The sequence below is a fragment of the Prunus avium genome, chromosome 6 (genome assembly GCF_965620075.1).
Source record: "Prunus avium chromosome 6, drPruAviu1.hap1.1, whole genome shotgun sequence".
NCBI lineage: Eukaryota > Viridiplantae > Streptophyta > Magnoliopsida > Rosales > Rosaceae > Prunus > Prunus avium.
The window spans coordinates 7,516,943-7,633,761 of NC_142289.1; the positions used below are offsets into that span (position 1 = coordinate 7,516,943).

General features: G+C 38.2%; 7 protein-coding genes, 1 non-coding gene and 4 pseudogenes across 11 annotated transcripts; 6 read left to right on the plus strand and 6 right to left on the minus strand.

The window, feature by feature from the left end:
- The first annotated feature begins 5,312 nt into the window (after positions 1-5,312).
- LOC110746022 (uncharacterized) lies at positions 5,313-18,521 on the plus strand (annotated as a pseudogene).
- Positions 18,522-23,318: 4,797 nt separating this feature from the next.
- Positions 23,319-26,405, plus strand: LOC148293564 (uncharacterized; annotated as a pseudogene). Its single transcript, XR_015836820.1, has 2 exons — positions 23,319-25,671; positions 25,832-26,405. The product of XR_015836820.1 is annotated as an uncharacterized LOC148293564 (transcript).
- A 4,704-nt stretch (positions 26,406-31,109) lies between these two features.
- TRM19 (afadin) lies at positions 31,110-36,388 on the plus strand. The gene is made up of 5 exons (XM_088255385.1): positions 31,110-31,652; positions 32,361-32,449; positions 32,664-34,664; positions 35,054-35,240; positions 35,599-36,388. The coding sequence occupies exons 1-5, from the start codon at positions 31,556-31,558 to the stop codon at positions 36,216-36,218; spliced, it is 2,994 nt and encodes a 997-aa protein (XP_088111511.1). The 5' UTR covers positions 31,110-31,555; the 3' UTR covers positions 36,219-36,388.
- Positions 36,389-48,430: 12,042 nt separating this feature from the next.
- LOC148293565 (uncharacterized) lies at positions 48,431-49,285 on the minus strand. The gene has a single exon (XM_088254523.1). The coding sequence runs from the start codon at positions 49,229-49,231 to the stop codon at positions 48,431-48,433; it is 801 nt and encodes a 266-aa protein (XP_088110649.1). The 5' UTR covers positions 49,232-49,285.
- A 5,836-nt stretch (positions 49,286-55,121) lies between these two features.
- Positions 55,122-56,594, minus strand: LOC148293566 (uncharacterized; annotated as a pseudogene).
- Positions 56,595-56,740: 146 nt separating this feature from the next.
- Positions 56,741-58,501, minus strand: LOC110746873 (protein SODIUM POTASSIUM ROOT DEFECTIVE 2). The gene is made up of 3 exons (XM_021947100.2): positions 57,666-58,501; positions 57,457-57,532; positions 56,741-57,257 (listed from the first exon to the last, which is right to left on the minus strand). The coding sequence occupies exons 1-3, from the start codon at positions 58,338-58,340 to the stop codon at positions 57,082-57,084; spliced, it is 927 nt and encodes a 308-aa protein (XP_021802792.2). The 5' UTR covers positions 58,341-58,501; the 3' UTR covers positions 56,741-57,081.
- A 2,544-nt stretch (positions 58,502-61,045) lies between these two features.
- UXS1 (UDP-glucuronic acid decarboxylase 1) lies at positions 61,046-64,889 on the minus strand. The gene is made up of 7 exons (XM_088254392.1): positions 63,870-64,889; positions 63,559-63,705; positions 63,363-63,442; positions 62,483-62,566; positions 62,271-62,345; positions 61,866-61,958; positions 61,046-61,612 (listed from the first exon to the last, which is right to left on the minus strand). Exons 1-7 carry the CDS (start codon positions 64,477-64,479, stop codon positions 61,403-61,405), a joined length of 1,299 nt encoding a protein of 432 aa, XP_088110518.1. The 5' UTR covers positions 64,480-64,889; the 3' UTR covers positions 61,046-61,402.
- A 4,032-nt stretch (positions 64,890-68,921) lies between these two features.
- Positions 68,922-68,995, minus strand: TRNAR-UCG (transfer RNA arginine (anticodon UCG)). The gene has a single exon. It is a non-coding gene; the product is annotated as a tRNA-Arg (tRNA).
- A 12,077-nt stretch (positions 68,996-81,072) lies between these two features.
- Positions 81,073-83,403, plus strand: LOC148293567 (exocyst complex component EXO70H1 pseudogene; annotated as a pseudogene).
- A 2,594-nt stretch (positions 83,404-85,997) lies between these two features.
- Positions 85,998-88,859, minus strand: LOC110771391 (putative pectate lyase 4). Its single transcript, XM_021975689.2, has 5 exons — positions 88,443-88,859; positions 87,665-88,016; positions 87,374-87,584; positions 87,193-87,261; positions 85,998-86,460 (listed from the first exon to the last, which is right to left on the minus strand). The coding sequence occupies exons 1-5, from the start codon at positions 88,699-88,701 to the stop codon at positions 86,224-86,226; spliced, it is 1,128 nt and encodes a 375-aa protein (XP_021831381.2). The 5' UTR covers positions 88,702-88,859; the 3' UTR covers positions 85,998-86,223.
- A 1,125-nt stretch (positions 88,860-89,984) lies between these two features.
- LOC110771390 (ankyrin repeat-containing protein ITN1-like) lies at positions 89,985-94,479 on the plus strand. 2 transcript variants are annotated; one of them, XR_015836590.1, is made up of 5 exons: positions 89,985-90,061; positions 90,361-90,942; positions 91,469-91,878; positions 92,124-93,754; positions 94,107-94,479. XR_015836590.1 is itself a non-coding variant. In XM_088255025.1 (4 exons), exons 1-4 carry the CDS (start codon positions 90,028-90,030, stop codon positions 92,949-92,951), a joined length of 1,854 nt encoding a protein of 617 aa, XP_088111151.1. In that variant the 5' UTR covers positions 89,985-90,027; the 3' UTR covers positions 92,952-93,755. The 2 variants fall into 2 exon arrangements, 1 of the variants encoding a protein (XP_088111151.1); XM_088255025.1 differs by lacking the exon at positions 94,107-94,479 and having other exon boundaries at positions 92,124-93,755.
- Positions 94,480-98,571: 4,092 nt separating this feature from the next.
- LOC148293568 (ankyrin repeat-containing protein At5g02620-like) lies at positions 98,572-102,021 on the plus strand. 2 transcript variants are annotated; one of them, XM_088255026.1, is made up of 4 exons: positions 98,572-98,847; positions 99,373-99,909; positions 100,185-100,594; positions 100,810-102,021. In XM_088255026.1, exons 2-4 carry the CDS (start codon positions 99,576-99,578, stop codon positions 101,728-101,730), a joined length of 1,665 nt encoding a protein of 554 aa, XP_088111152.1. In that variant the 5' UTR covers positions 98,572-98,847; positions 99,373-99,575; the 3' UTR covers positions 101,731-102,021. The 2 variants fall into 2 exon arrangements, with proteins under 2 accessions (XP_088111152.1, XP_088111153.1); XM_088255027.1 differs by having other exon boundaries at positions 99,376-99,909.
- The last annotated feature ends 14,798 nt before the right edge of the window (positions 102,022-116,819 follow it).

Genomic DNA, 116,819 nt, shown 5'->3' on the forward strand with positions numbered 1-116,819 from the left:
TCCTGCAAAATCGTCGAGAGCAGGATTGTTTAGCTGCTGCTGCATTGGCTTTAATTAGTTCAACCAATAACTCACTAACAAGATTGTCTCTCACAAATTGCAGTTCTTTGACAACATGACGGATGGGAAACGAGATCACGAATACGAATCTCCAACAAGCAACCCGCGATACGAGAAATATGAGTGCACAAACTCACAATTGGTGCAGCAAACAAACCATGCCACGTTTTCTCATATTCATAAATTCAACAGAAAACAAGGTAATGCTATGTAGCATGGAAACCCTACACTTGACTTACCCTATTTGGAGATTAATGCCTTGATGGACACGTGAGATGCTCGTGCATCAACGACTAAGAGCCAGTTTCCCTCTAGCTGCTTTGAATAATGCCACTGTGGTAGGGCCTGCAGGTACAGAAAATTAAAGTATAATTCCAAATTAAGAAACAGACTTGTATTGAGTCTTGTAGTATTTGCATTCAATCAAATCAGAATAATCAATTTCTCCAATTCATATTATCTCTTGCAGGGCCAGCCATCTATGTTTACGGGTTATTGTTGGAGCAAAAAACTATCTTCCCCTTGTTGAATGACTTGAACAATATGAATTTGGACAAATTGAGGAGGGTCAAGTGACCCTCATAGGCATTCATTACCTCCACCACTCCTCTTGGGAAATTGGTGTATCGATGCAAAAAAAACTTACTTGTAATGGGGATAGCACTATTTTGCTATTCCTAGCCAATAACACAATGATACGTGGAAAAGTTATCTCATGTGTCATTGCGTCATTGACCGGGAATAACAAAAAGTGTTATTCATGTTGCATGAAAGTCTTTCTCGTATCGATGGGCCTATACATCCATTGTAGTATTGCACTCAATCAAATCACAACAAACAATTTCTCCAATTCATAGTTGTTGCAGGGCCAGCCATCCATGTTTAGTGGTTATTGTTGGAACAAATAAATATCTTCGCCTAGTTGAATGACTATAACAAGTCAGCAAAAGAATAAATAACAAGTCAGCAAATTAGTCATGAGCACACCTTGAATGTGACGCCAAGGACCCAGCGACTCGCGCGGACTAATTTGGTCTTCATATTCCCTATAGACACGGTGAAAGCTTGATTCTAATTTGTATATATCCTCACATTTACTATCTATCTCAATATTCAGATGGGCCCACAAAAAACAAAAAAAAAGAGAAGCAAAAAACAGAGTAATAGCAGGCTATGCGGCTTTTCTCCTCTGCCAAAAGTAGGTTTAAATTTCTTGAAACTGATTAGTATTGCCCTAGGTGATTGGTTGACAACAAGCGACTTCAATTCTAATTAGTATTGCATTAAGGCATTCTTTATTTTGGTCAAATATTTTGGTCAATTCTAATTAGTATTGCCTAATTCTGTTTTTTGGGTCTGAATACAATGTCCGGATTTCAGCAAATTCTGTTTTTTGCCTTATTTTGTTTATGGTATAAGTAATAATTTGTGTGAAATTCATGAGGTTTAGCTCCTACCAAAAAATGAAAAAAAAAAAAAAAAAAAAAAAAGAGAAGCGAAAAACAGAGTAATAGCAGGCTATGAGGCTTTTTCTCCTCTACCAAAAGTAGGTTTAAATTTCGTGAAACTGATTAGTATTGCCCTAGGTGATTGGTTGACAACACGCAACTCCAGTGAAGAGTATAGCCGCGAGGCTATACTCTTTATAAAAAAGGACCCCATGAAGCCGCGCGGCTATACTATTTATAAAAAAACACCTATTATAGCCGCATGGCTATACGATTTATAAAAATAATAAAAAGGGAACCCGCGAGGCTACTAGCTCCCGCTTCGCCACGTCTCAAAAACAGTAACGTATTATAGCCGCGCGTCTATACGCTTTTTATTATATAAAAAACCCTGAGTATAGCCACGCGGCTATACTATTTATATAAATAAAAATAGAGGACCCGCCGGCGCCCTGCGTCCATTTCGCCACGTGTCAAAGACAGTATAGCCGCTGGACTATACTATTTTTTATAATACAAAACATAGTATAGCCGGCTATACTATTTATTAAAAATGACTCTACTAGTTGCATTAGATTTCACTTCCTCCATGTATCAGCATACTGATAAAGAAGATGTAAGTTCAAAAAATGTGATTTGATTTTGACATCCTAATGCATGTAATGAATGATAGAGTATGGCATGGGAGGTCAAGCATCCATTCTGTGAGATATTTATAACTTTGGAATACTGTTGCTAGAAATGTTCACAGGAAAAAGAAATACAAATGACATGTTCAAAGATGGTAGTCTAAGCATTGACCAATTTATCTTCAATTAGCAGTTGGTTCTTGTGCTGTTGCTTAGCAAAATCCATGAAAATTGTAGAATAAATAAGTAAAAATGACATCAGGCCGCTTGCTTAATGGAAAGGAAAAAAATTAGAAAACCTCACAAAATTTAAGGCAGTATACAAATTACGTACAAATGTGCACATAAAGCGAGATGGAAGTTGAATTCAAGAATCTACAAGACCCACTAGTATTGGCGGAGATTTTCCAGCTATAGAGCCCGCTATGATATATAGTATACCATAATGCTAATTGTAATTTGTATGATGCATATGGTTAATGTAGGATTATGATTCTTTGTCAATGGAGCTGTTGAAGAAATTCCTTCCCATTCTCATTCTTGCTCTCACTGCATTCTAGTTATTTGGTTGAAAATGTTTCTGGCAGCAAATTACAGTAAGGCTTTGGGTGACAACAACCAACATGGAAAATATATGAAGACATGTTATAAGAAGGGATATGGATTAATGGGAACCATGATTTTTTTTGTTTTTTTGTTTTGGTGAAGGGATATGGATTAATTTGTTTGGATGGGAGCCAACTTAAAGCTGAACTGGCCCAGAAGTGCCCAATTTTATAAAACCTAAAGGCTTTTTATCACAAAACATCCCTGACGTTTGCGAAACTATCAGATTGTATCCTTAAAGTATTTTTGTATCACTCATGGTCCCTAACGTTAATATGGGTGCTCTTAAATAGTCCTTCTGTCAAAAAAGCTGTTAAATTCAGGGATATAATCGTCAAATCAAATCCAAACTTATAAATATATATATATATATAATTTTCATTTCTTCTCCCATCTGTGTTGCTGAATTTTCCTTCCTTTTATTTATTTATTTATTTTTCCTTCCATCTCCCTCCCTTCTCTCGCACTCTTCGTCTCCTTTTTTTCTTCTTCCATTCTCATTTCTTCCCCCATCTGCGTGGCCGAACTTTTCTTTTTTCCTTCCATCTCCCACCCTGTGTTAAGTTGATTACCAGTAAAAACAGTAAACAACCCGCAAAACGGATGGAATATATCAGGCATCTCAATGATAAAAGGAGACCGACAACCATACGCCTACCTACCAGACACATTAACACATCAACACATCAACACATGACGAAGATGTGGTATCACTGAAACAATAGAAAGCTTCTGCCTTAATTATTTTATGTTGACGAACATAATTTTTAATTTGATTTTTTTTTTAAAAGCAAAAGAAAGCTTAAAGTATACACCAAAAAGAAGAAAGCTGAAAGCTTTTAACTTTCCTCCACCAAGAAGATGGAAAGGAAGAAGCTCTAAACTTTCAGAGAACACCACTTCTGTAAGCTTATTTTCCATATGAATACGACAACACTTGATCAGAAGAAGACTTTCCAAGTTCCCATTTGAAAATTAAACAGGGCAATCTCCCTGTTATGTTTCAGCAGCTTCCCTGTTTCTCACTTGATCATCATCCTCCTCCTCTTAATCAACACCTTAATTACCTTCTGATCTTTCTCTTCTCTTTGATATCATCAAGAACCCAATTAGCAGCAAACACCTTTCCAAAACAATAACCATGAAGAAACTCCTTCTCCCTCCTCTGCCTCTTTACCTCCTTCCCCTGTTTCTGCAAATCGCCACCCTACTCTCGCCACCCTCTTTACCTCCAGGTGGAGCTTTCTTCCACAAAACGTTAGCATTCAACTCAAATTTGTGAAAATAACGAACTACTCTACTCCAGACCTAGTTTACCAAAGTGGCTGGTCCATGGGCAACAACCACACCAGAAACAAGAGCTACAACCTGACCTGGGAAGAAATGAGAATGGAGGAAGAGAGGGACGAAGGAGACGGAGAAGAAATGAAAATTATATATATATATATATATATATATATATATATATATATATATATATATATATATATATATATATATATATTTTATAATTTCGTATTGATTTGACGATTATATCCCTGTATTTAACAGTTTTTTTAACAGAGGGATTATTTAAGAGCACCCATATTAACGTTAGGGACCATTAGTGATACAAAAATACTTTAAGGATGCAATCTGATAGTTTCGCAAACGTCAGGGACGTTTTGTGATAAAAAGCCAAACCTAAATAAATAAAAAAGGGTTTTCCACAAGCTTGCAAGAATCAATAGATGCTCTCGTCTTTTCTATGAATTAGTTGGGCCTCTTCTACATATGATATGAACATCGGCCTGGAAGAATTGAATGGAAAGGGTTTCTCTCAATGTGTATAGCAATCAGAGAGGTTAGACTGGTACAGTATATACTTCAATCAAATCGCAAGAAGACCAATGTAGCATGTTGCATGTTGGAGAAAAAGGAAGAAAAGTCCCCACCTTGATTTTTCCTTTTTGGATCAAGAAGGTGAAAAACTTCATTCAATAATCAGTTAAGCACAAGACTTCCTTGCAAACCAGATGTTGTCTATGTGGGCTCATTAAAACCTTAACTTGTTGAATAACTAGAATAACTCTGGAAAATTGTCAAAGTTACAGAGTAAGCAGAAGGCCAGGTTCTTCTAGAAACAGATTAGTGTTGTGTTGGACTTTGTCATAATCGCTCAAAAAAGGGATCAATGACTAACCTCAGTTCTGACTCTAGCTGATTCCACAGCGTAGTAGGGCCTGCAGATGTAGAAAATAAGTATAATGCAAAATTAAGAAACAGAGTCCTCTTTTAGTATTCAAATCACAACAATAGATTTGTCAGCAAATTAGTTGAACCGCTATAACAACTCAGCAAATTTGGTCTTCAATTAGTGAAAGCTTTGACTCTAATTTGGTTGGTCCTCACATTTACTAGCTATATCAATTGTTCTTCCCTGGCCATTCATTCAATCAACATTCATTTCTATGTAATGAGGTTTCTTCTTTCTTTTGCATTTGGTTTCTTATTTTGACAGCAAAAGGAAAAAGAAAAGAAACAGACACTTATTGGTTTCTGATTTGCTCAGTATTTATTTACAACAAGGATGGAGGAGCATTCACGCACTACTCAGGGTAGCCAGATTTTGTTTGCATTCCTTCATGGGTTCGTTCTTTTATGCATGAGCATGAGCATTCCTCTGGAATCTGCAACTCTACCACCCAGGGCCAGCGGTGGTACTTTCGGAAATGAAACTGATCGCGCAGCGCTGCTGGACTTGAAGAAAAGAATCACTCAAGACCCTCTCCATGTCATGAACTCATGGAATGATTCCATTAATTTCTGCAGTTGGGTTGGTGTTACATGCAACAATTCCACCAAAAGAGTCCTGATTTTGATGCTCAATTCTAAAAATCTGGTAGGATCCTTACCACCTTCAATTGGAAATCTTTCTCACCTTACTGGAATCAACCTAGTGAACAACAGCTTTAGTGCTGAAATTCCTCAAGAAATGGGACGTCTTCAAAGCCTGCGCTCTCTAAACTTGTCATACAACTCCTTCGGCGGGAAAATTCCCACTAATATATCTCACTGTACACTACTAAGCATGCTGGATCTTCAACATAATGAGATTACTGGTTCCATTCCAGATCAACTCAGTTCATTGATGAGTTTAAATCACCTGTGGCTTACTATTAACAATCTTACTGGAACCATCCCAAATTGGATTGGAAACTTTTCATCTTTGAAAAGCCTTTTTCTGGGTCAAAACAATTTTCAAGGAAGCATACCTAATGAGCTCGGGCGTCTGACAGGCTTGGAGTGGCTCGGACTGTTGGAAAAATGGCTCACATTAAGTACGCAAGTGAAGGAGGAAGCGACCGGTCGCTGGGTATTTGCGACCGGTCGTTTTGAAGCAGATTCGAAGTCTGAAGAATTCGCAGGAAGCGACCGGTCTCAAGGTATCAACGACCGGTCGCAAGGTATCAGCGACCGGTCTCAAGGTATCCGCGACCGGTCGCCCGCAGTGCTGTTTCGTTTTTCCACGCGTTTTTAAGGTTCCTTTCACATGTGTTGGTTCCCTACCTAATCCCTCGAGCTTCCAAGGAGTTTTATGGGTTCTAGGAAGTCTAGCAACGTGCTAGAGAAGCTGGAACACCATTGAATGAGGTTTGTTGACTTGCTTCAAGGAGTACCTACCCTATGGCTCTATATAGGGTGGCTGAAGTTGCAGCTATCAATGCCTAGCCTTTGTTCTGCCCAAGTTGTGGTCCAAGTCTGGAAACCAAGGGGAGAACGTGGGAGGAAAAGATGGAGCCTTCTCCTAAGTCCAAAGGCTTGTGTATTAAAGGGAAGAGGAAGCAAGACAGCAAGAGTGTGGTTAATCTCAAAGTTGTCAAGTAGCTGGGAGCTATTGTGTTCAAAGGGAGGTTATCTCACCAAGAGAGGAAGTGAGAGAGGGCAATCAGTTCAAGAGAGAGCTGAGTTGAGTCTTGAGAGTTTAGACACCAAAGGGGGTAAACACCAAGGGTTGTGAGAGTGTTCACAAGTGTATCAAAGTGTTGAGCAAGGGGTGAGAGAGAAAAGAGAGCTTGGGAGGGAATAGAGTTCTAAGGGGGTTTCTTTGTAAACCAAAGTTGTAACTTATTCTTTCATTAGTGAATTTCTCAAGGGGATCACCAAGAGGATGTAGGCAATTGCTGAACCTCTATAAATTCTTGTGTCGCTTTGTGCTTGGTTGGTTTCTCAAGTGTGTGTGTGTGTGATTCATCCATTATTTTGTTTGTCACAAAGACCATCAACAACAAGATCATTAGGGGAGTGAGTGAAAGTGTTTGTCCAATTTTCACAACACGGACTTGATTCGAATAATCTGTCTGGTATGGTCCCTTCTTCAATATATAATATTTCTTCCATGTACGTTTTCAGTGTTTTTGATAACCAACTGCATGCAGAGCTACCGCCAAATATCGGCATCAATCTTCCTAATCTCCAAGAATTTTACGGTGGTGCCAACAAATTTACAGGAACTATTCCTACATCGTTGTCAAAATTCTTCTAGACTTCGGATGCTTGATTTGCGTCAAAATGGTCTCATTGGAACACTCCCTGCTGCAAATCTTGGAAGGTTGCAAAGATTAGTTCGGATAAGCTTTTCTTACAATAGGCTAGAAAGTGGGAAAACTGGCAACTTAAATTTTCTCAGCTTCTTGGCTAATTGTACCAGCCTACGGTTTCTGGCTCTTAACAATAATCATTTTGAAGGAGAATTGCCAAGATCCATAGGCAACCTTTCTACCCAACTAAAATATCTTTTTTTAGGCAGAAATTTGATACGTGGAAGCATCCCTGATGACATTGGAAATCTTTTAAGCCTGAATGATATCTTGGAATGGAAGAGAACTATCTCAGTGGTATTGTTCCTGATGAAATTGGGAAGCTTCAAAAGTTAGCGACCCTGTATCTTTATACTAACAGATTTTCTGGGCTGATACCGTCCTCCATAGGCAACTTGACTTCATTGACACAACTCTATGTTAATTATGTAGTCAATTAATGTGTTAATTATGTAGTCAATTAATGTGTTGATTATGTAGTCAATTAATGTTTGGCACCTACTATGTTTGGCACCTACAATATTTGGGGGGCTTGACTAGGTTGGTTGCCTAACTAGGTTGGTTGCCTAACTTGGTTGGTTGCCTAACTTGGGGGGCTTAGGAACTTGTATATATATGTGTTGATTGTAAGTAATGTAAGACATAAGAAAGAATTCTAAAACCAGAAAATTATCTTCTCTCATTCTCACATTCTCATATTCTAGCTTATCTCTACACAAATCTCTACACTTTGTTTGGCATGGTATCTGTTGGCGCTAAATCTTGAATAGATAGAGATGAGTGCAACTTACAAGTGGGATGGACGATCAAGAGATCGATTGGGTGTTGGATGCCGATTCTTCCTGTCCTTGGATGCTGATCCTGAATAGAAGATAAGCGAAGCTCGTGAGGTCTATGGAACCGGTGTGGAACCAGCCTAAGACTCTCCGATGCTCAAGTAAGATTGTTTTTAAGAGCTCTTGCTGTTGACCATATAGAAGTATAAAAGTCAAGCTGAAAAGTCTTACCCCTGTATTGTAGTGGGAGGGGCATACTTATAGAGGGCATTTAGTATGCTCTTAGCGCTCATTTTCGATGTGGGACTCGTGGGAGGGCCCTATGAGGTTGACACGAGTCCTTAGATATTTCAGGCGGGTGCTTCGAGGTTGATTCTGCAGAATCGGTAGGGGATACCGATTGTAGGCTGTGTTGGGCCCTGTAATGATCTTTTGCTGCTTTGAGACAATATCATCAGTAGCCTATGCCGATTGTCCGAGGCCTTGGGTGCTTGGGCGAGTTTATGAGATCCACGTGTCGTTGTACGAGTGGAGGGTCAGATATGGTACAAACAGTAGTCCCCCAAGTTGCCGATTGAGAAGCTTCTCGGTTGGGGACTTGAATGTGTATTCGGCATTCTGACCCGGACACAATGGTCCCATAATTGCCGATGGTGGTATGTAGTCCCCCAAGTGCCCAAGGGAGTGAGCTTGGATAGGAGACGGCATGATGTGCCGGTTGTTGCAAAGGGGCGAGTGAAAACTCATGAATATGCGGCTGCCGTTCGGCACGAGAGGTGAGTGAGAACTCATCAATGTGCGCCTGCCGTTCGGCACGAGAGGTGAGTGAGAACTCATCAATGTGCGCCTGCCGTTCGGCACGAGAGGTGAGTGAGAACTCATCAATGTGCGCCTGCCGTTCGGCACGAGAGGTGAGTGAGAACTCATCAATGTGCGCCTGCCGTTCGGCACGAGAGGTGAGTGAGAACTCATCAATGTGCGCCTGCCGTTAGTTAGTGGAGTTGTGCTCGAAGGTGGCTAGATCTGCCACGTTCGGGAAGTTGAAGCGTCTCCGAGGATTGGAAGCGTTGCAACTGACGTTTGGTCTCTCCCATGCATGCGTGACACGTGTCGGCATGGCTGTGAAGAGCCGCGTCGTTTCGTATCCCGATGCGTCGCTTCGCTTCCCGATGCTAAATCGGCCTTATAAATGTGAGGAGAAGACGAGAGTACAAATACTTGGAAATTTTGAGAGCAAAGAGAGCTTGTGAGAGGCGATTTCCGGCAACCGTGCTGAGGCTGAGCAGGCGATTTCCGGCAAGTTTGAACAAGGCGGAGGCGATTTCCGACGAACTTGAGCCACCGTGCAAACAAGGTATGTTGCCGTGTTTTCGTATTCCCATGGATCAAAGTGTTGAATTGCAAGAATTTATGTTTGAACAATGTATGAACAAGCATGAACACGCATGAACACGTATGAACGTAGTGTTTTTAGGAGGTAGAATAGGATTTGGATTCTAGCACAGCCCTTAGTGTACGTTCGTGTGTTGTTTGTAGATGTCAGATACCGAATCCGAGCGTAGGCGTAGTCCGAGGGCATTCGAGGATGAGTCGTCCTCGGGGAGTTCTGCCGAAGAGAGTGGGAGTTCTGAATCTGTGAGCTCTTCGAGCTGTGAGATAGTGGAGGGGGCAGGAGGGCGTGCCGAGGCTGGGGGTACTTCAACGAGGGTGCCTGGGGGTGATGAGCCTTCGACCTCGGGTCGTGAGGCCGATGGGGGTGGTGTCTCTGTTGCCGTTCCCGGGGAAGGGGTGCTGAGGGTCGTCAGGGGTAGGCAACGGATCCCGATGGCGAAGCCCACGGAACCTGTGTTCGGAGTAGATGACTTAGAGCCGAACACACTGACCGAATCCGAGTTGGCGAAGATTCGGTCGGAGTACAACATTCCGGAATCGGTAGGGATGCGAATTCCGGAGCCCTTAGAGTCGCTAAGTGACAATGACAAGGGGGTGGTCTTCTTCACAGATGTGTTTAAGCATGGCCTTCGGCTGCCGTTAAAGCATTCGGTGCAGAAGATCCTGGCGGCGATCGGTCGACCGGGAATCGGTCGTAGTTCTGCGTTGGAGGCTGATCGGTCAACGCCGTTTTGTTTATTGGGGTCGAAGCCGATCCCTTGGAGTTGAAATGCTCAGCCTTGGCGTGGATAGCCGCCTGTTTCATTAATTCGGAGTAGGTGGTCCAGTTGCTGCTGTGGACCAAATAACGAAACTGAGACGACCGAAGGCCGCTTTTGAAGGCACCGAAGGCCGCCCTGTCGTCAGTTTCCGGACATCTGGAGTACTCATGGCTGAACCTAGCCGCATATTCCCTCAACGGCTCATCGTCTTGCTGCCGAACGGTATATAGATCATCGGCGGAATATAGGCGATCGGTCTGAATCATAAAATGGTTGAGGAAGGTTTGCTTCAACTGATTGAAATTGTCGACCGTGTCTGGCTCCATCCGATAGAACCAATTCAGAGCGGCTCCGGTCAGGGTGGAGGGGAATAGCAAACATTGGCCTTCGTCCGTCAGTCCTTTGCAACCCAGAGCTGATTGGAAGGTATGAATGTGGGTAACGGGATCTTCGACCCCCGAATAAAACGATATGCGGAGTGCTTGGACCTCCTTCTCGTGTCTGAATGTCCGGATTCGATTGGTGAACGGCCCTGGCTGTACCGTTCCCCATGTTGGTGTCCGAGCCTGGTCTTGTTCCTTCTCGATGCGAGTCATCTTCTGTAGGAGGAGACGAATAGTCGGATCGGTAGATGGAAGATCGTCACCAAAGGGTTCGATCGCTCGGTTCCCTGTGCGTTGGTCAGTATTGTGACCTCGCCTTCCTTGGTCTGCCGTTCGGCTGGGGCTTCTCTCGTAATTTCCTTTTCGCCGATCGTTGTCTTGGTTTGATCGGTGGCTGTGGCGTCGTGCAGAGGGCCCTGCCGATGAGATTGTGGTTCCTGGGGATGTTGGAACATAATCTGATTCGTCCGTCTCTTCCAGGCCGATCGCGCCGTACCTCTGGCGTAAGGGGGATTTTGGTCCAAGTACCTCCAGGCGTGGATCGTCTAGCTTCGCCCGGACCTGGATGGGTGATGACTGCCGTTCCCTGCGCCGATCGTTGATCCTCTCGCGGTAATCAGAATAAACGCGATATTCGGGATGGCGTTCCTTCGGAGTGGGCACGAACAGTCTTCGGGAGACAGTTGGTCCGTTCGCGGCCTGCTGCTTCCCTCTATCCTGGAAAGTGGGCTTTCGTACGCTTTTAAACGATTTCTCCTGCCGAAGCTGTGTGGCTGGTTCCCGATCGTTCTGCAACTGGGCGGAGAGTGTTTGTTGTTGATGCAGTTGCCTCTGGGTGTCATCCAGTTTGGAGGCGAGAACATTGTTGTGCTCCTGCATTCTTGCCATATCCTGCTGTAGGGTCTCCATCCGAGCCTCCAGGGTGGTCGGTCGAGCAGGTGTCTGAAGCAAGGGAGTTGGATTCGGCTCGCCAACGAGGCCGAGGATGGGGCCATCGGTAGGGAGGGCCGAAGATGGATTCATTTTTTGGTCTCAGAGTTCTTTGTTTTGAGATATGGGTTGATCGATAAGCGATTCCCACAGACGGCGCCAATCTGTTGGCGCTAAATCTTGAATAGATAGAGATGAGTGCAACTTACAAGTGGGATGGACGATCAAGAGATCGATTGGGTGTTGGATGCCGATTCTTCCTGTCCTTGGATGCTGATCCTGAATAGAAGATAAGCGAAGCTCGTGAGGTCTATGGAACCGGTGTGGAACCAGCCTAAGACTCTCCGATGCTCAAGTAAGATTGTTTTTAAGAGCTCTTGCTGTTGACCATATAGAAGTATAAAAGTCAAGCTGAAAAGTCTTACCCCTGTATTGTAGTGGGAGGGGCATACTTATAGAGGGCATTTAGTATGCTCTTAGCGCTCATTTTCGATGTGGGACTCGTGGGAGGGCCCTATGAGGTTGACACGAGTCCTTAGATATTTCAGGCGGGTGCTTCGAGGTTGATTCTGCAGAATCGGTAGGGGATACCGATTGTAGGCTGTGTTGGGCCCTGTAATGATCTTTTGCTGCTTTGAGACAATATCATCAGTAGCCTATGCCGATTGTCCGAGGCCTTGGGTGCTTGGGCGAGTTTATGAGATCCACGTGTCGTTGTACGAGTGGAGGGTCAGATATGGTACAAACAGTATCAGAGCAATCGATTTTGGTTGCCTCTGCATAACCTTGTTTTACCTTGCTCTTACCTTGTTCTTGCCTTACCTTGCCTCTACTTAATCTTGCCCTTACTTCTTTGCTCCTATATTGTTCCAACACAAAATTTTTGTTGAGTTCCCTTTGTTGTTTTATCCTTCCGCTGCATATACTTATCCCTACGTAATTTTGTTTTTCCCTTATCCTTGCCATTGCTTTGCCTTTGCTTAAATCTTGTCCTTGCCTTGCTGTGCCTATGCATAACCTTATCTTCCATAACCTTGTCCCTACATAATTCAAACTTGTGTCCCTTTGGTTACTTTGTTCTGTTGTACCCCTATTGTGTTCTTTAAATCTTCCGCTACATTTACGTATCCATACTTTCACACAAGACCCGCAACATGGCACCCAAGGCTGCTTATGTCATGACTACCGGTGAGTCTCCATCTCCTGCCTTACTCTCCGACTCCAACCCCGACTCAGGTACACGCTCTACTACATGGATAATTGATACTGGTGCCACTGATCATATGACTTTTGACTCCACTGTTTTTTCCACCTTATCTCCTAAATCTCATTATCCTTACATCACTAGTGCCAATGGGGCTTCTTCTAATGTTGCTGGAGAAGGGACTATATCACTTTCCCCTAAATTATCTTTATCTCATACACTACTTGTCCCCTCTATTAAATGCAATTTGTTGTCTGTTGGGAAATTCCTTGACTCACATAATTGTTATGCCACATTCTATCCTTCTCATTGTAAGTTTCAGGACCTTACGACTCACGAGACGATTGGGCATGGTAAACGGAGAGGGGGGTTGTATACCTTGACGGTCTCATCACCACCACGAGCTATCCATGTTCAAAACTCACGTGCTCAACAACAGATTTGGCTATGGCATCGTCGCTTAGGACATCCATCATTTGGCTACCTTCGACGACTGTTTCCATCTTTATTCAGAGGTTTAGTTGATTCTCAGTTTCAGTGTGAAACCTGTGTGTTGGCCAAGAGCCATCGCACTGTATTTCCATCAAGTGATAGTAAAACAGAATTTCCTTTTGAGTTGATTCACTCCGATGTTTGGGGCCCTGCTAAAGTCTCTTCTACTGGCAAGAGGTGGTTTGTTACATTTATAGATGACTGCACCCGCATGACATGGGTGTACTTGCTCACCCATAAAAGTGATGTTACTACCACAATCCGTGAATTCCATGCTATGATCACCACTCAGTTCCAAGCATCCATCAAAGTGTTCCGGTCCGACAATGGTGGGGAGTATGTAAATGGTGCCTTGGCTCAATTCTTCAAGGACCAAGGCATCATCCATCAAACCTCCACACCCTTCACTCCACAACAAAATGGTGTCGCCGAACGGAAGAATCGCCAATTACTTGAAGTTGCCCGTGCCTACATGCTTGATAAATCTGTTCCTCACCACTTATGGGGTCATGCTCTTCTCTCTGCAGTCTATGTGATTAATCGGGTACCTAGTAGCGTTTTGAATTTCCAAACTCCACTAAATACCTTGGCTCATCACATCTCTCTTCCTACCATCCTCAAGTTGCCTCCTCGTGTGTTCGGTTGTGTTGTTTATGCTCATGTTCCTTCTCATCAACGGAGTAAGCTGGATCCATGTGCCCTCCGATGTGTGTTCGTTGGATATGGCTTGAATCAAAAAGGATACAAGTGTTACCATCCTCCTACTCAAAAACTCTTTGTCACTATGGATACCACTTTTCATGAAGATTTGGCTTACTTTATGGTTTCCAAGACCCCTTCTCTTCAGGGGGAGAGGGGGAGTGAAGAGAAGGACTTGTCATTTGAAGAGAAGATCGAAACAAATGCTGAAAAAAACGTCGAAGATTCTCACGAAGTGCCCCAAGCGACCGGTCGTGACCCATTGACAACCAGTCACGAAGTACCCCATGCAACCGGTCGTGAAGAATCTAGTGACCGGTCGTTTTTTCATAGAGTTGAAAATTCTGAAGAAAATCATGATTTGTTCAGTCCTGACCTCAGTGAAGACCTTGAGACTATGGAACCAGAAGGTGATCCAGATGCCCCTGATGATCAACTACAAAATACAACCCATCCTGCCCTGCCATCGCATCATTCGTCTAGTGATGAAGAAGTACTTGAGGTAATCACTGAACCACCTAATGTTGCACCATATACACTTCCACCTAGATCCACTAGGGGAAAACCTAAACCTCAATATTGCCCTGACCTTAATGCTAAATCTAAATATCCCATCAATAACCATGTGTCCACTCATAGATTGTCAAAGTCATATGCATCATTTGTCAATCAATTATCTACTGTATGTGTTCCAAGTAAGTGGCAGGATGCTGTGACAGATTCTAGATGGACTGAAGCAATGGAAATTGAAATGGAAGCTTTGAAAAAGAATTCTACATGGGAAATGGTTCCTTTACCACATGGGAAGAAACCAGTTGGATGTCGGTGGATATACACTGTTAAATACAAAGCTGATGGATCCATAGACCGATACAAAGCTCGATTAGTGGCCAAGGGATATACACAAACATATGGAATTGACTACCAGGAGACGTTTGCACCAGTTGCCAAAATCAATATTGTACGTGTTCTCATATCCTTGGCTGCAAATCTTGACTGGCCACTGCTGCAATATGATGTAAAAAATGCATTTCTTCATGGGGACTTACAAGAAGAAGTATATATGGATCCACCACCAGGGATTCCTATGACATCCGGTCCTAATACCGTATGCAAGCTAAGAAAATCTCTGTATGGGCTAAAGCAATCACCCCGAGCCTGGTTTGGGAGATTTACTGATTCCATGAAGCGATTTGGGTACACTCCGAGTAGCTCAGATCACACATTGTTCTTAAAGCGTCGTGGTGGAAAGCTTACGGCCCTGATCATCTATGTAGATGATATGGTGGTTACTGGTAATGACAATGAAGAGATGCAGAATCTACAGAAGCTCCTTGGAAGTGAATTTGAGATGAAGGAACTGGGTGAGTTACAATACTTTCTTGGCATTGAGGTTGCTAGATCTAAACATGGCATATTTCTATCCCAAAGAAAGTATGTGTTAGATTTGTTGACAGAAACAGGAATGCTGGATTGCAAGCCAGCTGACACACCTATTGAACATAATCACAAATTGGGAATGTATCCAGATCAAGCTCCTACTGATAAAGAAAGGTATCAAAGGTTAGTTGGGCGATTGATTTATCTATCCCACACACGCCCTGACATAGCTTATGCTGTGAGTATGGTAAGCCAATTCATGCATCAACCAAGTGAAGCTCACATGAATGGAGTAATACGGATAATGCGATACTTGAAGACTGCCCCTGGAAAAGGATTGATGTTCTCCAAACATACACACATGGATCTTGAAGGATACACTGATGCTGATTGGGCAGGGTGTATCACGGATAGACGTTCAACTTCTGGATATTTTACATTTGTGGGTGGTAACTTAGTTACTTGGAGGAGTAAGAAACAAAGAGTTGTAGCAAGATCCAGTGCTGAAGCCGAGTTTAGAGGAATGGCTCAAGGAGTATGTGAATTGCTTTGGTTGCGGAGATTACTAAAGAATCTTGGCATTAAACAAGTGAATGCCACAAACCTATATTGTGACAATAAAGCTGCCATCGAGATAGCACATAATCCAGTACAACACGACCGTACTAAACATGTGGAAGTCGATCGACACTTCATCAAAGAAAAATTGGAAAAAAAGATGATTAAGTTTCCGTTCGTAAACTCAGAAAATCAACTGGCTGATATTCTGACAAAGGCAGTATCAAGTAGAGTTTTCAATGAGTCTATTGACAAGTTGGGCATGCGTGACATCTTTGCACCAACTTGAGGGGGAGTGTTAATTATGTAGTCAATTAATGTGTTAATTATGTAGTCAATTAATGTGTTGATTATGTAGTCAATTAATGTTTGGCACCTACTATGTTTGGCACCTACAATATTTGGGGGGCTTGACTAGGTTGGTTGCCTAACTAGGTTGGTTGCCTAACTTGGTTGGTTGCCTAACTTGGGGGGCTTAGGAACTTGTATATATATGTGTTGATTGTAAGTAATGTAAGACATAAGAAAGAATTCTAAAACCAGAAAATTATCTTCTCTCATTCTCACATTCTCATATTCTAGCTTATCTCTACACAAATCTCTACACTTTGTTTGGCACTCTACATGTATGAAAATAGGTTTGCGGGAAGTATACCTCCAAATATTGGGAATTGCCAAAGTCTACTTGAACTTGACCTTTCTAATAACAATATATCAGGCACCATACGTAGAGAGCTTGTGGGGATTTCATCCCTTTCAATTTCTTTGTACTTGTCTAACAATTATTTGACTGGTTCATTACCATCCGAAGTGGGTGATTTGATACATCTTGTGGAGCTGGATGTATCAGGAAATAAGTTGTCAAGTGAAATCCCCACAACCCTTGGCAGTTGTATTATGTTGGTGCACTCGCATTTGGAAGGTAATGAATTTGAAGGAACAATACCTCAATCCCTTAAAAATTTAAGAAGTTTGGAAGAAATAGATATTTCACGCAACAACTTATCAGGGCAGATTCCAGAATTTCTGGGCAAGTTTCCGTTTCTTCACTATCTCAATCTTTCTTATAATGATTTTGAGGGTGAATTGCCTAAAGAAGGGATCTTTTCAAATGCAAGTGGTCTCTCAGTTATTGGAAACAATAGGCTTTGTGGTGGCCTCCCAAAATTGCGTCTACATGCCTGCTCCATCAAAAAGTCCCATTCATCTCAACGACTACTTGCCCCAAAGGTAGTCATCCCTATCTCTTGTGCACTTGCCTTCATAATTGCTATGTCATGCTTCATTGTTGCTCGTTCAAAGGTGAACAAGTCAAGAGGTGGACCTGCAGCTTCACATTCTTACAAGGGTTGGAAATCAATCTCTTACTTAGAACTTGTTCAATCAATTGGCAGTTTCTCTACGGACAATCTGATTGGTTCAGGAAGTTTTGGTTCTGTTTACAAAGGAGTACTTCCTACTGATGGGAGGGTAGTTGCTGTCAAAGTATTAAATCTTCAACAACGAGGAGCTTCCAAGAGTTTTATTGATGAATGCAAAGCTTTAAGAAGATACGGCACCGAAATCTTGTGAAGATCATAACTGCATGCTCGAGCATTGATACTCGAGGTAATGACTTCAAGAGTCTAGTTTTCGAGTTCATGGAAAATGGAAGTCTAGACTCATGGCTGCATCCTAGAGATGATGAGCAATCTCAAAGTAAGAGATTGAGCCTTATCCAAAGACTCAATATTGCAATTGACGTTGCCTCTGCATTAGAATATATCCACCACCATTGTGAAACGACCATTGTTCATTGTGATCTAAAGCCAAGCAATGTTCTTCTTGGTGAAGATATGGTAGCCCATGTTGGCGACTTTGGTTTAGCAAGGTTCCTCTTGGAAGCATCAGAGAATTCCTCCCAAAGTCAAACCATGTCAGCTGCGCTAAAGGGTTCCATAGGCTACATTCCTCCAGGTACGGAGTTTCTGTCGTTCTCTTTTTATCCCTTGCTAATAAGTTATTATGATGCAAACTTAAGTCTTTTCCCATTAAAAAAAGAAAGAAAAGATAATCACCTTTTTTTTTCTTCCTATAAAACAAGTATCAATAAACTCATAAATAATAAGATCTAAGTTGTAAAAATGATTTGACTGTGACATACTAATGCATGTAATTAATGGCAGAGTATGGCATGGGAGGCCAAGTTTCCATCATGGGAGATATTTATAGCTTTGGAATACTGTTGCTGGAAATGTTCATAGGAAAAAGACCTACAGGTGACATGTTCACAGAAGGTCTAAGCATTCACCAATTCACAGCCATGGCAATGCCTGACCATGCCATGGACATAGTTGACCCTTCATTGTTGATCGAAAGAGATGATGCAGATGGTGATGATGAAAGATACAACAATGACATACGAGCGAGACCAATTACAATCAATGAGGATGGTAGCCCTATCCAATTGCAAGCAACAAGATTGGAGGAATGTTTGGTTTCTGTGATGCAGATAGGACTGTCCTGCTCTGCAATATCACCATCTGAGCGTATGCAAATGGGTGTTGTTATCAAAAAAATGAAGGCAACTAAAGACTCATATCTCAATTTGAGAAGACGACGAAGAAGAAGAAGCGTGGGCTAAGTTTGTTATCTACTCTCAATCTATAGCCTCAACTATCTGCAAAAAATTATTCGAATAAGGATATTACATGTATCCATGTGTGTGACATTATGTAAGGGTGCTTTATTTTGTTTAAGCGTGGGCTTCTGCATTTTGGCTTAATCGACTGCAACTTAATTAAAGATTTCACATGTTTTGTTTGCCGTCTTTGCATATATATATGGTTTGCTATTTATTCAGCTTACAAGTCCAGTGATTTACATGGATTCTAGGGTTGGGCAATAAAATGGATCTTGTAGATTTTGGTAGTGGTTGGTTCACCATCTTTCTTGTTCCAGATGCACCCAAATGACCTTACCCAATTTGTTTTGATGCATGTTGTACAAGAAAGCCCTCTTTTCTTGTCTTAAAATAGGAACATAAATCAAGCTCCTATTCTATTAGTAACACTTTGATAATAAAAAAATCGAGCTGTTCTGATTAATTATATACACTTTTATTTCAATGCACTTGCATACTTTTTGTGTGGAATAACATCTGCACTGACCCTAGCCCCAAAAAAAAAAAAAAAAACATCTGCACTGTGTTCTCGATATTTGTTCTATCCTGTAAGATGTACATTATTGTAATGACCTTGGGGCTCAACAACAACACATTGTTTTATTTCTGTGAGGGGAAAATCAACTAGTTACCTATTTGCGCGTGCAATTTTTGGTATTCATGGATTTGAAAGTACAACACAAAATACAGAGCAATTAACCAGCCTATAAGTTTGACCCCCTAAAAAAAAAGCAGTCTATTATAAGGCTCATTGCAGACAGAACTAACGAATGCAGAATTTTTTTAATACCAACGATAGTCTAAATTACAACAGGGGAGGAGCCCCAAATTGTCTTAATTTTAATTTTAGATCGCTCCGTTATTGTAATGGCCCATTGTGGCTAGTTTATATTGGCCCTTTGTGACTAGTGACTTTCTTGGCTGAATTATGAATGCAATCCTAGAATTTCTCAACCAAAAAAACAAAAACTACTGGGGGAAAGGGTTGCTTAGACACACTACCAAGGTGTCATGGGGTTCAAATATGAAACCACTGGCAATTAAGGTCATTTTTCACTAGTCTGAACTTTTAATTTTCTAGAAAACGGATTAAGTTGGGTATTATCCTAATTAATTAATCAGCTAAAGACTAGATTATATGACTTATTAGTGTTGTAATCTTAGAATGGCCCATGTAGGTTGTGGCGTGCATGTACAGTCTGAATTAATTAATTTAGGAATTTGTAATTTGTCAAAAGTTAATTAACAGATAATTGAGGGCATTCAAAAGCAATGATTATTGTTGATTTCTACCTAAATAATCACAATTTAGTCTAGTCAATTTTCTAGCATTCAAAAGTAATAATAAAAAAGAGAGAAGGAAAACACAGAGAAAGCAGGCTATGAGACAATCTTTCTCACCGGCGTGATAATGGCTAATTAGGCAAGAAGAATTACAGCAGATTCATCAAATTTCATTTGAAAAGTTGGCTTTCAGAATATTTTGAATTTTTTATTCACCGACTAAAATTTTTCCAACATACCATAATGAAGCTTTATTATTATTTTCTTTCTGTGATAAGATTTCTTCGTTATTTAATGCAGACGTTCAAAAGTGTTTTAGTTTTTTATTCACCCACTAAAATTTTCCAGCACTAACAGTGAAGCTCTTTTTTTGTTCTTTTTTGGGGTTATCTGCCAAAAAACTATCACGCATGTCAAAATGATCACCCTGAACATTTTTTTTGTGCCAATATAATTTAGTCCTTTAATACTTTTTATTTCCAATTTAACCCATGTCGTCAAGTTTTTATACTTCCATAAAATTTCCAGTCAATTATAAGGGTAAGTTTGTTATTTTATAAAGTACAGTATTAATAAAAATTAAAGAAAATGTTTAAAACAAAAACAAAATCAAATAAAATTCAAAATAGATAAGAAAACCAGCATAAGAAAAATTGTTTGTTAATCCACTATAACACTGTATGAAGCGTTTTTCTTTTTCTTTTTCTTTTTCGGATTTTTATCACATGGTCCTTGAGTTTTGCTAAATTATCACCTTTGGTCATTTATGCTTTTTTCTGATATTATTGGTCCCTTATGTTACACTTCACACATCAATTTAGTCCCGCCGTCACATTCCGTCAAAATTTTCTGTTAGATTGCTGACATGGATGCCATGTGGATTAAACAATGTTTTAAATATTTTAGGTTTTATCACAAATGGTCCCTGAGGTTTGCGAAATTATCACATTTGATCCTTTATAATTTTTTTCTAACATTATTGGTCCTTATGTTACACCTCACACATCAATTTGATCCCACCGTGAGATTTCATTACATTTTTTTGTTAAATTGCTGACATTACACATATGTGGTGCACAAATAGCCAATGAGAAAATGTCAAGTGGATCTAAATGAAGAAATGTTTTTTTAAAAATAGTTTAACATTTAAAATTTTTTAAAATTTTTTTTTTAAAAAAAGAGAGAAAAATTTCAAAACATACTTTTTTTTTTTTCTAAATCCACTTGGCATGTTATTAATGGACATGCAGGCTCCACATACATGTCGCGTCAAATCCGTTAGGTTTTGTTGAAAAACCCTAAACCCTTTGAAAAATAGTAAAAATTTTAAAAAGAGAGAAAAATTTCAAAACATAATTTTTTTTTAATTCAAATCCACTTGGCATGTTATTATTGGACATGTAGGCTCCACATACATGTCATATCAAATCTGTTAGGTTATGTTGAAATTTTCATCAATTTAACAGAAATTTCAACAGAACATGACGAATTTGACGTGACATGTATATGGAGTCTACATGTCTCCAATAATAACATGCTAAGTGGATTTGAAATTTTTTTTTTTTTTAAACAAATTATGTTTTGAAATTTTTCTCTTTTTTTATTAAATTTTTTCTAAAAGATTTTAAATGTTAAACTATTTTTTAAAAATATAAAGGACCAATAATGTCAGAACAAAAACATAAAAGACTAAAGGTGATAATTTCGCAAACCTTAGGGACCATTTATTATAAAACCCAAAATATTTAAAATATTGTTTAACCCACGTCAATAAGGAAAATTTTGACGGAACCTGACGGCGGGAGCAAATTGATGTGTGAGGTGTAACATAAGGGGCCAATAATGTCAGGAAAAAAACAGAAAGGACCAAAAGTAATAATTTGGCAAACCTCATGAACCATTTTTGCATATGGGTGAGTGTAACTTGGTTTTTAAGTTGGGGTCTGTGTCATGGCAGGCTAATTTTGTTTAAGTTCCTTCTGCTGGAGTTTGTGTAGGGAAGAGTTTGAGTGGGAAAATCTTTAGTCCAATGTTGGAAAGTTAGAAAAAGTTGTTTAGTAAGAAGAAGAAGCTAGCATTATGCAAGATATGGCTAAGTTTGTTATCTGATCTCAATCGTTAGCCTCATCAATTTGCAAGAAACTATTCGAATAAGGATGTTATCCATGTGGTGTGGGTGACATTATGTAAGGATGTTTTATTCTGTTTATGTCTGGGCTTCTTAGTCTTGGCTTAGGCCTAGTTTGGGATTGCTGTCACTTTTAAAAAAAGTTGCTTCTGCTGTGCTTTGAAAATAATTAGCTGTAAAGTAAAGCAGCTCCATGTTTGGTAAACAATATTTTTAAAGTGCTGTTAGTACAAAAAGCAATATAAAAAACGTTTGGTAAATTTTAATATAAAATTGTTGTAACTGTAAATAATGACTAAAATAGACATGATGTTAAAAGTGTTATGCACTAATCATGTGGTGGTAGTTGTAGTGATGGAGTGGAGGTGATGGTGGTGATGAAGGTGGAGTTGGTGGTGGTGGGGATGGTGGTTGTGGAGGTGGTGGTGGTGGCAGTGGCAGCATGATGGTGGTGGTGGTGTTGGTTGTGGAGGTGGTGGTGGATTTGGAGGGTTTGGAGGAGGAGGTGGTGGTGGTGGTTGTGGTGGTGGTGGTGGTGGTGATGGTGGTGGTGGTGGAGGAGGTGGTGGATGAGGTGGTGGTGGCAGAGGATGAGGAGGATGAGGATGTGGTGGTGGTGGTGATGTTGGTTGTGGAGGTGGTGGTGGATTTAGAGGTTTTGAAGGAGGTGGTGGTTGTGGAGGTGGAGGTGGAGGTGAAGGAGGAGGTAGTGGTGGAGGTGGTGGAGGAGGTGGAGTAGGTTGTGGTTGTGGTGGTGGTAGTGGAGGATGAGGAGGAGGATGTGGTGGTGGTGGTGGTGGCGACGGTGGTTGTGGAGGTAGTGAATATGTGGTGGTGCAAGTGGTGGAGTTGGATGTGGAAGTGGAGGTGGTGTCATTTTTTAAAATGAATGATGGTATTTTGGGAATTAAAAAAATTCATTAAATGTTCATCTTTGCTTCTTTTGAAAGCAGCTTTGAAAAGCAACCCAGAGCCTGCTTTTAAAAGCTGCTGTCAAAAAGGCCATTGCTTTTAAAATAATCGGGATATTTTCTTTTTACCAAACACCTTAAACTCCTTAACTTTAAAGTGAAGCAGGTTTTTGGCGAAAAAAAGCAATCCCAAACGGGGCCTTATACTCAACTGCAACTTAATTTATCATGTTCTACTTAATTGATCCAATACACCATAGTACACCGTAGCCTCTGCAAGGCTAGTTTGGTGAAAATAAATCACCATGGCAAAAATGAGAGCAAGTTAATAGCTGAATTGGCCCATTGGGCCTTTGAGCCAACCAAGAGGTTCAGATACAAAACCAGAAGTTAATTGATTCAAAATTTCGGATATTGTCTGTCTTGGCCAAAAGTCAATACTCGCAGGACAACAGTGATATGGCCGGCAGATAGAAAGCGAAAAACCAGATGATAACATCACCAGATAGAGCAGAATCCAAAATAATTAAGAAACAGAGCTCATCAACCAAATCACTGTCATCAATTTCTCCCATTCATATCGATGGGGCCTGATAGACACGGTGAAGGCTTGACTCTAATTTGGTTCCTTACTTTTATATTTATTTCCTATATATGTAGCGGGGGTTTCTTCTTTCTTATGCATTCGTGTAAAACCAAACTCGGTTTCTGATTTGCTGATTTTGTTTACATTCCTTCATGGGTTCATTCTTTTATGCATGAGCACACCTTCGAATTCTGCAACTCTACCCAGTGGTATTACTTTTGGAAATGAAACTGATCGGCTGGCGCTGCTGGACTTGAAGAAAAGAATCACTCAAGATCCTCTCCATCTCATGCGCTCATGGAATGAATCCATTCATTTCTGCAGTTGAGTTCTCAAAAACTGGTAGGCTCCTTACCACCTTCTATTGGAAATCTTACTCATCTTACTAGAATCAACCTAAGCAGCAATAGTTTTCATGGCGAAATTTCTCAAGAAATGGGTCGTCTACGAAGCCTGCAATATCTCACCCTGTCTCGAAATTCTTTCGGCGGGAAGATTCCAACTAATATATCTCACTGTACACAGCTAAGGGAGCTTCGTCTAACTCTCAATGAGCTTATAGGGTCCATTCCGAACCAGTTAAGTTCATTGTTGAATTTAAATTATCTATCCGTTTATGATAACAATCTCACTGGAGCAATCCCAGGTTGGATAGGAAACTTTCTTCTTTGCATGAGCTTTATCTTGGCCTAAACAATTTTCATGGAAGCATACCAAATGAGCTCGGGCGTCTAACAGCCTTGCAGAATATCTCACTGACGGGAAATAATCTGTCTGGTAAGGTCCCTGCTTCAATCTATAACATTTCTTCAATATACGTTTTCAGTGTTGCTGTAAATCAGCTGCATGGAGAGCTACCACCAAATCTCGGCATTAATCTTCCTAATCTGGAAGAATTTTACGGTGGTGCCAACAAATTCACAGGAACTATTCCTGCATCATTGTCAAATTCTTCCAGACTCAGGAGGCTTGATTTTAGTGAAAATAGTCTCACTGGGACACTCCCTGCTGAAAATCTTGGCAGCTTGCAAAGCTTAGTTTGGATGACCTTTGGTAGCAATAGGCTGACAAGTGAGAATGGCAACTTGAATTTTCTCGGCTTCCTGTCTAATTGTACTAGCCTAGAGGTCTTGGGTCTTCACACTAATCTATTCCAGGGAGAGCTGCCAAGATCTATAACCAACCTTTCTAGCCAACTAAAATATCTTTATTTGGACAGAAATTTGATACGCGGAAGAATTCCTGATGACATCGGAAAACTCGAAAACTTGAGTCTTTTGGGGGTGGAACAGAACAATTTGAGTGGTACAACCCCTAATGGAATTGGAAAGCTTCAAAAGTTAGAGGAACTGAATTTGAATAGTAATAAATTTTCTGGACCGATACACCCTAGGTAACTTGACTTCATTGACAAAGCTCTTCAAGTTCAACAACAGGTTTGAGGGAAGTATACCTCAGAGTCTTGGAAACTGCCAAAGTCTACTCGTACTTGACCTTTCTAATAACAATCTGACAGGCACCATACCTAGAGAGCTTGTCGGCATTTCATCCCTTTCACTTTATTTAGGACTGTTTAACAATTTTTTGACTGGTCCATTACCATTTCAAGTGAGTGATTTGGTAAATCTTGTAGAGCTAGATGTCTCGGGAAATAAGTTATCAGGTGAAATCCCCACATATTATTGGTTCTGTTTACAAAGGAAAGGAGTACTTCCTAGTGATGGGAGAGTAGTTGCTGTTAAGGTATTAAACCTTCAACAACCAGGAGCTTTCAAGAGTTTCATTGATGAATGCAAAGCTTTAAAAAGTATAAGGCATCGTAATCTTCTCAAGATCTTAACTGCATGCTCAAGCATTGATAATCAGGGTAATGACTTCAAAAGTCTAGTTTTCGAGTTCATGGTAAATGGAAGTCTAGATTCATGGTTGCATCCTAAAGATGATGAGCAATATCAAAGTAAGAGATTAAGCCTTACCCAAAGACTCAATATTGCGATTGACGTTGCTTCTGCTTTAGAATATCTCCACTACCATTGTGAAAAGACCATTGTTCATTGTGATCTAAAGCCAAGCAATGTTCTTCTTGGTAAAGATATGGCGACTTTGGTTTAGCAAGGCTGCTCTTGGAAGTATCAGATAATTCCTCCCAAAGTCTAACCTTGTCAGCTGGGCTAAAGGGTTCCATAGGGTACATTCCTCCAGGTATGAGTTTATATCATTCTCTATTTCTCTCTTCCTAATAAGTTACTACGACGAAGCTATCTTAAGTCACTTCCAATAAAATAAAAAAGATAATCGCCTTTTTTTTTTCTTATGGAAAACTCATAAAGAAGATCCCAATGCATGTATTGATGAATGACAGAGTATGGCATGGGAGGCCAAGTTTCCATCCTCGGAGATATTTATAGCTTTGGAATACTGTTGCTAGAAATGTTCACAGGAAAAAGACCTACAGATGGCATTTTCTGAGATGGTATGAGCATTCACCAATTCACAGCCATGGCAATGCCTGATCATGCCATGGACATAGTTGACCATTCATTGCTCAATGAAAGAGATTATGCAGATGGTGATGATGAAAGATACAACAATGACATAGGCTACCAAGATGACAGCCCTATCCTTGAAACAAGATTGGAGGAGTGTTTGGTTTCAGTGATGCAGATAGGACTCTCATGTTCTGCAATATTACCAGCTGAGCGGATGCATATGGATGTTGTTGTCAACAAAATGAAGGATACTAGAGACTCGTATCTCAATTTGAGAAGAAGAAGAAGCTAGCAATATGAAAGATAGGGCTAAGTTTGTTATTTAATCTCAATGTGTGTGACATTATGTAAGGATGTGCTACTCTGTTTTTATGTTGGGCTTCTTTGTCTTGGCTTATTCAACTGCAAATTAAATAGAGATGTCATTGGGCCTCATGAGCCAACCAAGTAGTAAAGGCAAATGAAGTCTGAAAGATATCGTATCCATAAGCACTTTGAAGCATCTTTCATCTTACCATAGTCATATCCATACAACTACAAATCCAACAATTAGAAGCTGATTCTTGTGTTGTTGCTTGCTCTTACTAGTCCAGGGATTTAGAATGGGGCATCAAGTCCTGGAAGTGACTTTAGCCTCTGCAAATAGCAGCAATGCTACTTTAGTGAAATCACCATAGCAAGAATGAAGACATGTTAGAAGAATTGGCCCATTGGACCTCAGGAACCAACCAAGTTCTGTCCAACTTATACAAAACCTGTTTTACTTCCACTAACCTTGCAAGAATTCCTAGATACTCTTATCTTTGGTCTGAACTCTGAACCGAGTACAATAAATGGTTGGGAGATTTCAACAAATTGTCTGTGTTCTGTATGGTTCCAGGGAGGAGCCAGATCCCAGTAGAAATACAATCTGTGTGAAAGTCATATAATAACTTATACAATAATTCAAAATTAGATGCAGATATAACATGTGACACATTTCACATCAATTCTTGTACTCTCTTTTTTTGGGTCGAAATCAATTCTTGTACTTATGGGAGCCATTGAAGGCTTTGAAGCAATCATACGAGGAAACGCTCCCTGATGCCTACAATTGAATCAAATTGAGTTTCCAAATCTTATAAGTATGAAATGTGGATGTCTCGTCCATGGATGACAGAAGCCGAAATATAAGGCCCTCTTTTTTATCTTTAAATTTCTTTCCCACCATATTCTTATCTTAAGGTTCTTTTTTCTTGGGTTTTGGTGTTGATTTGAGTCACACCCGCTCTTGGTGGAGATTCTCCTCTAGCCTCTGTAATGTCATGCCTCATGGCCTATCTAGCTTCCAAGCACCATACTTTATTTACCTTGCTCTATAATAATTCAAGTGGCCCTCATGAAACTTGTAAATATACATGGTTTCTTAGTTTGGACAATTACATGATCTCTTGCAGATTTTGGTACAATTTCCCCATTTTCTTGCCCCAGGTGCACCCAAATGACCTTTACCCAATTTGTATCAATGCATGTTGTACAAGAAAACCTTGTTTGATGTCTTAGAATATGAATAATTAACCAAGTTGCCGGCAACGAGCTCTTATTTTAGTGAAATTTCTCTTTTTAATATTGAAAAATATCCAAAATTCGAATTCCACCTCGGCGGTTGGTAGAAAAAGAAAACTAAAACATCAAGCTGTTCTGATTTTATATACACTTCTATTTTATGTGGCAGAAGACAGTGTACACTTTAGAGAATCATCTTCCACACACCCTTTGAGTGGAGTAACATATATATTTGCTCTGTCCTGAAAAAAGATGCACATTATTTATGAGAAAATCAACTACCTACCGACTTGCGTGTGCAAATTTGTTTTTGGAATTCATGCATGCAGTCAAGACTTGAAAGTACCACACAATATACAGAGTAATATAAGAAGCCTATGGGAGGCTCATTGCAGACAGACCTATCATAAGCTAGCAGGTTTAATATTCTAGAAACGGATTAGTATTGGGTTTTGTCTTATTTAATTAATTAATCAGCTAGAAACTAGATTAGATGACTTTGGTGATCCTAGTTTTCTTTACACGATGTGCCAATTGGAGACAGAGACAGGATTGGGGGTTATAAAAATACACTTATACGTGTCTAGCTATTTGAAAGCAGTTTGGCATAAGATTTTGATGGTTAAGATATGGAGTTGAAAGTCCTAAGCCTGCAGGCCTGCCTAGTTAAGATATGAAGTCCAAAGTCATAATCTTAGAAAGATGGCCAATGTGGCTGTGGCATGCAGGTATAGTTTACATTAATTAATCAAGGAATTTGTAATTTGTCAAAAGTTAACAGATGATTGCGGGCATTCAAAAGCCATGATTGTGGATTTCTACCTAAATAATCACACTTTAGTCTAGTCAAGCCAGTGTTTGCTTTCAACTTTTGCTTTTAATCATTTCCAGAACACTCTAGCAATTGGCAAACTTAAGTCCTTCCAAGCATCAGAAGAAGGAAAAACTTCATCTATGTTAGTTGCAGATGGATGCATGGGCTTGTGGGGCTAAGAGCCCTCTTGCTTTTGCACATGATTCTATGAAAAAAATGATTACCCAAAGAAGCATAAAAGTGAAAGGAAACCAGAAAAAAAAAAACAAATCAAACACAGAAAAACGTCTTCATGATCATCCAAATGGACAAGTAAATTAAGTGGCTAGCTTTATTTGTCAACTATATGGTAGGGATTGGAGACAACAATGATCTCCATGTTGATGCTTTTTGCTTGGATTCCATATTACACAGAAATAAAGGTGCCAAGCAAAATCATGCAAGTTTTGGGGGGCCAAAGGTTGGGTGGTCATATCATATGTAAGAGTAAAGCACACCCAATCGCCTGTGTCTATGTGGATTTTCAGTGGTTGCCCCTAGCTCCTACACAAAAGACACATGATCAATTTTTTCGGTACTTTGATAATTAACTTTTTTTGTGTTTTTTTTTTTGGTTTCTAATGCCGACCCCCTAAGTGTATTTTAACTTCATGATCATGCATGCAAAAACCCAATAATCATGGGTTTAGAGTTTGCTTGGTTTATAATTCATAATCTTCAACATTTTCAAGTATAAACTTGAAGTTTCAAGTGCGCATGTGAGGGGTAAGGAGGCAAAAGTATCCAAAATCAAGGATGACCCTCTATTTGTTTATACTCTAATTAGTTAATAATTATGGTTTTTTTTGTTTTTTAAGGACTTTTTCTATTAAGAGGGACGATATCCTACTAAACTCACTAACTCACACACTATACGGATGCTAGTACTTGAACCGAGAACCTTTTCTAGAGAGAGCATTTCCTCCAAACCAGTACATCCCTTACTAATAATCATGGTTTTAATAAATAAATAAAAAACCATATAAACAGTTACTTAGAAGAGAATAGGCCTTGTCTTTTAGGTACACCGGACAAGAGCTTAAGGTTGATTGATTGTGGGTCATAAAATGAATCTCGTATCAAAATAGAATTGAAGCAGAATTTGTTAAATACATGTATTAATAATATGTCTAAGTTGACCCATATTTATATAATTAAACGGACACAAGTCCCATAATTGCATGACATTTGTTTGATCCCTACCACAACAAAACAAAAGGGTGGGTGCCGTAAGTACAAGACTGCCTCTCCTACACCTACCCCTACAAATGGCTACCCATATTGAAATGCTTTGAGAATTCAAGATTCCTCTCTTTGTTTTTGGTCTGTGTCATTGTGCATATAATAAAGATGATGGAGCCACTTTCATCCAAAACAATGGAAATTCAAAAATAAATATGCCAGCACACAGTGTAATTAAATCAACTGCATAATAACATGGTATTTATAATCGGTCGATATCGTGAAAAAGTAATTCATATATTATAATAGATAAAGGTGTTTGAATATCACTTTCCCGTTGAAAAACAAAAAGAACCCTATGTGTACATATATACCTATCTAAGTGTTTTTGTGCCCGCTCCGCTCTTATATCTGTCCTCATCTTTTATTACTGGCGACCTTATTATTTTTAGTGTAATGTTAGAGGTGTTAGTTAATGTGTATATACTAGTTATATTTTTAATTAATATGATTAATGGTTAATTAATACATTAATTGTCACATAACATGAATGACTCGATTGTGAATTCGCCTCTCAATTACAGGTAAGGTGCACGTGAATGCAATATCGTTAGAAAGTTTAAGCCATTATCGACACTAACAAATTGATGTTTTAGGTAAGTGTAGAGGCGCAATTAGTATAAAGGTAGACGAAGTTTTGGCCTTTTTGCTGCCCGCAAATTAAAATTTTAAGTTTGGGCTTTCGTCGCTGACAAATTGATGTTTTAGGTAAGAGTAGAGATATAGTGTCGGTGCAAAAGTTAAACCAAAATTTGGCCCCTTTCGCCCCTGACAAATAGATGTTTTAAGTAAGGGCAAAGATACGATGACAGTGTAACTGTAGGCTAAATTTTGGCCCTTTTCGTCGCTGACAAATTGATTTAGGTAAGAGTAGAGATACAGTGTCAGTACAAACGGTAGGCCAAATTTTGGTCATTTTCATCGCTGACAAGTTGATATTTTATGTAAGGGCATATACACGATGTTAGTATAAAAGCATAATAGATTTTGGCCTTTCATCACCGACAAATTGATGTTTTAGACAAGAACATATCACAAACTAACAAGCTGTCATTCAAATGACAAACATCACCCGAACAAGGACATCTATGTATAGTATCCTATTAAGAAGCTATATGTTAAGAGGAGTTACCTTTTCCGATCATATTATGTGGACTTGTTAAATTACTAATGCAAATGACTCAACTCTAATTCTATACTCCTTTAGTTACAGATAATTTACATGCAAACACGCCATCGTTGGAAATATACAAGACTCGCAAGCATTTCTTGTAATTTTAAACAATCTTCAATTACCCTCATATGACCATATAGAGGGAGGGAAACACCAGAACAGCTATGAAATTGTCCAAAAAAAAGACCAAAGCATACAAGGAGTGAAGCCAACAGCCTGCCATGGAGGACCAAGCAGTACAGTGACGTGGCATAGCCCAGTAAGGACACGTGGAAAAAGGGGCAGAGCCATAGTCTGTTTCACCTCATGTCCTTTTACCCACACCACCACTTGCCCGCGCAGAGGCTGAGCCCCCCTGTCAGTCTATCGGTATTTGAAAGTTCAAAAACCCCCAAAACAAAACAAAACCAAAACCAAAACCAACCCCACTCTCTCTCTCTCTCGCTTTCTTCTTTTCACACCCAGTAACCCGCTCTCTCTCTCCCTCTCTTCTCTGTTCTCAGAAACCGACGCCTCTTTATTACTCTCACTCTATCTCTCTATCTCCGTTTCAACAGCCTTCTCTCTCCTTCTCTTTCTGTTCAAGATCTGGTTTTTTTTCTGATTTTCTTTTCTGTGTGTGGAGATGAAAACTTAGGGCCTTTTTTTTTTAGGTGTGATTTTCTCCGAAGCTTCGTATTGCGTGCGTCTGTGGGGAGTTTCCGATCTCCGTTTCTTCCGCATTACTTTTGTGTGTGTAAATTTTTAATTTTTAGGTTTGGGAGGGTGTTTTAATGAGTGAAAATGGAGAAGTTGCGGCCAAGGAGGTCTAAGATTACGAGCATTGCTGATAGGAGCTCCGAGGAAAGATTCGCATCCACTGAACGAGCTTTTAGAGGAGGTCTGGTGCTCTGATTTTCGCTTTTTTTGTTTTTGTTTTGTGTTTTTTCAGCTCTGTAAGCTGTCTGAAATTCCGACCCTGTTTGTTTTCCGAGAAAACCGAGAGAAAGAAAGAAGGAAGGCGAAATTTCAGATTTTGGCTGAAAGTAGTTATTTTTCCCCCGGTGTTTTCGAAACGCAATTAAAGAAAATAACATTGTTTTGGACTTCATAACCACTTCGGATTTTTCTCAAATTTTCTTTTATCATGTTATCCACCAAAGGCAACAATTTTAATTTATTTATCAGCTTTAATTTCTTTTCTCTACTGGCTGTGCAATGCAGGTTATTTTGGTTTGTCTCTGTAATTTGGTAAAGTTTGTGACTTTTCTGTGGTGGTATTGCCATGATTTCCTTTGTTTCCATAATGAATTCTAGGAGATGATGAGTTATAATTCAATTGGTTCTTTTTTATTAGTCAAAGACAATTATGAAATTTCCTCTGTTTTCTGCATGCTGTTTTCCAGACATTGCCATGTTTTCTACGTTTTATTGTTCCAGTTCTTCCCTTTTTCCCATGAACTGTTTAATCGCTCTCTGATTATTTACCGAGCTGGGTACTAGTTATTTTGATTTCTAATTGCTTGTAAATTTTATGAAGTAGATCCTTCTCACTTTGTTTATGCTTTCGAAGGGACATCCTGATGTTGTTTTATGGTTTTATTTCCAGCAAACAGGCAGGGTCAGAAACAGAAAAACTTTCCAAAATTGGCCTCTGATTCTAGTTCTTGCAGTAGTGGCTCTACAGGGGACGACTCGGTAAGCTCATTTTCTAGTTGTGTATATTGAGCTGCATGATTTGGTTTTTGTTTTCCTGTCATTTGTAACACAAACAGAGTAACAACTTTTTTGTGTTGAAGTGAGCCAAAGAATAGTGCTTTTCTGTGAAATCTTCCCTCATTTTGATTTATTTTCAAAACAGCAAATACAGATATGGCATTCATGATCAAGTGTATTGTTTTTCCCCTTGCAGTTCACGTTTGAGTTGGGGCCACGATCTTCAAAGCAAGTTGTTGGTACTCCAATAAAGAAATTATTAGCTGAGGAGATGTTGAGAGAAACTGAACCCAGAAGGAGATCGCCAAGCGTTATTGCCAAATTGATGGGTCTTGATGGGCTGCCACCTCAGCAGCCTGCTCATAGACAACAGAAAAGCATTTCAGAGAATTGTCTTCAGAGGACAAGATTGGTAGAGAAGGAGGAGAGGAGCAGCATGTGTTATGACCGCCGTTCATCTAGGAAGAACTCAAAGGAGCAACAAGAATTCAAGGATGTGTTTGAAGTTTTTGAAGCTTCAAAGGTAGAAGGTCGTAGTTACTCGTCACGAGGGAATGCTAACTCGAAGCTCAGTGATGCTGAGATGGCTTTTGTTCGACAGAAATTCATGGATGCTAAACGTCTTTCAACAGATGAGAGGCTACAGGATTCAAAGGAATTTCATGATGCACTTGAGGTGCTGGATTCTAACAAGGATCTTCTTCTAAAATTTCTTCAGCAACCAGACTCATTGTTCGCAAAGCATCTGCATGATCTGCAAGGTGGCCCCCATTCCCGTTGTGGTCGCATAGCCTCTATGAAGTCATCAGAAGCTCAGAGGTATGAGAACATTGACCTTGGCTGGACATCAGTGAGAGAAACCCCTCGGAAGAATAACTGTAAATCTCCTCAGGAGCATCGCGATTCTTTTTCTAGCCACTCTGACAGTAGATATGCTGGTCATAGTTCTCTCAAGTCATCGCTAAACCTATCAGAAGCGAAAAATGAAACTTCCATTCCTCCTACAAGGATAGTTGTTCTGAAACCTAACCTTGGGAAGATGCTGAATGCTACCAAAACTATTTCATCACCTTGTTCTTCTCATGCTTCTATGTTAGATGGTAGGAAACACGCAGAATTTCCGAGCATTAGAAGTAGGGAGACAGAATCATGGGGAAGGAAAAACTTCCAAGATAAAGATGGCCATTTGAGGCATAAGTCTAGAGAATCTAGGGAAGTTGCTAAGGAAATCACAAGGCAAATGAGGAATAACTTTAGCACTGGTTCTGTACGTTTTTCATCATCTGGTTTGAAAGGATATGCTGGTGATGAGAGTTCTTGTAGCATGTCTGAGAATGAATCTGCAAATGAGTCAGAGGTGATGTCAGTGGCTTCCAGACATTCCTTTCACTTGAATAATCACTCTAGGCCGTCATCATCATGCTCTACTGAATCAACTGTGAGTAGAGAGGCCAAGAAGAGACTCTCAGAGAGATGGAAAATGACTCACAAGTCCCAAGAAGTGGGAGTGGTTAGCAGGGGCAGCACCCTTGCTGAAATGCTTGCTATCCCCGACAAGGAAATGCGAGCAGAAAAATTGAATGCCATGATTGGTGAGGCAGGATTTAGAGATAAATTTTCTACTGAAGATGCACCTGCACGATGGGGTGGACCTCTGGGTATCAGCAGTAGGGATGGCTGGAAGGATGGATGTATCAATAGTTTATCAAGATCAAAATCTCTTCCTGCTTCATCTAGTGCATTTGGAAGTTATAAAACAAGTATGCGCCGTGAAACTATACGTGATGACAGGTATCTGATACCAAAAGAAACAGTCCAGCACGAAAGAAACCAGCTAGTAAAGGGGAATCTTGATCTTAGAGAAGGTGCCCGCAAACACTCTAGATCCAGTAATAAAAGATCGTATTCTTCTCGCTCCTTAAGTAGGGAAGCTATTGACATTTCACCTGAAACTCATACTACTCAGAGTAAAGATAAAACCGACTTTGAAGAGAACAATCAATCCCAGCAGAATATTTCAGTCTTTGAGTCATCACCTAGTAATGCTGCAGATTCAAGTTCAGCTTCTGTAAAACTGGTGGATGCAGATGCATCCATACCTTCCGAAACTCCTGATACGTTCCTTCCAGAATCATCTTCTCGTATGTCGGTAGAAGGCGATTCTTCTTCTACTCCCAAAGAGAACCTAGTTCCTCAGGTTTGTGTTTAATTGTCTGCTTGGTTTTTGATTGTGTGATAGGATAATATCAATGCTGTAATGATATAGACTTAGTAGAGACTTAATGATGTTGAAATCCCCAGGACTGATTCTAAAAAAACTCTTATATGATTTCATTTTTGATGTTCCTGAAGACAAAACAAAAAAAACAAAAAAAAACCTGTTGCATATTACTCTTTGTGAGATGTTAATTATTGTTGATGATTTTATCATATACCATTTTGTACAAACAAGTAGATGTATCTATTCATCATACTTTGTGTTGTCACTTCTATTCTATGTGTTTGGAATTCATTTCCTGCTCAGTTGAAAGCAGAGCTTTGCATCAAGAATATTTTTGCCTCTTAAATATTTCAATAAATTTCCAGGAACCATCAATCAGGCCACCTTTTGAACGGGCAGTCCCCTCTGACCACCCTGTCCCTGGAATAGAATCGCCTGCAAGAACTAAGGAGGCTGATCAACCCAGTCCTGTTTCAGTTCTGGAAGTTCCTTTCACTGATGATGCATCATCTTCTCCTGAATGCTTTGAGAGTCTCAATGCTGACCTGCAAGGTAATTGGAAGACCATTTATATTGATTATTTTTTAGGTTTCTAGTGCTACTTTCCCTATGGAATATGTAGGTGCTGGAATAGAATAAACTATTGCCTTGCTGCTTTCCAATTATATCATGTGCGAGAAGTCGGTTGATTTTGTAATTTCTGAGTGTAGATGTTGGATAAGGTGGGCTGTAGTCATTGGTGGGAGTGGAAATTTTGTCTGCCATATCAATTGGATTTGTTGAACTGAATCCGTTTTGAGTTCTATTATGACTATGATTACCTTTTCTTCCTTCTGCGTTGCGCATTCGTTTAGTTAATTGATCCATTCCTTTTGTTTGCCTTAATTTTCATATTCTATTTGGTTGCTAGGGCTTCGGATGCAGCTTCAGCTACTCAAGTTGGAGTCAGAACCATATGCAGAGGGACCCATGGAAATCTCAAGTGATGAAGATGTTGGTGAAGAATTTACTGGGTTTTCAGAAGCAATAGGACTTCATAGAGATCAAGGGAGCTGGGAGTCCTCGTACTTGGCCAATATTTTAACTGAATCTGGTTTAAACAGTGCCGACTCGGGAACCTTTTTGACAACATGGCACACTCCAGAATGCCCTGTGAGTCCTTTTCTGTTTGAAGAGCTTGAGAAGAAATACTCTGATCAGACTTCTTGGCCAAAGCCTGAGAGGAGATTACTGTTCGACCGGATAAATTCAGGGCTTCTGGAGACGTTTGAGCAATTCACTGATCCACACCCATGGGTGAGGCCTGCAAACAAAAGAGTTGGTCCCAAGTGGATTCATAGAAGTGCACTCCATGGTGTTCTGTGCAAGTTGCTGGCAAGCCAAGAAGAGAACGCAAATGAGGACAATCTGGAGAAAGTGCTCGAAGGAGACTCGCTGTGGTTGGATTTGGGAGACGACATAGACATAATAGGTAGGGAAGTAGAGAACTCGTTGATAGATGAGCTAGTAGCAGAGGTAGTGGTTATGTAGTGTAGAATGCGAAAATTTTCAACTGAAGTTTTTGACTTTGTTGGTCTAGAAGCTTAAGTAGAGTATGTAAATGAAGCCATGAAATGGTAGTTTCATGAGAAAGATGAATAAAAAGATTAAGTCTTTGCTACAAAAGTTGTTAACTTGGTATGACTAATGATGGAGAATAGAATGCTTCGTGACTGCAAAATGATGTTTTTTTTTTCTTTGGCAATCTACAAGACTACAGACTACAACAGGACACTTACAACCAAGTTTTGCCGCCACAATGGAAACTTACCATAAATATGTATCGATATCGAATTCGTATTTATACGTAACCGTATTGAACTCTTATTTATGAATACCAGGCTAGTAGGGTGAAAATGACTTTCCTTTAAGATAAAATTTCCTCCTATCCTTAAACGAAGAAAACATTTGATAAGTTTCCATAGTCGGTGAACCTCACATGGAATACTTTACTGGCTACAGACGAATATACAGATGAAATACAATGGCATAGAGCTAACTTGGATTGATAGTGCAGCAAACAACAACTTGAGGAAAATAAAGTAAAAACTTTAAAGAATTTCCTAGTGAAGTATAACCTAATTCCTATATGAGCAAGTATGGCATGATTTTCACTCAGAAACAACAAAAAGGAAAAAGAGAAAACAAGAGATTCATGAAGAAGAGCATGGCACTAACCTGTCAAAAATTGTCAGTGGTGGTGGCCTTGGTGCTTGTGCTAGTGTTGGGCTTTGCCACTTTCTTCCCAGATGCAAGTAAGCTCATCACAAATAAAGCAGAGAAACATGGGCAGTTTCTTGGAGGAGGGGCTACATTTGGCCACATGCTATCAACTAGATCTCCAATTCCACCATCTGGTCCAAGTAAGGGACATAACAAAAATCCACCCCCTCTATCATTTCAACCAAGAAGATCAAAATTTGGTGTATTCCCAAAAGGTCCTCCAATTCAACCTTCTGATGCAGGTAAAGGACATGGTCTGAGTCCACCTTTTCCAAGAAAATTGGAGTTTTCTATGCTGCCAAAGGGTACTCTCATTCCACCATCTGGTCCTGGTGGTAGGCATAATGCAAGTCCTCCTCAGCAAAGTTCATCAGAAAATTAAACTTTGGTATGTTACAAAAGGTGCACTACAGTTCTACCACCTTGTTCTAGCTAGTAGCAGATAATTGTGTGAGCTCACCTGTTTCAGATTTTTAAATAAAGTTGATGCACCAATTCAACCATCTCAACCCACCAGAAGAACACTGACCAGTCCTTCAAATCCACAAGGCGACGTTTGGTACCTAGAATTATATTGGTTTAGATAACTCACAAATTTAAAGTATGTTAAAAAAATCAGAATATTAATGTAGAGTTGAAACGATTTTTCATTTCATGATGAACTCATCGCTTTACCTTTAATTTGGACAAAATTTGGAAATTGGCCTTCATTTCTTGCTTCAACTTTGAAGGACCATCCACAGTGGGGGGGTGTATTTTCGGGGGTGTAAAGCCACTTTTCTCCATTTTCCCTCATCTTTTTGCAGCTGGGTCCCACATGCAAGAGATGTAAAAAAAGATGTACAATTGCATCTAAATATACATCTCCAAGGTGGTGATGTAATTATACATTTATATACACCTCCCCATTGCGAGTGATTCCGATCACAATGGGTGTATATTTAACATACACCCCCTTATACACCCCCCCATTGTGGATTAGTACTAGGATAAATAATCTGTCACGAGCAAAATGTAGCATGTTTTATCCAGCTTAGTATAATATTTAAATTTGCAACATATAATCGATATAGGGTAATTAATTTGCTATAAATGTCACAAACGCGTTCCTTATAATGGCTGAAGTGTTTGTTTATATGTTAATATAATGGTTAAATTTGTGGCCTTGTTCATGTACTTGAGTTATCATTCAATGGCTCAAATGGCCGTCGGTTTATTTTCCACACTACACTACATACCAAGATTTTTACAATCCCATAGCATCATCAACCTACCATAATATTAAGCTCTATTTTCTAAGTTAAGAATATTTCATTCTTGTTTTTCTCCTATTTTTCATATTTCATATATTCATTTACTCGTTCCAGATTTTCGATGCCAAGTTTTTACATATCTAATTAAGTTAAAGTAACATCACTTTAATCCAAGATGTATCATCACCACTCTTCTCAACACTTGACACATGTTTATTGGCATAATTATAGTTAACCCTTTGCTTTGCATTTATGGAACCATGGTTATGTCCATAGACACGTGTCAAGTGTTGTGAATGGTGGTGACGGTACACTTTGAGTTAAAGTGATGAGCAAAAATGCTCCCTCCAACCACCGACACATATTTAGGTTGTTCTAAATTTATTATATTTCATTGTCATTTTCCTCTTAGCTTCACATAATTAACCTCCACAATTGGTGAACCCTATAGGCCTTTGATTGAAAGAAAGTAAAGAATTTACCATAACTATAATTCATAATCAGTAGCTGATTGATTACAATTAACAATTTATGGAAATCAATGACTGAAAAAGAAACGGCAAGTCTTCAGGAGCGATTACAGTAATCAATCAATCAATCAATCAATCAAGTGATTGAGTGGGAAGAGGAAATCGTGGCTGATTGCTAGGGATGAATGCAAATTATAAGGCAGAGTGGAGCACATGATTTTCATTCCCAAATCAAAGTAAAAAAGAAGAAGAAGAAGAAGAGAAGCATGGAGAAAATGGCAGGTGCCCCCCAAAAAATGTGTTGGATAACCTTGGTGCTTTTTCTAGTTTTGGGCTTTGCCTCTTGCTCTCCAGATTCCAGTGAACCTAGGCTACCAAAAACCACTCCAACTTCACCTTCTAGTTCTGGAAAATCACATAGTGTGAGTCCAGTTGTTCTAGAATATTCATCAAGAAAATTAAACTTTGGCATGTTACCAAAGGCTCCATATCCACCATCTCGCCCTAGAACAGGAGGCAATGCAAGTCCATTAAACTTTGGCATGTTACCAAAGACTCCATATCCACCATCTAACCCAAGCACAGGAGGCAATGCAAGGCCAACGCTTTCAGCTTCACCAAAAAAATTTGGTGTATGATCAAAGGTTCCATCTCCACCATCTAGCCCTGGCAAAGAAGGCGCAGGTCCAGCTTTTTTAGGGAAAACAGAATTTTGGTTATCTTCTTCTAGATTCATCAAGAAATTAAAGAAAATATTAAATTCTGGCATGGTACAGAATTTAATCTCATGTTGAGTTGGGATATCACACGTTGATTTGTTTAATCTCATGTTGTTCAATTTCGTCGAGCACCATACTACTAGGTGCAGTGAACAATGTTTCGTGTGCTTTATGTACTATGCCAATGTTATTTTTTGACAAATATATTTTTGCTCACCACCAATGTTATGGCAATGTTAATTTTCCACAAAGATGACTCTTTTATGAGTTAACATGGTTCTTCTTTTTGGCTAAAGTTTGGAAGGGAAGGGGATTTTCTCACACGCACACACACTATCAAGATGTCATCGAGGGTCGAACCTAAACACTGATTTGCAAGTTAAGGCTCTTTTCCACTAAGTTCGACCCCATTGGCAAGTTAACATCGTTCCAAATCATTCTCTTTTTCCAATGAGCAATTATTTGGAACCACTGCATAATTATTGGTGACGAGACTTGGCAAGTTAACATCATTCCACTATACATAAATTTGAGACCACTAATCTATAAGTCAAGAACACATTTTTTTTCTCTCTCTCCTCCACATTATTTTTTTCTCAAGGGAAAGGTTCAAGTAGTTCACTCGACTCAAGTATTGCGAGTGTAAGCTTACGAGGGTCAAGGTTGTTGTATCCTGGACAGTCCATGCAATCTAGCTACACTGACACATTGTCTCCGATAAATAAAATCTACTCTTGAGGACTGATTACAAGCCTCAACCTAAACCTCTTATTCCAATCATGCTTCAATGAAGACCGATTTCTATATCACGAAAGATAAGTATTTTGCTGTAATTTTGTTGATTTTATTTACTTTATTATGTCAACGTAAATTTTAATTTTTCTAATATTTATTTTATGTGATGTTTTGCAGGAAAAGTGGACCAAAATTTTCCAACAGAGGCCAACTTCGAGTTTTCAAGTGTAATTATGCACTAAATCCAATGTGCCAAATTTTAATTTTAATTTTATAATCTTTTTAATCTTTTAATTCAATTCAATGATTAAAAAGTGCAATGCATCAGTGCATTGGATGTACCATAGAGTGACTATGCAAACACATTTTCAGTGAATTGAAAACAAAGAATTAGAGAACCAAATTTACAATCAAACCCATTTTGGACTTTATTTGCGAATTTCCATTAGAATTTTACATAAAATATGACGCAATGATTAAAAGAGTAATTGGCGTCTCTAGTACTTGTTGTCGCGACAAATGAATATTTTCAGCCAACTGAATATTTCATTTGGGACGTTATTTATGAATTATAACAAAATTTTACATATAATATGACACATGGAATCAAATAGTAGTTGGCTTCTCTAGTACTTGTTGTCACGAAAATTGAATAACAATGCACACTATTTATTAGGGTGCTTAAAATCGTTCAAATCTAGGAGGAGGTGGTGGGAGCTCAATTTGAAGTTCTCGACAGATGAAAAGGAGGAGGGGAGGAGGGCTTGATGATGTTTTTCTGCTATGCCGCCGAGATGGTGGAATTGGAATGCCCGTTGTCAGAATACCAAAATTGAATTTTCTTGATGAATCAGGTAAATGTAGCCCATCTTCCATGAAACAAGTTAGGCTTCTCTTCCCTATTCTGAGGAGCATGAAGCACAGCCCAAAAGTAGCACAACCACAAAGGCCAATCGATGAAAGCTTTTGATAGGCTGCCATGGTGCTAATGCTTCTCCTTTTTCTTTTTCTTTTTCTTGTTGGTTTATGAATGAAAAGTGAAAACCAATGTCCACGAAACGATCCCTATATAAGAACTAGAGGATATGTCATTAGGAAAACCAACATTTTTTATTTTTTTATTTTGGTCAAATCCATTGTTTTTCTTATTTTCGGTCACATCCAATGTCACCCTTTTGTCCATTGAAGTTTGCTCTACTAACCCTACACCACAACTAGTTGATACGAATATTTGTTGGCGGATCTTTGTTGCCTTTTGTGCCACGTTTTGTGTATTTGGTTTCTATTCATAGGACATTGTCTTAGTTCTTTCTTTTAGACCATCTCCAACCATGTTGGGGCCAAACTCAAATTTCCACCCTCTAAAATATAACTATTCATGTATTTTCATGACTCAAATTTTTTTTTTCCTCCAACCTTGCAGACTCATAATTTGAGTCCACAACTTTATTAAATTGTTTAAAAATGATTAACCCATAAATTTTTAGGAAAATTAGGTATTAGACATAATTAACTTTAGTAATTTGGATATGAGACATTAGGTATTTTGGTTTGGGTTTTAATACCCATAAAAGAATAGGTATTTTAGATTAGGCCAAAGAGTAGGCCCAGATTTGTTGGGCCAGCTAAAATTAGACAATTATACCCTTTTTATTAAAATATTAGGGTTGGTCTCCCTTTTTATCATATTAGATCTCTCTCTCTCTCTCTCTCTCTCTCTCCGCAGCAACGACTCTCTCTCTCTCTCTCTCTCTCTCTCTCTCTCCGCAACAACGGCGACCACCGTAACTCCAACTGCTCATCTCCCTTTTTTATCAGATTAGATCTCTCTCTCTCTCTCTCTCTCTCTGCAGCAACGACGACCATAGCCTTCACTTGCGGCCGCGATGGAATTCTCAAGCTGCTCATCCCTTCGGCCTTCAACGGTAACTCCAAGGTCTTCTAGCTCAAGATGAAGAGCGATTACGATCGCTATCTTGCTGAGTCTACAGGTCTAGCATCTGCTACTCTTGGTTGGCTTGGTGGTTGTGGATTTGTGTCCCTTGAGCCGGGGTGTAAGAACAAAAAAAATTTGGTGGAAGATGATCCTACATGATTTTTGGACATAATATTTGGATTTATATTCGATTTGGGTATGATTGATTGTATTTCTTCATGTCTCTATCTTTTGTTTCTGCTTGCAGCATTATATTTCTTTATTTTTCAGTAGGTGAAATTTTATACAGGTTCTACATGGCAGTTTTGGAAACTGCATTGCAGTTACAGAAACTACATTGCAGTTACAGAAACTGCATTGCAGTTTTCATTTAATTACAATTGGATTTTTGCTCTTTCTTTGGCCTTCAACCTCACCAATTTGAAGAGTAAAGGCTACCCAGATGAGGAATTGGGTGGGCAAGAGAAGAGTAGAACTATTTCCTTGGCATTGCAGTTTCCATTAATGCTATGCAGAAAACCCTATTTTAAAAAGAGCAATCCAAAAGGCTTTTAATCAAACATAGAAGACATATAAAATGAGCAATTCAAAACACAAAACGAAAACGAAAACGAAAGCGGAAACTGAGATGCAGAAAACCAAAACGAAAACGTAACCCAAAACCAGAAACTGCGATGCAGAAAACGAAAATGAAACCAAAACCAGAAACTGAGATGCAGAAAACCAAATTGTATTTCTTTCTACCAAAACCAGAAAATGAGATGCAGAAAACCAAAACCAGAAACTGAGATGCAGAAAACCAAATTGTATTTCTTTCTACCAAAACCAGAAAATGAGATGCAGAAAACCAAAACCAGAAACTGAGATGCAGAAAACTGCAGAAATTGAGATGCAGAAAACCAAAACCAGAAACTGAGATGAAGAATCTGCTTCGATCGTTGGTGGTCTTCGATGATGGTCGCACGAATGGGTTGGTGGTCTTCGATGATCGTTGGTGGTCTTCGATGATCGTTGGTGGTCTGGAGGTGAAGTTGAAGAGGTTTCTGGAGGTGAAGTTGAAAGGTCGCGCGAATGGGTTGTGATTCAATTTCGGTTTCAGTTGATGTCGTTTTGGTTCAGTTTTAGTTTGATGTCGTTTTTCAGCTTTGGTTTAATACTAAATACTGAAAATGGCATATGTTGTAATTTTCATATTTTGTAATGGTATTTTTGTTACATTTTGGTGTTTGGCCTTTTGCTAATTAGACTAAATTGTATTTCTTTCTACTAAATTAGTAAACTATATTATGGTTTAAAACTAAAGCTCCCTAAATTTTTTTTGTTTCAACATTTGTGAACATTTTAACCTAAAAAAATTAAAAATTCACAGCATAATAGAATTTTACTTAAAAATAAAAACAACTACAACCCAGCTTTTGCAATTAAAAAACAAACCACCCAACTTTTCCCAGCCGTTGGATTCCAACGTCTTTCTCTCCTGAAGCTACCATGTGTTGAGCAAAAGGGCTACTAGCCAGACAGCTTTGCTGTCACGCGGGGCCCACCTCTTTTTCCTCTTCACATGAGTTGCAAAACAGGCTTTGGGCTCCACACAAATTACCAGACAAAACTTGGACTGGAATTCCACCCCAAATTTCACCTTTCTCAAATTTTCACTCCCAAAATACATGAGTTGGAGAGGAATTTTGGGCTCAAAACTGAAAATTTGGGTTTTCACCCCAATAGTTGAAGATGGTCTTAAGTTTTTTTATTGGAGCTGTCAAAATGATAAGCTTATAGCATTGTATAAAACATTTTAGAAATTGAGTAGATTAATTATATGGATAAGAAAAAGGAAAGATCTATACAGAGAACCACCCCACTACTGCAGCCCACCTTCCCTAGCTTATCGCCAGCCAATCTTCCCACCCAACTACGGCAGCCCACCTTTTCCCTCCCTATCTCAACCACTCGTCTGGTCCAGCAGATCATTAGATTACATGAATTATTTTTGAATATTTGGGGTTAATTAAATTTGGGTTTTGAATTCTGTTACGATATGAATTAATTTTGATTTCGTTTCTCCTTGAATTTGGGTGGGTTGAAAAGTCTTTTGGATTTTGTGACTGGGCTGCTTTGGTGGCAGTGGTGGCTGGCCGGGATGAGGTGGCTGAAATATTAAAAGTTAACTTCCAACAAATAAACTACAATCCTGTAAGCAACCCCACATGAAAAATCTTTAGACAACTCCAAGTAGTTATCATCCTCAAGAATAAACATAACAACGTTCTAACTAACAAAGTTATATAAATAAATTTCCTCCAAGCACGAATAAGTTAAGAGCACCATATTTCAATTAAAATCACTAACACGTTACAATGTCATTCAAAAATAAAGCGCTAACTTTAGAGTGACAATATTTCATTACCTTAACATATGATCCATCATGAACCTTCTTTATTTAAAATGATAGATATCATAATCATCATTTCATACACATCAATTGGAACCTAGAAAATTAACATAGTAGTTTCCTCCCCAAAAAAAAAATTTTTAATAGTAGTTGGCACCCTAGGAATAGGGTGATTGAAATTGCTAAAATGCGGGAGGAGGTGGAATCTCATAGCGAGGTGGACCGTATGAAGGCCCGGAATGCTGCATCCTGAAATTGAAAGGATGAGTAGGAGGAGAAGGAGGAGGAGGGCTCGAAGTTCTTCTGCTAGGCCCTGATGGCGGAATTGGAGTGTACTTTGGCAAAGTACCAAAGTTGAAAGGAGGAGGAGGAGGGTCCGAAGTTCTTCCGCTAGGCCCTGATGGCGGAATTGGAGTGTACTTTGGCAAAGTACCAAAGTTGGAAGGATGAGGAGGAGGAGGGGGAGGTCTTGAAGTTCTTTTGCTAGGCCAAGACGGAGGAATTAGAGTGCCCTTTGGCAAAGTACCAAAGTTGAATTTTCTTGTTGAATCTGGAGGAGGAGGAGGGTCTCTTCTAGGCCCAGATGGTGGAATTGGCATGCCCTTTGGCAAAGTACCAAAGTTGAATTTTCTTGATGTTCCAGTGTTAGGTGGTCCAGTTGGTGGAACACGGGCCCTGGCTGCTTTCCAAAAATTTAAGCTTCTGTGGGTAAATTCACCACCACCCTGTGAAGAGCATGAGGCAAAGCCTAAAAGTAGCACAAGCACAGAGGCCACCCATAATTTTTTTTCATAGGCTACTGCCATGTTATTTGAAGGATTACGAATGGGAAATGAAAACCAATATCCACTACACGATCCTTATATAACAATTTAGAATCAGATTTCTCAAATTAATGTCACTTTTCTTTTTGGTCAAATCCCAGGCACCTTTTGTGCAAATTTTATTTTCTATTTGAAGGGCCATCTACTAATCTTATTTCAGAAATTAGTAGATTTGTGCAAAGTTATGCGTATTATTTGGTTTCTAGTCATTTGTAGTAAATGAGGAAAAAAATTTGATATTCCCATTTTTTTAATATAAAAAAGAGATGATTTTCTATTTGAAGGGCCATCCACTAATCTTACATCAGAAATTAGTAGATTTGAGCAATTTTATGCGTATTTGGTTTCCAGTAATCTGTAGTAAATGAGAAAAAAATTGATATTCCCATTAATACCAACAAAATGAGAGACGATTTTCACGATCAGATTAGGTTTTCCAACAAAAAAATATATAAGATTAGGTTTGTTTAAATAAAGTTTTAAAAGATAAATTTGAAAAAAATTATACATAAAATACGTTTGAAATAAATTTAAAATGACTATATATTTATAAAATTTCAGGTATTAGGAAGAAATCCCTATGGATTAGGAATAGATCATCTACTTTGATTTTCTCTGCCATAATCTGCTTTACTTTCACTGAAATGCTGCCACATCATTAAAAAAACAAACCAAAGGTAGAGAATATAGCACTTGTATTTTAGAAATAAATAACATATACTATATATATTTTTGAAAAAGTAAAGGGCAATAAACAGCCTTCTCTCCAATCAAATTGGAGCAAGATCTGGGTCAATCTGAGAGAATGAGAGTTTTCTTTTCTTTTCATGTTTTAGTATTAAACTTTTAATTGATTAATTAATATTTTGATATCATTCATATTTTTCAGTTAATTTTTTTATATATTTTTACTCTCGTTTGAGAAATCAGATCATTAATAAGCGTATGCTCATTGTTTGGTTGATGAGGAAAAAAAAAAAAAAAAAAAGATTTGTCTTTCAACAGGACAGAACACGAAGAAGAAGAAAAAAAAAGTGAAGAGGACAGAACACGAAGAAGAAGGAGAAAAAAAGAGAAGAGGACAGAACACGAAGAAGAAGGAGGAAAAAAAACAGCTTTGGACGTTAGTTGGGTGTTAGAGTTTTTTTTTTCTTTCTGAATTAGGAGTAAATTGGGTTTTTGTTTTAGGATGATGTGTCAACTTTTAAATCCCTTAGATTAAATTTTAGGCTTAAATGTCGAAATGATCCCTGTGTTTTAACTTATCGGCCAATTTAGTCCCCGTATTATTAATTTGGACAATTTAGTCCTTGTGTTTGTATCTGTTAACAAATTTGATCCTTTCCGTCAAAATTTTGTTAAAACCATGGGCGGAACCACACTAAGGGCTACAGTGGGTTGTAGCCCAATGTGGTTTTTTAAGGAAAAAAATATAAACCTATATATTTAACTTATTTTCAATATTAGCCTAGTCAGTGGAGGTGTACAGATTACCTTATTTCCATTTTCAACATTTAAGTAAATGTCTTTGTCATTTTACTTTTATATTACTCAATTTATTACTTAAGTTTACAATGTAAATAAGGAAGTACCCCCCAAAAATACTAGAAAATCAAATTCCCACCAAATCAAATTATGAAAAATCGGTTTTAGTGCGAAATACGATTTAGGCTAAAAATGATGGCTCATTAAGTCAATATATACTTCATACTAAAATCCCATAAAATCAAGTTTTCTTATTTGATGTGGGAGGAATAAAAGCCACCAAAAATTATCTTGAGAAAATGATTATTCCGAAAACCCATTTTTCATACTTAGTCAATATTTTTACATAAAATAATTTTTCATGTATGATATGAATGCATGAAGGAACCTAAGGTCAATCTAGGTAAAAAGCCTTAGATGTTCAATCCATTATGGTGTTAAACCCTATTTGGTTTATGTTAAAACTTATTGAAAATTAGTCTATGGAGATATGAACTAGCGTGGTTTATATGATTTAATGTTTACTTTTATTTCTAGAATGACTATAGAAATTGTAAGTACCAAAAAAATAATCATTAAATTTTAAGCTAATAACTTTAGCTAGCCCACCCATTGAAAAATTACTGGTTCTGCCCTTGGTTAAAACCTAAAAAAAGGACATTTAAAATTAATTTAAAATATGTAATTAATTATAAAGATTTAAACTCAAATAATAATAACGCAAAAATGATTAAAACCCACACAACCTCAACCTCCAATGGTCTCAATTCCTGTAGGAAAAAAAAAAAGGTTCTTAGTCGAATTGATGCCTACTCTTTTCTTGCTGCAATTTTTCTTCTCTCTTATGTTTTAGATTTTCTCATACTCTACCCTTCATCTCTCTCTCCTCTCTGATCCATTGCCCTGAATGTCGTCGACTTTTGCTGCAGCGAGGATGATCAATTGGCAGTAGAGCCATCAAGGTTACGGTGACCGGCTATGAAGATCTTCGTGATTTGTCAGAGAGGAAGCTGTGAGAGAGAGAGAGAGAGAGAGAGAGAGAGAGAGAGAGAGAGAGAGAGAGTTGTAGTGGTTTAGGTGGGGTTGGAATGGTGGTGAGGGTGGCTCTGGGTTTGGGAATTGGTTGAGGTATGTGTGTGAAATTGGGGAAGGTGAAATTTAAAAAAATATATATATATATATATATATATATTCCATTTTCAGATTGAATTTAAAATTTTATAATCAATTACAGTTTTTTTAATTAATTTTAAATATTTTATATTTTATATTTTTAAAGGAATGGACTACATTGACTAACATATAAAAACACAGGGACCATTTGAACATTTAAGCCTAAATTTTAATGAGCTGGAGTAAGATTAAATTTTAATGAGGTGGCGTGTGGAGAACAAAAGTAAAGTAGATCTTGGTAGAGAAAATCGAAGCAGAGAATCCGAATAAGGTGAGATGCTGGTACACGAGAATGGTAATTAAGTTTTTCCCAATCAGTATTACTATGGTATTTGGAACATAAAACAAAATCAACACTTGAATACAATATCAAACAAAAGATTACAAATTAAGCAACCCAAAACCATATTGATAGCAGATTACATAATCTAGGAAATTCAAAGAAAAACCATGAAAACTCAACTGAAAACCTAATAAATTGGCTCCCCATAATCTAAGCATCAAAGGGTCCGCTGGGATCAACCTGTTTGCAGATGCCCAAATAAGTAAGGTATAAGACTCTATCTTTGGCGCCAGTCCTGTGATTCTTGGTGTGCTTGCAGAAATACTTCAACTCAGAAAGTTTACAGCACCCAAGCATCTGACCCAAAAGCAAGAAGAGCCAATTGATCGACCGTTTCTTGGAAATCACAGGCTTCATGCATTTGCTCTGATGACAATGATTGCAATCGGGCAATGTGGGTTCCGTCCAAAATTTTGGTGCCCTGTCACGCATGGCAGATTTGTGTTCCAAAACGAACTTCGCAACTTCGAGGAATTTCTCGGGAAAATTATAAGAAATCTCAAAGCTTTGGTCGCACTTCTTGCATTGAAGAAGGCCAGTGATCGTATTCACGTGATTGGACTGCAGATAGTTAAGGTTGTGGACCGTGGCACGTTTTGTTGTAGCCCAAGGGTATGGGGCTGGTATCGTTTCTGTTTTGCCTTGGCCTAGGGTTTGAGCAGGGGATCTTCGGGTTCGAGTTGGGCGGGACGGGCCGGGTAGGTCATGGTGAGAGGCAGGAGGGTTGTGTGGGAGATTGTAGAGGTGAAAATCAAAAGGTGGCGGTGGGGGCGGTGGCTGTGGCACTGCTGAAAAGAGAGGCAAGCGTTGTGATGGTGGTGTTGAAGCCAAGAGAGGAGGAGGTTGGCTTGAGTTTGAATGCATGTGTTGGCTATGAGGCGTTGAGAGGGAAAGGGTCAGGAGATCTTCATGTTCTTTATCAATTTCAGAGGGTTTGAAGTTTTTCTTCATGTGTTTTTAGGGTTTTTAGGGAGGAGACAAAGAAGGCGTGGGAAGAAAAGTGAACTCGAGCAGAGAGGATGCAAGAATTTGGGGAACGAATTTGAGGGAAGACAAAAGAAAGAAGGGAGACAGTTTTGTTTTTGTTTAGGAATATATAACTGATTTTGAGAAAATAAGTAGTGGGGAATCAAAAGTATTCTGATGAGACTATAATTCTAATTTTTTTTTTTTTTTAAAGGATAACCTTGTAAAATTGTTATGGTATATGCCTGTAGATACGATATTTTGGATAATTTGCTTTTCCAATTTAAATTTGGAACTCCCCTGTGAATTTATCCATGTTGTTTTGAAAAAAAAAAAATTTCTGAACTGAGGAACAAGGAATAATTTGCTAAAACTCAAATTAATGTGTTTTAATTAAAACAAATAGTGAAATAAGTTGCTAATATCATCGCCTGTTTTTAGTTTTTAGTTTTTTTTAGCAGGGTTTGTTGTCTTTGATTACATTAGATTTGAATTAGTCCCAGTCCCTAGTCTATAGGAAGTTGATTTAGATAAGACAGTCAGCAGGTTTTGTGGGATATCACTCCTACAACATTACCTAGTTCAACTACAAAGTAAATATTTCAAAATTACCAAATTCAACTACAAAGTAAATATTTCAAAATTACCTATAGTAGTTCAATTACAAAGTAAATACTTCAAAAGTAGCTAAGCACCTTTTCAAATCCTCAATTTTTAAAATCAACTTACTATATGGTGTTCAAAACACAGAATAGTAAGTTCTGCCATGTGCAGCACTTCAAGTTTTTGTTTGATATATGAATTACTGTCAATTGAAAGCAGGGGCTAAATCCTTCCGAGCTTTGGGAGGCGGGGCTGCCTTTGAAATGTTCGATCCCTTTCTTTTTTGACCTGTTGGGGCCTGCGTGTTCTCGTGGTTTTTGTTTGTAGCTGGAGTAATGCTATTTAGACACATAACATTGACCACTTTAGCTGACCACCTTATGTGGCAATTGATGTGTCATGCCAAGTCAATTAATAAATATCGCCATGTCAATTAAAAAACAAATTAAAAAACCCTAGCGTTCCTAGTAAGTGGCCTCATGGCAATATTCATTAATTGACATGGCATGACACATCAGTTGCCACATAAGGTGGTCAATGTTGTGTGTCTAAATAGCATTACTCTTGTAACTGTCCTTTTTTCTTATCCCAAAAAAAAAACATGGAATGACATTGACCAAATGGAAAGTCAATGTATCAACTATTACCATCATATTGAAAGTCAAGGTATCAACTGTTACGAACTTAACAAATTCGTCGATATTTCATTAATTTATTGATATGTAACACAAGAAATTCACATATAATATGACCTGTGAATTAGACTAGTAATTGGTATCTTTAGTACTTGTCACACATTTGAATTAGTCGTATCCCAAATTCAAAGTTCTTGATGGATCATGAGGAGGAGGAAGAAGACAAGTGTTAGATTCTTGTTGTAGTTTGTCCAATGTAATGTGTATTTGATTTTTATTCAAATGTAGCAAACAAAAGGATTATGAGTCCTATATGATTCTTGGCGTGCTTACGGAAATACTTCAATTCAAAAAGCTTACAGCACCCATGCATTTGACCCAAAAGCAAGAACAGCCCATTGATGGACCGTTCTTCGAAACCACAGCCTTCATGCAATTTTTCTATTCACAATTCATGCATACAATTGGGCAACGCAGGATTCATCCAAACGGCTGGTGCTTTGTCATGCATGGTGCGTTTGTGTTCCGAAAGGAAACTCGCAATCTCCATGAAGTTCTGGTGCAAATCATAATAAATCTAGTAGCTTTTGTCACATTTCTCGCATTGAACAAGGCTGCTGATCATGCTCATGCGATTGGACAGGAATACATTTCATTGTAGCCCAAGGGGTGGAGTTAGAATTGTAAGGTTGGGAGCCGAAATAGAAAATACAAGTATATAATGTATAAGTTTTCAAAAGTTACAGGAGTACGTTTCATTGTAGCCCAAGGGGTGGAGTTAGAATTGTAATTTGTAAGGTTGGGGGGCTGAAATAGAAAATACAAGTATATCACATATATAAGTCTTCGAGAGTTACACGCTAAATATTCCTAGCTTAGATCTTCCAGTTCCGATCAGGCAGGACGAGCCATGTGTGTCATGGATCCTCGTGAGATGCAGGAGGGTTGTGTTGGAGATTGGAGAGGTGAAAATCAGAAGGTGGTGGTGAGGATGGTGGCTGTGGCACTGGTGAAAGGTGTTGATGTCAAGGGAGGAGTTTGGGGTGAGTTTGTAGGCATTGGTGGGCTATGGCCAGTTGAGAGGGGTAGGTTTAGAAGATCTTCATCTTCTTCATTAATCTCAGAGGGTTTAGAGGGCTTTGTGGTTTAGAGTTTCAATTTTTAAGGCTTCAGATAAAATTTGGGGAAGAAATTTTTCAGGGAACATGAAGACGGTGTTGTTTTGAAAATATAACAGATTTTAGAAAATAAGAAGTAGTAGTGAATCAAAATTTACAATTAGAATTCTACCCCATCAGAATACTTTTGATTTACCGATACTTCTTATTTTCTCAAAATCCATTATATTCCTTCAATTAAAACTTGTCTTTTTTTTTTTCTCCTCTGAAGTTTCTTCCCCAAATTTTCTTCTTCTTTGTCTCCTCCACAAAACTGAAACAATAAACCACCAATAGTTATCTTATATTTTCACATTCCAAATTTCAATGCCGTGTTTTTACATATCTTATTTTTCTTTACCAATATGTCTTTTTTTCTTTTCTCCTTTCGAGTGTCCAAGCACCGACAAATCTTGATTGTTCTAAATTTATTAGAATTCATTGTCATTTTTCTGTTAGCTTCACATAAAACCTGTACAATTGGTGAACCCCATATCGAACACTTGATTAATTACTAGGGATGAAATCAAATAAAAGAATTTCAAATTTTCAAAAAAAGTCTAGTGAAGTATAATCTAGTTATCTTATAATAAGGCAGGGTGTTGTAGCATATAATTTGCATTCCCAAATCATTTTTTTTATATAACAAAAAAATAAATAAGAAAAAGAAGAAGAAGAAGAGAAGCATGGAGAACATGGCAGAAGCCCCCAAAAGATGTCTTGGATAACCTTGGTGCTTTTGCTAGTTCAGACAAATCCAATCTTTCTGACTGAGGTCTTCATGAAAATTGAATTTTGATATGTTACCAAATGACACTCAAACTTCAACATCATGTCCTGGTAAAAACCACGATGCAAGTCCAACTCTTTTAGGTTCATCTAAGAAAATTAAATTTGAACCAAATTGGATGTAGTAATAGGACGCTAACCAAATTGGAAGTCAAGGTATATATCAACTATAACCTCAAATTATTAATCTCAACCGATTGGTCGATATTTCATTAATTTACTAATAAGTGGTTCCATTTTGGACCTTATTTATAAATTGTAACAAGAAATTTACATATAAATTTACAACGGCTATATACATTTATAAAATATGAATTTTTTTCCTTCGTTTTCTCACAAACATTGCGAACAAAACTCAGAGCCAAAATCAATAATTGAATATGATATCAAACAAAAGATTTACCCAAAACCTTATTGAAACCAGAGTTACATAATCTTTGAAAATTCAAAGAAAACCCATGAAAACTCAAACTAAGAGTTAACTACATGATCCAAATATAAAAGGTTCCATTGGGATCAATCTGTTTGCAGAGGCCCAAATAAGATACAAGACTCTATCTTTAGCACCAGTCCTATGAGTCCTGGTGTGATTGCAGAGATACTTGACCCAAAAGAACTAATTCAGGAAGCTTACAGCCCCAAGCGTTTGACCCAAAGGAAGAACAACCAGTTTATGGACTGTTTCTTCGAAATCACAGGCTTCATGCAATTGTGCTGTACACAATGCTTACAATTGGGCAATATGGGATTCATCCAATCCAAACGGCTGGTGCTCTATCATGCATGGTGCGTTTGTATTCCGAAATGTAACTCGCAATTCTTATGCATGGTGCTTTTGTCATATTTCTCGCATTGAACAAGTCCGCTGATCATGTCCATGCCATTGCACAGATATTTATGTGGACCGTGGCATGTTTCGTTGTAGCCCAACGGAATGGGGCTGGGCTGGTATACTTTCTGGTTTGCCTTGTTTAAACATGGTGGAGTTGTGTGGGAGATTGGAGAAGTGAAAGTCAAAAGGCAGTGTTGGTTGTAGCACTAGGGAACATAGAGAGAGAGGCTGTGATGGTGTTGATGTCAAGCCGTCATATTTTTTTCATTCCAAGGATTTTGAGAAAATAAGAAGTAGTTAATTTAAAGTTTTGTAGATGTTTTGGATTTGAACAACTTTGGGGATAGCGAGAATCAGGTTTTGGGAAGTAAGATAAGGTAATTGATGAACTTGTGGTTAAACTTATCAACATATATTTGTTGGAGTTTTATAACTTTATATCATAATCTTGCGAGTAATTTATTTTTCCAATTTAAATTTGAAACTCATAAGAAATCTCGAAGCTGCATTTCTTGCATTGACAAAGCCAGTGATCTCGTTTTGTTGTAGCCCAAGGGTATCAGGCTGGGATGGTTTCTATTTTGCCTTGGCTTAGAGTTTGAACAAGGGATCTTCGCGTTTGGGATGAGCGTGACGAGCGGGTAGATCATGGGAGATAATAGGAGGATTGTGTGGGGATGGCAGAGATGAAAATCAAAAGGTGGTGGAGGGGTTGGTGGCTATGTCACTGGTGAAAACAGAGTCAAGGGTTGTGGTGGTGTTGATGGCAATAGGGAAGACCAAAGAAAGAAGGAAGACAGTTTTATTTTTGTTTAGAAATATAACTAATTTTGAGAAAATAAGTATTGGGGAATCAAAAATATTCTGATGAGAGAGTAAAATTTGATTTTGGTTTATTGCAACTTCAGAAAGTGGTTGATGCATTTGTTGATCTGTATGCAAACAAGTTTAGGACCCAACTCTAATTGGCCTTTGTTTATCTGTATCAAAGGCTGTTGCAAGTGAAATAAGTTGCCAATATCATCGCCAGGTTTGTGTGGGCACGCAGCATTAGGATTGATAACTAATTAAAACAATGTTGTTGGCTTATATGGATTGGATTACATTAGATTTGAATCAGTCATAGTCAATATAGGAAGTTTATTTAGATAAGGCAGTGAGATATGGTTAGCAGCTTTTGTGAGATATCTTATATTTAAGATTTATCACTACTACAATATTACATAATTTAACTACAAAAGGAAATATTTCAAAATTAGCCAAATTAGGCCCATCTAGTTGGTGTTCAAAACACAGAATGGTAAGTTGCCCTCTTGATATTCATGTTTTTGTTTTTTGGGTTTTATGAATGAAAAGTGAAAACCAATCTCTAGTACATGACCCTTGAGTGAGCGATAATTGTATTCATAACTAATGTTAAACCCTTCATTTTGAATGTTAAACCTCCCAAAATTCAAGTGTCTGTAGGTAAATATAACAAGTTAGATTTCTCTTTTCGCATCCATCAAAGTGAAAAACAATCTCCTACCCTTATATAGAGATGATATTTCATTAGTAAAAACTGTATTTCTTTTGGGTCAAATCCAAAATCCAATGTGAGGTTGTCACTTTTCTTTTGATCAAATCCAATGCACATATATGTTAGCGATCGATATTTGAATTTTATTCAAATGTAGCAGATGAGATATTAGAAAACATTAAGGATTTTGACTTTGACAATAAGATCAAGTAAAATGTGGAAAAACAATATTTGCATACGAAACAAAACTAAGCAACACAAAACCTTATTTTACATATAATCTTTGAAAATTAAAAGAAAACCCGTGAAATAATTCAAAAAAGACCCATGAAAAACTCAACTAAGGTAAATTAATAGCGCCCCATAATCTAAATATATCAAAGGGTCCAATGGGGAGCAAGCTGTTTGTAGATGCCTAAATAAGTAATATACAAGACTCTATCTTTAGCACCAGTCCTATGATTCTTGGTGTGCTTGCAGAAATACTTCAACTCAGAAGTCTGACAGCACCCAAGCATTTGACCCAAAAACAAGAATAACCAATTGATGGACCGTTTCTTGGAAATCACAGGCTTCATGCAATTACTCTGATCACAATGCTTGCAATCAGGCAATGCGGGATTCATCCAAACGGTTGGTGCTCTGTCATGCATGGCACTTTTGTGTTCCGAAATGTAAATCGCAATCTCTGTGAACTTCTGCCTCAAATCGTAATAAATCTCATAGCTTTCGTCACACTTCTGGCATTGAACAAGGCCGCTGATCGTGCCGATGCGATTGGAATGGAGATATTCAAGGCTGCGGACTGTGGCACGTTTCGGTGCAGCCCAAGGGAATGGGGCTTCTATGTCTTCTGGTTTGCGCTGTCTGAGCATGGTGAGAGGCTGGCAGAGGCAGGAGGGTTTATGTGCTCTGGCAGAGGCAGGAGGGTTTATGTGGGAGAGAGTTAATTTGTAGTGTTCGTGGGCTATATATGCCGAGTTGAGAGAGAAATGGTTAGTAGATAATCTTCATCTTTTTCATCAATTTCAAAGGGTTTTTTGAGGTTTTAATTTGACCAGAGAAAGAAGGAAGACAGTTTTTCTTTCTTTTCAGAAGTATAACATATTTTGAGAAAAAGAAGTAGTGGTCAATCATAAGTGTTCTGATGAGAGTAAAATTCTGAATTCAGAATGATAAACTGTTAGATTGTTATGATATATGCTTGTCCATATTTGAATTTACAAGCATATTCTGATTGGCTGCTCACAAGCATTCGGCCCAAAAGAATAGCCCATTAAGAGTCGGAGTTGTTAGGCCAATTCTAATTATTAATTAAGTTGCTAATCTTCCCATGTTTTTCACTTTCTTTTGCTTTAATATGTTTTTGAGCAAGGACCTTATAGTTTAGGTGGTTGTGAGCACTCATACACCCAAGATTTTGTATTCGAATCCCTCCTACCCGATATCGCTCGTATTAAAACATAGAATGGTGAGTTGCTCCCTTGGACGTATCTTATGTTCAGCCATGTGCAACTGGAACCTCTTGTACGAGTCAAGATCAAATAATTGGGGTGGGCTTCAAAAGTTTTTGTTTGATATAGGGGTTACTGTGATACATATTAAGACCCCTTTAGTAATGTTCTTGTTTCTTTATATTTTTAAGTTAACAGAAGGAGGGAAGAAAAATAACAATTTTGGATAACTAAATGTAAAAATGCCACTAAATTGGGAGAAAAAAGGTTCGGTCATCTAGAGTTAACCGTTTTGATGAGAAAAGGGTGCCTTTACCTTAGTCGGTTTTACCTGGCGGCAACCAAGAATATGGTCCTGGAGCCGGCAACCCAACAATCAGATTTTTACTGTTTCCTAAACAATATTTACAGCGCACAACAGTGGTTAAAATACAGAACAAAATAGCTTTTAGGAAGCACAAGGACTTGCTGGCAGTATTAAACAAAAACATGGGGACTTGATAAATAGAATAAAATGGGGAGGCCAAGCAGACTTTAAATTTGTAGGGTACCCTAAAAGGCTCCACCTTTTTTCTTATAAGAAACAGAAAGCAAAGGTCCCAAACTCAAAGCAAACTAAAAAGAGTGAACCATAATATGATAATGATATGGATTCTATTCTACCACTCACTCAACTTCCTACCTAGTTCCTGCCAAGCAATACAGAATCTGGTTCCTCTCCACCCATGCTGCTAATAGTGCATTTACACTAAGATTAATTATTAATTAATTCACATCCAAACCATACAGCTACAGTATCCCAGTCTCTCTCTCTCTCTCTCTCTCTCTCTTCAATTACCTGTTATATTATTTCTTGGCCTCAAGTTTGGTAGGACAAGCTGGTGAGGTAGATGATGCAGACACTGTTGGCCAAAATTGAGCATTCTTCACCTTTGAGACACTGGCAAGGACACTCAATGGGGTTACATCTCCACTGACTGTCACCTTCTTTGCTGCAAAGTCTATGTTGAAAGATGTCACTCCTGCTCACATAAATTGACAACAATAATATTAAGTTCATATATTTATGAGAATGACCATTAATTGGATTTTAAATTTACTGAATGAGTTCTTGATTATGACTCTTAACATAGATAAAAAGGAGGCAATCTTGTTGAATTTCTTATCTTAATTTCAAGGAGCTAAACAATTACTGTATGGTAACAAAGCATAGGGGGTTACCTTCCATTCTAGATAGATGTTTTCTCAGTTTTCCTTCACAGCCTTTGCAGTGCAGGGACACCCTTAAGACTACAACCTGCAATCAAATCATACACTTTTTTTTTTAATTTTATTTTACTTCTATACATACAACTAGCTGCTTATATGACATAAGGTGGTTATGATTTTAGATTAATTTTGAGAAAGAAAAAAGAACAATTTGGACAAACCTGGTTGGAAGGAGGAGGTGGTGGTTGTGGTTTTGACAGAGATGAGGAAGAGCCTGTTGAAGAATTATTGGCAGATTGATTTTCTTGGTTCAGCACTGTAGCTGGGTTCTTTTTGTGCCCAACTGGAACCAATGCCAAAACTGGATCATAATCAGATAACCCATCAAAGTACACAGTGTCACTCAAAAGGTATCTGGAGGAGCCAGGAGGGGTGATGAGATCAATTGGGTTGGCAGAGCTCTTCGTAACACTCTCACTTGGAACAGAGGAGAATTTCTTAACATTATCAGCTGGCTTCGGATTAGAAGCACTGCTCTTCCTCTTCTGGTCATTTTCCTTTGTGGAGCTAAAAGCGGAGCTCTTCTTCTTGGTTTGGTGATGGTCAGTGCTTGGTCTTGATGATGAGGAGGAGGAGCTTTTCTTCTTGCTCTTTTGGAGTTGATGGTAAGCCTTGGGATTGATTGGTGACTGAGAAGAAGAGCATGGAGCAATGGGCAGAGTTCTGGTGCTTGTGCTTCTTCTTGCATCTTTGATAATGGGGTTGTGGCGGTCGATGGCTCTGCCACCAAGTTGAATGATTGATGAGGATGAGGAGGATGATGCTTGATCCATGCTCAAACATATGGCTGTTGAAGCTTGGGATGCACAGAAGATATCTATGCCCTTCATCTTCATTTTGATAATGATGACTCAGGGGAACTAGTGGTTTACAGAATCTGCATAAAAGAGGGGAGAGAGAGATAAAGACAGACAGACAGATAACACATACAGAGAGAGAGAGAGAGAGAGAGCTTTAGAGAGATGGTAGTTTAATTTCTGCTTTTAAGCTTGAAGCTTACTCTTGCAGATAAAGGGGGAGATTTTGAAGAATCATAATAATATGGTTGTAGATTCCAAGCAAATTATATAGTTAAAAAACAGTTTAACTATATAATATACCACAAAAAACAATATTGATGCAGATTATGGAGTTTTTCATCCGAGTGAAATTATCAGGCCTTTGATTCTTACTATGCCAATGACTATTTGCCAAATTGGACTTTTACAGTCAAACATTACTAGTTTGGCATTAACCAGCCATAGTTCATGGGGCAGAACAAGTACAGAGGACTTGATGTTGAGATTGTGGTAAAAAAAAATATTTACTTTTGCACAATATTGGTATTCCTGGATTAAATTGTATAAGGGCAAAATGAAAGTGGGGTAAGCTTTTAGCTCAACAGCAGCCTACCCAGAAAGTAATCTTTATGATCTGCAGCTAACTTTTCTGTGGATTCAATGGGATGAAAATGATGTGTAGTAAGTGCCTTATTTCCTTTTCCAGTTATATTACAGGTCATAAATTTTCAGCATTCTCTCACCTATCATTTGCTTATGAAATCACATGCAATTTAGACCTAAAACTGAGTCATATATAGCCTCAAAACTCTCAAGAAAAAAGTATCTACTCAAATTTGCTCAAATCCACCTCAAACTCAAAATTGATATTTTTTTAGTACATGCACTATCACGGTGCCATCAGAGTTCGAATATGAGACCATTACTGCAAGTTTAGGCCATTTTTCACTGAACTACCTCGTTGGCAACTCAAAGTCGGTATTAGGCCTATTAGATGAAGTAAATTATGAGTGTCGGTTATTAGCTATATATATATATATATATATATATATATATATATTTTTTTTTTTTGGGTTTAGGGTTTAGGATACTGCAGGTGGTGCACTAAGACCAATATAAATGGTTATTTAATGAGGGCATTTGATAATGTAAATACTGTACTAAATATCATATGGGTGGTCAAGCTCAGGTGCATATTTTTGGCTTGGATAAGAGTGGAGCACGCACCCGTGACATTTCCTTAGGATGCGTTTGGCCTTAAAAACTATATAATATAAATATATTATATCTGTAGGAAATTTAATTTACTATAAAAACACATCCTGCGACTGCAAGTTCATTAAATCCTGCTGGGCATGCATGGCCTACAAATTTATATTCACTATTTATTCACGCCTAGCAGCAGCTTGTCCCCATGAGAGTTCAGTTTTTTGAAATTATATAAGCTCAGAAGAGACACCCCAACGGCTTCCTCAGTTCCTCTGCTACTTCATATTGAAATTAAAATTACAGAAAAATAAAAATAAATACAACAAAAAGGTATGAATAATTAAAGGAAAAGGACCTACTACCAAAAATGTTACCAAGAAACCAATCATACCATACCAGCAAGAAATGGAACAAAGATCTTTCCAGATGATATTTATCATGCAATTATTTAGATTCCTATGGAATAAATGTTGCCAGCAGATTTTTTTATTAAAACAAAAGAAAATAAAAAAGAAGCCATTTGGAATTTTTCTTTCTTTTGTGAAGATGGGATGAGACACAAAACCATTTGCAATTGGTCATGGAATCGGATGCCTCAATAAAATGGCTTTCATCATTCATCTATTCTTTTCCTTTTCTTCCTTTATATCCCCTGCCTACCATGAACTTTCACCAATGCAGAGTCCCAATTCTAAACGTTTCCTTCTTTTTTTGCTTTTTTTTTTTCACCGTGTGTTATTCCTTGACCTAGTGTCTCTCCCACACTCAAACCACTTTGTTTGTCACCATTTTCGAAAAGATGTGGGGTTTATTTTTTTACAAAGCAATATATATTCTAAACTAGTCTAAATGTATGGAAAGGAGATCGAACTTAGGTGCACTGCGAGCATATCGTCTTGATCAATTGACCTAATCCACATTTATGTGGAAGCATAAAAGGGTCTTTGGTGAAACTAGAGAGAATTTTATCTCTGTTTTCTGCAGCTTCAAGGAGTTGAGATTATATTTAGATATCATTATCTTTAAACAAAGGGCCTCTAAATGGCACATTGTATTGTGTTGCACGGTGATGGAAATGGTGGGGATGTTAGAAGGTAGGCTTTCTTGCTTTTTAAGTTTGGTCAAAACTTTATTAGAAAATTATAGATGTCTGCTGTATGAAGAGAGCTTTCATTCACTCAAAAAGATGAGATGGGGTTTGCAACTTTTCCCCTCTAGCAGCCATATATGGCCCCGGGACCAAGTGACCAAACCATGCATGGGCATGCATTGATCCCAACCTTACCCACCCGTGATAATAAAAGGCAACAAACAAAACTTTCTTGAATTTAGGTCTGGCAAAGCTGTTGGGGTTAAAGGGGTTTCATATTTAAGATTTTTTTCTTTCTTTAATATAAGCTATATTGGAAAAAGAGGATTCGAACACACGACAGTATAAGAGTATCTGCTCTTAATCCCTTGAGTTATAAGTCCTCTGTCGTATATAGAAAATTAAAATAAAAGAATTTGATGAAGTCAAAGGAGTATAGTCATTCTTGCTAAACAAGTCAACATCAAAAACAGTTGCCATCCTTTTCTTTCATACCAAATGTTATCAACTTTACCATACCCACCAAAAGCGAGAGGTGATTTTCCTTCCAAAATACCAAAAAGTTGTCAAAAAAAATAAAATAAATGAAGGTACAACCTTGCACCACCACAATGTGTGCCATAAAAGGTGGTAAAAAAAAATTCCATCAAAATCTAATGACTGTAGACTTTGTGCTAAACTAGCACCGTGGATAACCAGATACATTTTCCTACGGTGGCTTTTTGCTTGAATTTCCAAGTAATGTAAAAGGACGACAATAATAAACGAATCGATAAGATACAGTCATTCTTCACACTATACATACTGGTTCTCCGCATTCTTAATTAATGGCCTTTCCTTCGTCTTCGTTTAAAATGCGATTCTGGAAATCGCTCACCATAAGAGGCAGTCCCTCCCTCAAGGACACTTTTGGCTCCCAGTTCAATAGCTCCTTTGCTTTGCTAATGTCAGGTTTCCTCTTATGCGGATCATCAGCAGTATTTGGTCTGAATTCTATTGTCGCACTTGAATCAATTGTTTCTTTGACAACCTGTTCATCAGGAAAATGTGAAAATTTGAGAATGCCAGCGTAGAATTGCTCTTCATTTGCAAGCATAAAAATCACTCAAGAATATCAAACTCTTATCAGATTCTGGATATTGGGACAAAAAAAAGGATAAAAAGGAGCAAAATCACTACAAAAATTTAAAAGAATTACCGTCCAAGCACCTTGGAGCATTTTCTGATGTCTAAATGGAGTGTATGAAAAACATTAAAATTATGGTAAGGTGGAAAAGGCAAACCTCAGCAAGCTCTAGCATGGTGAACTCCCCTGGATTACCCAGGTTGAAAGGCCCCACATGTTCACCGTCCATCAATGCCACCAGTCCATTGACCTATCATTAAAAAAAAGTGTTATTAGATCATCCACCACATCAATTCACTAATTAAGGCAGTTTCAATCAAAAGCCCATTACAGTTCAAAGGCAGACAAAAAGGATATAATCTTTCAGTTCATCTTCTCAAGTTTAACTGATTCTAGAATTGGCTGACAATAATGAGACCTATTGTGCCAGGCATACGATGTAAATATTTCAAGGTCCCAGAAGAAAATGTGGCAAAGATGCAGAATATGCATAAGTAATATGGCATGTGCTAAAGTTCCATAGAAAGAACTGCATATTGAAACTGCAGAAAGTCTACCATACCAAATCAGAGACATATTGGAAGCTTCGTGTTTGTTTACCATCACCGTACACAGTCAATGGCTGTCTGCGGATAGCCTACACAGGTAGCCCCACAACAGTTAGAAAAGCACAACAATGATAATCACATTAGGAAACATCCCAGTAGTCATGAGTTATTAATAGCAGAAATCTCAAAACCACTTTAAAAGAAAAAGGTAGTATTAAGTATTAACCTGAGCAACAAAATTGCTGACAACACGCCCATCATCCAAACACATACGTGGACCATAAGTGTTGAAAATTCGAGCAATACGGACCTGAAAACAGAAAGCCTTATGTGAGTCTGACAAGTTAATGGTGGAAACCGAACCAAATCCTATCTTACTTTGAACTACAGTAGTTATTCTCCATGACAGGAAAGGATTTCAAAAGCATTTGGATGAGACAATGTTCTAAACTCAAGCCTGGAAAAACAATGATCTGTATACCTCAGCCAAGGATCAATTAAAAGTGAAACAGGTCAAGGATGACCATTGGCACTACCAGAAAGTTCAAACAACTATACAAGGCCCAAAGAACAAAATTCACTGGACTAGTGTGAAAATTGGGCATTACCATAAAGTTCAAGCAACCATACAAGGAAAGCCCAAGCAATAAATTTCACTTGGCTGCTTGCAACCCCTAATTTTACAAATTTCTAATGTCATGTGTAGCTTCTTGGCAGCTTCAAAACTATGGCATATCTAAAAGGTACTATGGCATATTTAAAAGGTCCATTGAATCAACATTTAAAATGACAACTAAAGTATAAAGCAGAATAGTTTGCTGGGGAAAAAATGACTATAAAGAAGATTATGTAAAGATAAATAAATAAAACTGACCAGGTCGTCGAAAGTCTAATGTACCTATAAGGGAAAACAAGGAGGGCAGGTGCCACAAAATTGAAGAAATCATGCAGTTTCTCAAGATTAAACTAATTCTACATGATCTTACTGCCATTTTAAAGAATGACGTTAACATTTTATATCTGCATGCCTATCAATCCAGGCATCAAATTATGGATTCCACGATAGCACATTTACAACTGCATATCAGAACCATTGTTTCAGTTACCTCGACATCTGCACCTCGATGATAATCCATTGCCAATGTCTCTGCTGTCCTCTTTCCTTCATCATAACAACTCCTCTCACCTGCTCATTTTCAAGCATAAACACAGAGACAAATATTTATAAACATATTAAGCAAGAAACAAAATGCATTATACACAAACATTTTATAGACATAAACATCTAACATATAAACACACCTATAGGATTTACATTTCCCCAGTAAGTCTCCTTCTGAGGATGCTCCAGGGGGTCCCCATACACCTCACTCGTACTGGTGAGCAAAAACCTTGCCCCAATTCGCTTGGCAAGTCCCAGCATATTAAGAGTACCCATCACATTGGTCTTGTAATCACAGTCAAGGACCTCAAAATCCTTATTTTTTCAAAATTCAACCCAAAAAAGCAAACTAAACTAAACAAAAACAACCCAAATGCCAAAATTCAATCAAAACCATAAAGAAAGAGTGATCACAAACACTAAGAACGAACATGATTGACTAAAAAGGATATAATGGTTTTGACTGGGTTGTACTTATAATGAACAGGGGAGGCAGGGCAGGCCAAGTGGTAGATCTGATCCACCTCCAGCAGAATCGGCTCAACGACGTCGTGCCTAATGAGCTCGAACCTCGGGTTCCCAAAATGGTGCACCAGATTATCCTTCCTCCCGGTAAAGAAATTATCAATCACAATCACGTCGTTGCCTCTGTCAAGGAGCTTGTCAACAAGATGAGACCCAACGAACCCAGCACCGCCGGTGACGACAATTCGGAGCCTCCGCTTGCCGAGCCCAACGGGGATCCGACCCACCTTGGCATGGGTGGGCTTGGAGACGAGATCATGGGCGGTGGAGAAGGATCTGGAGATGGAGGTGGTGGGGTTGTTGGGGTCAGATGGGCCGAGGCGGTAGAGGGTGGGCTGGAGGATGAAGAAGGTGGAGCCGATGAGAATGCCAACGAGGATGAAGAGGAGCCTCTGTTCTTTGAAGAGGTAGTTGATGGATCTGGGGAGAGATCGAGGGTGTTTGAGAGCCTTGGGAGAGTAGGTTGAGGCTAGGTTTGATGGGATCTCTTCGTCCCTCCTTTGATTCACGCTCGCTTGCTTGTGCAATTGCTTCATGCTTGAGAAATTGAGATTGAGATTGGGATTGTGCTCCTGTCACTTCTTCTTTTTGTTTGGGTTTTGAGAATAAGACAGAGACTTTCAGGTGGAGCTGATATATGGGTGGTTGTTGCTGTTGAAGGTTGAAGAAGGTAGTGAAGCAGTGTGCTGAAGCTAAATTTGATTGTGGGTGGTGCAATTAATCAATCAAATGATGGTGATGAGGTTGGAAGGTCTGTTTCTGAAGAAGTTGTTAACTTATGGGGAAAATAAATATGATGATGTTGTAAATGATGATGAGATGGGGGTTTGCTTTGAGTAATTAGGAAGGGAAGGGATTGCTTGGACTGCACCCGCTTCAGCAAACGCGCGTTTTGGTGTGAAAATTTTATGGTGCGGACTAGTTTGCGAGTGTGAAGTGGAACTTTTCAGTCACAATACTAATGTACAGAGGACACATTTTAAGGAGAAAAACTCGAAAGTGCTTTTGGGTTATAAAAAACGCAATGCTTTTTTAGGAAGTATTTATACAAACGCAGTGTGTTTATAGATCATAAAAAACATTTTTTTTTTATTCGATCATATTCTATTTTAAGGGGAGGAGAGAATTATATTCTAAAGGGTGGGGGCACTCACAAAGGGGATTCGAACTAGTGTCATGGGGTTTGCTAGGGCTGTGCAGGATCCAAACCAATCCGCTAAAACCGACCAATCCAACCCAATCCAATCCAATTTTTATTGGTTTCGACAACATCAGCGGATTGGATTGGATCAGAAAATTGAAAATCCAATTGGATCGGTTTGGATGGCGGATGAAGATTTCAAAATCCAACCAAAACCGAACCAATCCAATATATATGCATTTATATATATATATATTAGTCTTCCTATACGTCCCTGTTGTAAAATATATAAATATATATTAATTAAAAAATAAAAAATTAATATATTGACCTTACCCATACTTAGCATGCTCAACATGCTAAGAAACTATCAAATTTGTATTTCCCATACGCAACACAGCATGCTCATGCTCACAAACTCCCATATATTGCTAATATATTAGATATAGTGTAGCTATATCATGCTTGCTTTACTTACCAAGGATCCACGAGCTTTAGTATATTATTAGCAAGCTCAGAAGAATTCCCATACCCCTTTAACAGCATATTTGGTAAGTGTTTATTATTTTGGGTTCAAGAACTCAATGATTCATCATTCAAGCATAATATTAACAGAGTTTTATGAAACAGATGACAACTTCAACTTCAACTTCCATGAAAAACCAGACTGGAAATACAAGTCAACCACCAACTGATGCGCCTTCAACTTCTAATGTTATTGATGCTGTCAAACTTACAAATGTTGAAGTGTTGCCGCAAGAAACAAAACCCAGTGATTCTACTCCCATTGAAGGTAAGAGAAAACCTTCTAGACCTCCTTCAGTTGTTTGGGAACACTTTATTAAATTGCAAGATGATCCAAAAAATCCTCAAGCAAAATGTAAGTATTGCAATAAAATATATGCATGTGGTAGCAAGAAAAATGGGACATCAAACTTGTTGAGTCATTTGGCAAATCAATGTAAGGAGTATCTTGGTCGAGATAATAAGAAGCAAAAAACTTTGTCTTTCCAACCAAAGAAAGGGGAGGAAGAAGGCAAACTCATTGCTACAAGTTATAGTCCAGAGGCATGTAGGGAAGCAGTTGTTAAGTTTGTCATACTTGATGAACAACCTTTTAGAGTTGTAGAGGGTGAGGGTTTTAAGAACATGTTACATGTTTGTGAACCTAGATTTCAAGTCCCGTCTCGCTTCACAATTGCAAGAGATGTCTTAAACCTTTATAAAAAAGAAAAGATAAGGTTGAAAAATTATTTAGCTGGTAATCGCCAAAGAGTTAGTCTCACCACAGACACATGGTCATCTCGCCAAAATCTTAACTATATGTGTCTCACAGCACATTATATAGATAATGAATGGAGATTACAGAAGAAAATTCTGAATTTTTGCACAATTGTAAATCACAAGGGTGACACAATTGGAAGGGCAATTGAGACATGTCTATTAGAGTGGGAAATTGAGAAGGTGTTGACTATGACAGTTGATAATGCAAGCTCAAATGATCTTGCTGTTGCATATTTGTCAAAAAAAGTGAATGATTGGAATGGTTCAATATTGAATGGTGAAAATATGCACATGAGGTGTAGTGCACACATACTAAATCTCATTGTGAAGGAGGGTCTAGAAGATTATCACGAGTCAATCACTAGAATTCGTAATGTGGTGAGATATGTTAAGTCTTCTCCGGCGAGGTCCCAAAAGCTTAAGGCATGTGCAGAGCGAGTAAAAATTTCTTCACATAAGGGGTTATGTCTAGATGTTCAAACAAGGTGGAATTCTACTTATTTAATGTTAGAAGTTGCAGAAAAATATCAAAAAGCTTTTGAGTGCTTAGAGGAGCAAGATACACAATATGTTCGTGAATTTTGTATGGATGAAAATAAAAGGCTCCCACCTCATTGGATTGGAATTATGCACGTGGCTTTATTAAGTTTTTGAAAGTCTTTTATGATGCAACTTTAGAATTTTCTGGTACTTTGTATGTAACTTCAAATTTGTTTTTGAAACAACTCTGTGTGGTTCATGCTCAATTGCAAAGATGGAGTCAAAGCAAAGATGTCTTTCTTAAGTTGGTGGCTGAGAATATGCAGAAGAAGTATGATAATATTGGGGAAGCTATCAAAAAATGAATATTTATTTGTTTGTTGCTGCTTTACTTGATCCACGTTTCAAGGAACGTTATTTGCAATATTGTTTTGCTTTGTTATGTGGTGAAGAAAAAGCTAGTGAGATGACAAGTAAAGTGAAAAGCAAGTTGCATGAATTGTATGACCAGTATAAATTGCTTTACAATGATAGTGCAACATATAATATGGATGAGACAATTAATCCAAATGAGATGGAGATTGACAATAATGAAGTAGATTTTGCTACTGTATTCACTACTGGGTTCATGAAACTTGTGGAGGAAACAGATGGTGTAGAGTCCAAAACAGAACTTGACAGGTACTTCATTGAAACATGTGAGAATCCCAAAAATGATAACTTTGATCTCTTGGGTTGGTGGAAGATGAACTCTGAAAAATATAAGATTTTGTCTTGTATAGCAAGAGATGTTTTGGCAATACCTGTCTCTACTGTAGCATCAGAATCAACATTTAGTACTGGTGGTCGTATTCTCGATCCATATAGGAGTTCATTATCCCCGAGAACAGTGGAGGCACTTATTTGCACACAAAATTGGTTACATTCTTCACCAAAAACTGGTATTCTTGAGATCACAGATGATATTGAAGACATTGAATCAGGTAAATATTATTTCAAGATAACTTTCATATTTTAAATTAATTAGTACTGGTTTTATTATATTTATCTTAATATGATATTTTCTTCTTTGTAGAAATTTTGGGTCCTACATCAAAACTTACATTGAATGAAAATTGATGTGGATGATTGCATTCTCTCTAACATGGAAGGATTGATGGACCTCGAAGCCTAAAGAGTTCTCTGAGTTTTTTTTTGGTTAACTTTAGTTTTTTTTTAAAAATATTAAAGAATGGTTGTAGTTCTTAATGTAATGTTGTTTTTAAATTTCATGTTGTATCTTCGGATTGAATTTTGAATTATGAATTATATGTAATGAAAAACTAAAGTTTTTTTGCAATGATTATATTTTCATACAAACCGATCATCCAATCCAATCCAATCCAATGTACATTGGATTGGATTGGATTGGATCCTAACATCTAATCATATTGGATTGGATTGTAAAATCTGTAATCCAATAAAAAATTGGATTGGATTGGATTGTTAAGAAACCATTGGTTTCGACCCGATGCTCAGCCCTAGGGTTTGCAAACAAAGACCTCAACTACTGAGGTAAATGCCCATTGTTCATAAAAAAAATTAAAAAAACATTTTAAAGATAAGCATTTAGGCTTATTCTTTATACAGCGCATTTCAAGTGATTTTTCATAAAGTACTTGAATTTTTAATAAAATTTCGAAATGCTTCAAAGAAAACGCTTATGAGTAAAGTGCTTCATGCATAATTTAGTTCAAGTGATTACCTATTAAATCATTAGATGTGAAAGTAGACGAGAGGGATGAGATGTAAAATTGATGAAAATAGATGCATATTGTTGTTGATGAAAGTATGATGAGCTATGTATTTCAATTGTTCATTCTACAAAATAACGCTCCCATAAAAACAAACAATGTTGTTGAATTGCACCAAACATGGGAGGATGGGCCTTCCACAAAATCGGGAAGAGGACACATTCAAGGCCCATTAGATAAAATGGACTTTAAATTGGAGTCCAACAAGGAGACGAACTTTCCTTGTTATATTGCATTGGGTCCAAAAGGGAGTAAAAAAAACATATGAAAAAACGAAATGCGACCACAGTGGGAGTCGAACCCACGACCTTTTGATCCGAAGTCAAACGCGCTAATCCACTGCGCTATGCGGTCAAGTTGTTAGGTTTGTAGCTCTTAATATATATAAGCATGCTATTCGTTTAGACCTGATCAGGTCCAGAAGTGCGCCTAATGCCGAGTTGATTGTTCTTCTTGCTAGAGCTCATGCGTACATAGATCTTTTATATAATTGACCCCCCCAAAAATGAAATTTAACAGTTTTTTTTAGTTCATGTGCAGCTTTTGATTCTTGGTAAAACTCAAGTATTTACGTGTATTGATTTTGTTTCATAATTCGGTTTGAACTATATTATAGAGTTGAGTATGCCATGCAATAATTGAGTTTTTGTTAGTTTATGTGCAGCTCTCAATCTCTGTAATAAGGTTGTGTATGTCGTGCATTAATTGAGTTTTCAGAAAATTTCTCAACTCCATCTCTACTAGTAGTGCTATCAGTGATCAATTCGGATCGCCTTCAACTTATAAATTTTGTTGAATTTCTTGAAGTTGTCAAAATCTCAAGATCATACCTATTTCAAACTCTAGGGCCTTAGCACTTTCCAAGCAATTCAATTGCACAACACTTGGAATATGCATGTATTCATTACCATGTGATGAGGACCAATCCACATTCTTACTTTTCACAAGAACTTTATGCTTAAATTGAGAAGCATCTCACAGTGACCAAATTCCCATGGACCATATGGAGATTTATGCTTAAATTGAGAAGCATCTCACAGTGATCAAATCCCCATCGACCATATCCTTCATATGGTATGGGGACAAAATCTTATAAAGAAATCCTATACCATTTAAAAATTATAAACACACCAAAAAAAAAATCCCAAATCAACAGTTGTCAATTTTTTCAATTTATTAGCTGTTTTTTAGTTTATTTGTGTGTGTTAAATACCTATATTGCCCTTATACTATGGATTTGAGAGAGAAAAATCAGATCTGCCAAAAAACCAAATTAGATTTATTTTTTCCTTTCTCGCTGGTGCTTTCTCTAGTGTTGGAGCAAGAGGAGCTTCCATTGAAGCTCAGTCTCAAGTCCAACTATATTATTCTTCATCTTTAATCTACAATCTTCAATATTTCACCCTCGATTTCTTGTTCTAAAATCGTGCTTCTATTGATTTTATTTTTTTTCCGAATTGTTCAAGACCTCAAACGAACCTAGATAAGATGCTCTTAGCTCTACTCCTCATCTTCGAGCTCTACTCCTCTTTCGCCACGTCATCGTCGTCGTTGTCGTCATCATCGTCATCGTCGTTTGGTTTGGACTTGAGATTTTTTATCTTTTGCTTCAATTATGTGTTTCTCTTCGGATTTGAGTTGATTTTCGAAATGTATTTTAAGTTTTGATGATCAATTTATCTTTTGTTATTATTTCAGTTATGGATCTCATTTTTGTTTAATGATGTACTTCTATGACAGAGTATTAACATTATACTTCTATAATAAAGTATTAACAATGTACTTTTATGACATAATAGTATTAACAATCTGGGCTCAGCTTGTTATAAGTTGGTCTGGTTTGTTCTTTCGTCATCTTTTCTTTGTTGGACATGTATTAGAAATAGCAACATGACAAGCATTAATGAATATGACAGTAAACTAGCAGTGTTATTACCTTAGACTGGAACATTACAGGGGTAGACATGCATTAGAAATAGGATGTCATAGGAAACTAGCAGTGTTATTACCCTAGACCGGAACATTACAGGGGTAGATATGCATTAGAAATACGATGTCATAGAAACTAGCGGTGTTATTACCCTAAACTGGAACATTACAGGGGTAGATATGCATTAGAAATAGGATGTCATAGGAAACTAGCAGTGTTATTACCCTAGACTAGAACATTACAGAGGTAGACATGCATTAGAAATAGGATGTCATAGGAAACTAGTATTGTTATTACCCTAGACTAGAACATTACAGCCATTAATCAACATGACAGTAAACTAGCAATGTTATTACCCTAGACTAGAACATTACAAGGGTAGACATGCATTAGAAATAGGATGTCATAGGGAACTAACAGTGTTATTACCCTAGACTGGAACATTACAGGGGTAGACATACATTAGAAATAAGATGTCATAGGAAACTAGCAGTGTTATTACCCTAGACTGAAACATTACAGCCATTAATCAACATGACAGTAAACTAGCAGTGTTATTACCTTAGACTGGAACATTACAACCATTAATCAACATGACAATAAAGGTGTGGAACATTTGCTTGGGCCCAAATTTAGCACGCCAAAAACAAAAGCCCACACCATCTCCTGGGCCGCTTGTATCAGACGACCTCAAGCCCATCAGCACGACCCAGCCTATTAAATGAGCGGCCAGGCCAAAATCACGGCCCAAAACATTAAAGGGCTTGTGAACAATAGGAATCAGAAAAAACTTGGGCCTCGAAGAAATCCAAAATTAGGCCCAAAAGCAAATTAGACTCAAGCTGGCCTTCAAAACGAAACAGTCCCACGTGATCCCTGACTTGGAGGAGTCAATAATTTCGGCTGAAAACTGGAAATAGAACAGGAGCAGGTATAAAAGAAGAAAAAATCTAAAGTAGCTTGCTACCAGAAGATTAGAACCCGCTTAATTTATCTAAAAGATATTCTGATATTTTGGAGGAATACCATTTTCGAGGATAAGCAGACTCTGTTTTTATAAAAAGAGAGATAAGCGGGAAACATGAAACTGTCCAAAAGCTGAGAGCCAGCCATCTCCAAGACTCCAGACCTTTTGCAGAAGCAGGTGGAATGGAAGAACAGGCAGGGCACTCCATCAAAAATACAGAAGTGGTCACCTCAGGAACTAATCGTTGAGTGCTTACTCGCCAGAAAATGGATAGAACCCCTGTTTATTTCATTTTAAAATTAAAAGATCTTTTGATTACTTGCCGCCCATTCTCGGAGGAACACTTCCTATATATACAAGAGAGGGTGAATAGAGCAAAGACAATCAATCAACCAATCAACCAAAACTCAGTCAAAAGACAAACACTCAAATGATCACTTGATCACAAAATCCTAAACAAGTTCCAACAGACTTCGAGCCTGAAATATTCAAAAGCTTGCCAACAAGCTTGCAGAATCATCCTGTCTTCTCCCAGCAAAGACAAGTTTAAATCGCTACCTCTGGTTTGAATCCCAGTTCACTAGTCAACAATAACGAGATTTCTCTCGTTACAAATTTGGTTTAATACAAGCCAAGCTAAGCAGAGTTTCGAGTTTTCTCAAATATGAAAAACTCAACAAATTTGTGAAGAGCCCTGACTAAGCAGCACAGGTATTACAGCCCACTTCCAGCTCGAGTCCAGCCACTTCTGCCCCTTTCAGACTGGAGAAGTCCTAGTTCTGCCCATCCAAAAACCTTCCAGGGTTCGAAATAGATTAAGCTCTGCCAAACTCAAGATTTGGTATCGATTTACAGCTGAAGCCTAACAGTTGAAGTTGTTAAAAGTCCAGTCCAGCACAGGCGTATCCAGTCCAGCCCAGAACAGAGGCAACTATCCAGACAGAAATGGAAGCGCAGCCCTCTCCTTGTCCTTGTATAGTCAGTTTTTCCCTTTTTGAGTCTTGTAAAAGGGAGTTCTGCCTGAAATTGGTTCAATCTATCATCTTTCATTCTGGCCAGAACTGCTGGTTTTTATACTGAGATAAATTGTAAAAGTCCTTACCAGTCTAAGGCATAGAAAAGAACTTACTTGGGAGATATTCCTCACCCAAATTCACAATCGTTTGGTAAAAGTTAATAACTTGGGGCGCAAGTTATTTTACCATAAGTCTGTTAGGGTTGAAAAATTGCTAACAGTGGCACGCTCAACACATAAAGAAAGTTAATTCACTGACCAAAACATGGTCTTTGAATTAATGGGGAACTTTGCCCTGTCATCTCAGGAAGTAAACTAAAACGGGTGAACAACATTATAGTCATTAATCAGCATGACACGTAAATGAAGCTATGGTTTTCAAGACGTTTTGTTTGAAATGAATTGTTTGAGTTTTTTTATAAAATTGGGTTGGGCTTGTTTTGGGTGCTATTTAAGTTTTTTGTGTTTGGCTTCTTTTTTAAGTTGATCAATGACAGTCATATAATTTATGGGAAGTTAAACAACAATTTCTTATATAGTAAATGAGTTTTGGGTGTGTTTCTAAAGTGCATTCCATGTGGGATTTTTTTATAATTTCAACCCCTATTTTGTGTATATTAGTGAAGCTCCCTTATTTAAATGGGTTTCTTCGATATAAGTCCATTTTCATCAAGATATAATAGATGCAGTCCACATGCTCTCTCTTTTCAATTGCAGTCCAGTCTCACTAATTAAGCAATTAGTATGTTCATAATTATTTACAAATTTACAGGATATGCCACTATCATAAATGGAATTATATGAAAACACTTTCCTAAAATTCAGTGTTTCCTTATATATATGTGTATGTGTATGCATTTCCTTATATATATAATGCGTTTTCCTTGTATATACATGTACCTGCCTTACAGGTAAGTGTTTTTTTCTTGAGTTTTCTTAAGCAGTTTTTTCTGGAGCTTCATATTTATATACATACGTACCTGTCTTCCATGTAATAGTGTTTTTTTTTTTTGTTTTTCCAAAGAAATTTTGTATGGATTTTTATCTCAGTTAAGTTTAAAGATCCATACCAAGATATTATATGAGTTCAATTACCTGGGCTAGAGGGTATAACTACCTAGACTATAGGTAATTTATGGATTTAATTACCTGGACCAAAGGTAATTTATGAGTTTAATTACCTGCATATTGCATATGAGGTGTATGCATAGGTACTTTACCTATTGTTAAGGTATGAAATTTTTATGAATTCTTATTACAAATTTTGATGTCAGTATATCTTGGGAAAATTTCAGAATTCAATAAATAGATTTGCAATTAAATTAAAATCAAATATGATAATTAATGTTCTACAAATCAATAACTTACCAGTTTTACGAATTCATAATTTACCTTATTTATGTTTTAGGTGCATAACTGGAACAAAAAATAAATAATAAATAAAAGTATATATCAATAAATTGAAAAGGGCATGTAATCTTATGTGGCACAAAAGTCAAAGGACTTGGATCAACAACAATTTCTATGTGGATTGCACCCAATATCTCTCCTCATAATTGGACTTATGCCAAATTTTCTATATTTTAATTGCATTTAAGTGTAAGATGCACACATATATATAGATGCAAAGGTGCGTCACTTCATTATTTCTCATTAATTCATTAATGGAGAATCCTTAGTAGGCACCGCCCGAATGTATCAAATCACAATGATATATAATAGCGTCATTTACACTCCTAAACTATCACGATAGTTGGTCTAATTATTATTTTGGTCAATTTAGCACTCTTCTTTATAGATAGTCAATTTTGCACATATCATTAAATTTGATGCAATTTCATCTAAATTGTTGTCCAAAAAGTAACGTGAACAAGATGTGAAGTTGCTTAAGAGGGTAAACTAATTATTCAAATGATTGGTCCCCCTTCCCTAAAAAATAATGGTAGATTCAAGATTCAGTACTCATTAAAAAAAAATTTAGAGTGCTAAATTGACGAAAAAATTAACCACGGGATCGTGATAGTTTTCGCGGGTAAATCTATACTGTATTATTGAATTGATAAAGATGATAATGGATTAAGTAAAATCAAGTCTGAATGCATGAATTTTTTTAATATAATTAATATCAGATTATGTATAATTAGAGCATATCATTGTTGAAAATGGCCATATATACATTTGATGAGAAGAATGTGACAAAAATTAAAAATTGTTGGGAACTGAAAGTCATTTTTATGTTGAATTTCGGTGACAACTCAAAAGTTTCAATCACATCGCCATCGAATCCAAACTACTCATCACAAATTTTAATATCACATCGCCATCGAATCCAAATTTTTCATCACAAAATTCATTATCATGTACTACTTTTGATTTACGTGTACGGATGAGAGAATTTAAACAGTCGAAGAAGGGGAAAACTTATCAAAACAATTCATTTCTTCAAATCTTAAGAAAGCGAAACTAATTGAGTTGTTGGTTTCAAATTCTTGCTATGTCTCATTCGTACATAGACAATTCTTTTATATAATTGACCCCCCGAAAAAGAAATTTAACAGTTTTTTTTTTTGGTTTTATATGCAGCTTTTGATTCTTGGTAAAACTCAAGTATTTATGTATATTGATCTCGTTTCATAGTTCGGTTTGGACTATATTATATAGTTGAGTTCAAACCAGTTATTATGAGTTACGCTACTTTATTTAATTTGATCAATCCAGTACCAGCATTTATAAGTTCACCAAACAAAGGTTTTTGAACATTAGTTAAATCTAACTGAAATTAGTTACTTAATCTCGTGCATGGGATAAAGTCGGTTTATCTTGTTAATTACTTGGTGTCCGGAAAGTCAAATATATGCATGCAGCATTTCCTTGCGTGCATGTCAAGACTTTCTCTGGGGAGAAGCTCTGCATTCAAATTACAAATACATGGCATGCCTTATAGTTTAACGTCACATGTTCACAACTGATATTTGACAGCTGGACTTTGACATGTATACATCGCCTATGATCTTAGACTTTGTTGGCCATCCCTATATATGAAAGCTTGTAAATTAAGTATATAGGTATAGCTACCACTTTTCTCCTCCATTTATCTTCAACGCCCTTATTCCTCTGCCACGAATGACCATATATTGTGCATCATTTTGTCCAAGATTGCAGAATAGATTTCAATTAACCACCTATAATCGGTGTATCTAGCTCACTGAATTAAGCAGTGGCGGAACTAAAAGTCATGCCTCTTTTTGAAAATGACTCCAACCTGAGGGGGTGAGGGGTATTGAAATGAATAAACACTATCTAATTTCTAATATAAATATTTGGATCACCTCATTGCACTTTCCACATGCGATCGAATAAACACTGTGATGTTTACAGTCCAACAGCAAAATCTTTCATTGTTTCACTTTGCCTTTCACACAAATACTTATAATTAGGGTTAATTAATTACAATTATACAAATATAAGCAACTTGCACTGCATATGCGCGTTGAAAGACTTAGCAATTCAACCAAGGTGGTTGGTGTGAGTGGTTCGGCACTCTCATTCCTTAAGAGAGGTCAGGGGTTCGATCCATGCTCTCATACGGAGTCATCACTTTGGCCAGCACTTTACCCCTTACGGGCCGACCCGGTATGAGCGGGGATTAGTCTGGGTTGTGGTTAAGGCTTAAAGGTGCCACCCATAGTTGGGGTCCATCCAGGATCATCTCGTGGTTCAGACCAAAAAAAAAAAAAAAAGACTTAGCAATTAATTTCTTTAATGGCATTGGCACATCAAGCCGTCTAAAAAGACCTAGCTTAAAACTATATATGCGTGTGACGCATTTAATTTATTTTCTTCTTTTTTCAGGGAAAGACCCCATGAATATATTTCAGTCCACAAAGATTTAAAATCTGACAGCCGATTTCTACCGCTTTGAGTTCATATGCAAATGAAACTGAGGCAAAATATTTCGAGACTCTCCCCAAGTCAGTCAAACACAAACGGACGCGTCACAATGCCATCGAGATTCTCCTCCCCAAGTCAGTCATGGTGATCAACGGTTTATTCCCATCTGTCACAATACCAGCAAAGGAAAGAAGTTTCAACATGCGTACAGAGATTGAGATGGGTGCATTCCACAGAAAATGAAATAATCTACGGCTTTAAAAATAAAAATAAAAAGGGCAAGATTTCAACTCCCGTCCTTCTATTTTATTGATTAAGAAGGATTTAGATTATCAAATGTGTTAGGACTGATTAAAGATTATTTATCACTCCCCTACCGTTGTGTTTGTCTTTCTAGAAGGAATATTTTGATATTAGATTGGGTTATATTCCACGAGCTTAGATTAATTTGATCTCAGCCCCCAAAAAACTTAATAGACCAAGAAAGATTTCTATAGCTTAGTATAATTATATGTGAAGGATCTCTATGTTTAATTTGTGTATATATGTTGTATAAGTATAGGTACTCTGTATATCAAAACAAGTTTTTTTTTTTCACAATATTAGAACCGCACGGTACCACACTTAAATACTATATGGAAGAAAAATACCACTAAACCAAAACGCGTAGATGATAATAAATAAAATATCCGGCTTGATTCTATCTAATACATACATTAAGCCAAGAGTTATAAAAATAAACTAATTTGTATAAGATCCGTGTAGTCTTTACAAATCACTCAAAGCACGTGGTGAGAGAGTGAGACTCTCTCCTCTCCCTCAAGCCCTAAATCTTCTTAGGATACCAAATCTCAATTATTATTTTTCTAAAATTGCATGCAATACGCGTACTCTTTACCTTAATTAATTCACTGGTGATTCCCCCACTTCCCCACCTGAACTTATGTCCCAAATATTTGTTCGTTTCTCTCCAATTATAAAATTCATATGCAGCCAAATACAAACGAGTTATTTGTAAACCATGTGCTATAATCCTAATTAAATTAAATTAAATTTGCTTATCGATCGTCTAGAATCCATACATATGGAAATCAGCAATAATAATTGATAAATATTCACCGTTGGATGATATATATATCTTCTTGTATCACATGGAAATAAAGGAATAATTAGACTTGCAGTGATCAATCACTTTGATCCATGCATTGTACGGACATTATTAGGAGCCAAACGACACCACTGGATACAAAAAAGGCAACATCATGCATGTCATGACATGAAATCGCGTATGACCAGAGAATAATAAACGAATAATTATGAAAATTATTGTCATATATATGCCAATTAATGTCAGTCCATGTAAATTAATATTTAGGTAAAATTGTAGCAATGGTTCCTGGATTAAGACCAAACTTTACTTTTCATCCCTTATATTGTTAAATTGTTACGGTGATACTTTAATTATGCCTCTACTTTCAGAAATCGTCATTTCCATCATACCAATCAACTTTTCCGTTAAAAATGATGACATGATAATAACAAGTCATACTTGGCATGGGCAAAATGTCTTTTCCAACAAAAAATTTAAAAAATAAATCAAATCTCTCTCTCTCTCCAGCCCATTCCCCCTCCCCACCAATTTATTCACCCACCCAAATTGAAGATTGTGAGATTGGCGATAGCACTGCTTATTAAAGATAAGGGATTAATGGGTCTTTTATAGTTGAACAATCAAAGTTTTCTCGACGGAGATTGAAATTTAGGAGAGAAGTACAACTTGATGCATCTTTGAAGTGGTCTGACATGCTGTTTCATCAAAGATGCAATGGTGATAATTTGGAGACTCCCTCAATGGGCATTAATAGATCAAACAGGCAATTAAGAGTGAATGGCCCAAAGTCCAATGGTCGGCATAGTGGTCCTAAGTTTACTGAGAAGTTACTCTCCTCCAGCAACCGGAGGAGTGACAGATATGACTTCCATTATTGCAGCTGTAACAAAAATACTGAATATAGAGCAAAGGTGGGCGTGAGATTGCTCGGCTAACTTTCTGTCTAATCCTTTTGCCGCTTCTTCCCAGCCCCAAATTTCTTTGCCGAACTGTCGTTTTGACCATATCTGGGGTGGAGGATGGTGGCTGGGGTTCTGGGATTGCGGGCTACGGTAGAGGGTGGCTGTGGGATTGGTTTGAGGGTTGGAGCTTGCAGGTAGTAGTGATGGGTGATGGGTGATGGGGGAAGAAGAAATCGTCGGGGGAAGAGAGAGAGAGAGCGCACAGGAGGGGAGGAAAGAATGAGAGAGAGAGAGAGAAAAAAAATTATGAATTTCCCAATTTACCTTTAATTTTGACAAAAAATTTAACTAAGTTAATAGAAAAACCAATGATGCAACATGAGATCTAATTGAAACACTACCGTAACAATTTAATAATATGAGAGACGAAAAGTAGAGTTTAGTTTTAGTCCCAGGACCGTTGCTACAATTTTACCTAATATTTATTTCATAATAAGAATGTAAATAATATTAAAGTACATAATCAACTAGTTTTGTTGTGCATGATGCATAATCACCACGTGCTGGACGATAATGATTTTTCATATAGAAGTTTCTATTTATTGTTTATTTTCTTCAGTTTTATTTTCTGTTTAATTTTGTTGGATAGCTGCAACTTGCAACATATGCACCCGCGCTTTTCATGGGTTGAACAAAACTTGACTATGGAAAAAAAGTGAACCTATACATATATTTATTATGTGCATGATCAAATTGTCTATTAAATTAAATTTTCAATTTTAGTGATCATTGGTTTGTGGAAGTCTATCATAATAATAATTACCAAGACCGACTTGGTTATTTTTGTCCAAATAATACTACTTGGCCACGGAGAAATTTTTATATATTCTGGGTACACGAGCTGGTTGGTGTACTAGAGAATATTTTCATATGTCTCGTGTGTATTGGATGATACACCAACCAGCTATCATACAAAAATTATTCTTGACCATGGGGTTCGAAATAATGATGCAACGAAATTAATTACATATTGGAGTTGACATATGGGCATGGAAGATTGCTAGTCCTAGCAATATTATTTTGGATCCCATTCCAAGGCATCCACCATAGTTTATATGATGGTATAAAGTGGGAATTATTAACTAATAACAATTCTGACGACTAATCTCATTTAATGATTAAAAGCATATTATTTCAACCTTCCACGGCACACCATACGCTTTAGGTCTCGCGAGAAAAGTTTTCCAAACATTCGAGAAGGCGCGTATGTTTGTAAGGACTTATAATTTCTAGTGATAAAACAACATATACATTTTTACGTTCACAATGAGAGTTCAAAAAGAAGCGTGCTCAAATGGCGCACTTCTTTAATAAAGTTTGTACTTAGTTTTGTTTTGTTTTTAGCGAAAGTTGGAACCAAGAAATTTTTAATGGGTGGGCTAGCTAAAGTTATTAGCTTAAAATCTAACGAACTTTTTTTTATGGGTGCTTAATGTTTCTGTAGTTTTATAGAAAAAATATATATACATTGGAATAAAATAGTAAAAGGTAGAGAGTTAAAATCATGAGTGTTTATTAAGAGATTATGTTTCTTAATTGAGCAAATAAATTAAATATAAGATGATTATAGGTCTATAAAGTTGAGTGAACAATAGTAACTAGGCTACATTTGAGTGGGCTACTAAGCTTTTATGAGGTGAATAACATTAAAATACATGTAATATATTTTAATTTTAAAAAGGGCTACCTGGGCTACAACCTATGGTAGCCCTCTCCCTAGTTCCGTCAGTGCAAAGTTAGGAAGAGGAGGGAAGAACTCACACACAAGGGTAGGGTACCATGGGGACTTAAACTCAGAACAACTTGGAAGCACACCAAAAGGTGTAGGTCAATCCAACTCAAGATAGATTTGCTTGCTTCATAAGTCATATCGCTTTTCTCTTTCAAATTATTTGGTCTTTTTGTTTCGTCCTCCACGAACTTTCTGAGCTTATTCTTAAGTTTTGAATGTGTCTGAAATTAAGGCATAATGATACGTATCAGACTTTCCTCGAATTTTATGCACTCCAATTCACTATTTTCTTCCTCAAAATCATTTCGGAGAAAACGACATGCCTTATACAGATTATTAAGTTATACGACGAGGGTTTCTGATATGATATATTCGCTTACGTCCCATATGCATGTAAGGGTTCCTTTTTCAACATTAACTACCCCACTAAACACCCAAAACTCAGGGTCAGCCACACTAAACTAGTAAGATAATAAATATTATATCACTTTTCTCGTTAATCAAGCAGACGAACAAACAAAAAGCCAACATTAATTACTGATTCTTTTTCTTAATTAATATAATGTTGTGTTTAACTTGTACCGTTTGTAGGCTCTCTCCTGATTTCTTTGAATAATTTGTGTCTTATTGCGAACGAGCAGGCTAAGCTACATCATATGCTCAGAGTCTGATATTGTCGTTTAATTTGTCAATGGGACGCGTCACGGTCAAATCCGTGCCTTGTTTTTTTTATGACTCTCTCCACTTTTAAAGTCAAAACTCACCTTCTCCTTCTCCAAGCAACGGCGTCGTTCCTCCATCTCCCTCTATATATACCCCCTCCCACTCACCAGTCCCAACCAGAAAACCAAAGCCTCTCCCTCCAAATCCCACACACAACAACATAGCCACCAATTTTCTCGAGAAACAAACAGAAAGTAGAGAGCTCAGACCTGAGAGAAAATCTAATCCAAGCCAATCCAATCCAATCCAGTACTAATTATCTTCAAATTGAAAATGCCAAAAAAAGGAATGAGGAGCCTGTTCTTTCACTCCAAATCGCAGTCGTTCGCCGCCTACTCTTCTTCCCCTTCTAGACCCTCCTCCGTCTCATTCCCAACCCCACAGCGTGTCCCCGTAACGAACTTCACCGACCCAATGATAGAGGATATCATCGGGAACGCCGCCGTTTTGGTCATGAAGTGGAACCCGGAGACTTCGACATACGCCAAGGTCACCTCTCTCTTCTACGAGAGCAAAAAGGAAGCGCAGCAGTTTATCAGGTGCGTGACGGAGCTCCAGAAGGCCATGCACTTCCTCGTCTCGGAGGACCCCACCTCCGAGAAAATCGTACACGCGCAGAGCCTCATGGAGATCGCAATGAAGCGGTTGCAGAAAGAGTTCTACCAGATCCTATCCATGAACCGAGCCCATTTAGACCCGGAATCGATCTCGACCCGGTCCAGATCCTCCGTCACGTCTGCCCGGTCCAGCACCTCCGATTACGACGGCGGCGGCGCCACCACAGACGACGACGTGCGATTCGCTGGAGAATCCATCTCCGAAGTCGAGCACGTCTCGTCGATCCCCATGGCGGACTTGAAATCCATAGCCGAGTGTATGATCTCCTCCGGTTACGCCAAAGAGTGCGTTCACATCTACAAGATTATCAGAAAATCTATCGTCGACGAGGGAATGTACAAGCTAGGAGTTGAGAGATTGAGCTCTTCGCAGATCCACAAGATGGACAGGGAGGTTCTTGATTTGAGAATCAGGAGCTGGTTGAATGCGGTGAAGATGTCAATCTCCACGCTCTTCGACGGAGAGCGAATCCTGTGCGATCACGTGTTCGCATCCTCCGCCTCCATCAGAGAGTCTTGCTTCACGCACATATCTCGTGAAGCCGCGACTTTACTCTTCTGCTTCCCTCAAGTTCTAGTCGCGAAGAGCAAGAAAAGCTCGTCGTCTCTAGAAGTGTTTCGCCTTCTCGATATGTACACTTCGATCTCCGAGCGCTGGCCAGAGATCGACTCCATCTTCTCGTTCGAGTCCACTGCTGCCGTCCGATCTCAGGCGCTCAACTCTCTCATTAAACTCAGCGAGTCGGTCAGATCAATGCTCTCCGATTTTGAGTCAACGATCCAGAAAGACTCGTCGAAATCGGTCGCTCCCGGCGGCGGCGTCCACGATCTCACTCTCTGCGTGATGAATTACCTCTCTCTCCTTACCGACTACAGCAACGTCCTCGTCGACATTGTCACCGACTGGCCTCCGCCGGCGAAATCGTCGCTTCCAGAATCGTACTTCGACAGCCCCCACTCTGAAGACGGTCCGGCGCCGGTGATCTCCCTCCGCATGGCGTGGCTCCTACTCGTCCTCCTCTGCAAGCTCGACGACAAGGCAAAGCACTACAAGGACGTTTCGCTCTCGTACCTCTTCTTAGCGAACAATCTCCAGCACATGATCTCGAAAGTCCGTACATCGAATCTGCAGTACCTTCTCGGCGAGGACTGGATATCGAAGCACGAACGAAAGGTGAGCCAATTCGCAGAAAACTACGAGGGGTTGGCGTGGGGGAAAGTTTTCGCTTCATTGCCCGAAAATCGGACGGCCGAGATTTCTCCGGAGGAAGCGAGACTGATCTTCCGAAACTTCAATTTCAGCTTCGAGGAAGCGCATCGGAAACAGAGGACGAGTGTCGTACCGGACCGGAAACTCCGAGAAGAGATGCAGGTGTCCATAGCGAAAAAGCTGGTGTCGGCTTACAGGGAGTTTTACGACGCCCATAGGCTGACGGTTGGGGGCGGGAGAAACGTGGCGTTGTATGTCAGATTTACCCCTGAAGATGTTGAAAATCACTTGTCGGACCTGTTTTTCGGGACCATGGACTTGGATGGTTCGTCGCAGTATTCTTCGTCTCATCGGCGGAGTTCGTTGAGACTTTAGAGCTACATCTGAGGTGTTTTGCGGCGACTGTTTTGACTTTACTCGCCGATGTTTTGTACGTGTGTAGAAAACCGCGAATACGTCAGACAGTTGGAATAAGTTAGTTGGTAACGACTTTTTGAAAGACTCTGTAATTTGTACTTATACAATCACCCTTGTATTTCTGTAAATTCAAATTTTGCCCCATATGTTCATATATATATTCCTTTCACATTTTACTTTTTCATAACGAAGAAACTCGCCGACACATTCCTTTATCAATATAAATAAATACGCAATTACTTACAAACTAAGTATTGATTAACCTTATACATTTCACGTGGGTCAAGGCACCGTATCTAAGGCGTCCATATTATAATTCGTCTCATATTCATTTTTTATTATTATAATCCATTTAGCTTAATGAAAAAGTCAAACATAATGATATAATATTATTAACAAATGTGTATGCTAAATGCTACATGTAAATCATAGTTTACCACGCCAGCCGTGGGGTTCTCATGTCTTGGTTGATGCAACTTCACTTTGATTGTGACCCCCAAAAGGCTGGTCCCTAACTTCCTTGGGTTTAGTTGTTAAAACGATGTATACCTTTTCTTCCCTATTTGAAATACATGGTTGTTGGTAGCTGATAGATTTTGTTAAAGCCTCAATTAGTTTTTTTTTAAAATTTTTTAAATACAAGCAATATTGAGAGAGAGAATATTTGCATACATGATCTCAGGTAGTTATTTGAACTAGTTAACTATCACCTATATTAATAGTAAAGCGAGTAAGACGGTGAGCAACTTCATTAGCCTTACGTCGAATATGAGTAAACACATCCGAGTAATCTGGTGTGCAACACTTTATTTGTGTCTTCAATTACCAAAAAAACTTACTTGTAATGGAGATAACACTGTTTTGCTATCCCCAACACATAATGACATGTGGAAAAATTATCTTACGTGTTATTGCGTTATTAACTGAGATAGCAAAAAGTGATATCTCCGTTGCATTAGAGTTTCTCTCTGTATATGCCCAAAAGCCTCAATTAGTTTTAAATATTAATTAATTAAGTAGGAGAAAAACCTCAGCCACTAATTATGAGAAATGCTGAAAAACTTCGGAGTCTTGACAAAAACATATAACCACATAATCTTGTGAGGAGATGGCGTGCGACGAAGATAATTCTTTCATTGTTATAGTTTAGCAACTTGGTTTATTCATCTGTCCCGCCCTGGCTCTCACACTCTTTTGCAGCCTTGTGTTTGAAAAATCAACATATTGGGAGTTGAAAAATCTCAAATTTGAAATGAAGGCAGACATTTCTGTTTTCTCCAAACAAAAACACCAAGTCAACTTAAAACTGCTGTTGATTTGATTTGGCATTTTTCTTTTGGTCAAATGGATGTTTCTTCTCATGATTTGTAAACAGAACTAGATTGTTAAAGAATCATATCATATATAAACCTTTTAACAACACCATACGACGTACGTTTCCCTAATAAGAAAATACCTTGGCCTGCATCAATTGACATTAGGGTAAACTGCCGAATTGCTCCCTGAACTTGTACATAACTATCAATTTACCCCGTGATTTTTTTTTTTAGCGAATTAAGGGCTCAAATTAAATTTTATTATCAATGTTCCCCCTGCCGTCTAAAGCATCAACATTTCATCCAATTTGCCGTTAAATATGAGGGCAAATTGGTAATTTCATATGTTAAAAATAATTAAATACTGTAAAATAAAATAGTATGACATAGAAAATGAAAAAAAAATATTTTAATAAACAGAGGGGTGGGACCTACCCACCCTTTCTTCTCTCTCTCTCTGCAACCAAACCCTATTCTTCCCTCTCTCCCTACGACTCCCTCTCTCTGCGACTCTGCCCCTCTCTCTCTCTCTGCCCTCTCTATCGTTCTCTCTCTCTCTCTCTCTCTCTCTCTCTCTCTCTCTTTATGCAACCAAACCCATCAGCCCCCACCCTCCAAACAGCCCCACTTTATTCAGATCTTGAATCCATTGATGAGTTGTGCGATTTAGGGTCGAGATTTTGGGTGAAGGGGCAATGAACTTGTGAGGTGAAGAGGTCTGGACCTTTAAGGCTATGGGGAAAAAATCATAGGGGAAAGGGCGTGAATGGGTTTGGGTTTGTGGGTAGGGATAGGGTTTTCTTTTCTGTAAATCCCGATCTCATTCTTCCATGGCTGAATTTAATGAGGTTTGCCATTTGTGATTTTGTTCTTCTTTTTCTCTACTCTATGTTCCATGTTTCTGATTGGCACAAAGCCACTGGTGTGGCTTCTGGGAATTATCATGATTCAAGAAGCTCCAATGGCCGTTTGAATTTGAGAGGTTGGGTAAAGAGATTGAGGTGAGGGTGGTTGTGGCTGCTAGGGGTTGGGTAAAGAGAGAGAAAGAAAGGTGATGGTTGTGGGGAGGGTTTTTTTTTTCTGGCTCCGTCCCTGGCTGGTTGTGGTGATGAAGAGAGGTGTGATGGCAATGGTGGGGAAGAAAGGTGATGGCTGTGGGGAGGGTTTTTTTTTTCTCTTTTTTTAAAACTTTTTCCAAAAAAAAAAAATTTCTTTTTAATCATTTAACTAAAAATTGGATGAAATGTTGAGAATTTGGACGGCAAGGGGAAAATTGAGAATAAAATTTAGTTTGAGTCCTTAATTCGCTAAAAAAAAGGGTCAGGAGGTAAATTGATAATTAGGTACAAGTTCAGGGGGCATTTCGGCAGTTTACCCCAAAATATTGTGGTCAAGCATCAATATTTCCATAAGGTTGTGTCGAAAATTTCCAAGAGCAGACGACCCAATATTTGACAAAATAAACTGATGCAGGGCCACAAACAACACCTTCCTTAAATATATGTCATAAATCCTGTCGTCCACCATATTATAATACTTGTACAAGATGTACTACCTGCTATTGATAAGAAAATAATAAAAGACCGGTAAATTTTATTTATTTTACACACAACAAAGATATCGGGTAGACTATAAAATATAAGACCGCCGACTAAAATTGAAGATTAAATAAAACTTGGGTAAGGAGGCTACTATGCTACTCCTGTCTGATCAGCTGGCCGTGGAACAGACTGCCATCCTGTACAATGTTGTAGAACATGTTTAAGATCATCAGTGGGAGGTCCTACCGTATATGCCTGATAGTGTTGGCTAGGATGAAACATGCTGTGTTCGACACCCACGGGCGTTAATCCAGCTTGAGTTCCAGTTATAAATAAGTCCCCTTCAGACTTAATGTGGCCAGTCATTGCCACCTCCTTGTCCGCTGCCTGTAGAAAATCCATCATAATTAATAAGTTACTCACATATGCAGAATACATTTCAATGGCCTCTATTGGATGAATTGATGTACTTTTCATTTGCCCAAAAAATTCTACTACAATATTTCAACTTTGGCATTGGACTAATGGAATAACAAAATCTCATAATATGCTTTCATGCCAAATGGTTCTTGAACAAAACCCACTCAGCATTCAGTACCTAACTAAAGAACGAAAGCGGGATAACAGAATTTTATGGGGTTACTCAAGCTTAAGCTTCATTCCGACAAACTTTATTCTGTGAATTCAAAATTGCTTTTGCGTATCATCTATGACCACATTCTAACCAACTTTCTTCTCTGAATTCAAAACTACTTGTGCATGTTATCCATGACTGCAGCAACATACGGCTAGCTACAGCAGCACTAGATATCCTCATTTTACTCGATAAGTATGGTCTGTTCCTGATTAGTGATTTCCAGGTCCAATGCACATTTAGCCAAAAGAATTTCCCAGTATCTAAGAATCCTCTAGCGTTTCTCCCAAAATCATCTCACCTTTTTCTTTTCAATTTGAGATCAGCCTCTACTATGGTGTATAGCAGTTCGAATTCCAGATACTAATGTACAAAATATTTCTATATCAGCTACTAATATGTCAAATACTAAATTTTTACTGCATGTACAAGTCAGAAATCTTGAAGACATGTAGTTGGTAGATGAAAATGAAAAAGGAACTTACCTTCTCCGTAAGGTACTTAAATGCCACTTTCTTCTGTCCCGCTTCATATATATTGCATTCAGAGAATATCTGGAGTGGAAACATAATGATAACATATTAACCTCGTGTATGATAAAATCCTTGGAAAACTTTAAAGAGTATTTAAGCAAAATATAATAGCCATTGGTAGTGGCATTATCACCTGCGATTCTACACTGGCACAAACAGCATATATGCCCCAGTTTCGGGTGTAATTGTTATATAGATGAACTTTCGCAAATCTGACACGAGGATGCCGCTGTCGGGTCCCATCGAAAAAACAGTGGTGAATGGTAACCCGGATGCATCTGTCATCAATATGAGAGGGGTCTGATCCAATTAGCATTGTCTTATCATGCTGTGAAAAATGGCACCTGCATAATGGTTAAACAAAGAACTTAAATACTACAAAAGTAAAAAAGGGTGAAATTCCAAGTTGGGAGATTCACCTCACCTCGAAATTGTAATATCTGTGCTTCCCCTGGTGATATCTATGAGCCCGTCATCATAATCACAAAGGCTGCACCGATCTATCCATATGTGCTTGGAATTGGGTTTTATTTGAATGCCATCAACATCTGGCCCTCTACCACCTTCAAACTCTAAATTGCATACAATCACATGCTCACATTCCTTCAGCCTCAACCCCTTCCCTGTAAGTTTAATCCTCTGACCCCGGCCATCTATAGTCTTATACGATGACACATTCAAGTAAGATGACAGAAGGATAGTGCCTGAAATTTCAAAGACAATCCAAAGTGGTTCTTTCCTACGACATCCGTCCCTAAGTGACCCAGGACCATCATCTACAATCAAATAAAGAACAATAACAAAAATTTAACCTTCCAAAAAGCAATGAATATGGTTCATTGTTCAAGCTTCACAATAACTCTACACTATCCATCTCAGATGAAGATCTCAACAGACGTCGTTAAATTATTGACAAATTAACTACAAATTCAATCATGGGTACACAAGCATTTAAATTGACAAATCCTTTGGAAAATTTGCTCCAACTTAATCAGCTAAATCATTTCCACTATTCCAAGCTCCATAAGCAAGTTTACTTCACAAGATTCCACACGAAACACTAAAACTACCAATTAAACAAGAAAAACACACACAAACAAGCAAAACCCAAAGCAAACACATTTACAAAGCGGATGGCAGCAACTGAAACTACGATTAAGCAAGAACACACATTTAGTTTGGAATTCGATCAAAAAGCGTACCAGCTAGAGTGGTGACGTGGTAAAGGGCACCGCGGAGGCCACCAATTGCGAGGCGGCCGAAGCCTTCGGCCTGGGCAGCGAGGGCTCGCAAGCTCGCGTCGACATGAGCGTACGGCAAGGCCACCATGCTGGTCTTCTTAGCTGACGAGCTCGGGATTTGGGCTGATTGATCCGACGGACCATATTTAAAGCCCGAATTGTCCGTTCTACTGGAGACGGGGCCGTTACGGCGTTTACGGTGGCTGTGGGAGTTGCCCATTTATGGCAAAAAACGTAGCCGTTTAGAGTGTCTGATTATGGCGGAATTAAAACGGAAAAACACTCGTCTTGTGAGCTGTACCAGTGAAGTGAAAACAGACTCCCATTTATTGTAGCTGGAGATGGAGATGGCCTCGCTGTTCGTTTTATTCTTTGAGTCGGTTATGTTAAAGCGTTCGTTTTGTCGGAGAAGAGTTACTATCCGAGAATAACCCGACCCGAATTCACCCTATTCGGGTTGCCTCCACAGTTGATTGACCGACACATTTTGAAAGATGATATTAAGTGGTCACCAATTCATTAGGTCTATTTCGTCCTTATTTTTGTTTGTCTAATTAAAAATAGAGAATTTAGTGCAAAATATAACTTCTTGTTACTAAAACTAAAGATGGTTTGCAAATTGTGATCTTTTTTGCATACCTGAATATAATATACAAGTTTCCTAATTGTTTTTAAACAAACACATCCCTCCTCTCACAAGAGATTTATAAATGGCATTTTGCCGTCATTCATTTGCCAAAACTTTTTTTTTTGTGCTGTAACAAAATCTTGTTGCATCTCCACCACTTTTTCCGTGGCAACAATCGTTATAGGTAATTATTAAGTTCACTTCGAATCAAAGTAGCTTAAAATTGATTTCGATAAAAATTTCTTAAAAAATCAAGCTCTCGTATTAGACCTAAGAATGTAGATTAGGTTTAAACAAATTTATCAATCCTAAATGATCAGGGCTTCCAATTGGTTGAACTAATACTAATTTGGTTAGGATTTTTTAATTTCCATCCACGTACAAAATCTTAATAATATAAGGGTTGTAATGCATAGTTTAAAGCTGACTTTACTCAAATTATAAGTTGAGAACAAACTAAAATTGAGAGAAGGCGGTTAAATTGGCGGTGAAAATGAATAAATCATCATAAATTCAGAATTACAACAAAACAAAAAAAAAAAAGGAAAGAATTTGTTACATAATATTTTATGGTTCATGGTGTTCGGTGTGGCTCGACCCGGTGGCCCGTGGTCTCAAAATGGCAGGGCCCGGCTGGCATCAAATTAACGGCCTCATTCTTTTATTATTTATTATTTTTATTTTGAATGTGAACCTCATTTTTTTAAAATAATAAATAAATAAATAAAACCCCAAAACTCCCCCCAAATAGTTTCTCCGTCATTGGCCACCCGCGCCACCCGCCACCTCCTCCCGCCCCACCCCCCAACAACTCCACCTGCCTTCAAAACCCTAATCACACACAGTCTTCATTTCCCCAATCAAATTCATCACAATTTTTAATAAAAAAAATGAACATATAAACGCTCGCTTTTCACAATGCATATCCGTTTGCGAATCGGACATGATTCAGGTACTATCTCTCTCCCTCTTTCTCTTTGCATGTTCGTGTGTATTTGGCTGCTGAGAATGTGCAGGAACATGGAAGTGAATGGGAAGAGGAATTGGGTTTTCCCTGATCCCTCATTTTCGTTTCTCATTCGGTTAATTTCGCGGGAAAATTGGAAGATTTTTTCTTTTTCTTTTTTCTGAATGTGTGTGGTTTTTGTTATATATTCATAGAGTATTTGATGCAATGTCTTGGTTAATTATTTATTTTGATGGAAATGAATATTGAAACTGTGGATTTTGTTTTGAATTTTGATTGGTAAGGATGTGAGAGGGACCTGGAGAAGGGGCTAGTGCAGCCCTCAACCCCAGGAGCTCTCTCGGAGCCGCCATCGTCACCTCACCCGTCGAGGCCGGCTCTTGTGTTCTCCAATTCCAGCAAGTCCCTGCTGGGTTCGAATTCAGGCAAGGCCCTGCTTCTTTCGAATTCAGGCAAGGCCCTGGTTGTTTCGAATTCCAGTAAGTCTCTGGTGTTGTCCAATTCCGGCAAGCGCATTGATCAGTTGGGGAAGAAGAAGTATGTGAAGCAGGTGACCGGCCGCCACAATGACACGGAGCTCCACCTGGCTGCACGCCGCGGTGATTTGGCGGCTGTGCAGCAGTTTCTGGGGGAGATTGATGCCCAGATGGTGGGTTCTGAGTTTGATGAAGAGGTGGCTGAGATAAGGTCTGCCATTGTGAATGAGGTGAATGAGTTGGGAGAGACGGCCCTTTTCATTGGGGCCGAGCAGGGGCATCTTTGTATTGTAGAGGAGCTTTTGCCCTACATGACCGAGGAGGGCATTTCGTTGAAGAATCAGGTCGGGTTTGATGCGTTGCATATTGCTGCAAATCAAGGGCAAAAAGGTAATCATAAGTCAAATAGTTTCAGCCAAACTTTGTAATGTTGTTGTTGCTGTTGATTCAGTTAAGGGTTGAAATGGAATGCATTATTGTAATTTTCAGACCTCATCTGGAAAGTTTAAGGGGTAGGTAACCAGAATTGATGTTAATGTTCATCGCTGGTCAAACAAAAGACCACAGCTGTTTTGCATTCTCGGTGGATTTTTTGAGTCTATATCTTGTTCTGGTGCTTAACTATTGATACTGTAGGCAAACATGATAGATAATTAATCCTCACTAGAGTCGGAATAGTGTTGTGTTGTGTCCATTTCAGGCATGGCTCCTTTTGAGAAGTTCATTTCCTGTTTCATTCTAATTCATCCAGTGTGGGCCTTTTCTGCTCCTTTATTGATGATTATTGATAATCAAGTCTTGACACTGCTCGCTACTTGCTTGTCTTTTGGTTCTGCTTTCCAGTTTCTTTTGGTTTAACAGATAGTAAAATATTTCAATACCATGTCACCTCAGTTCAATAACTCGCTTTATGCAGCCATTGTCCAGGTGCTGTTAGACTATGACCCGGGGCTTAGCAAAACAGTTGGCCAGGCAAATGCTACCCCTCTTGTATCTGCAGCTACAAGAGGGCATACAGCAGTCGTCAAAGAATTACTATCAAAAGATCCTAGTTTGCTGGATGTTTCTAAATCCAATGGGAAGAATGCATTGCATCTTGCTGCACGGCAGGGGCATGTAGATATTGTGAAAACTTTGCTTGATAGGGGTCCACAACTAGCAAGAAGAACGGATAAGAAAGGACAGACTGCTTTGCATATGGCCGTAAAAGGTGTCAGCAGTAAAGTGGTGAGGTTGATTGTCGAAACGGATCCAGCTATTGTCATGCTTCCAGACAAGTTCGGCAATACGGCATTACATGTGGCCACCAGGAAAAAGCGAGTAGAGGTATGTATTTCAACTTTTGGATCTTCACATTTTAATACTTTTAATATATTCTTGTTCTATGATGGGATGCTACTGACTTTATTCAGTTTTTCCCTTTTACAAGTTCTGGCCATATGCACATTAGGTTTGGATTCCTTAAGAGTCTAAGACCTTGTTTTGCCAATAAGTTTTGGATTGATCTTTAATTAACTTGGGTTGAGCTTGGTTTACATCTTTAGTAATTCAATTTCTCATCACGCTTGCAGATAGTCAATGAACTGTTACTCGTTCGTGACACAAATGTGAATGCTCTAACAAGAGACCATAAAACATCCCTTGATATAGCTGAAGGACTTCCTTACTCTGAAGAAATCACAACAATTAAGGAAAACTTGACTCAATACGGTGCTGTCCGAGCAAATGAACTTAACCAGCCAAGGGATGAGCTTAGAAACACTGTGACAGAGATAAAAAAGGATGTCCATACTCAGCTTGAACAAGCTCGCAAAACCAACCAGAGTGTTAGTGGAATTGCCAAGGAGCTCCGTAAGCTACACAGGGAAGGAATCAATAATGCCACTAACTCAGTCACAGTGGTTGCTTCACTCTTTGCAACAGTAGCATTTGCAGCTATATTTACACTTCCTGGTGGCGATTTAGACTCTGGGGAGGCTGTGGTGTCGTTCCGTGTATCCTTCAAAATCTTCTTCATTTTTAATGCTCTTTCGCTCTTCACATCATTGGCTGTTGTTTTGGTACAAATCACCCTCGTCAGAGGGGAAACAAAGACGGAGAGGAGGGTTGTGGAAGTGATCAATAAGTTGATGTGGCTGGCCTCTGTCTGCACTACAGTAGCATTTATTTCTTCAGCATATATAGTGGTTGGCCGGCGTAATATATGGGCTGCAATCCTTGTCACAGTTATAGGGGGAGTTATAATGGCAGGAGTTCTTGGTACCATGACATATTATGTGGTGAAGTCCAAAAAGTTTCGTAGAGTGAGGAAGAGAGAGAAGATGTCGAGGACTGGAACCATCTATTCCTCGCGTCACTCAGAGTCTGATTCAGAAATTAACCGTATATATGCCCTGTGATGATAGTCTAGTTTGGAACTAGCCTCTGGTTCTGTCTGCCTTTAACATGAAGAAGAAAATCAATACAAGAGTAGTTGGTTCATAAGAGGTTCTAACCTATACATACGAAATTCAGGGACCCTAGTAATAGCATCAATGAGTGGACTTTTTGAAAATGAAGTTTTGGGTGTCTCGAGGAGTACAAAGTTTTGCAGCAAAACTATTCATATCCTTAACCTTCAAAGGCAGAAAGTGAGAAATATCATTTGTATACTATACGGTGTACACATGGTATCAGTCTTCATTTGTAACTTATATAGGTTTCGTCACTGGTGATATGCTATTCGAATTATAGCATAGATAGTGACTTGTTGATTAGTTGATCAAAATTTTGAATGTGACTTTACTCGACATTATTTGTCTGAAAAATGTGAGTGTATCTGATAAGTGAATGAAATCTGAAGCATTACATGTTGTGCATACAATCAGATGGCTGAAAAAAGAATGTATTACGTGGATGTTGCTTGAACTTATAAAAAAGTTGAGTTTGCTCCAAGGGAATGTCTCTGGTACAGGTTTCCATTTCTACTTTTCCCTCATCGCATGTTTCTTTTACTCGTGAAGTTTCTATTACGAAATTTCCTTCTACGAGTGAGGCATCAGTTACAAATCCCATGATGGTGTTTAACAAACCAAAAGCTTTAAGGAGAAACACTGGAAGATAGTTTTGCATCACACTGACTGTTGAGGTTCTCGTCCATGCAGATCAGGGAGGACGTACTCCAATTAGAGGATCCAAGATGTTGACAATGTTTCTACAGAAGGTAACCTTTTCCTTCATCTCTCTGCATATTTTCAGGTCAACTTTGATAGCACTTATCACATTATTGACTATTGGATGATTCCGTAAAAACAAAAGGTATCCGATTTGCACAATGTTCAAGAGGCCCGAGGCTCCTAAGCATTGTATACTCATATTTGATCCAAATATAATGGCAGTGATTAGTTAAATTCAGTCACGAATAGCCAATTTGCAAGATTTGGCAACTTTAGGAGTTGATTAGTTGAACACGCTATATGATTCTCTTTCTTACGTTCTCCTGAGATTGAGCCTATTAGGAAAGCTTGTACATTTTCAAAAAAAGGTTGCTCATTTCCATCTTTCTGCTTTATCAGGATAAAAGAACTTTTGCTTTGGTGCAACCAATTTGGTGGATGGTGATCCCATAGCTTGAGTGGCATCTTTTCATACACTGTTTGAAGCACTTTTTACATCCTCCACTTATTTGTTAGCTGAAGCTGGAAGTCAAGTCAAGGCATGTTTTTCTTCCTCTAATTGGTGTCTGTTTGTCAGTGTGAAAATGTTAGCTGGCTCTCCATATGGCACAGGTGTTAAGTTTCTGAAAACTTCTGTGCTCTGAGAGAAACAAAATCCATGTTTAACGAAAAAACAAAGCAGATATTGATGTCAAGAAATCAACATCATGGTTGAGAGATTAGCCATTATTTTTATATTTTCATTGTCCGCTAATTAAGATATTGTGATTGGTGGGGATGAAAAAATGTTGGGTGCTTCCCTTCAGTGTTCTTTTTAGTTGAATTATTATTGTCTGCTTTTCCTAGAAGTCAATTATGGTTCCTTCATATCATAAGTCGTTAGAAAGACCCAGGTGCTTCATATGGTCTACAGGAGGTCTCTCTGTGTGACGGCGGCCACTATGGCAAGTGAGCTACTCGGTTCCACACTTGTTCCCTGCAAAATAAATTGGGTTCCCTTTGGGGAAATTTTCCTCTGACAGAAGTATCTAAAGATGCTTTCTAGGTTGGAAAAGTGTTTGAACACTTGACCTTGCAATAAAATATTGTTGTGATTCTAACGAAAATGCTTGGCACAAAAAGCGCTTATGAGCTAAGGAAAAGTTTCTTAACGACTCACGAGTAACCTACTATTAGGTGCTTTTCCAGTAAGTGTTTCTGTAACTCGTATAACACATTTGTCCATTTCGATCAAACGTCGAGAAAAATGTATTTGGTGCGGAGAAGAAATGGCCCAAAAATTCGTAAGTACAAGTAGCAATTTTGTTTTCATGGGCTATTGGTGGATGCATCTCGACCGACCGCGGAAAATTGAAATATGCGTGAAACACTGAAGCCTCGTGGGTGATGGGAAAGGTGAGGCCATGATTTTGCCGGATTCTCATTTATATTCTCTGCCGGCCTTGACTTGTCTTGTACCCAAGTCAATGCTTTTGGTATTTTTGGATCCTTGATAAATCAACCCACAATTTGTCAATGAGTGTTGCTATTTTCATCCCCCTGTTTTATTTTCCCACCCACCTTATCTTCCAACTCACCAAGTAAATTTGAAAAAAGCACAATCCTATTTTTGCACCCACCATTATTCCTAAAATGCTATTTTAATTATTAATTCAATCAAAATAAAGTAAAATATTAATAATAAAATAACATAGAAATAAAATATAAACAAGTCTCTCTCCTTCTCTCCTCACCTTCTCGACCCACCCCAACCCTAGCCATCATTCCCTCCCCCACCCCCTTCAGCCTCCATAATTCCCTCTCTTTACACGCATTAGATAACTCTTCTTTTATTACTATTGCTTTCTCTGCTCCTTCTTCTGAAATGGGTATTGTTGGGTCCTCTAATTTTCTGCAAACCAGAGCCTCCATTATCTTCCTACTCTTAGGAATTTGGATTCTAGAAGAGTGAGATTCAATTTTTCTCAAAAAATTCAAATTGTGGGCAATTTTTTCTTCTTGAAAGAAAAGAGAAAAATGAAAATTTCTTTCTTTTATTACTTGTTATATTTATGCGTGCCTAACTTGGGCTTGCTTAAAAATAAGTAAAGTTTCAAGCTTTCATGGTGGCAACATCATCTTAAGCTTTCCTTCAAGATTTGGTTCAGCTACCAAAGGCCCCAACAATCTTAAATATAATGTTTCCTAGTCTGTTGAACAAGACTCGTAAATAAGTGCTGCAGGGGAATGGTGGCTATGGTTGCTTAGGGGGTGGCTGTAGAGATTCCAAGGATGGGTTGGGGGTGGCTTGGGAAGGGGAGACATAGGGAAAGAGAATTTTTTTCATAATGAAAATCTTATTTTATTACTTTATTTTATTTTAAGGAGAGTTTGAGGTTTTTTCCCCAAGTCCTTAAAAGTAATTTTACAAAGGGGTAGATTTGTCTTTAAAACTTTGATTATAAGGTGGGTGGAAAAATAGGATAGGTGGGTGGAAATAGCAGCACTCTTTGTCAATATACCAACAAAGCTATTTAATGCGTCCATGTCCTTTAGCCCGCCTCAGACTGTAACTTCCAAGAATAATTTTTATGCTAAATGTTGAGAAACATAAGAATTTACTTAAACCATAGTTAGTTTTGGAGGCGCGGATTAGGTACGTTGATAAAAATATGTCTGCCCCTTTAAATCCAATTTCAAATCCTCTTTCATGTAAATTGTATCCACACAGAAAATAATCAATATTAATTTCTCTAAAGTGACATGTAGCATACTAAACCAAAATAAACATAACCATCCACTCCCATTTGGTATAATAGTATTCCTCCAATATGAAAAAAAAGATTGTAAGTTCAAATAATCATCTCCATGATTAGCAAAACATGTGATTAACATTAATCCATATTTGATTTGTTGAGTTAAAAACCATAGAATTTTGATTATGATTGGATTATTAAACTAATACTACTATTTGCAAGTGGATTCTACCCCAATGAAAAAAGGTTTTGACTTGCAAAATAAATCTCCATGACACTTAGAGCAAGTCCACCCCAAAAGGCTAAGGTAAGGCAAATGCAAGGCAAGGGCTGGCACTATTCATGTGAATAGTGGTAGCCTTGCCTTTTTTGGTTCCACCCCAAAAGGCTAGGGTAAGGGTAAGAAAAAAAAAGATTATGCAACAAAATATAAACAATTTAGAAATGTAAGAAATAAAATAATTATGCAAGAAAAAAATATGGAAGAAAATAAAAAAAAATTACAAATGCAAGAAAAAAAAATATTACAATTTACAAATATTTGAAGGAGAAGAGTTTGTACGAGGATGTTATGTATTTATAGGGAAAACATCCATAATTTTTTGGTATTTTTCAAAAAAAAAATTGAAATTTTTTTGGATTTTTTTTCGCTCGTTGACATCATCGCCTTCGGGCTTGAGCCCAGGCAGAAATTGCCCGTGGGCTTGCCCAGGTTGGTGGGACCCAGGGCTTGCCCGGGCTGCATGTGGCGCGCTGGAGGGTCTTTTGGGCTAGCAAGGGACCTTTTGCCCGAGTTGATGGCATGTACTGGACATGCTCTTAGTAGTATGTGTGTGAGTAACCTCATTTTCAATTTATAATTTAGACTATCCTTGTATTTCTAAAATATATATATATATTTTTTTTTAAAAACGAAACCTGAAATCACTGTTTTTAAAAAATAAGAGTGCTGCTAAACGAACCCTAAAATTAACTGAGTACACCCTATGATCTAAGCACACCCTAATATTTAAATCAAAATGTAAAATTAACTAAGTACACCATATTTAATTACCAAAAATACCCCGAATACATCCTAATCTACTCTATCACACAGCAGCAAACCCATTCGAATCTGGTAACAACATTCATCAAGGTCAATTGGCATACTAAATTATTCGGATATCATGGCTGAGAAGCTTTGATTCAAAGGCAGCATAAAGGCCCTTGTTTTCTCTTTGATTTATTATACGCCATTGTCATGTGGTTCTTTAATTGAATAAATGATGTTTACCGGGTCTTAAATTAGAACGGAAAAAAACAAAGATAAAAAGTTCAATTTAGGGATGCATGTATCATGATGACCTTGTTGGGATACCCCTGGGAAATCCTATCTTTGTATGATCAGTGTGCCTTCCTAAGTTTTATCTTTTAATTTTCCTTATATTTGAATTCTCTCTGCATCACTTTCCCTGATTCGAGTTTGAATGAATTAGCCCATGTACCTCGCTCAACCACATAATGGAATAGGGTTTCTATCTATTTTTCCCAGTTAAGCAGATTCTTCAACTCAAATCCCAAAAGTTTCAATCTTTATTTTCTTAGTTTTCACCTAAATTGAATTGGGTTTCTTCAATTTTTTAGAATTTCAATACACAATTACCGAATTCCAGTTTCAATTCCAAGTAAGCACGTATGAACTCGCTTGGTATTTGGAGGTTTTTTAATCTTTTTATTGTCAATAAAAGGAAATAACAGAGTTTTTAGAGTAGGGTTTTTCATTTATGTTTTATTAGAGTTGAATATGGTGAGTATGATGTACTTATTAAAATTACATTAATTTCATAATTCAAAATATCCTTTTTGGTAATTTTATATTAGTATAAATTAGTAATTCAATAAATAGTTTGATAGTATGGTGTACTCAGTTAATTTTAGGGTTCATTTAGCACCGCTCAAAAATAATCAAATCTCATTGATGATGCGCAACCGCGTTTAGGCATGCGAGAAACACATAGTCACGCGTCAAATTTCCATATTTGATGGTGACGTGGTGAAACAAAAGTGGTCGTTGTCCAAAACGAGCCAATTTAATTGGAGAGGGGAGGATTAAAAGAAACGAATGACATCTGTCTTTCTTGCAAGGAACCCGAGGCAACCTCCTCTTTCTTCTTCATCCTCTAGTCTAGTGAGCCATCAACATCTCCTTTTAAAAAAAGTCTTGTAGTCTGCTGCACTCCACTGAACTTCACTTTTGGGCTCTCTCAGTTCACACTTTCAAAACGGTTTCATTTCATATGCACCATTTTTGTTTCCATTTTTGCTTTTGAGTATGTGAGATGAATTACTTGGGTCCTCTCATCACTTCAGTTTCTGAATTGGAGGAAGAAAGAAGCCATGTTCTTTCAAACCCAAGAACAAAATTGGTAAGTCCATGCATTTTGTTTCATAAAGTTCACTTCTTTGATTAGGTATAGTTTTAAATTAGTGATTTTTTTGTTTAAGTTAAGGATTGGTTACATATTTCTAATCTCGGCTGTTGGATTGCATTCATTAGATGTGTTGGTAGATTTAATATGCAACATTCATTCAATCCAACGGTTGATATTAAAAATATGTAACTAATCCTTAACATAAAATACTTACTGAAGAATCTCCCCAAACTTAATGCCCAACTGTAGTTTTAACTTTTGTTTTGAATGACTTTATGCATTATTATAATTTGATTTCACACTGCAAACACGGTTTCAACTTTGAAGACTCACTGCTTTTGTTCTCTTCTTTTTGCCCTCTTGTTATGATGACTGTTTTGCAATGATGGGTGATGAAAAGTTTGTGTATATAAATAATGAGAGAGAGAGAGAGAGAGAGAGAGAGAGAGAGAGAGAGAGAGAGAGAGAGAGAAATTACAATTGGGCTTTATTTTAATAATTTGAATTATTTTGGTGCAGAAGATGCCAGTGTGTGTGTTATGGGTATCAAGGAATCAAATTTCCAGATTTCCCACGTGCAAACTCATGGAATCATCTGAATTATCTTATCCTCGTCATTCATAAATTGGTCTTCTGTGGTTGCCATGCTTGACTATTGGTCTTCATGGTGAAAAGGGAAAACTTTAATTTTAAAGTTGATCAAACAGAATTGGAATTGAACAATGGAAGCTCCAGTGAGGCAACAGAGCTTCAGTGAGAAGAAGATGACTAAGCAGTTAACAGGAAAACGTGAAGACACTCCCTTGCATTTGGCAGCAAGGCAAGGAAATTTGGGATTGATCATAGAAATCATCTCTAATTGTGGGGAGGCGGATTTGAATGAAGTGTTGTCCAAGCAGAATCATTCGGGTGAAACCGCCTTATATGTGGCAGCTGAATGTGGCTATGTTGATTTGGTGAAGGAAATGATGAAATACTATGATATTGGTTCAGCTGGCATCAAAGCTAGAAATGGCTTTGATGCATTTCACATTGCTTCCAAGCAAGGGAACTTAGGTAAGCCTCTATGGATGTTTCCAAGTTTAGTCACCTTGTTCCGTCTTTTAATATGATGTTAATTTGCACCACATACAATAATCACAAAGGAAATAGTTTCATCTTATTGCATAAAATTCTTTTCCTCATTTTCATTTGTGAATTTTGTAGGAGACTAGGAAAATTTGTAAATAAAGATTGAAATTGAAAAATAATAACAGTATTGTGGCTTACCTAGTAACCTGTAATTTTTGGAGTAAATCATCTCAAATCATTGTTCTGTTGCTGAATTGCAGAGGTGCTGAAGGTCCTCATGGAGGCCATTCCAGAACTTTCGATGACCGTTGATCACTCAAACAGCACAGCATTGCACACTGCTGCAGCACAGGGCCATATTGAAGTAGTTAATTTCCTCTTGGAGACCGGTTGCAGCTTGGTGTCCATAGCACAACGCAATGGGAAAACTGCCTTGCATTCTGCAGCAAGGAAGGGGCATTTGGAGGTGGTCAAGGCCCTTTTGAGTAAAGAAACTGGAATTGCAACAAGAAATGATAAGAAGGGGCAGACAGCTCTCCATATGGCAGTCAAGGGACAGAATGTTGAGCTGGTAAATGAGCTAGCGAAGGCAGATCCTTCCTTAATAAACGTGGTCGATAACAAGGGCAACACTGCCTTGCACATAGCAACCCAGAAAGCTCTAGTTCAGGTAATAAAAGGTGTTCTTTTTGGCATTTAAAACATTTCAAAGAGAGATGGGCCTATGCTGATTACTAAACTGTTATTTATTTATATGCATAATAATCGTCATATAAAGTCGAATTGTGACAATGAATGAGGTCCAATTGGGCAAAGGAACATAATACTTAAATGGTCATTTGAATCCTCATATGGTTAAGCCCCTGAGATCATACTTTTTTGCAGATTGTGCGGGTGCTGTTAAGTTATAAGGGAGTGGCCAAAACCACCATTAACAAATCTGGAGAAACTGCTCTTAACACTGCTGAGAGATCGGGGCACTCACTGATCGCTGCTATTCTAGTAGAGCATGGCATTGAAAGTGCCAAATCCATAAAGCCACCAACTTTAAACACAAACCGTGAACTCAAACAAACTGTAAGTGAAATAAAACACGAGGTGCATGACCAGCTTAAGCACACAAGACAAACACGAAAGCAAGTGCATGGTATGGTAAAGCGGCTCAGCAAAATGCATTCAGAGGGACTAAACAATGCAATAAACTCCACCACAGTTGTGGCTGTCCTCATTGCCACTGTTGCCTTTGCTGCAATATTCACTCTCCCGGGCCAGTACCCTAAACCCCCTGAAAAAGCGCCTCCTGGAAATATTGCCCTCGAAGAAGTTCCTCCTGGATACTCCCCTGGAGAAGCGAATATTGCCCCCAGAACAGAGTTTGTAGTCTTCTTTATCTTTGACTCTTTTGCTCTCTTCATATCATTGGCTGTTGTGGTGGTTCAAACTTCAATTGTTGTTATAGAGAGGAAGGCAAAGGAGAAACTGATGACAGTCATAAACAAGCTAATGTGGATGGCTTGTGTGATGGTTTCAGTGGCATTTCTTGCACTGTCATATATAATTGTGGGAGAAGAGAAATGGTTGGCTGTTGGAGTAACAGCTATAGGGACAGTTATTATGGGGACGACATTGGGAACAATGTGTTATTGGATGATTGCACCGCGAGTCGAAGCTTCTAAAATGCGTAGCAGCACCAGGAGGTCATCGATGAGCAGCCTTTCACACTCACACTCGTGTTCTTTCTCGGTGATGTCAGATTCTGAGCTTCTCAACACTCAGTTTAAGAGCAAGAAAGTCTATGCAATTTGATATGGGATATGTTACATATAAATTGCCTGCCTCCTAATTTGTTTTCTGGTCCCTGATGTATATAAGTGATGTGGAGCATAATCTCAGCCATTCTCAATTAGGCAAGTAGAAGTTGATGTTCTACAAGATGGCCAGTTAAATATGTAATAGCAGGGCTTGTTCTTTCAAGCATATTGAGAAGATATATTTTCCTTGACCCAATTTTGTAACTTACAAAAGTAAGAGGTTTTTATTTTTGTTTTTTATATATACTAAAATGTATGTATATATGCATATTACACATCCAACTTATACCTGTTTCCAAAAGCCCACGACCACTAGATCATCCAATTATGTTTTGGATTGGATGGCATCATTTGGATGAAGTGACTCAGCTGAGAAAGGAGCAAGACTTGGAAATCCACCTTAGCTGTAACATGATGATATATTTGGAGTTTTGGACCATTCTACCAAGTCCTTATGCAGAAAAAGTATTTTTTTTTTTAAAGTGTACATGCCTTTAGGCCTTTCTTTTTTCCGTAAAATGGGTAAACAGGATAAAAGAGAAGCCTTTTTCCTGTCTGCAACTCTTTTTCTCATTTTATAGGTGGTCATGTTAATGAGGACATGCACCAGAATAAAAGTTGAAGAAGATGACAAGGTCATTGCAGAAAAACATTTAGTCCAGAAACATCTCTGCAAGTGCAAGGAAATAATGTTGATGCCTTGAATCCCTCCAAGCTGACACTACCCACATGCAGACATGCTCCACTTGCTCACCGGTCCCACCAAATGCCACATATACATCTCATACCCTCCATTAAGATAAACACTTGATATCGCAGTTTTTGTTACCCTGTTCAATCACGATATGTCATGTGTGATAAGTTTTTCACGTGATAGTCTGTGATTTCTATCCCGTTTCATATAAGTTTTTCTGCATCATTAGGACATGCTTAGTCTATTTTTTTTCCTCCTTGTTCATGTAGACAAATGAAGTCAATAGAGAAGGATATTATGTATGAGGAGAAAGAACAATTTGTTCCTTATGTGATGCTAAGAGCTCTGGCCTCTCCAAATTCCAAAATCATAATATATTTTTTCTCAGAAACACCAATAATTAGTCTATTGGTCCCCATTACATTTCCAATATAAGTGCCTTAAATTTCCAACATATTATAGTGTTGAAATTTCCATTCCCTCAATTTATGATATCAGAGACCTCTGCTTTCAAAAAAATATGATATTGTCTGGTTTAGTGGCATATCAATCTGAACAGTGTTGGCGAGTCCTAGTCCTATTCTATTTGGGTTTTATTTATTTTACCTTTTGTGTAGATATTATGTAATTAGGATTCCACTTATTTCCTAATTAAACCCTACTAGGGTTTGTAACATGTATTATAAATACCTCATTTAGGAGAATGAAATATATCTGAAAATGTTCTACCCATATTATTTGACTTGGTATCAGAGCCAGGTTTCTGGTGACCTGTGTGTGTTGTGCCCACCCGTGTTCTACTGTGTGCCCTAATTTTTTTAGGGTTCTTGTGCCTGCGCCTTTGTCGTGTTCCGCTGTGTGCTCTGTTGTGTTCGTGCCTCTATTTCCTGTGCTTTTGCCGTGTTCCGCTGTGTGCATCTGCCTTTACTGTGTTCGTGCCTCTACTGTGTGCCTCTACTGTCTTCGTACATCTGCCGGATTTGTGTCTGTGCTGTGTTCTGTTGTATACTCTGCGTGATTTGTTGGGTTTCTGCTACAATCATGGGTGATAATTCCATTATTGGTGCTGCTGCTGCTTCTGCGAATTTGCGTGTCTCTGACTCTATTCCAGGTACTGGCTCTAATACTTGGATAATTGACACTGGTGCTTCTGATCATATGACTTATGATGCTAAATTTTTTGATGAGTTGTCTAGTAACACCCGTAACCCATACATAACTAGTGCTAATGGCTTGCCCTCTCCAATTATTGGCGAGGGCACCATTTCTCTCACCCCAACTCTGTCCTTGTCTCATGCGTTATTAGTTCCCAATATCCATTGTAACTTGTTATCTGTTGGTCGCTTACTTGATACACTTAATGCTTCTGCTACTTTCTATCCTACCCATTGCTCTTTTCAGGATCTTAGGACTCACGAGATGATTGGGCATGGTAAACGGATAGGGGGGTTATATTATTTGACATTGCCTTCTGCACCAGTTCGTGATCGTGTCGTTAATACTGTTCAAAGTTGCAGTGTCAAAGACAAACAACAAATTTGGTTATGGCATCGTCGCTTGGGACACCCGTCATTTGGCTACCTTAAGCGTCTGTTTCCATCTTTATTCCGCTCTTGTGATGAGTCCAGTTTTAAGTGTGAGACATGTATTTTGGCCAAGAGCCATCGCACTGTATTTCCTTTAAGTGACAGTAAAGCTGCAAAGCCTTTTGATTTAGTACATTCTAATGTGTGGGGTCCGGCTCGCGTTACTTCGAACGGATTTCGTTGGTTCGTCACATTTATTGATGATTGTACCCGACTTACTTGGGTTTTCTTGCTGAAAAATAAACATGATGTTGTTTTCATCCTTCCAGAGTTTTGTACTATGGTGTCTACTCAGTTTCATGCTCGGGTCAAAGTATTTCGGACAGACAACGGAGGTGAATATGTGAATAATACTTTAGCGTCTTTCTTCCGTACTCAAGGGATTATTCACCAGACGACAACCCCTTTTACTCCTCAACAAAATGGTGTGTCTGAAAGAAAGAACCGACACTTGCTTGAAGTTGCCCGCTCACTCATGTTGGATATGTCTGTTCCCCATCACCTTTGGGGGCATGCTGTTCTGTCTGCTGCCTATTTGATTAATCGTACTCCTAGCCGGGTTCTTGATTTCAAGACTCCGCATGATGTGTTTGGTGACCATGTTTCCCCTGTCTCCGTTTCCAAGTTGCCCCCTAAAGTTTTTGGGTGTGTTGTGTTGCGTAGATACAGCTGCACCAAAATGGATTCAGCTGCATCCTCAACTTGTGATACTCGCAAGTGCACGAGCCGTTCGGTAGTATAGCGTATGTAAGTGCGAGGTCGATCCCACGAGGATTGGTGATTGAATGATTCAATTCATTTTCCCTACACAAAACAGAAATGAAAAAGAAGGGAAATAAATAAAACAAGGAAGAAAGAAAATAACTAACTCAAGCAGATAAGTTCCCAAGTTCAATTAGATTAACGGATTGATTCTAGCTAATGTATGATTAAGCCATGGTGTGTGGTCATAACCTTGTGTTCCTAATTCCCTAATTTGATCATTTGTTGTCTAACCTAAAATTAAGCATTAGGAACCCATTAAGCATAGAAGAACAATTTAAACAACCAAGCATGTATCTAATCCCTGTTGTCGAATGTCCATACATACTCTTCCTATTCATAGTTCAATTTGAATTAAAGCATGGTGTCTACTCTTAATTCAAACCAAGATAGCTAACATGCAAGCCTAAATGGTGATCAATCATTCAAACTAGCATATTAACTTATAAGCATAATGAATAAGAACAAAAATCATAATTGAAACTTGGAAACGAATCAAACTTGAAACTAAAGAAAAGAATTTACATAACAATGAAAATTAAGTAGAACTTGGAAAAACTTAAGGAGAATTTCAGCACAAAGATCTCATTATAACAATTGAAAACTAGAAAGAGAAACTAAGAGAATTTGAGGGAGAGAAGGGAAGGGAGCTCTAGAGAAGTGTTTGAGAGCTCCCCCCCTTGGGGTGTGTTTACAAGCTTGGGAAACCTCACTATATATAGGCCTAAGGAAGCTGAAAATCTGAATTAAGTATGGCTAATGCATACAACACTTTGTTTTATAAAATCTGAAATGGTTGATGCACTTCACTAATGCATACAACACTTCCATTATAAAATCTGAAATGGTTGATGCACTTCACTAATAAATCCCACCAGCAGCCCTAGCTCATCTTCATGTCACCATGACCAAGCTTCCAACCAGAAATAATAGCTCATCCTGAGGTCAGCATGACCAGCAACTTCAAGGGCTTACGAATTGGGCTTCCCTTAAGCAAATTAAGACTTTAAGCACTCAAACTTGAAGTTCAGAATGTCTTCTTTCCAGCCATATATCATTTGGGCCAATCCAAGGTCGGAGGAGGAAGTTAAGGCCAAAACAAATTGCTAACTCATTTTGCGCGCTGATAAAATCCATCCTGAGCATGGCTCTGTGTTTGCTAGGTAACAGACTCCACAATTATCCAATGGGGCTGAATTTCGGATATGTTATAGTATACACCCATTGGAACAACTTTCATGAAGAATGTGGCCTCATCCGAGCTATGTAGGTTGCTGAAACAAAGCTTGCAATATGACCTACGAAACTGGGCTGGCAGGGGACTGTAGCCAAAATTGAGTTTGTCTTTAAGCTCTTCATCCATTCATCCAAATTAGGCCCTAACATGCATGGATTGCATCATTTACTATCCAAAGCCCTCATTATTACCTAAAGCTCAATGAACTGAAAGATAAACACAAAAAGGATTAAAAGCACAAGTTTAACTCAAAAACATAACCAAATCATAAGCTAGAATGGTACAAAATGATATACAATTATGAACCGATCAAATACCCCCAAACCTAGATTTTGCTAGTCCTCGAGCAAAACAAAAGGAAAACAAAGATAAAAACAAACAAGAAGTTAACTAGACCACTTTCGTAGGTAACTCGATTGCATTGAGCATATGCAACAAGCCTTTAAACCTCTAGGCATCCCTAGTAGGAGGAGTTGTGTCTCCTGAGGGTTTAACAGATACGATACCCACAAACGTTTTACTGACTCTGTAAAACAAGGTAATTAGAAAACTTAAAAGATTGTTAGTCCGTAAGCAAAATAAAAAACAAAAACAAAAATAATTACAAAAACAAAACAAAAATAAAAATAAAAATAAATAAATAAAAACTCAAAACAATCTTTCCGAACATTTTATGAAGATAAATGACTCATGCACATGACTCAAAAGTTTAAAAGCTCAATTTTAGACATTATTTACAAGGCGGCAAAGTTCAAAACATAACATGTTCAAAGTGTATTAGTGTGATAGCCAAATGCAACAAATTCCCCAATCTTAGTTTTCACACAATTTCAAAAATCATACCAAGCACAAATGCTACTTCAAATCTCACCGAAGTTGTCCTCTCACAAATGAATCACTCAGAAGAGGGCTACAATGCAACACTCAATTATAGACATGGGATTAGAGTTAAATCATAAGGTACTTAACTCAAAAATAGGAAGATGAAGAACTTGCATTAATATGATCTCAAGAAGGATGCCAAACACTTAAAAGTAGAAAAATGAATGCAATTCAACCACATGACATTTAAGATCAATTTAGGTCTTTAGCATAGGTTGTAATGGGGCCAAGGGTGTAAGGTGAGTAAGAAATGAAGGGTATGGATAAAACAAAGTCCAAGAAACTCAAAATATAAGAGCATAAAACAATTGTTTACAAGACTTCGAATCATCACGATTAGATTTTTTCTTTTACACGATCAAAACTCATTATACCTTCATTTACAATGATTTAAACTCCTTTCCAAACACCAATGAAACCCAAAAACAAAATTTCATTCAACTACCATTTAATCATAACTTTTTTCTTTTCTTTTCTTTCACCAATTGTGTGATTTTCTTTTTTTTTTCTTTTTTTTTTCTTCTATGTAATATCCCTTCCCAAACTTAGCATGAAAAACACATCCGAATTAGAGCTCATGAGTTCCTTAGAAAGGTAAATATTTGTTTTTCGGGCTAAGGCGAGGAAATATAATTGGTAAAATGAAAGAAAAGGTTTACATGTAGGCTCAAAATGGTTAACAATGGAAAATCATGCTTAAGCATGCATAAGGTTAGCTTGAAAGGCACAAACGATCCAAAGAAGGCCTTAATATCACTTCTTAAAATGTCATGAAGTCAAATTGCATAAGAATGAATGACTTTTAAGTGATCAACCAAATCAATGAATAATGAGATCAAACAACAACTTTGATGACAAGAAAATAAGAGTATGTGTATAACACTCATGAAATGAAGCACAAGGCTCAAAAGCTCACATTATATGGTTATATAAGTCTAATTTATGCTTGATACAATTATTTGGGTCATGCAAATCCTTTAATTGGAAAATTATGAAACAAATGGCAAGTGCAAAGAAGGTTTCGAACATGTCATGCTAGAACGATGCCAAATTAATTAATTAATTAATTATTATTTTTTTTTTATTTTACAAGAAGAATTTACAAGGAACAAATAAATAAATAAATAAATAAATAAAATTCAATTTTCATTTAAGTCATGCAAACATTTATCACAATCTCATCAAATGTGTTCGGAAAGTGACTCAAAACAAAACAAGACTCAAAATATAGAAAAAGAAAAAAAAAAAAAACAAGCAAGAAATATATATATATTTTTTTAATAAGAGAAACTAAATTTACTTGGTAAACTCCAATACCCCCAAACCTAGATATGAACATTGTCCTCAATGTTTAAAAATTAGGAACAAGCAATGTCATAACAAGAAATGAAAGGTACTAAAGTAAATATAAAATCACAAAACACACAAGAATTGAAATAAAATAATTACAAAATAAAAATTACAAACAAACAAAAAAAATAAAAATAAAAAAACGAAACAGTAAAACACTCGAAACAGAAAACAAACAGTCTTACACAAACCAAAACCCAAACGATTGAAAGCCCAACCCAAAAGAAGTTAACACACTTTGAAACCTAACAACGGTGAAAACCCGAAACCCACAATGAAGTCCGAAGCCCACATGTTATTATTAATTTATTTTTTTATGTATTTATTTTAATTTAATGAAACGTGAATTGGGAGTGCGAAGGCGGGTATTTACGAAACAGAAAAAGTGTGGTCCTTGATGCCTTGGTTCCTGGGAAGTCACGGGGAAAATAGGTGAGGGACGTGTCGGCTTGCAAAGGCCGCTTTCACATCCCCCAAGCCAGAATTATTGGCTTCTTGGGTGAAGCGGGACGACTTTTTCACTAGAATGTGGTGAAAGGTGAAAATGCAATTAAGGGGGTTGGGAAACGGGTGCGGCGACATATAGAGATAAGCGGTAAGGGCCGCACAGAACTCAGAACCGCAGCGGCTAGGGTTTAGCAGACTAAGTCTATAAAAGGTAAAAAGAAAGGGTAAAAAAACACAAACTCAGAAACACACAAAAGAGAAAAGAAAGAAAGAAGAAAAGAGAGTGAGAAATCAAATGGCCTCTAACTACCCATTTTCGTTGGATCTCAACCTAGCTCCACCGACTCAGACACGAGGCCAAGCAGTGGCACCAGTATGGATGCCCTACTTTGCTTCCGCACGGGGGCCTGTGACAGTAACTGACTCAATACTCCTGGACAACGATGTTGCCATTGGAGTGGCTAGAAATTTAGTGACTCCTAAAGATATACGTGTTCTGGGGACAAGGGATGACAACCGGGTCGTGAGCGATGCCCTGGCACTGAGCGTGCAGAGTACGGCAACAGTCGCAAGTTTGGGTCATCGCCTACTTGCGAAGTCCCATGAGGTAGAGGTGCTGAAAGGTCAGTTGGCGGCGGAGCGAAGTATGGTTGAGGAGTGTCAGACTGCTATAAAAAGCTTGAAAAGGGAGAGGTCAAGGATAGTGGAGGTGAATCGACACCAGCTAGAAGTATTGCGGGACGAGAATAAAAACCTATCAAAAATGGTAGAGTTGTACTCTCGCGACATGCGAAAACAGCTGGAGGACCTAGACCGACCGGGTAAACGCAAACAAGCAGATCGCGAGAGTAGTTACGCTCAAGCTAAGATTGCGATCTTTGGGAGCTCAAGTGATGAGCCCCAAGAAGCTGTGCGTGAAGCCCCGGAAGAGGACAGCCAGAGGGCCAAACTCAAAGCTCCAATGGTCGAGACACCAAGCACCGAGAAGAAATGATTTCCTACTGCATTATTGTTGTTTTTATTTTATTTTGTTGTTTTTGTATTTTCGTTATTTTGTTTCGGAAATAAAAGAGTAAGGTTGCAGAAAGAAAAAGAAAAAGAAAACACACTTCCCAACTAAAATAAAATAAAGACGACAAACGGAAAAGAAAACACATTTCCCTAACTAAAATAAACTAAAGATGATAGCCGAAAGGGAAAAGCAAAAACACAAAGCTCTAGAAAATGAAAGTAACGGGCAAAAACATTAAACACCAGAAAACACGGAGGAAAAAAAAAGAAAAGTAAAGTAAAGGTGCTCCCCCTTGAAGCGATTAGGTCGAGCATGCCCGGGAAATCTGAAATGGTGTTGGCACCTTCATCAGCATATGTCTATTTAAAGCACGCCTCTACAAGCGGATGATACCCAGCATTTCTTCCTGCAAACTCAAGGAAAAACATCAAAAAATCCAGAAACAAAAAAATGGCATCCTCATGCACTCACCTTGATGATCTCGACCTTGAGCTGTCCCTTGCACCTCCGAATGCCCAGATAAGGGCTCCTCCAAACTGTGTCTTCCCAAACTCCACATATCATCACGGTACGGCCTCAAACTTTGCTGAGGCAATACCGAACTTTTCTGAGGCACTGCCGAACAGAGCAGTGCTGCTAGGAGGCATGATTAGCAGCAAGCTCACTCCGACAGATCATCTGCATGTGGCACAGAGGTCTGACAAGGCAGCGGTAGAGGAGTCCCACAATTTAACTGTGCTCCACGCGGTCTCCGCTACCAATTTGGGCATGCGCCTACTAGCGAGGACAAGGGAGTGTGCCGCGATGAGCGAGGAAATAGCTTCCTTGAAGGCTATGGTGGCGGACTTGCAGAAGCGGCTCTACTGTGCCAATCAGCACGTGGAAGCACTGCAAAGAAAAAATGAGGACCATGTGGAGCTGCTGCAGATTCTACAAGTGCGAGAAAATAGAGGCAAGCCATGATGATGAAGAAGATGAAGAATATTTCTTTTTTTGTTTTTGTTTTTTTATTGTTTTTGTTTTTGTTTTTTTTTTTGTTGTTGTTTTTTTTTTTTTTTTTTTTTTTTTATGCAATGTTTGAAATAAAAATGTGTTTTAACACTCAGAAATAAACTAACCAACCAAACCACGTAAATAAAAACATAAACTAACTTAACGAAACAAAAACAAAAACAAATCAAAAACAAAGACTCAACAGAAAAGAAAACAAAGAAAATAAAAATAAACTTAATTTAAAAACACACGAATATACAAGCAACTCACGGATGACCAGTTAAGGGCCTCAGAAAACACAGCCAGGGGATCCGGGAAGGTTGGAGGGGTCACAATGGTCCCGCTTAAAACCCAAACTTCTTAGACACCGAAGGTGTCGCCTATAGAACTCCTAGACACTGTATTGACGGAAGTGCTCACTGGAGTTACCATAAGTCAGCTCATATGAAAAAAAAAATTTAAAATTTTTTAAGATAAGAAACAAAAACAAATTAAGATAAAATGGAACAACAAACCATAAATGAAAATGAACTAAGTACTCTAAACAAATTCAAACAAACAACATAAATTGTTGTACTAAAAGAAACAAACCAATAAACCAAAGAAAAACACAAACAGCACTTTCTATCACCCGTTTATCACCATTTGGACAGATTCGTTTCTCTGTTTTTCAGCTTCGACCTGTGTTCAGTTTTTAGGCTATAACTTTCCAACCGTAAGTCCAAATTTCACGTTCTTTATATGGTTGGATTCAGCACAGAAAAACAAAGAACTCAACACGGACCAAAAGGTAAAAACAATGACGGAAATAAACATAATTCAAAGAAGAGAAAGGATTGAAATGCTCCCCCTTGAAGCGATTAGGTCGAATGTGATGCACTTGGAGGTCGCGACTTCTCCCATTGCTCCACACTTCCCATTCTTATGATTGAGGTTGCCATCTCTCTCCATTTTTATTAAGCTATCATAAATTGCTAAAACAAACACACAAACTTGAAATGGAATTAAAAGGATTAGGAAATAAAAACTAAAATGAAAAGGAAAATCAACACACATCCAATTCCATGCTTCAAAGCAACAAGCACCAATGGGTTGTGTAAGCTGGGACTTAAACCCAGTTCTCTTGCTTGTTGGGCAATTGTCCTTTTCTGTTGGACTACAAACACAACTTGTCCATTAACGTCATTAACTTTAAAACTTGAAATTGTCTAGAAAAACATGAAAATGAAAAATAAAAATAAAACAAGTAGGGAAAAGAAATAGAACCAAACTATGTTGCCAATCCCCGGCAACGGCGCCAAAAACTTGTTGCGTAGATACAGCTGCACCAAAATGGATTCAGCTGCATCCTCAACTTGTGATACTCGCAAGTGCACGAGCCGTTCGGTAGTATAGCGTATGTAAGTGCGAGGTCGATCCCACGAGGATTGGTGATTGAATAATTCAATTCATTTTCCCTACACAAAACAGAAATGAAAAAGAAGGGAAATAAATAAAACAAGGAAGAAAGAAAATAACTAACTCAAGCAGATAAGTTCCCAAGTTCAATTAGATTAACGGATTGATTCTAGCTAATGTATGATTAAGCCATGGTGTGTGGTCATAACCTTGTGTTCCTAATTCCCTAATTTGATCATTTGTTGTCTAACCTAAAATTAAGCATTAGGAACCCATTAAGCATAGAAGAACAATTTAAACAACCAAGCATGTATCTAATCCCTGTTGTCGAATGTCCATACATACTCTTCCTATTCATAGTTCAATTCGAATTAAAGCATGGTGTCTACTCTTAATTCAAACCAAGATAGCTAACATGCAAGCCTAAATGGTGATCAATCATTCAAACTAGCATATTAACTTATAAGCATAATGAATAAGAACAAAAATCATAATTGAAACTTGGAAACGAATCAAACTTGAAACTAAAGAAAAGAATTTACATAACAATGAAAATTAAGTAGAACTTGGAAAAACTTAAGGAGAATTTCAGCACAAAGATCTCATTATAACAATTGAAAACTAGAAAGAGAAACTAAGAGAATTTGAGGGAGAGAAGGGAAGGGAGCTCTAGAGAAGTGTTTGAGAGCTCCCCCCCCTTGGGGTGTGTTTACAAGCTTGGGAAACCTCACTATATATAGGCCTAAGGAAGCTGAAAATCTGAATTAAGTATGGCTAATGCATACAACACTTTGTTTTATAAAATCTGAAATGGTTGATGCACTTCACTAATGCATACAACACTTCCATTATAAAATCTGAAATGGTTGATGCACTTCACTAATAAATCCCACCAGCAGCCCTAGCTCATCTTCATGTCACCATGACCAAGCTTCCAACCAGAAATAATAGCTCATCCTGAGGTCAGCATGACCAGCAACTTCAAGGGCTTACGAATTGGGCTTCCCTTAAGCAAATTAAGACTTTAAGCACTCAAACTTGAAGTTCAGAATGTCTTCTTTCCAGCCATATATCATTTGGGCCAATCCAAGGTCGGAGGAGGAAGTTAAGGCCAAAACAAATTGCTAACTCATTTTGCGCGCTGATAAAATCCATCCTGAGCATGGCTCTGTGTTTGCTAGGTAACAGACTCCACAATTATCCAATGGGGCTGAATTTCGGATATGTTATAGTATACACCCATTGGAACAACTTTCATGAAGAATGTGGCCTCATCCGAGCTATGTAGGTTGCTGAAACAAAGCTTGCAATATGACCTACGAAACTGGGCTGGCAGGGGACTGTAGCCAAAATTGAGTTTGTCTTTAAGCTCTTCATCCATTCATCCAAATTAGGCCCTAACATGCATGGATTGCATCATTTACTATCCAAAGCCCTCATTATTACCTAAAGCTCAATGAACTGAAAGATAAACACAAAAAGGATTAAAAGCACAAGTTTAACTCAAAAACATAACCAAATCATAAGCTAGAATGGTACAAAATGATATACAATTATGAACCGATCATGTTGCGTATGTTCATGTCTACTCTCATCAACGGAGTAAACTTGATCCTTGTGCTCTGCGATGTGTCTTTATTAGTTATTCTTCTACTCAGAAGGGTTATAAGTGTTATCATCCACCTACCCAGAAGGTGCATGTTACTTTGGATGTGACTTTCCATGAAGAAGTGCCTTATTATGTATCTCCCTCATCTCCAATTCAGGGGGAGAGGGGGAGTGAATTGAAGAGTTTCGGAGTGAAAAATATGGAAGATGTTGGACCTGAAGAAGGAATTTCTGAAGAACATGAAGAAGGATTTTTTGAAGAACAGGAAGCGACCGGTCGCATGGAGGAAGCGACCGGTCGTGAACGAATCTGCCTAGATACGACCGGTCGCACATAGGAAACGACCGGTCGCCTGCCTCGACGAGCGACGACAATGACGATACGAGTGAAGCGACCGATCGCCAGGATTGTCAAGACCGGTCGCCAGGTGATATTTTGGAATTTTTCGAGCCTCTCTCAGAAGGACATAACAGTGATACTAGCGACTCTCGTACAGATGAAATTGATACAAGACCCCCCTCTGCCCTGCCACTGCCTCAATCAAGTTGTGATAATGAGGTACTTTCTAGTGATATGCCTACCTATTCTTTGCCCCCACGTACTACCCGTGGGAAACCTAAAGTACAATATTCTCCTGATATACATGCCAAGTCTAAATATCCAATTAACCATTATATGTCAACTCATCGTTTATCTAAGTCATATGCATAATATTTGTGTCAATTATCTAGTGTATGTGTGCCAACTAAGTTGCAGGATGCTCTATCTGATCAAAACTGGGTAGATGCAATGCATGTTGAGATGGAAGCCTTGAACAAGAATGCTACTTGGGAGATAGTTCCTTTACCAAAAGGAAAAAAGGCAGTTGGGTGCAGATGGGTGTTTACTTTGAAGCACAAGGCTGATGGTTCCATTGACCGTTACAAGGCAAGATTGGTAGCAAAATGGTATACTCAGACATATGGAGTGGATTACACAGAGACTTTTGCTCCAGTAGCTAAGCTCAACACTGTACGCGTACTCTTATCCTTAGCTGCTAACCGTGACTGGCCGCTGCTACAATTTGATGTCAAAAATGCATTCCTCCATGGTGATCTCAAGGAAGAAATATATATGGATCCTCCGCCAGGTATCCCTGTGACTTCTAAGGAGGGTGTGGTGTGCAAACTACGGAAATCCTTGTATGGATTCAAGCAGTCTCCAAGAGCGTGGTTTGGAAGATTTGCTGCATCTATGAAGAAGTTTGGATATGTGCAAAGTAACTCTGATCATACTTTGTTTCTGAAGCGTCATAAAGGTAAATTGACGGCTTTAATTATTTATGTTGATGATATGATTGTGACTGGAGATGATCATGTAGAGATACAGAGTCTTCAGAAGTATCTGGCTTTTGAGTTCGAGATGAAATCATTGGGTGATTTAAAGTATTTTCTTGGGATTGAAGTTGCCAGATCTAAACATGGTATTTTTCTATCCCAAAGAAAGTATGTTTTGGATTTACTTGCAGAAACTGGAATGTTGGATTGTAAACCGATTGATACCCCTAGTGAGCAGAATCATAAGTTGGGGATATATCCCGATCAAGTTCCAACTGATAAAGAACGTTATCAACGACTTGTGGGGAAGTTGATTTATTTGGCTCATACTCGTCCAGATATTGCGTATGTTGTAAATATAGTGAGTCAGTTTATGCACTCTCCTAGTGTAGATCATATGGGGGCTGTGACTCGTATTTTAAGGTATCTGAAAGTAACTCCTGGCAAGGGGTTAATTTTCTCCAAGTATGGCCATACAAATGTAGAAGGGTATACAGATGCTGATTGGGCAGGTTCAGCCACAGATAGGCGTTCGACATCTGGGTATTTTATGTTTGTAGGTGGCAATCTTGTTAAGTGGAAGAGCAAGAAACAAAAGGTGGTGTCTAGATCTAGTGCTGAGGCCGAGTATCGGGGAATGGCCCATGGTGTATCTGAGTTACTATGGTTGAGAAGATTGTTGAAAGACCTTGGTTTTGGGCCTAATAAACCCATGGAGTTATATTGTGACAATACGGCTGCGATTGCAATTGCTCATAATCCTGTACAACATGACCGTACAAAGCATGTGGAGGTTGATCGAAATTTCATTAAGGAAAAGTTGGATGTGCAGATTGTGTCCTTCCCCTTCATCCGTTCAGAGTATCAGTTAGCTGATGTTCTTACGAAAGCTGTTTCTACAAGTATCTTTCTCAACTCGCTTGACAAGTTGGGCATGCGTGACGTCTTTGCTCCAACTTGAGGGGGAGTGTTGGCGAGTCCTAGTCCTATTCTATTTGGGTTTTATTTATTTTACCTTTTGTGTAGATATTATGTAATTAGGATTCCACTTATTTCCTAATTAAACCCTACTAGGGTTTGTAACCTGTATTATAAATACCTCCTTTCGGAGAATGAAATATATCTGAAAATATTCTACCCATATTATTTGACTAACAGGACATAAATACAAGAAAAGCCATAAAACTTAAAAGCAGCTGATAATGCAGGTAGTTTTCTAACTTTTTCACCCTCATTTTACTAGTAGATAGAGAAGTTGTTACTAATAATTTCTAACATGTGTGAAAATAAAAGCACTCATCCTCTCCTCGAGAAAAACTTAGTTACAATGGAGATAGCAAACCGATTAATAATGTTAAGCAACGTAGAAGTGTTATCACACATGTTATAGCGTTATTGACCGAACATAGCAAAATAGTGCTATCCCTATTTCGTGAAAATCTTTCTCCTCATCCTCAAGAGCACAAGACCTATCCTTCTCAACTTCGGCATGGACAACCATGTTGATGTTATGGTGGGGATATGAGTTTCTTGTTATATGTGCTTGTATTGTATGTATTGTATGTATTTCCTAGTGCTCTACAAATAAGTTTCATACATCTTGTCCTGTCAAAAATCTAGCAGACACATTTTTTGAAATGAATGTTCAGTCAAAATCAAAAGATAAAGAAAAAGAATGGAATGCTAAAATGTTCTTGGCCTGAAAATTGACATTTTCAATTAATCTTTTGACTTCAATAATAGTTTTGGTGTGACATTTGCTGTTACATTCTTTTTTATTTATTTAAATACATTTCTG

What these genes read in the sequence shown, in the direction of transcription:
- LOC110771390 (XM_088255025.1), top strand. Translation starts at nt 90,028, where the DNA reads ATGCATATCCGTTTGCGAATCGGACATGATTCAG. An exon ending in GCGAATCGGACATGATTCAG is followed by an intron (nt 90,062 to 90,360) that starts GTACTATCTCTC and finishes TTGATTGGTAAG; the next exon opens with GATGTGAGAGGGACCTGGAG. An exon ending in TGCAAATCAAGGGCAAAAAG is followed by an intron (nt 90,943 to 91,468) that starts GTAATCATAAGT and finishes CGCTTTATGCAG; the next exon opens with CCATTGTCCAGGTGCTGTTA.
- LOC110746873 (XM_021947100.2), bottom strand. Translation starts at nt 58,340, where the DNA reads ATGAAGATGAAGGGCATAGATATCTTCTGTGCATCCCAAGCTTCAACA. An exon ending in CACCTCCTCCTTCCAACCAG is followed by an intron (nt 57,533 to 57,665) that starts GTTTGTCCAAAT and finishes ATTTGATTGCAG; the next exon opens with GTTGTAGTCTTAAGGGTGTC. An exon ending in ACATCTATCTAGAATGGAAG is followed by an intron (nt 57,258 to 57,456) that starts GTAACCCCCTAT and finishes TTATGTGAGCAG; the next exon opens with GAGTGACATCTTTCAACATA.
- LOC148293565 (XM_088254523.1), bottom strand. Translation starts at nt 49,231, where the DNA reads ATGAAGAAAAACTTCAAACCCTCTGAAATTGATAAAGAACATGAAGAT.
- LOC110771391 (XM_021975689.2), bottom strand. Translation starts at nt 88,701, where the DNA reads ATGGGCAACTCCCACAGCCACCGTAAACGCCGTAACGGCCCCGTCTCC. An exon ending in GTGCCAGTGTAGAATCGCAG is followed by an intron (nt 87,262 to 87,373) that starts GTGATAATGCCA and finishes TTTCCACTCCAG; the next exon opens with ATATTCTCTGAATGCAATAT. An exon ending in TTAAGTACCTTACGGAGAAG is followed by an intron (nt 86,461 to 87,192) that starts GTAAGTTCCTTT and finishes GATTTTCTACAG; the next exon opens with GCAGCGGACAAGGAGGTGGC.
- LOC148293568 (XM_088255026.1), top strand. Translation starts at nt 99,576, where the DNA reads ATGGAAGCTCCAGTGAGGCAACAGAGCTTCAGTGAGAAGAAGATGACT. An exon ending in TTCCAAGCAAGGGAACTTAG is followed by an intron (nt 99,910 to 100,184) that starts GTAAGCCTCTAT and finishes GCTGAATTGCAG; the next exon opens with AGGTGCTGAAGGTCCTCATG. An exon ending in CCCAGAAAGCTCTAGTTCAG is followed by an intron (nt 100,595 to 100,809) that starts GTAATAAAAGGT and finishes ACTTTTTTGCAG; the next exon opens with ATTGTGCGGGTGCTGTTAAG.
- UXS1 (XM_088254392.1), bottom strand. Translation starts at nt 64,479, where the DNA reads ATGAAGCAATTGCACAAGCAAGCGAGCGTGAATCAAAGGAGGGACGAA. An exon ending in ATCGAGGTGCAGATGTCGAG is followed by an intron (nt 62,567 to 63,362) that starts GTAACTGAAACA and finishes TTCTGTTTTCAG; the next exon opens with GTCCGTATTGCTCGAATTTT. An exon ending in TCCAATATGTCTCTGATTTG is followed by an intron (nt 61,959 to 62,270) that starts GTATGGTAGACT and finishes TTTTAATGATAG; the next exon opens with GTCAATGGACTGGTGGCATT.
- TRM19 (XM_088255385.1), top strand. Translation starts at nt 31,556, where the DNA reads ATGGAGAAGTTGCGGCCAAGGAGGTCTAAGATTACGAGCATTGCTGAT. An exon ending in TGAACGAGCTTTTAGAGGAG is followed by an intron (nt 31,653 to 32,360) that starts GTCTGGTGCTCT and finishes TTTTATTTCCAG; the next exon opens with CAAACAGGCAGGGTCAGAAA. An exon ending in AAGAGAACCTAGTTCCTCAG is followed by an intron (nt 34,665 to 35,053) that starts GTTTGTGTTTAA and finishes ATAAATTTCCAG; the next exon opens with GAACCATCAATCAGGCCACC.